The sequence below is a fragment of the Pimephales promelas genome, chromosome 10, assembly GCF_988280905.1.
Source record: "Pimephales promelas chromosome 10, fPimPro1.hap1.1, whole genome shotgun sequence".
Taxonomy (NCBI): Eukaryota; Metazoa; Chordata; class Actinopteri; order Cypriniformes; family Leuciscidae; genus Pimephales; species Pimephales promelas.
In genome coordinates, this window is record NC_142778.1 from 8,763,441 (window position 1) to 8,907,619 (window position 144,179).

Sequence of the window (144,179 nt, forward strand, 5' to 3'; positions counted from 1 at the left end):
TCAGGTAGTCACGGAAGATCTCATTCATGAAGCCTGGGAAGACAGCGGGTGAGATGGACAGACCGAAGGGCATGACAAGATATTCGTCGTGGCACGCAATTATCTAATCAACCAATCACATGGCAGTTGCTTTAATGCATTTAGGGGTGTGGTCCTGGTCAAGACAATGTCCTGAACTTCAAACTGAATGTCAGAATGAGAAATAAAGGTGATTTAAGCAATTTTGAGCGTGGCATGGTTGTTGGTGCCAGACGGGCTGGTCTGAGTATTTTACAATTTGCTCAGTTACTGGGAATTTCACACACAACCATTTATAGCATCGTAGCGGATGGGCTACAACAGCAGAAGTTCAAGTTACCAGTTACAAGTTACCAGGTTACCTTTACCAGTTGAAGACTGGAAAAATGTTTCCTGGTCTGACGAGTCTCGATTTCTGTTGAGACATTCAAATGGTAGAGTCAGAATTTAGCGTAAACCGAATGAGAACATGGATTCATCATGCCTTGTTACCATTGTGCAGGCTGCTGGTGGTGGTGTAATGGTGTGGGGGATGTTTTCTTGGCACACTTTAGACCCTTAGTCTCAATTTGGCATCGTTTAAATGCCACGGCCTACCTGAGCATTGTTTCTGACCATGTCCATCCCTTTATGGCCACCATGTACCCATCTTCTGATAGCTACATCCAGCAGGATAATGCACCATGTCACAAAGCTCGAATCATTTCAAATTGTTTTTTTGAACATGACAATGAGTTCACTGTACTAAATGGCCCCCACAGTCACCAGATCTCAACCCAATAGAGTGTCTTTGGGATCTGGTAGAACGGGAGCTTCATGCCCTGAATGTGCATCCCACAAATCTCCATCAACTGTAAGATGCTATCCTATCAATATGGGCCAACATTTCTAAAGAATGCTTTCAGCAACTTGTTGAATCAAGTGCCAGAATCAAGTGCCAGAAAACATGCCATTCAGTATACTTTTATGTGTATTCTTTTAAAGTATATTATTTTCAGTAATTCAGTAATAACTCTATTGGCGAACTGTAATTGTATTTATGAAATTTTTCAATCCGGTTTTGCTCATGGCACAGAATCTACTCTTCTAAGAGTGTTAAATAATATTTTATATGATCCTAGTTCTTTTAGATTTATCTGCCACATTTGATACTGTTGAGCACTACATTGATATATTTATTATAGAGTCATGGTTGGGTTTAAAAGGAATGGTCTTTAAGGAAGGTTTAGGGAATCAATTCTCTGTTGCTCATCTCATCTGTGGTCTCTGTAAAGCAGTTCAGAGGTTATGGGAAAAAGGAGGTGGGAATCTGTGAAAATTCAAAGAATTCAATAACAAAACAAAAAAAATACAAAATGAAAGTAAAGACAACAGCCCCTCACGAATGACTGCCGTCAAATATAACAATATATATGTATGTATGTTTGTATGTATGTGCTTGGACAAGGTCAAAAATTGGTTAGCGAAAAAAATTATCTTTAAACAAAGACAAATTTGAAATGGTTGTGTTCAGTCCCCCCAATGTTTTTTTGGTCAACAACATATATTTGGGAAGATTATCTGCTTTCAACTTGTCACAAGTCTGGGACAACAGGATTTTAAATGTTATAGAAATTTAATTCCGACAAATGATATTTGTCTTTCCATTCAAGAAGATATGACCTGTATTTGCATCTGCCATGCATGGGACATTATGAATGTGGCACAAAGTCTTTGGATATATCTATAAAATAATGTGCAGTTATTACTTTTGGAGGGACAGAAATCAATCTGAATTCAAGCTTTATATTTATGACTAAGCAATCTAAAATGACACAATGAGAACACCCAGTTCTAAACCCGTACCCAGAGCTCTGTGTGTCAAAGGCAGAAGACAGGGGGGAAAATCAGAAAACTTTACAGCCTCTACCTTATACAATGAAAAAGGAATTCTTTCATCACGATAAAAAGCTACTTCAAATGACCATCAAAGAAGAAAGATGCTTTTTGACCCATTATGGTGTAGTTACGTCATCTACCAGCAGGGGCTAACTGAACCACACTAACCAGCCAAAAATTTGACCTGTTGCTGGCACATTCACTCTGTTACTCTATTAATTTTTTGTGCTGGATGGTGTGGCAAAGACACTTTAAAGCAGCACCTTCCGCACTGCGGTCATTTCCCGTTCACTTGTCGATCCAAAAAGCATTTTCGAACATTAAAAACTAAACTTGCCTCTTAAATAGCATACTAAAATGCCTGAATGCAAAAACCTCCCCAACATACAAAACATTCCTCACAGGCAAGAGATCGACTCAGAGAGAGAGACAGAGTTTTCCTCCTCTTGATGTTTTTGTAGGCATCACAATGTCGAGCCGAGTGGAGAAAGGGGAGGAGGGACAGAGGAGAGAGAGAGAGAGAGAGAGAGAGAGAGAGAGAGAGAGAGAGAGAGAGAGGGAGGGAGGAGAAGGAAGCAAACGAGAGGAGAAAGTGGAAGCAAGAGAGTGTCAGTGAAAGAAGGCAGTCTGACTGCACAAAAAAGGCGCTCGGCAAATAGCGCGCACTCATTGAGTCAGTTAAATTCTGAACACGGAGGGCTGGTGCATTTGAGCTCAAGAAAACAGTTTTCAGTGTGGAGGGACAGGACAGAGACAGACAGAAACAGAGGAAGTGAAGTGAAAAGAGGAGAGGTTCTTTGTGGAGAGATGGACTCAGATTCTGGGGATCAGAGTGAAGGAGAGATCACTCCAGGTAAGGGATAGGTCCTTTCTTTCTCTTCTTCTGTTTCTCAAACTTGGTTTGCAGCTTCTGGCAGTGCAGGCGAGCACAGGCACGTGCTGCTACTTTTCTCATTAACACATTTAACATTCATCGTTGTACTCATCTTCCCTGCCCGGCGTGACAGCCTGTGACAGGGCATTCATCCGCCAAGTGCTCATGTGTAGTCTCTTCAGAGCTTTTTTACCTGTGGTTTTGCCTTCGGAGGAAAAGTTAATCTGGGAAATTTGAGATGGCTGAATGCAAGGGTGCTGGAAAAATGAACAGCAGCACTTTGGTTTATGGCTGGCAAGGTTCACAGACTCTACTTATTATGATTCAAGCTGGCAGACAAACCTAAAACAACCTTGTGATTGTGATAAAGAATAAGCATAATCTCACTGAAAGAGTTGTGAAAGAATCAAATGCAAAGACGGAAATACTAGAAAAGGTGGTCTCTTTAATATTTCAGATGTTTATTCTGGACAGATTCTCCTGCTTTGTTTCCTGAGAAAAAGAACCTAATGTGTGTCTTCTAGAGTTCCAGATGAGATTTCAACAAACTGTGCTCAGAATTGCCAAGATACCAGAGGCTAAGATCAAAAGTCAGAGATCTTTTTAAAAAAAATCAAATTCTTCCTAGACCAAATGATCTGAACTGAACACTCATTTTATAACTCTTACATTTGCTCTATGCCAACATATGGCTAGGTAATAAGGCAGATACTTCTAATATATACATAACTAAGAACTTCTGAATGACATGCAAGTATATTTAGCAACAATTCCTCACAAAAAAAATCCCACAAACTTCCTGAATTTAAATAATTTAACTGAAGAACTTGACAACTAGATATTTAAGTAAATAAATGACGACCAAATTTTCACGTTTGGCAGACCTATTCCTGCAGGACTCCCTCCATCCCCTGCTGATGAGGCGTAAATGTGGTAACGTTAGTTGTATGTGTAAGTCATTACATTCGTGGGGCGCCTGACAGCTTGAGGTCCTCGGGTACTGTGAGGTTTGGCTGAAGGTCTCTCTCAAAGAGTTGTGGACTGGAGAGGAAGATTCTCTTTCATGTTTCTGCTCTTTCATTGGCTGATCAGCTTCTGCTGTTAATTTTCTCTCCATTTTATTGGCTGAATAAGTTACCAGTTTGCCTCAGATGGCATGGCCATGGACCACCCAAAACCATTGGCAAAAAAAAAGTGATCAGATGGTTTCAGTCTGATTTGAAGTTCTACACAATTTTGGGGAACAAGGACATGAAGGTTTATTGCTTATGCCTACCTGGACTGGAAACCTTTGTCATATAAAGGAGAAGATTGTTATAACTGGATGTAGAGTGTAGTTGAGTGCACTTTTGCCATTTTAAATTGTAGCCGACTCCCATTTAATCATTTCACTGTAGAGCCCAAACACTTTTGTATCCTTGTGATGGACTGGCCATTCATCCAAGGTGTTTCTCTGCCTATGGCCCAAGGGACAGCAAAGAATAGATAGATGGTTAAACAAGTTTATCTCGCTGTCTGCAATGGAGGAGGGTCAACTCAAGCTCTAATATACCCCCTATGGGACTACTATGGATGGAGATGATTACAGGCAAAACACCTAAAGTATAGATGTGGTGTTGGGGAGGTGGCGGGTTGCCGGAACAGCGACACCAGAGTAATATAAGTGTCTGCATGAATGCTCTGGTGGTTAATTAGAAGATTAGATGGACCTACTCTTCTGGAATTTATGTTTAGAAACTTAAATTAATTTAATTAAAAAAACAATTCACACTACACCGACCAACGCTGACCATCTGGGACAATCGCCAGATTACAGTATGTCGCTGTTCATTCGGTAAAAACAAGCACCAACCAATGCCAACAGATGGTGACGGGTTATATACACTGATCTGTCAAAACCCAACGAAGTGTCTGTTGCTGTTGTTCGAGGTCTGTCTGTGCAGCCCGTTCTCATCCCAAGACGTCATTTAACTGACGCTTAAATGCGTTTAACTGACGTATTCTTGACGCTTTCGACCATGAGTCAACATCCAACGTTTTAGGGTACCCTTTAACGTCAGTTAGATGACGCTATCTAATCCTAACCTTACCCCAGACCTAAACCAACCCGCGAAAGTAAAGCGTTAGTTAGATGACGCCCTAGGATCGTCATCTAACTGACGTTAAAGGGTACCCTAAAACGTCGAATGTTGACGTATGCTCAAAAGCGTCAGTTAGATGACGTCTTGGGATGAGAATGTGTTGGTCTGTGCAGAGTAAATTTGCCTAAACATGCCTGCCCAGACAGCAACATGTTGACCCAAATCCGGCCCACATCTGGTAACCGTTGAATCCACATGTACCAGATGTGGCCCTCATCTGGGCCGACACTATGTTGCTTTCTGGGTGGACTACGGTGGAGAAATGCTGGAGAGTTTGTACAGTCCCAGTAAGGTATGCCTGATACAGTAGCAATACTCTGCTGCAGATTAGTTTGCCTTAGATTCACCAGAGTAAGGGATAAGGATCACACTGAGCAGTGCAATTGCGGCCAGCCATTTTCCGTTCCACCCTACATACACATGTTCTCCTCATGATGAGTAACTGCAGAACTGATTAGAAACACTGTAACGCAAACCCACATGTGACTCTCCAACTCAACATCTATAGCTCTGAGGACATTTCAAGGCTTTTAAAGGAGAGCTCAGATTTGTTGAGTTGAAAATGTTTAAAAGCACAATGCTTCTGCTACACTTACACACTGCTTATGTGTGCATCAAAAAAAAAAATCTCTTTTATTATTGTATTTCCTTAGCCTGGATGCCAGCCTGAACTCCGCCCACAACATTTCTTGGTCAGGAAGTTCGGTCTGGACTCAATCCGTTGAGGAGAAATTATGATCAGTCAAAAAACGAACGGGCCAATCAGATTGCCAGGCTTTATACGATGATGGACAGATGATCTGCTAGTTAACTGGTTTCCCTCAAAGATGACTGCAGCTGGAGAATTGAGATGTATAGATTCCGCTGTCGCGTCTGTTGAAAAATAAATTTACAGCGCATTCATTTTAAAAGACGAACAGAAAACATTTGTCGATCGGAAAGACATTTTTGCCGTCCTTTCTACATGATTCGGCAAAAGTGTAACTTATCAGCTGGCTCTGATGGTCGCTAAGATGATGGGACGTAATTAAAAGCCTGTGGTCGTTGTGGTTTCTCCTTTGGTCGCACTCATGCAGGACCAAGTAAAAGAAGCAACACTCGTTATTTTACTTCTAAAATAAGTAAGTTCTATAGTTGAAAACTGCGCTATGCAAAGTAGTTGACTTACTGCGTTGCTCTGATTGGTTGTACACGTAGGTCTGCCGACTATCCAATTGAGTGCAGTTTTATTTTCCTGGTTCGGTTAAGACACACCTCATAATCAACCTTCGGAGCAGTTTCGGACTTACATTCTGACTAGAATATCAGTATGACGAAGTCAGGATAGTATTTCCTATGGCTGGGTTGTACTTCTTTAGATCAGCTGAGATAAACTTATCATAGCAAAAGTATTCACATGGTATTTTCATGAGTACTTGATTGTAATTTAAACTGGTTAAATGTGTGTTATGTAACATTATTATTTAATATAAATAGACTAAATTGAAACTTCATCCATACAAACAGTTTTTACCTTATAAACGTTTCAATACAAATCTCATTATATTTAAGTTGTCCATAAATCAGTACATTTGGCATTACACTTTATCCATACTTTAACTAGACAATAATAGTAATTATGAAATCAGAGCAGTCTAATCAAATTGTATTTGAAAAAAAAGACCATTTTGCAAGACTGGTCCAGAAGCACTTCCTGTTTCAGTTTTTTAACTCTACATAAAAGCTGGGATAAAATACAACCAACAGAACATATAAAACTTCTTTAAGATGTTTTACATGTGAAATAAAGAAAACAGTTACAAACTGAAGCAGGAAGTGTTTCTGGACCAGTGTTGTTTACATCTTACAAAATGGTCTATACACACATAGTATGTGTGTGTTTCTTTTTCAAAAAGGTTGACTAAAGATATTTCTGACTGTGGGCATCAGGTACCTAGAGGAAGAGTTTTCTCTGGTTGTTTGTGTTGACTTGGTGTGTGTCAATATAAGTCAGTAGGGAATTTGAAACTGCAGACACAGTTTGAATGTCTGTTTTTCCAAAACCCAGCAGTTTTCGGGTGGATACTGCTGAAATGTTTTGCATTGGGTCAGGGTGTGTGTTTTAGTAATCAAAGGTTTTGATCTGCTTCCTGGGACATGTGTCTATCATTAGATTCTCAAGAATTGTGATGAGGAAGCGTGGGCGCGTGTTTGTTGTGTCAGCAGGCTTTAGCCTTTATCTCTGAACAAAAGCAGTCTTGTACTTCATAAATTGAGGTGAAATTGTCTTTTGCGGTGAATGTACCACATTTGTCATTTATACATGTAATGATTGTATAACGCATTTCCTCCATTCACATGTTAGCACAAAAAAATTGTGTGTAAAGCTGCAACGTCATTTGCCGAAAATCATCTTTAAATGGCTTAGCTGGAAATATAGGATACACTCTTAAAAATAAAGGTTCCAAAAGGGGCTTTTTACAGTGATGCCACCACATTTAAGTGTATAAATGTAATTATACACTTTAGTTTAACTGAATTAAATCCAGGTTTTATCCTCTTGAGATCCAGCTATGCTAGATTTATCACCTTAATCCATGAAACAACAAGCTTCATTTTGATCTCTTTGCACTGATATCTGACCACAAGACCAACCAGCACAGTGCACAGAGAGACAGTGAAGCCACGTGTGGACCAGAATAAAGGCAAGCATCGCTCTCTCTCTTTTTTTTTCTTCTTTTTTTTTTTTTGCAGTGTCCTGCCAGAGGAAAATCAGCCCCACCAAAAAAGATAAAAGGAAAACGAGAGAGAGAATGAAAACATGAAAGCCTCTCTCCGCATAAAGAATGTGTGTGCGAGAGAAAAATAACCATTTAAACACTCTTCTGGCACTCTTAAGTTTAATTCCGCAAGGGAGAAAGAGTCATAATTTTAGCTCAAAGACAGAAAAGGGGTGGGGGCAGAAAGAAAGAAATTTTGCTGAAATAGGGGAATATTTTTCATCCACATTTAACAAGAATCAGTAAAAACAGACAGAAGTATGAGCGACTATAAACTCTCCCTGAGGCGTCCCACAGCCATTTCCACTGCGCTTTCCCATTAAAAAGAGGAATGCTATAGTAAAGCTCTGTTAATTGAACTGCATTGTGTCTGTCAGGGTTTTATTAGCCTCTTTGTTTACAGTGTGGCCAGAGCTATGGCAATAATAATAATGACATTAGCATTTCCAGAGGGAAATAGTTGTGATCAAAAGGCTGCAAAAGACTTGTTTAAGCTTTAGATCATTTGACATGATCTATGTAAGCGGCAAATATCATCATCATAGTTATGTTATCATCATGCTTACGTTTTAATGCTTATGTTTCTTAGCACCTATAGACATTATAACAAAGGTTGATTGTGGTCTCAATCGCCAACAGCTTGTACTGAGGACAAAATGTATTTTCCGTATACATAAATGATTTTAATGATGGGTCGTTCATGAACAATTCGTTCATTTTGAACTATTCTTTTCTATGACTGTGGAATAAGGAGTTGTCTCAGAGAGTGATTCGTTCATTTTGAACTATTCTTTTCTATGACTCTGGAATAAGGAGTTGTCTCAGAGAGTGATTCGTTCATTTTGTGTTAGCCACGCTTCAGCATTTGCGCAAGCGTTTGTTGCTAATTATAAAAAATGTATATGGTCAATAAGTTATGACATGTTTTTACATTGCTGTTATACAAGATTCAACTCATTTTTTGAGTTTAATGTAAGTCTAACTTTGAGTCAGTTTAATGTAATTTAAGTTAAGTTGATTGTACGTAAAAAAAACGTTACGCAAATAACTTTTCTCAGGGGAACGCATGTTTAGGGGCTCTGTAGAGACTGTTACAGTATGTTTAGAGCCTTTGAATCAATAATGTGTTTTATATTGGACAGGATAGCAAGAGTTTTTGAAATGTTTTTGAAATGTCAGACTGAGCTTGCGGTCAATAATTACACCTAAGAATTTAGTTTCACTTACCATTTCTAGTTCAGTCATTTCAATTATGATCTGGACATTTGTATTTATTTTTTTATTACTAAATAAAATAAATTTAGTTTTATTTATATTTAATTAAAATGTGTTAACATCGAACCATTTTTTAATGTTTCCATTTCTGCTTCCACTGTGTTCAGATGCTATCTCACATTTTGATTAAAACAAAATAGACTTGTATCATCTGCAAATAAGACACAATTTAATTGAGTAGACACCTTACAAATGTCTTTGATAATAAAAATAGCTTTGGTCCAAGGACTGACCCTTGAGGAACTCCACAAGTGACCCACTGTAGCTGGGACCTGTCGTTGGTTAATTGCACAAACTGAAATCTATTCCTGAGATAGTCACTAATCCACATCACGTTTTACAACATGTTGACTTTGAAGTCAAGGGTAAACTCACAAACCCGCTTATGACACTTGGCCAGAAGAGATGGTTTTATAGTTCAAAAAAGTATAAAATATTAGTATTTTTTCTTACACGTACCTACAGTTTTGTTTCAGAAGACAATGATTCATCAACTGGGGTCATAACAGTGTGTTCACTTAGTGTGGTTTTTGAAATGTGAACTTTGAAAGCCCTATATACTTTCATTACATTAACTTACAGAGATGGATTCTTTTTAGTGTAAATCCCCCCCCCAAAAAAACAAATTTGGTTGGAGTATCCCTTGGATAGAGCTGCCATATTTGGTGTTCCAATTTCTCTTTTTCATTTTTATATGAGTGGCATGTCTCTGCTATATACACCTGACCCTTCAATATCCGACGCTTTAGGCACCCTTTAGATGATGCTTTCCTAGTGGTCTAACCCTAACCCTACCCCAGACCTAAACCTACTCGCGTCATTTACAACGCATTCTCACCCCAAGGCGTCACCTTTGACCATGGTTCAAAATTTGACGTTTTAGGCGCCCTTTAGCGTCACTTACATGACGCGATCCTACGGCGTCATCTAACTGACGCTAAAGGAAAGCGTCAGTTAGAGGACGCGGTTAGGTTTAGGTGTGGGGTGGGGGTAGGGTACACGCGATCCTAGGGCGTCATCTTACTGACGCTAAAGGGCGCCTAAAGCGTCAGATATTGAAGCATGTCCAAATGCTTCCCAAGGCGTCAGTTAAGTGACGCCTTGGGGGTGAGAATGGGCTGTCATGATTTAACTGACGAAGGTAAAGCGTCAGTTAGATGACGCCCTAGGATAGCGTCATCTATCTGATGCTAAAGGGTGCCTAAAGCGTCGGAAATTGAAGCATGGTCAAAATTGTCAGTTAGACGTGGGTCTATTATGATATAGCCTATTGGAGTAGGTCTGCCTTTTAGCTGCTGAGATTGATGCTTTATGTATCCAAAATATTGCAGACAAACTCTGCCTTGATGTGACTGACAGAAATGTTCTCACAGCTCCATTTTCAAAATGAATATGCATTACTCTTAAAAATAAATGGCTTCTATAATTATAAAGCATCCATTTGGAGAGATGTGAGAGTGTGTTAGCCAAGAGTGAGCCAGTCACCCTCACACAAATACATCAGGGTTATGGGGAATCTGGCAGGACTGACTCAGACTGAGAGCTTTTCTGGACAGGAAGTCCCCCACTGAGACTCAGTCTGAGACTGTGGTCTGAGCTTTAGTGGCATGGCTCGTCTGTACCTAGGCGTGTGTTTTGTTTGCTGCTGACCCAACTATTCTTCTTTATGTAAAAAAAAAAATAGCCCCCAGAAGCAAACTGGTAATAACCTATTTTTTTTTGACATCTTCAAAAAGGAAGAGGAAAAAAAAGTGTTACGAGAGACTGAATATTTTTTTTAATGCTAAAGGTGTTTAGGTTTTGGCTTAGGGCTTATCTGCAGTTCCTAAATATTTACATTTTCAGGGAACAAGAAAACACTGTCACCTACATCCTGCAAAAGTTGCTGCCATGATGCTAGGGTGTCGTGGATGGTTGCCAGGGTGTTGCTATGCTGTTGCTAGAGTGATTTTTAGCACACTTTTCTGGGTAGTTATTACTGTGTTCTGGTTAGTTGTTAGGTGGTTACTTAGTTTCCCAGGTCATAAGAGCTGATATAGAATAGTTAACCCAAAAATAAAAATTCTGTTATCATTTATGTCATTCCAAACCTTTATAACTAACTTTTTGTCTGTAGAAGAATTATGAGGTTTTGTCATAATAGTAATAGTAAAAAGTAATAGTAACACTCTCCTCTACAAGCTGCACCAATTGAAGTATCATTCATGTCTGTAGCATAACCTGGGTCTCACAGACAAGGCTTAAGCCTACTAAAATGTTTTAAATGAAAGCAACTGAATTGGCATATCTTAAAATATGTCAGTGCCATTGTTTTTTTCTCAAGTTGCACATCAGAACTGTTTTTTTTTTTTTTTTCCTAAGGCATGTTTATAAAGTCCTAATTTAACTAAGGCCTAATCCTGGTTTAGTCTGAGCCCTGTCTGTGAAACCCAGCTTAAATGTGCTGAATGAGTAGCAAGCCAAAGTTGAATACTTGAGGTCTGGGGTTTGTTCAGAGATGCTGACAGTAATTGGTATTGCTTGTGCTTACAGAGATTTGCTTGGATTTGAGCCTGTGGAATGTGCAAACATACTGTACACATTTGGTTGTCGATCATGCTCACCAATCCAGCATTTTTCTAAATAAAAAATAAAATAAAAAAAGTAATTTTGCAAAATATTACATTGTTTGATGACAGCTGAATTTTCAGGAATTCTTTACTCCATTCTTCAGTGTCACATGATCCTTCAAAAATCATTCTGATTTGTTCTGAAATATATATATTAAATTTAAATGTAATATGTAAAAAGTTTTACTTTGAATTCTACTTTAAACAAAACATTAATTTGGCATTATTACAAAGCTCGCTTTTTAAACGTGTTCTTAACTGTGTTAATACACTTAAAAAGTTAAAATTCATGAATAAAAAGTCATGAAAATATGAAGAAACTCATTTAATAGCCTACACAGAAATATCATTTTCATTAATATTATATTATCTGCAAGAAGGCAGATAATATAATATTAAGATTTTATATATATATATATATATATATATATATATTAAGATTTAAAGTTCACTACAAGTGCACATTTAATACAATTAAGTACACTTCTTTTTCACATCTCCAAATCTGTATGACTTTCTTTCTTCTGTGAAAGCACAAAATAATATATTTTGAAAAAATGTCTCAGTGTTTGTTCTATTGGGCACTATTGACTATAATTTATGGACAGAAACTGTTGAAACATATATATATTTTTAACTTCTTCTGTTGTCTTCCACAGAAGAAATAACTGAAAGAAAATGTCTTTTTAAGTTGTTACTTTGTTGACCCTAAATGGTTGATACATCTTAATAGGGAAGTGGGCAGATCACATAAAAAGACTTGCTTTACATATCTAAGCATCTTTCGCATTATAGTAAGCGAGATATTTGGGTTGACATTTCAAGATCTGCTGGAAGGGACGTAAAAACTGTTACCTTCCATTTAAAAATCAGCAGCCGGTTGCAAACCTCCTGTGGTTTCTGCCGAGTCTGGAAAACGCACGTGCGTGCCAGACAAGAGGGAGCGTAACTCTGCCCTCAAAGACTTCCTTAAATCCACATAATAACCCCGGGCTGTTCTGGCTTCACTTCTGGAGGAGGACACTTATATTTGACATTGGTTGGCCAGTCATCTTTCTACTCATGGTTTTCTTTCCTTTGTTGTCTTTTTTAAGACTCACCAACGTCTAAATAATCACAGAGCAGCTGCTCACAGTGATATCACACACAGCAGATGAATATTTAACTCTTTAAATCTGTCATTATATGTGGAGTTGAGTAAATTCAGAGCCATAATTAGATCTGATTTCATGCTAACTGTCTGATTGGCTCTTCTTTGTCAGTCAACAGACAAGTATATGCAAGATATTAAAGTTAGGAATTGTAAATGTCATTTTAGAAACTCAGTGTGACATTGAGCACAGTGGGACTCTATAGGGTCAGTGGATATTCTGGGCTCAGTCCAGACATCTGCGGAGGCGTATGTTGCCATCCTTTGACGAATTATTTTGTAATTCACTTTAACACACATTAAAATAAATATTTAAACAGCGAGGAGTCATTGTTATGAAGTCAATCCTAAAAAGGTATGTCATTTCAAAGAATTTTAGCTTTGACTGATGCATACTGTATACAGATAAGATTGGTGTTTAGAAGTCAGCAGGATTGTGTTTTTGGTCCATAAGATTAAGAAAACCCAATAAAACATAAATCATCATAAAAAGGAAGTTTAGCAGGTTGTTGCAAGCGCTTGAAGGGGAAAAATACTAGATGTGCAAACAAGTTCCTGGCATCTTGCCTTAAAGTGATAGTTCAACCAAAATGTTAATAATTTCTGACCCCCTTGTCATATCCAACCCATAAGACTTTCTTTTATCTTCAGAACACAAATCTTTTTGATGACATCTTTCTGACAGCTACTGCACACAACTACCACTCATAAAGAGATCATAAAACTAATCCATATGGATTGAGCGGTTTAGTCCAAATTTTCTGAAGAAACTCGATCGCTTTATATGAAGAGTTCAGATGCAAAAGCCTCTAAATGCCATTTGAAATTTTCTTCTTTAATGATGATTTTTATCAAACTTGTATATTTAAGTTCAGTAATTTCACTTAAATAACAATTAATAGGTAATTATCATTGCCATTTAAGTGAAATCACTGAACTTAAATATACTGTACAAGCTTGATAAAAATGATCATTCTAGAAGAAAATTTCAAATGGCACTTAGAGGCTTTTGCATCTGAACTCTTCATATGAATTAACAAATTTAATATAGTCTTTTATTGAAATATAAACATTGATCAGCAAACATACACAGAAGCTCAATAGAACATGCATAACACACAAGAACAAACCTCTTGCGGAAGCTCAAACGTGCTGCGTAGCACACGAGAATTGACCTCATGGGTTCTCACACGTCAAGCGAACAAGCTTGAGCTTCCATTTACCACAACTGATTTGTGAGTTTAATGTTTATATGTGAATAAAAGCCAAAATTTAATTTGTTCATCTTATAAAGTGATTGTGTCTTGTCATAAAATTGGGACTCAAACCACTCAATTCATATGGATTAGTTTTACTATCTCTTTATGCACTTTTTGAAGCGTCAAAGTTCTTGTTGCTTGGACTGTCAAAAAACTCAGGTTTCATCAAAATTATCTTCATTTGTGTTCTCAAAATGAACGGAAGTCTTACAGGTTTGGAATGGTGTGAGGGTAAGTGACTGTTCATTTTTGGTGAACAGTGTTTTAACCAGTTTTTTAAAAAGTGTTTAACCCAGACTTTTTTTTTTTTTTTGCCAATATATTGGTTTTTCAAGTAGTTTGGCAATATATTGTTTTTCTATTAGACTTACTTCTCAAATATTCAGTGTTTATTACTTCTAGATGGAGGCAAATTGACCAAAATCACTTTGGTGATTTTGAAAATCGCTAGTTTCTTAGTCTTCAGAACAGAAAACTGTCAATATTTAACTGCGCTTGTGTTTTGAAATAATTGTTGGAATAACACGATGCATAGAAACTCATTTTAAAATAATTGGGGTCAGCTCTTTTCTCACCCTCAGAACACATAATACTCATTCCTATCTGTCAAATACTCTGTCAAAGCTTTCTCTAGTATTCTAGTCATCATTGTATAAGAGCACTTTCAGAGTGCATTTACACAACACAGTTGTGTCATTTACAAAAGGATTTGGAAATGTAATTGTTTTATTCTGAAAAACACAATATATTTGGCCACAAGTTTGCTGTAAATCATTATTTAGATTGGAAAGTCAATAGACTAGAGTGATGACGACTGATAATGAGTGGTGGTTTCCTCAACAAAAAGTGATTTTTGGATAATTGCAGAAAATAAGCTCTGTGAAATCAAAAACCCATTCATAAAACCCATTGACTTTGGGACGGTAGAACTGGAAGTGCAGAAATGTTTACTCATTTCCAGGTTTTAGGACTCATTCCTGCAGCCCTCTCTTTCGTTTAGTCAGACTTTCAGACTACCAGAAGGTCTAGACTCCATAGCAGCTTTCATTGGCTTGCCTGAGGTCGTCTGATTAACATGTAAAGCAACCAATCACAGTTAGTTTTGTTCACGTCATGTTTAGGGGCATGAAGATGTAACGTCAATGTCCCTACAACAGGCCGGTGTGCAAAACTCTAGGAGTTTATGCCTTGAGCTTTTCATTCCTCACATACTTTTAAAAATCCAGTGTTGAAGTGCTCAGTCACAGTTGTAAACACAACAACGTTCTTTCCATGAGGGGGTTTGGCCTCATGTCATCTTTGTTTCCAGGTGGACCGCTAAAGAACGCAACACACGTCACCTGGACATTCTGTAGAATTCATCCAATCAGATGACGACTTAGAAAATCCTGAAGTTTTTCCATTTAAGTGTGCCATATGCATCAGACATTCAGTCTGAGGCTGAAACTATCTTTAAGGGGCCTGAAGAACACTTCATAAAACATGGCACGACTCTCAGTCAATACTTTACCAAAACAAATCTCATATAAGCATAATGCATGGCAACAGTCTGTGTACAATTAAATACCTTGAACCAAATCAGAGAGCAAAGGATATCTGTCTCTCTCAAACAAAACACATTTAAAAAGCCTGACGTCAAACCCTTAAATGTACCAGTGTTATCACATGACCTACATTTAGTCAGTCAATCAGAGATATGTCTATTAGCATGTAATAAATTGATTTTAAAAAATCTCCACAGGGTAAAATCTAACATCTCTCAGAGTTGACAACTGACCTTTATGTTAAATCACACATTAGAGACACACACAATGAGAAAAATCCATTTACTTTCAACACTTTTAGACAAAGGTCAATATGTCTGACTGGACTGATATCACTTCAGATCACATAGAGATGTGTGGTGATACTGGCTCTCTTCCAAATCCTAGTGAGTCACCTCATAGGCCACCATTGGAAAGTTCTCATTGAACATGTTCTTGAGGTCAAAAACAGCTTGGCGGAGCGCAATGGGATGGAACGGAGTATTGGGATCAAAAAAAACAAAAAACAATCATTAGCCTAAATAACTGCGCTAATGGAACACGAGAACTTGTCCTTAAGGCCTAACCAAAATGCCACTTTATGTTAATGACTTGATAAGTAAACAAGAGACTCAACTGTTTCACAACTGTATGCCTTATTTTCTAAGTTTCCTCAGCTTCTTGAATCAGCCATTTTGGAGTAATTTGTTTCACTGAGCTCGACGCAGTGAATTCTGAGATCGGCTTCTCCAAGAGGGCCAAAATTAGGTATCTTTTAAAAGCATGTTAGCATGTTTCCAGCCTGTTCTGATCAATCTTAGCTTAAGAGTGCATCCGTGATGCCTGAATACTATAGCGTTTGGAACACAGCTAGTTCAGGCTGCTAAATTTGAACTGTGATGTCAGAGAAGCAGGTATTGATTCAGAATCAGTGTTTCCTGTTAGTGTGTGTTTGCAGATGATGAGAAACAATAAAAACAATCCATTTGTCCCACTTAGAAAACAATCAATTTCATATGTTTCTAGCTTTTTCTTTTTTTTTCTTTTTTTTTTCAGAACACCAGGGGTGTGTGTATGTGTGTGTTTGGTTGGTGTTAGAGATTTCACATAAGGAAAACAATCTAGTTACATATTATCCAGAGCAATGTTTTATTGGTAACACTTTACAATACGGGTGCACTAATATGCATTAATTCATGCTTAACTAATGCACAGATAATACTGAGTTAATGTTTAACACATGAAGAACTAAACCATTAATTAATGATTATTGCATCAGCAACTAATAAAGAGTCAATATGATTAATAGATTAAGAAATGCATGGATTGCTATTAATTCAATGTGTTATTGTGTATTAATTCCTTAATAACATATTTTATTAAATAATAGTGTAAATTAATGTGTTAGTTAGCACAATTAGTCAAAGCTATGCACTTCAACTTCCAGTTGTCTGCTTTAATTAATCATTAGCTAATGATTTGCAAATGTATCATTATGTTATGACTTTACTTGCTGGGGCACATCATTATTAACTAGTCATTTAGTAATTGTAGTAATTTTCACATGAATTAGCATTAACAATGAAGTAATTAATCATGTATTAATGCATATTAGTGTACCTGTCATATTATCTGGAAGTTGAAATACAAGGCTTTGGCTCATTCTGGTAATTAACATATTAATTAACACTATTAGTTAAAAAAAAAGAGTTATTATGGAATTAATCCAAAATTACATATTTAATCAATAACAATTCATGTATGAACTAATACATTAACCTTACAGTCTCTTAATTAGTTCCTATTGTGGTAATCATTAATTAATGGCTTAAATAATCATTAGTTACACATTAATTCAGTATTATCTGTGCATTAGTTAAGCTTATTAGTGCACCCGTATTGTAAAGTGTTACCGTTTTATTGCTTAGTGGTTGCCCTTGTAAAAGAAGTACCCTGTTACATATTTTTAAAAAGAGTACCTATTACAGAAATAATGTTCTTTTCAAAACAAATATACACACTGAATGTAATGTTTTCAGACACTTAACTCCACTAGTTTTTTCACAATCCTTCCTCATAATTCACGAGTATGACGGTGTTGAGACTTGGGTTGATTTTAACAAAAATGATGTTAACAGAATTGAAAACAATCAGCTGAGAACTTTCCATCTTCTAATCAATGCACTTTTCTGTTGTGATTTCTGTTTTTTCTTCAGTATTGTGTAAGAAGCTGTGATCATCAAACTGAAAACGCCAAGCACACTAGATCAGTCTTTCCAATGAGTACTCTCCATCATTGCACACACTTTCCCTCTCTGTCTCTTTTCTTTTCACATTTTGCCCATTTTTGTTCCATCCGCGTTTCCTATGTCTTTTTCCAGTATGGAAAGAGTGAAGGCTCCCAATGATGTGCCAAGCATTCACTCACAGTGATCCATCTCTGCTGTGCGTCTTTTAAATGTTGACAGCTCCTCACAGGAGTAAACGTCACAGCAGAGTTGGTGCCGATCCCAGACGAGGAGGCCCACGGCTTTGCCGCCACCGCGCACAACTAATCACACCACAAACTTTATTACAGTGCTTGCAATACCGCAATGCATTGATACTCCTCGAACATTCTGCTTTGGGTTTGTTCTTATGCCCTAACCTTGCTTTTTAAACTTATAAGACTGCTTAACGTTTACACTCAAACTTAAAAATGTTGTGGTTCATTCAGGCTGCTCACCAAGACTGCATTCATTTGCTTGGAAATACAGTAAAAACAGTAATATTGTTAAATATTATTACAATTCCAATAAACTGCTTTCAATTTTAATATTTTTTAGAATGTAATTTATTCATGTGATGGCAAAGCTGAATTTTCATCAGCCATTACTCCAGTCTTCAGTGTCACATGTTCCTTCAGATGTCCTTCTAAAGGCGCAACAAGGCAGATTATGATACACATTTGAAAGTTGTTCTATGAAAGAATAGCAGAGTCCACAACTATAAAGATAACGGCACAGAGGAACAATAACAATCGTTATGGTCAATTTAAGAATGATTTTTGTGCATGAATGATAAAAAACATTAACAGCGAATCAGAACGGGCCTTTGAATCCTTAAAATTTCGTATTATTATCACAGTTGAAAACAGGCTTTTTGGTAAATAGAAGTTCATGTGAACAGCATTTATTTGAAGTGTTTACTGTGAATTTTGGCCAATTTAATGCATCCTTGCTGATAAAAGTATTAATTTCTTCACAAAAAAAGAAGAAGAAAAATGTAACTGACCCAACGTCTGAACCATATGTATTTCCATATGTATAAGTATTCTTTTCCTCCCAGCAAGGACTGGTACTGTATTTTCTTGCAAATGCAATCTGACTTCCAAATTATAACTCTCAAATTCTACACAGGATTCCAGCTGCCAAAGTCAGATCACCGCTCGCTGTCTCTGTTTAAAGCATTTACCGTACATGTCGTGATGTCTGGTTCAGAGTAGGAGAGATATAAGAGCAGAAGAACCCATTTTCATGTCGAATCTGTCCCTCAGGGACCTCACTGGAGAAGCTTTCAGAAATCATAGCGTTCTCCTCAGAGGAAGACAGAAGAAGGAGAGAGACAAAGAGCGCAAAAAGAGTGGGAAGGAGAGAAGGAGCCTATGGCAACATTAGGTTTGAGATAGGAAAGTAAAGATGTGTCTTCTCTTCCTCAGAAACAAGAATTCCCTCAGTACAAATCTTTTCTCAGAAGCGCAGAGAGCTTTCATGTGTTCTTCTGAACCAACACATTCTCACCCCAAGGCGTCACCTTTGACCATGCTTCAATATTTGACGTTTTAGGCGCCCTTTAGCGTCACTTACATGACGCGATCCTACGGCGTCATCTTACTGACGCTAAAGAAAAGCGTCAGTCAGAGGACGCGGTTAGGTTTAGGTATGGGGTGGGGGTAGGGTACACGCGATCTTAGGGCGTCATCTAACTGACGCTAAAGGGCGCCTAAAGCGTCAGATATTGAAGCATGGTCAAATGCTTCCCAAGGCGTCAGTTAGGTGACGCCTTGGGAGTGAGAATGGGCTGTCTGAACATGTCTCTATAACGCTTATTACATTATTAGTGGATGAGGCTTATAAAGAGATGCAGCTGTGCACCCAACATGCGGAGATTGGATTAGAATTTAAAAAAAATTTGGCCTGCTGTCAATTATAGATAATAACTTTCACTTTATTTTGATGGTCCTATTAACACATTCTGTTGACTAACATTGCACATGTCTACAAACTCGCATAGAGTGTTAGTAGAGTAGTATACTGATAGGGTTAGAGTTAGAAGAACCCTAGTTGATGAATAGGTGCAAAGTTACTTATTGTCAGTTGAATGTATACTATTCTAACGGTAGTTAGGCGATATGTAGTTGCAAAGTTACCTATAGTCAACAGAATTTTCAAAAGGGACCATCAAAATAAAGTTTTACAATAACTTCAAGTGTGTATTTGAATAAGAACGTTATTGATACACTTACAATGAAGTCTAGCAGGCAATATGTGAATAAACTTCAGCTGGCTCTTTGTATCTTGTGACCAGTGGTGGCTCGTCGGGGAGGCAATGGAGGCACAGCCTTACGTATTCTGAGGTGAAAATGGGAGAAGGATGAATTCATGTTAATAAAATTCCCAGTTTTTCATTTCATGTCCTAGAATGTGATTTTTCCAACACTATCTCACGACCAATTCGTACGAATTCGACGCATGATTAAAAAGTGGCTAATTCGTACGACCTCACTCGTACTAATTCGTACGATTTGTCTAAACCCACGTGATGGTTAGGTTTAGGGGCGGGGTAAGGGGTAGGTCATTCGTACGAATTCATACGAATTAGCCAATTCGTAAAATATGTACGATTTAGCAAAATCGTATAAATTTGTACGAGTGAGGTCGTATGAATTGTTACGAATTAGCCACTTTTAATCATTCGTCGAATTCGTACGACTTGGTCGTGAGATCGGGTTGGAATTTTCGGTGTTGTAATTTCACCATTGGAACGCCATATCACTGAAGTCAAAACCCCCGCTGCTCCTCCAACGAAAGGGTCGAATCTGCCATTAGGAAATCTGAGCTAAGACGAGACTGAGGGGGGAGGGGGAAGAGAAAGGGAGGGGGAGGCAAATTCATAGCCACAGACTTTAATCATTGCAGAGACATAAAATTAGTTTAAACTGCTCCTGCTGATAATCTAGCAACTACCTTAATTATAGAGAGTAGAGATATTGAATATTTGATCTCCAACAAATTTACCAAGAGACCATTTGTGATGCAGCTACAAATTAAAAATGAGGCAAAAAATACATCAATCACCTTCACTAAATGGCTGAACATGTTCTTTTAACACAGACATTTAAATTAAAAGGTTAAAATTATGGATTTTTTCTTCACCTGACAGGCTAGGTGAGTGGAATTGTATTTATATATTGCTCCTCGGCAACCAACGAGAGGATCGTCTGCACTTCGTCCACTTTCTTTTTTGGAAGTTTTCTTTCTTTCTTTTTTCTTCAAGCAAGTCAAGGAAGTAGTTTTAAAACAGGTGCTATAGTGGTGGCTGTTACTGGCTATTTAAATCAAACGGGTTTGATGTCTAGCAAATCCAATGACACTGGTAGTGACGATTCTGTCTGACTGACCAATCAGTGATCTGCAGTGTGTTCACGACGTCACATTTTAGTATCGGCGCGGTACGCTTGGAACCTCAACAGAGGTGGTACCATTTAAAGCGAGCCGTACCATATCGTACCATGCAGTGGGAAAGTGCCATTATGGTCAAATGTGCCAAAGTGTCCAAAAAAAAAAAATCCATTTAAATGCAATTAATAATAAAAAAAAGATTTAAAAAAATCCTCTGGAGAGGGTCCGCAGACCACTACAATTATTGTGCCTCCTCTATTTTATAGTCGCCTCTGCTCTTGGCCAGCTAGAAAAGTAAAACTGATTACTTTTTTAATATAGTATCTGTGTGAAGAGACTGGGAAAGGATGTGATGTAATACCATAAAGCACTGCATACTTTGCTTTCAAAAGTTTTTGCCTACTTTGGTTTCAAGTTCCTCCTCAAACAATTCCATGTCAGAAAGAACAATTTATACATAGAAAAAAATAGATTATAATGAAGCTTCTGCTTTTATTCTATTTTAAATTGAAACTCTCAGTATGGTGGATCTAGTAAAGTCCCGCCTTCAAAATAAAAGAGCCAGTTGCAGAGTCATACATTTTTTACATTTTTTATTTAATGCCACAAAAACAATAAGTTTCACAGTCACAATTTAACATTAGCTTTTACAACATTACATGTTTTCAGTGCTTTTGTTTAGTTTGATCCAGGTTTACTGTATTTCATGTAATTTATAAAAAAGGAGGAAAATTGTGTTTATAAAGAGGCCACATATTTTTATATATATGGTATATAAAATAAAATAAATAAGTGTATAATATATCCTTTACTTTCAACACAGTCATTCTGAAAATAAAAAGCATATAAAATAGACATATTTCTATCATAGACTCTTTTGTTACTGATACAAAACTTGTTTTTCATTATCCCAGATAGGCCAACCAAATAAAGAAGCCCAAAAAATCTTGCTGCAGGAAAAAAGACATAACAAACAACATTGCTTATAACCTTATCCCTACATTGGTGTTTCGAAACATCAACATTATCAATATAAATATTTCCACAAAAATCATCAATGTTGATTTTCGCTGAACTAGAGCTTCTTTTTGGAACAATAGCAAATTCTCTCAGTTTAACTGCAATCTGAATTATAAAAAGAAATTCACCGTATGACGACAAATATCCATTTAAAGTCTTCACTTGATCTTTACGGTAGCCTTTTGGTGACAGAATCACTGCAGCTGCTGTTGGAAGCTCCATATACCATAGAAACAGCCATAAAGTAATTGGTGTCTTGAAACTTGAGCTCAGCCTTTTCTCTACACCTGCACATTGAATGGACTGACCTGAAATATAATGTTTTTTAAGTGATATTTGAGTATAAAAACAACCTTGTCAGACTTTAATGTTGAGTTGAAGTATGTTATTGAAAAACAAAGCCTTATGGGTTTGGAACGGTTTAACACTTTAACAGCTTGTTTACTGAACTGTTGCTAAATTAGCCCGTCCTGTTTCCATAATAAGTACTGCAAATATACTGTTCACACCTCGTGCAGAAAGTCAAAATTATTGTTTAACCAACATGTCACAGATGCCTTTCATAGAAAAAATGGTTCAAAAACAGAATAGTAACTGGAATAATACCACAGCACAGCCACAGTATTTTTTCCTGTGTTCAAGACACTTTCTTATTCATTATATTTGTCTATTTGTCTCTCTCACACTTGTTAATAATATTAAAAAATAATCCCCATAATATCAGTGACCCCAAGGTTCTTATGGGACACGCGTGTCATCGTCATTTCTGACTCCTAGAGAGGGAGCTACAGTACATTCTACATTCATATTTATAATACAGTCATGTCCTAACAAATCACCAAGCACACTCACAATTATTTGTTTATGTAAAATAACATATATTTTTTATATAAAAATTTATAAAATGGTATAAAATGGTACCAAAAATATGGTATAGGAGAGAGACAGGAGGGAGTGTCAGAGGAGAGCAAGGGTCTGTGTTGTCTATGTGTTTTCAACACCTTTTTAATTAATTCTTCAGTGTTTGAAAAAAAAAAATCCCAGCTGACAGCTTCACACATTCACTGATACACAAACACACACACAAACACACAAACAAACAGAGAGGAAGGGAAAAAAACAGAGCTGAAGAAATCACACATTAATATATCTGTACTGCATCTTATACAAGACATTGTGTGAAAAACAAACACTTACTGACAGTGATGCTTTTAATAGATTTCTTATTATGAAAATAATATATTTAAGTCAGTGCGTTTAAAATATAGTAACTTTAAATATATTATAAAATGACAGTACATGTACATTTATACTCATGTACTTTACATGTGCTTTAGTCTGCTAGTCAATGCATTGAAATGAGTGTATTCTTTAAAGCATGGCAAAAGATTATTAAAACAGCTATTTAAAATGTACTTTAAAGTAAAATGTTTAAAATTATTACATTTGACATTATTAAAAAGGGCACTTTTTAAATGTGTACTTAACTGTGTTAAACATAGTGCTGAAAGTGTACTCTCTTTAAGTAGGCTACAGCTAAGTGGCCTTTATTTCATTAATATAATATCTGAATTAAAAAAAAAAGATGGTTTATGGGGACTTTCCATATTTTATACTGTAAAAACTATCCCCTTACACTAGGAGATCTTACACACACAACACACACAATTTAAATATTTTTTCGAATCTGTTTAATTATAATACTGCTTTGCAAAGGCTAACAGTCATGAGATGTAAATAGGTTAAACACTGACCAATGACCTCCAGCTGTTGCAGAAATGATCAGAATGTGCATACAATTTTTATTTCTGTACTTAAAAAGAAAGCATAAAAAACTAAGGTGATACGAAAGTAAAATCTAACATTGTTCTTACTAAGAATTTTATGTTAACTTTACTTAAAGTGCAATAATTTGTTGAACTTACTTCAAATTTCTTAGTAATCTGTACTGTTTGCATGTGTGCTTTCGTTACTCAGAAAAACCTTGTAAACATTACTTGACTGGTTTGAGTACCATTTTCAATTTGCATTCGCTCATTTTCCAGTCATCTTGAGTGTTATTGTCAATACACCTAAATATTTTTGGGAGAACATCAAAATTCTTTAGTTGACTTGTTGATTTCCCTTTCTCACCATTATTGTGATTGATGTTCCCTTTGGTTGGGCACTTGGAACTTAATTTATATTATGGTTCTCTTCCAATTGTTTACAGTGATGCAACTTGAAATCATAATTATTTGATTTCAAAGGAAGTGAAGTAATTTATATATATATATATATATATATATATATATACAAACACACATACTTAAATTAATTAATAAATTATATATAACATAAATATATTTCATGTATAATAATGATCTTTTAACATTTTATTGCTAACGCTTATGGCATAAATCTTTAATTGGGTTGATATAATCCCGTTATATTTGTGACAATATCTTGCAATTTTGGTTGAGTCACACACAGACTTCAACATTCAGCATGCAAACCACAACAGTGGTAACATTTAAAAAAAACTCATTTAATTAATTAAACATTACAATTTTATTTGCTGTCTCTTTTCAGTATAACCCCAATAACGATAGCAAATAAAATTGTAATAAAGCCAAAAATAGTAAAATAAAGCAATACATTTATTCATGCCGCAATGCACTCTGGGAGTACACTTCCTCGGTTCACAGATACTGGAAAGTAAAAGATCAAGTACCATTTCACAAGATGTAAACAACACTGGTCCAGAAGCACTTCCTGTTTCAGTTTGTAACTGTTTTCTTTATTTTACATGTAAAGAAAACATCTTAAAGACGTTTGTTTAACTTTTTGATTCAGTTTTAAATGTTCTGTTGGTTGTATTTTATCCCAGCTTTTATGTAGTGTTAAAAAACTGAAACAGGAAGTGCTTCTGGACCAGTGTTGTTTACATCTTGTGAAATGGTCTATAGAAATTATTTTAAGTTACTGGAAATCTCTTGTAAGTGTACACTACTAGGCATGCACTTAAGGACTACATATAATTCCTATTTCACTTTACTCAATTTTTTGAGTGCAATCGGTTTGCATGCTTTTTTCAAGTAAGGTGTACTAATTGGATTTTACAGTATAGTGCTTCCCCATCACAAATACTGCACTACATTGTTTTTATTGTTAATGAAACTGTACATAAATATTCCAATCTCCAAGTTCCAACTTAATCAAACTATGAGATCTCTGGATTTAATCAAACTATCAGAGGTGGTACTTGAAAATTATGTTTAAGAACCACTGCTAAGATATTCTGAGCTTTAGATATGACTCATATCCTTTAGTGTGTCTAATAGATTTTTTTCATCCATTGTCATCCATCTTCGGATGACAATGGATAAAAACAAACTGCACAACTTGAGGCATCATGCTTGACCTCATACTTAAAGTCCCCCTGCATATGAGCAATATTAGTAATGCTTGATTTAGAAAACACAGCTAATAATATCCTTCTCTTTAATACCGTATAAGGACTCATTTTCCAACCTTGGTAACCAACATCATTTTTTTCTCCTTGTCAATTGCTTGTTTAGAATGGGCAATAAAGAGCAGGCACATTCGTGATTGATTGTTACTCTTTGAACTTTGGTACTGACCTTTTTGATATGGTTAGAGATTTATGTATTTATATGAATGAGAAGGGATGAGAATCAGGATGCGTGATGCATGACATTAATTGATGGATCCGAATAAACACAGATACACAACCCAAACAAGCAAGCAGGAGACTGTGCTGGTGGCGTGTTGTCTCTGGTTGTTGCTTTGAGAGCTGACAAAGCAATTCATTGTTTTTTCACTGATCTGCAAACACATAAAAAGGGAAAAAGGGGAATGTAGAAAAGTCCCACACTCTAGTGATAATATGTGACAAGTTCTTTCCAACTGCTGCATCCAATCAGAACATATACTGTCCTCCCTATGATCAGAGTGACCACAACTGAACGCAACGACACACCTACTGTCAGATCCTGGTGAATTTATTCTCTGATCATAGACCTAAATCAAACAGTAGAACAGTTCATTGACTCTGACTGTGACTTTTTGTATTGTAGAACAGGAAGCAGTAAAACTTACAATAATAGCTCATCCAAAAATGATAAGTTCTCATGTTATTAAAATCCTGTATGATTGACTTTCTTCTATGGAACACAAAAAGATACATTTTGTAGAATATTTCTGCTGCTTTTGGACAGCCTGGCAAGCCAGACATACATCAAGATGATAGGCCTGGGAACTCATAATTGGGCATACCTCAATCCGAGGGGCGGGATAAAAGGTTGTGTTTCAATATCCCTCTACAAGCAATAGGATATTGCGCTAACTAACCAGGGGTGCCTTTCCCGAAAGCATCGTTAGCCAACTATGGTCACAAGTTCCGTCGTTATCACCATAGTTCAACGAGTCGGTGTTTCCCGAAACCATCGTTCCAACAAACATTCGCAAACAGCATCGCAAAGTTGTGTGGTTTGAACGACAGCTCTCGACCTGTGGTTAGAGGCATCGTTTCTATATTGCAACACATTTGGACGTAATAATCCTTATCTTGAGCAAAATAAGCAAGCTGACATTCGGTACAAGCGGTGCCTTCTATTTAGAATACATACAAATGTAATTTACGTCTTTTAGTTTTTCAAAAGATTTAAAGTACTGATTTTGAAGAGTGCGCATGTGCGAACGTGCTCTACTATGTAAGAACGAGCCAAATATTGAGTCTGGTAATAAAGCAAAACAACTGAGAACAATTAGAAATAGTCCTCAAACGACATGTCTGTAATTTATATTAACAAATCTAGCGTTAATTGGAACTCAAACAGTTTCATTAAAAGTAGTTATTGCTCCACCACGTGCGAAACCAACGTGGTTGAACGATACTTTGCGACAGTGGGTTTCGGGAAACAGTCGTGACTAGCTAGTTGATTTCTCCAACGATGCATCGTACTATGGTAGTGAATCAGTGAACTACGTCGTTGTACGGGAAACGCACCACAGAACAACAAACGGCTATGGCTGAGTGAGTCCCATGCGTTTTCCCACCTTTTTTAAGAATTTCTTAAGTGACGTTCTCCTCGTCTCGCATAGTCAGACCTTCAGACTGACGCCTGAAGGTCTGGAATTCATAGCAGCTTTCTTTGGCCAAGGCCCGCCCATAAGGCCGTTGGACCGAAATGTCAAACAACCAATTACGTTCGTTTCGTTCAGCGTCATGTTTCAAGACGTGTCAGCGAGCCGCCGCACATTGAATACTCACATGAGTCAGGCTGCGAATGTAAGTTACGTCCCCGCCCCAGCGTGCTCACGTCTACTAAATAAACACGCACTCGCTACATTCCCTTTAGCCTTTAGCACATCTAGTGGATGCATAACGCAAACCCAGTCAAACGTTTGACTCTGCAGTATCTTATGCGCCTTATAATCCAGTGCGCTCTATTTATGAATACTGAATCGGCCAGCTGTGATGTCAGCGTCTGTTGTTTCATGTTTGCCCACAAACGCGGCTGATATCCCCTTCGCGGTTAGGTCCTTCACTTGATCTTACATAATAGATAGAAGGGGACATACAACTACGTTTAACTGATCTTGATAAATGCTCTTTGTCACTCATATAAACACAACAGTTTCTCTTCCGCAATCACACGTCTGCGCTTTGTTTCCCGGCGGACCGAAAATAAACGCGACACTGAAGCCCCCGGAAATCCGATAAAATTCAACCAATCAGATGACGACTTTGACATTCCTGAAGTGTTTCCAGTTAAGTGTACCATATGCATCAGACATTAAGCCAACGTCCCGTGGGCGTCACGTCTGAGGCTGAGACTAACGTTCTCCTAACTACAAGTCATCCAGAGTCGCGGCCAAAGCCGAATCGAACAGCTGCTGTTTGCCAGCAGCATCTTGCTTGTTTTCAAGTAGCAGGGAAATCACCTATCGCAATCAAGGCGCAGAGCCGTCACAACTCTGCCGTCAGTGTTAAGCCCGCCCACCAACTCTATACACGATGTGATTGGCCTGACCAGAGTTTGGTTTTTCCACTTTGAAAGCCAACGGAGAGTTGCTAGACCACACTGGCTGCAAAATATTTTTTGCTCCCGTTAGGGTGTGTCTAGATTTTTAGGCTATAGCTTTTGGACTGTTAGGTTCTGATTAGGAAATGCGCGAGTAAACCACCAATAGCCGAGCAAATCAGATAAACGGCAAAAGTTCATGGGGTACTAAGCTTGTTTTAAGATAAATCCCTTTTATTCGCGATGTATTGGATAAGTACTTCATTACCCACAATCCTAAACAATCCCACAATCCCACAGTGATGCATCTGATTGGTGGAAGTCGTGTAACGCGTTTGAAACCCCACGAAGGCACGTGAAGACCTGAAGATCGTGTAAAAACGTAGGGCTAAGTTCATTGGTCGCACCTCAGAGAAGTGTGTTAACAGCTGTAAAACATAATGTTAAGTATATTTGAGTCCTTATTTATTACTGAATTCAGTAGGAGTGGGTGAGGAGGATATAAACACTTGCAAATGTAAACTGTAATAAACTTAATCACTGGCAGATGATGCTTTCTACGCCAAGATTAAAATAAACACAAGATGGTGCATCTGATGAACCTCCCCTCAGTCTGCACAAAAGCATACTAACAAGCACGTAAAAGCGTGTTTACTTAATCTAAATGGGGAGTCAGACTTACATTGTTTTTATTTATAGCTATAAATACTGTACACCAAACCTACACCCAAACATATAACTGTATGCTTCTGTACAATAAAAAATATGCATACTGTTTGTACAAATACATATAAGGTGCGGCAGTGGCTCAGTGGTTCATGTAGGTTGTCTACAAACCAGAAGGTTGGTAGTTCATTTCTATGAAAGCACTATATAAATGCAGTCCATTTACCAAATAAGGACATCCCCAAAAAGCATCACAAAGGATTCTGTAAAAGTGTTTGAAACTCCATATGAAACAGTTCATATACACATAACTCAATTTTGTGATGTTTTCTTTTTCTGTTGTGGTGTTTTCCACATATCTTATATTGGACTTGTGTTCTGTCTATTGTATGCTTGAGGTTGTTCTTTTTTTCCTTATTTGGTGGGGTTGTATGTAAGCTTTGGGATTTGACCACATAGATCTCTCTTTTTTTATGTTGATATTTGGTAACTGCCCCTAATAATAACCCCTTTTCACAAACCTGTTGATATCAGTTGATTTAAAAGGATAGTTCCTCCAAAAAGGAAACTTTTTTTTCATTATTTTTTCACACTCATGTCATGTTTTGGTGATGATTGACTTCCATTGTATGGAGAGACAAGAAATCGGAAATTTCTCAGAAATTTCCTTCTTAGTTTCCACAGAAGAAAGAAAGCCAAGTCTGAATTAATGATATTTACTCAGTGGTTCATGTAGGTTGTTTGCAAACCGGAAGGTTGGTGGTTCCATCTCTGGTTTCATCTCTCAAGGTGTCCATAAGCAAGACTTCTAAGCCCAGCTGCTCCCAGCGAGCTGGATGGCGCTTTGCATGGCTGACACCGCCATCGGTGTATGATTGAGTGAATTTTTGAGGCAATATGTAAAGCACTTTGGTGGCAATGGGTCTGTTGAAAGCGCTATATAAATGCAGTCTAACTAATATAACTAAAACTGTACACACACATATTTTCACTCACTTTCTCATTAAGGTTTGTTTTCTAATAATAGTAGTGAGGTTAACTGAATTACATTTACAATATGATGGGGTTATTTTATTTATTTGTTTGTTTATTTATTTGCCTGTTTCCATCATGTAAACTCACTGGCCACGCTGACAATGCTGATTAAATTTACAGTGATTCTAAAGCAAGCCCCGGGGAGACACAAATACACCCACACACTCACACACCGCTGGAGGACCCAAAATAACCTCTAATAATGTCTATTTGTGGTTCACACACACTGTGACAAGCTTGTGTTAATCACAAACACACACACACACACACACACTTGTTACCCCCGCGGGGTGCTTGTACCACTTCTCGAATCTGGAGCTGCGAGCTTGTCAGGTGAATTTAGGTGTGATGTTGTGACACAACAGTAGTCGTTAGCAGTTCTCTCTGTGTGACTCTATTATAAATGACTGGTTTGACAGGAGGATTATGGATAATGGAATGCCCCAGGCTCGTTGCTCCCGCACTGAGACACATTGCAGTCATTATTATCCAGAATATCAGCCAGAACTTGCACCCGCTACAAATATGACACTAAAAGTAATTTACTGTTTTTATAGTACAACGTTTTTGGAAAAGTATGGTTTTACCATGGTATCTCTTGTGAAAAAGAAGTACACTTTTAAAGGGACACTCCACCCAAAAATACTGTCATCATTTACTCACCCTCAAGTTGTTGCAAACCTGAGTTTCTTTCTTCTGCTGAACACAAAGGAAGATGTTTTGAAGAACGACTGGAACTTTGGCATCATTGACTTCCATTGAATATATATATATATATATATATATATATATATATGATTTTTATCAAACAACAAATTTTATTAAATAACAATTAATAGGTAATTATCATTGCAATTTAAGTGAAATCACTGAACTTAAATATACAAGTTTGATAAAAATCATCATTAAAGAAGAACATTTCAAATGGCATTTAGAGGCTTTTGCATCTGAACTCTTCATATATACTTTCAGTTGCAATATAAGTGCACATTCAACACAACTATGCGCACTCATTTTTTTAGAAAGAGATTTATTTGAAGTACAATGTATATGATATCGCGGTATAAATCAATGAGCCATTACATTACTATCTGATACCATATTATTAATAAGCAGAGTATTTAAGGCCTAAAACACTATATATATGTCTCGTTCAATAACTACCAAAATACCAAATCAAAGTCTGCAATCAAAGAGTTGATACTTCAATGAAACCTAACTAAAATGAAGTAAGTTTCCTGCATTCAATAGCATTCTATGAGAAATGAAATCTGCCCCTGGGACTGAGAAACCCTTCATGAAAGTATTTGACAATACACAGAGCGGAAAATCATGAGGGGAAAATAAAATATTATGATTACTTTTTGTCTAGCAGTTTGTTTAGCCGTTTAGTGCATCTCAAAAGTATTACAGACATAAATCACTTTGTGAAACATAAACCTGTCTATCGTGCAAAGAAAGGTGTGTCATGTATTTAAAATCATCCCACCTTATTTTCCTACAGATGGTGGATTGAAACGGGTGAATACGCAAACACATGGACAAAAAGGATCCATTGGCTGTCCCCTTGCACTTTTCAAACAGAATGTTTCACCAACAGATGTTCTCTAGGTTTGAAATGCTAAAGCAATGGCTATAATAGCTAAAATACAAGACAAAATCAACTCAAACCAAGCAGAGAATCAGTGACTTCACTAATATCATCCAGCATCTAGTGCTGCACACCACAACAACAGCCTGAACATCGCAAGCAGACATAGACGGTCAGGTGAAATAAGAAAGGGACAGAGAGTCAAAAAGAGTGTTAATTAATGTTGAATTTTTCAAAATAAACAAAAACAAATCAGTCATATACCTATGCGGGTTTAGCTTGTTTTATATGTAAAGGTCATGCAGTCTTTAAGAGCATTACTCATTCTCCATGTTTAGTTGTTCTCTTCTGTTCCAAACACAAGATAAAGTTAGCAGGACACTAGCACACTATTATGACAGCAGTATACACAGGCTACTTGTTAAGAGACAATATCTTTACCTGCTGGAAGATCCAGTGCAGACCGTTTTCAGTATGGTCCTCCAGCCAATACGCAAAAAAAAAAACAGCTTTATCACCTTTAGAATTTTCATAAGGTGTACACATCCCCATATCTTTTTTTGTTTTCAAATTCACTAAACACTTGTGCCACTTTTGCAAGGAGTATTTCGGCATGTTCTTTCCAGTTTAATGCTATGCGATGGTTTAGCTCTGCATCATGCATATTCAAATGAGTAATTGTTTTGGTAAATAAGCCTGTTATACTTGCACTTTATTCCAAAACAGTCTCATGAAAATTTGTAATAATCAAATAGAAATCGCACTCCCCAGATAGCAAACTGACATTGAATCAACGTGGAAATATGGAAACAACGTTGATCTGACATTGTTTTGCTCATCGAATTAACGTTGAACCAACATCAGACGCGTCATTCTTTCAAAACTAACGGAAAATCAACTTGAAATCAACGCATTGTTTCAACGTTATGAAAGCAAACCAATTTTCGATTTTCATTTAGCTTTGAAGAATGCCGCGTCTGACGTTAATTCGATGAGCAAAATCAACGTTGTTTCAATGTCATGAGAGACGTCGTTTCCACGTTGATTCAATGTCAGTTTGCTGTCTGGGTCAGGCCCCGTCCACACTACTGCGTTTTCGTTTAAAAACGGAGAATTAAAACGAATACGATCTCCGTCCACACCAGCGTTTTATCTGCATATTAGAATTAATCTCCGTCCACATTAAAACGACTGAAAACGCGGATCACTTGACCATTCACCAACACTGGGCATGCGCGCGCCGGTGTAAACAGTGGTTGGTGAATCAGGGAAGGATACGTCATGACTGATGACACCCAATCATAGAGCCGAGCGTGAGCCTCTGCGTCATCGTTTGTAAACTCCTCCGTTTTGTCTCGTCCACACTAAAACGCCCTCCGGAGATTCAAAACGCAAAACGCACCTGCAGCGTTTCTAAAACTCGCTAAACGTTTTAGGTCTTCGTTTTTCCCGTTTTAGTCTGGACGGGAGGTGCAAACCAACGTAGCAAAAGGTTTCCGTTTTTAAACGAAAACGCAGTAGTGTGGATGGGGCCTCAATCCGATTGAAAAGCCTTCATGTAAACACCACAACTGTCAAGTCAATCCGCATAAAATTTTAATCTGAATATAATAATCCAAACAATAGAAAAAAAAACTAACCAGTTGGACTCGAAAATACCTTGCGCACAGTGTCACAATGCATACATGTTTATATATACGATAACAATTAGCATACAATGAGAAAACTGACAATTAGCATACAATTTGGATTAGCGGTATGGTTGCTTTGGCAAAAACTCCCAGCCCATACACGTAGTCTTGCATGAATAAGAGCGGGAAGTGCAGCTAAATAGCCGATGATACATGCTTGATTTCTTCTGAACATGCAAATATGTTTGCTAACATCTTATGAACTGGTCAGTGGATGACACTGAAGACTTTAAAAAGACTAAAAAACTGTTTGCGAGCAAACGCAAAATGACTCGAGGGAACGCAAAAGATTTTGTAAGCGATTGCAAAATATTTGTTTTGTTTTGAGAACGCAAATGCATGCATTATTTCATAAAACATTTAAAGGAGAACTCCGGTGCAAAATGAACCTTTGGTCTAATTACACAACGGTACCTAGTCGACCGTTCTCTGAGATTTGTTTTTTTATGATAATCGAATGTAAAGAGTTTTATCTCTAAAAACTGTTTAGCGTATATGCTAGTATATGGGGGCATAAAATAAGTAAAGAGAAATCACTAGTTAATACCACTAAAAAGGCTCAAAATTGCCCCACACTAACACAGTAACATAATGAGAGTCCCTACATGCAAAACAAAGCATTGAGAACTTTGTAAGAGTATAGACCGTTTAATAAGAAGATACTTAATAAAGACAGTTCACTTCGTGTATTCAGGCAGCAACCATCTTTGGAAAACAAGTCGACAAGTCGAACCACGTGCACATTTTTTAGTAATCAATAATTCATGAGCAGTTATTCATTATATAATAGAGAAGAGCATCACATGCCATATCTTGATAGTCTGCGGCATCCCCAATTTAGCATTCATTCAGGACTGGCATGCAAGATGGGGAACTGCGCGTGCTGACAGTATACAGCACACATTTCTTTGGATTTGTTTATGCCTTTACCTGATTTGCATATTGCAAACGTAATCCGTTATTAACGAACTCCCCTTGCTCTCTCAGACAGCCGGGTTTATGACTCTCTACGTCCCCTGACCACAGCATGGACCAATGCCAAAAAGAGCAGAAACGCCTGTGTCGCTGGTCAGTGTCGGGTTGGTCTGGTGTGTGTTGATGCCTCAGGTCGTGTCTGTCACTCACTGACTTTACATCATCACAGATAGTGATGCTAAACAAAGCCTCGATTCACATCAACAACAAACGACAGCCCTGACACAAATGCAGACACAGTCAAACGCCTGTGCACTGCAAAACCAACTGCCAGGAGTGTCAGAGCCAATTCTTAGTACTTTCAGAATTGGCTTTTGAAAAACCCCAAATTCTGGCACCACTAAATAATTGGAAAATATATAAAGATGAAACTTCTTTCTTGTTTTGTGCAAGCCGAATGTACAAAACAACAAAAATACAATGCTGTGTGTGTAGTTTGAATTCCGAACAAATTTACTCAAGCTGGTTCTTTTAATGAATCATTAAGGAAAGTTTGGGAGGAGCATGTTCAGATAATCAGTCTAATAAGCACCAGAGAGTACTTCAAATCTTATAACAGTAAGGTATTAAACGTTAAATTTTAGTTTAGCATAAATCTTACTAGTACATTTGAGAGTACAATCATAATTCAAAGTTAATAGAAGTAAAATTGAAAGATGTACTTAAAAGTACAGGATTATTGCTGTAAAATATTCAAAAACCACTAGCCCAGACAGCAAACTGACATTGAATCAACGTGGAAACGACGTCTCTCATGACATTGAAACAACGTTGATTTGCTCATCGAATTAACGTTGAACCAACGTCAGACGCGGCATTCTTCAAAGCTAAATGAAATCGAAAATTGGTTTGCTTTCATAACGTTGAAACAACGCGTTGATTTCAAGTTGATTTTCCGTTAGTTTTGAAAGAATGACGCGTCTGACGTTGGTTCAACGTTAATTCGATGAGCAAAACAATGTCAGATCAACGTTGTTTCGATGTCATATTTCCACGTTGATTCAATGTCAGTTTGCTATCTGGGAGGCCAATGTTATATATTTTATTTAGTTGATTACTTACAATATCCCAAATGTTTATCCCAAACTATTTGTAAATTGTGAGAAAATTGTGATTTTAACCAAGGAAACGGTGTGTGTGCAGGGGTCAATAATATCCGCATTACCCCCGGTTTCCGCCTTGTTTGACTTCGTACTGCAATAGTAACCATGGCGACAGATATTAACAATTGGATTATGCCCAATTATGCTCTTTTTTGGTTATGCCCGTTATGCCTAGAAGGACGCTCATGCTCTTGTTGTTTTGTTCAAACATTATGGACCATGGCAAGCAGACTTTGAGACAAAAAGAGGACTAAAACGAGATCAACTTTCGAGATTCCGAGAGCTCCATGTCCGTAACTTTGACTTGACAGAGACGCGAGTGTTGCATGTTAAGTTTCTTTGTAAGACGGGTGAGCAAATGTCCATTGCACTATCAATGTTATGTAGTTCAACAAGATGAAAAGTTAGATTATGATCTGTATAGTATGTTAGTCTCTAATGTTGATCTAGATTATGCTAGTCTGACGATGAGCCGAGTGAACATGCAAATTCATTCCCTGACATTAAATGGCGCCCATTTGATCTGCAATACCACTCCATAACAGTTCTCTTTTATCAAGATTTTTGTAGTCGCTGTCGCGTTTGTCATACAGTTCTTTATGTTCTAACACCAACGAAACCAGCAGTTCTACATTCGTCTTGCCTTGCATCTTCCTTGTCTTATTTCTTCCTGGCAGCGTAGACGGCGACGCTACTTGGCGTAGATCTTTTTCTCCATGACGTATGTTGGCCACTGTTGCCAACTGTTTTCTAAGGAAAGTAGCTATGGCCTTCCCTAAAAGTCGCTAAATGTCGCTAGATGACGTCACACACTAATTAGCATATTAGTGACGTCATCGCGTCATACTTGTTTTGTGTCAGCCTAGTGCGTTTTCTCTAAATTAATGCTCTCCCAGATAGCAAACTGACATTGAATCAACGTGGAAATATGACATTGAAACAACGTTGATCTGACATTGTTTTGCTCATCGAATTAAGGTTGAACCAACGTCAGACGCGTCATTCTTTCAAAACTAACGGAAAATCAACTTGAAATCAACGCGTTGTTTCAACGTTATGAAAGCAAACCAATTTTCGATTTTCATTTAGCTTTGAAGAATGCCGCGTCTGACGTTGGTTCAACGTTAATTCGATGAGCAAAATCAACGTTGTTTCAATGTCATGAGAGACGTCGTTTACACGTTGATTAAATGTCAGTTTGCTGTCTGGGTCTATTACTATAATATAGCAGAATGTCAAATAAAGCTGATCTTTTTTGTTGTCCGGCAAAAAATAAAACGAGTAGCTATAATATGGTGAATGATTAAAATTTGTATAGGTCTATGTGGAACATTATCCGAATTGAGAGAGTTAGAGAACCGGATGAACTAAGCTTTGTCATAGTGCGTGTTACGGTTACGAGTAATAACAAGCACAAGTAAAGAAATAAAATGAAAATGGTCAAACTAAATTCTTTAAATATAAAACAAAAGAAAAGCAGATAAGTGATAAGTCCATGGAAAAACACTGCTTATTCACATCTATCAATGGCCGTGCGCTCCTCTCAGCCATTCACTGAACAGGGGAGACACAGCTTGGGTGACGACAGTGAAAGCAAGAGCTCACGCTCGCAGGACAGTATTTGCAACATTTGGAGGTTTCTGAGGTTTGTCCAAAAAGTCGCTAAAATTGTTGCTAGTCGCTTTTTTGAAAAAAATGTCGCTAAAGGGGTATGAAAAGTCGCTAAAAATAGCAACAAAGGCGCTAAGTTGTCAACACTGTGCTTGGTGTTTTACTGTAACTTCAGAAGCTCCAAACAGGTGAGCAAAAGCAACAATTTTATTGGTCGAATAGTTTTTGGCATGGCGCGTCAAAAAAAAACAAAAAAAAACAAAAAAAAACAGAGGCGTTTTTTTTTAAAAAAATGCAGATTTCCGTGTCGTTGCGCACACTCACATTGCCGCCCTTTGTATAGTCACAAGCCGTTAAACGTCGGCGAATTCGGTGAAATTTTCCTTTTTAGTTTGACGAGTTGCATTTAATATATATATATATATATATATATATATATATATATATATATATAATGTATAATACATTTTCATTTAATTGTAAATAACAAACATTACATTCAGTTTCCACTTCATTCAGAGTATATTATTTTAAAGTATTTATTTATTTTCAAATTAAGCACTCTTTTTTAAAGTATGCTAAAGTATACTTCTTTTCCACAAGGGACCTCTGTGCTGCTAGTATCAAGCACTACCAGCTGAGGTACAGGTGCAACAATTGTATGAACCAGTTTGTCATTCAGAGTGAACATCATTCCTGTCAGAGACACTTGCTAAAGGTCATGCCTCGGTCATCTCACCTGGCAGCCAGACGTCCATGCGTGCGCGTGCATAGAAGTGAACTTCACTCTGGCTTTCTCTGTGTCAAAATGACGCAACTGGAGCTCCGGTAAGGCATTTGTGTGGCATTCACGTGCCATTCTGTGGCATTCTCAAATTATGTATTTTCCACAACACCCCACTGACATATAACAGTGATTTGTGTGAGGCAGTAAGCGAGAGTGACGGGTTCAGGTTCTCTCAGGACCAAACAGCTTCTTGGTATTTGGTTCTGTAATGCTAATCACGTCTGTAGTGTGTAATTTGAACTGGGAGGTATCAAATAAATTTTGCTCTCAGATTGCTCACGCCTCACAGATAAACATGACAAAACAATACCCTCCTCCCTGTGCCATCTCACCAGCTCAGCCCAAGATAAACCCACACACTCAGACATACAACAATGGCCTTATACGGTCACCATAGCTCTGTTCCCAAACCTAGCGAGCTGCCTTGTCATCTGTCTACATCTGCACCTACCTTCCAAGGCCCTGTTTACACCAGTTATTAAAGGGATACTTCAGGATTTAGCATTAAGCTTTGCTTTAAGTAGAAAACTTGTAGTGTTTTCGAATTACCATGCTTTCCACCCTCATATCCCCCTGAGACGAGACGATTTATGTATTTTTTTGTGTGGAAAAATCCTCAGATGAAAATCCCCATTCTGTTTCCGATGTAATCAGAGGATTTTTTTGGCCAGAGACTAAAGACTACGGTCAGTATTAGGGTCTGTCCCGCATGTTCTCCACCCGCCCATAGAGGGTGGATCTCACACACAAAATGTACACATAGTGTAAGACATCTTTTTTTGGAAGCTAAGCTAACAAGCTAAGCTAGGCTCTTGTTCTGTGGAGAAAGCTGAGTTGTAGGGGTTACCATCCTCTTTTTCACGGAAATGTCCCGCAGTCGATGTCCGGGATTCTGCAGTCGCCATTCATTGTTTACATGCACACCTTTTGTTTCAATCAATCTGAATTTATTCCGATTGGTGAATCTGAATGTAGTGTTTACATGAACGCTAAACAAGTGATCGTTTGATGTGCGTTTTAACATTGCTAAGAAAATTCCCGCCCCTCCGTGAGAGATACGAGACCGTTGCGTCTCACAGGTGTTGCTCATTGGTTATCACGCCACCGGCCTCACGCCATTCTCCCACAGTCCTAGCCTCATCCTGCTCGCCAAAGTAAACGTAATGAATGGCGACTGTAGAGCGTAAAAGCCGAATCCAGGACATTTTGGGCGATCTCAAAACACATTTCGGGCAGACTCATCATGGAGACTCACTAGTAGCCTAGACTTAGCTAGTTGTTTAGCTCTTCGTTTCTGGTAAGCGTGGCCTCCTAGGGCAGCGAAGCAAGTGTATTCTGGGAGTTGTTGTCTTTCATCCACATAAGCCAAAAATACATTTTCTGGCTTTTCTCAGTCTAGAAAGCTCCAAATTCAAAAATAATTTCACATTTCTTCTAACACAGTCTCATCCCAAAAAGTCATATAACTGGCATTCTGGGACGTATTTTGACCATACGTCAATATCCGCCTTTTTAGGGCCCCCTTAAACGTCGGTAGATGGCGATCCCGGGCCGTCATACAACTGACGCTTTACCTTTAACGTCAGTTAGGTGACGGGTTAGGTTTAGGGTTAGGTTTAGGTATGGGGTAGAGTTAGGATCCCATAACCTCATTTACCGACGTTTAAGGGGGCCCTAAAAAGGCGAATATTGACGTATGGTCAAAAGACGTCCCAAAACGTCAGTTATATGACGTCTTGGGATGAGACCGGGTTGTTTCTTCAACATAAATTGGTAACACTTTACAATACGGGTGCACTAATATGCATTAACTCATGCTTAACTAATGCACAGATAATCATGAATTAATGTATAACTCATGAAGAACTAAACCATCAATTAATGATTACCGCATCAGCAACTAATAAAGAGTCTATATGATTAATAGATTAAGTAATACATGAATTTCTATTAATTCAACGTGCCATTGTGTATTAACATATTTTATTAACTAATAGTGTAAATTAATGTGTTAATTACCACAATTAGTCAAAGCTATGCACTTCAACTTCCTGTTAGCTAATGATTTGCAAAGGTATCATTATGTTATGACTTTACTTGTTGGGGCACATCATTATTAACTAGTCATTCAGTAATTGTAGTAATTTGCACATGAATTTGCAATAACAATGAAGTAATTAATCATGTATTAATGCATATTAGTGTACCTGTCATGTTATCTGGAAGTTGAAATACAAGGCTTTGGCTCATTCTGGTAATTAACATATTAATTGACACTATTAGTTAAAAAAATGAGTTATTATGGGATTATTCAACAATTACATATTTAATTCATAACAATTCATGTATGAACTAATACATTAACCTTACATACTCTTAATTAGTTCCTAATGTGGTAATCCTTAATGAATAGCTTAAATAATCATTAGTTACACATTAATTCAGTATTATCTGTGCATTAGTTAAGCTTATTAGTGCACCCGTATTGTAAAGTGTTACCCATTTTAAATACCCATTTTTTCCAGAGGTGAAGCATCCCTTTAAGATGCATTTTCAGTGATCCGATCAAGAGTGGTTAGGGCACATTACCCTTTTCACCTGGTCTTAACATGCACATGGATTCTGTAAAGACCAGGGGAGTCCAAACATGCTCCTGGAGGGCCACTGTCCTACAGAGTTTAGGCTCAACCTGCCTCAACACAGCTGTCTGGAACGTTTGCCTAAACCTTGATTAGCCCTCCAGGACCACCCCTGGTATAGACCCTCACCTTTTATGGCTGGTACACACTGTGCGATATTGGGCTGTCCCAGACGAAAGATGACCAATCGCACAGGCAATTTCTGTGGCCGTAGCTCATAAACGGTGGTTCTATGTTGAACAGTTAGAGTGGTTCAAAGATGGCCGTTGTCACGGCCTTGCAACCAAAGACAGTAGGGATCATTTTCTGACAGGGTGCATGATCATCTCACAGTATTTTTGCTGCTACGACCTACAGCTTCTGACTAGCCAATAAAAATGCAACATGAAATGGCATATTTATCAACGCGACATGGTGCTTAAACTACTTACCTTAAGGTCCATTTGCAAAATTGGCCTGCAAATTTGGCCTCTTTTCCCTAGCCATGATGACCGTGCCCATCTTCTCTTCTTTCGTTTCCTCCTCTTTTTTCAGCGCACATAAAAAACACAGTTGCCAAAGTTTTTCACACAAACAGTTTTTTTCAAATTTTATTGCAGAGACATCCTTTCCAGAAAGCATGTGCTTTACAGTTCCTGAAAGATTTGTGGTTACACTTTATTTCGATAGTCATTTTAGACATTCTACTAACTATAAGTAACTTTTCAACTACATGTCAACTAACTGGCATTAGAGTATTAGTAGACCGTAGTAGACTGTCAGGTTAGGGTTAGGTGTTAGGGTTCAGGTTAGGAGAACAAGTTGACGTGTAGTTGCTAAGTTACTTATAGTCAGTAGAATATCTGTTGGGGGACCAACAAAATAAAATGTTAGCAGATAATAAGCAGACAGTCTACTGATACTCTAATGACAGTTAGTTGACATGTAGCGGCAAAGTTACTTATAGTTAGTTGAATGTCTAAAGTGGACTATCAAAATAAAGTGTTACCAGCATGCTATCATGAGTGCTCTTAAAATGCACTTCAATGAGACATTTAAGTGTGTAATTCCTCGGAAATTAGTGTACAGTACATGTGTTTCCTGTACCGCTTTTCATCCCTGCTGAATCTACAAAGCCAGTAGTCTAAATGAATGTGAATTTTAAAAAGGCTAAATAATCGCAAGAAAACACATTATTCTATTGAGTTGTCCTCATAAATGTGCAGTAGTCTAGTGTAAACTGATCCACCAACAACAAAATATCATGAGCTGGTTCTTTCAATTGTTCAAAAAGACTCACAAACTCAAGAATTTGTGGTTTGAATCAGTCAGTTGAAATGTAGCAGAGGTGTAGGCAAACCTTGGGACATCTAAAATTATGATGTTGCATGGTTATATGGATCATATCACTGTAATCATTCTGTCACAACTAACATTCATATACAAATTCCACATTTACATTTATTTTATTCTTCCTACCTTACTGGAGAGAAAACAAGTAGCAATATTAGGCAATAAAGTGTGCACAGATCCACACTTCATAAATCTATACATACTAGTTACACTTTTCAACACACTATGCTTTGGAACTCTTATCGCACTTATTCTACACTCACATTTAATTTAGATGGATAGTAAGTGCATTGGGACACACAGGGGTTCTGATTCTGAGCAGTTATCTGAATCAACATACTGAATCGCAGTGAAGTCAGAATCAAAGTGAAGCATGTGTAGCCTATACTTGAAGTTGTTAAAATGACTATTATTTTTTAATGACTTATATTTAAATGTAAATATATTATTTTATTGATTTTTTATACACAAAACAGAATTAGTTGTCATAAACAAAAGTGATTAAATATTGGTGTTACAAAATGTATGCTTTAACACTGTATAAATCTGTATGAACAACGCATTCTCACCCCAAGGCGTCACCTTTGACCATGCTTCAATATTTGACGTTTAGGCGCCACTTACATGACGCGATCCTACGGCGTCATCTAACTGACGCTAAAGGAAAGCGTCTGTTAGAGCAGCCTTTCTCAAAGTGGGTGCCGCGGCACACTGGGGTGCCCCCTAGCTGTGTCAGGGGTGCCGCCAAAAAATTACGTAGGCTAAAAAAAATGTGAAAAAAAAAACCCCCCAGAAAAAAAAAACAGCTGACATTTCATATATAAATATATTTGAATTTACATTCTTCTTTTTAAACATATGAACATATTAATAAAATTGTAAATTCATTTTAGATAAATATATAAAATTAATCATAAAAAAATCTGTCTCACAAGACCGAAGCAAGACGCACACAACTTGACGCAAGTGACGCAATCCATAGCAACGCGTTATAGCAACACCTCAGACTGACAGAAAAGTAAAAATAAACGTGATTTTAGGCCACTTTAGTTACAGCATTATGGATCGTTTTTTGAAAAGAAAATCCCCACAAGAGCCGGGGATTTTTATTTTATTTTATCTGCATCCTGCACTTCATTTGAGTTCTCCTGTTCTGGATTTGTTATTGGGTTCTTGTATTGGGCGGTCCACCTCTTACGGTTTTATGGCATTTGTGTCTCTGATTAATTATTTTGTGAATTACTTTCCAAACCTGTGTTTTTAAAGGTGCTATAAAGTTTTTATTATTATTGTTATTTACAGTTCATATTATGCTCTGTTCATTACTGTTCTGTCTAACTAAACAAGACATTTGCATTTAAATTTGGGTTATGCAGTGTTTTTAAATTATATTTTACACTGGGGTGCCTTGAGATTTTATGCACTTTTGAAAGGTGCCCTGACTGAAAAAAGTTTGAGAAAGGCTGTGTTAGAGGACGTGGTTAGGTTTAGGTGTGGGGTGGGGGTAGGGTACACGCGATCCTAGGGCGTCATCTTACTGACGCTAAAGGGCGCCTAAAGCGTCAGATATTGAAGCATGTCCAAATGCTTCCCAAGGCGTCAGTTAAGTGACGCCTTGGGGGTGAGAATGGGCTGGTATGAAACACTGACTTGTGATCATATCATTTGTTTAGCGTTTCAGTCAGTGCTGTGACATACAAAGTTTGGTTATGAAATTCTAGATTGCGCAGGCTAATAGGTCCTTAACTCAAACTGCTTGTAATCATATCGTTCACCATAGGGCACAGCTGATTGGTTCCTGCTGTATCAGTAGCCAATGAGCTTGCATGCTCAGCCTTCAAATACTTACTAGCTAGCATTTGCCTTTGAAGTGCAGCTCATTTTCAGAAACCCTCCACCTTCCCCAGTTCCACCTGTATAGATCTGCTCTGGGTAATTCATGTATTGTTAGCGGGATGCCTTAATTGCACACAGCAGCATGTCTGATCACAGAATCCCACATGCGATTCACTGCCAGAACCATTAACCCCAGCCCTCCTTAAATGCACTTCTTCTTCTATTTTTGCCTTAAATCTTATTATTGAGTTATTGAACGTACAGTTTCCACCTCCACAACAGCAGATCAGACAGGCAGCAAACCTCAGCAGAATGAACATGCTGAGAGCTCTCACACACCCAGAGGAACAACGCAGTCTGACCAGGAAGCTTGGTCTAATAGTATCATAGTACATTACACACTGTATAAATCATTAGTAAATCAACAACATTGCTGCCATGCATTTGCAAACAATCTGGTTTGGTGACGCACAGTGGCTCAATAAAGTCCCTCTTAAATATTGTACTAATGTCATCATGTTACATAAAATCAGTGGCATCAGCCAATGATGCTATGCCTCAACTAATTAGCTTTCATAAAAGCACAAACAAATAAAATGTTATATTTCATCAACAAAAAATGGTTCCCTTTTTGTTCTCACTAAACAAGCACTCTTATGTTTTTACCTCTTCATCCTTCCCACTTTTCACAGTCCAATCAGTTCTTTATAGATATTTTTTTTTCTTGTTGAACAACTTGTCTGTCTTAGAAATATATCACATTTCTGGAGTAGAATGGGTTGTGAATACGGGCATGGCTTTTCCCGTTGACTTTAAAGGGTTAGTTCACCCAAAAATGAAAATTAAGTCATTAATTACTCACCCCCATGCTGTACCAACCCCGTAAGACCTTCGTTCGTCTTCGGAACATAAATGAAGATATTTTTGATTAAATTTGAGAGCTGTATAACTACCACATTGGCTCCTAAGGGACTGCCTCTTGACGGCCCAAAAAGTCAATGAAGAAAATGTTTAAATATCCCAAGTGACTACCGTGGCTCAACTATATGTTTATCAAGCGACGCGAATACTTTTTGTGCGAAAAAACAAACAAAAATAACGAGTTTATTCGACTATTTCTTTTCTTCCTTGTAGGCCAGAACGAGACTTCCTTATAGATTTCCACGACGCATGCACGAGAATTGCGATCTAAGCTGGTGTAAGCAGATCGCAAATCTCGCGCATGCGTCGTGGAAATCTAAGGAATTCTCGTTCTGGCCTACAAGGAAGAAAAGAAATAGTCGAATAAACTCGTTATTTTTGTTTGTTTTTTCGCACAAAAAGTATTCACGTCGCTTGATAAACATATAGTTGAGCCACGGTGGTCACTTGGGATATTTAAACATTTTCTTCATTGACTTTCTGGGCCGTCAAGAGGCAGTCCCTTAGGAGCCAATGTGGTAGTTATACAGCTCTCAAATTTAATCAAAAATATCTTCATTTGTGTTCCGAAGACGAACGAAGGTCTTACGGGGTTGGTACAGCATGGGGGTGAGTAATTAATGACTTAATTTTCATTTTTGGGTGAACTAACCCTTTAAGTGTGGAGTATCCAAATATTAAACAATGAAAAAGATTTATAAGTAACCCATGGATCCTAATACCATCCTTTGCTGTACTAAATCACCACAAATAAATATAAGATATCAATGTGTTAAAAAATGTTTTTTTTCTTTCATCATTTCATTCAAATTTGAAAAGTTTGAAGATGGAATGAGATATAGAATTGGGAAGTAGTCTTTTAAAAAATGCTAGAACATTTCATTTGACATCAACTGAATGGAGGGTTAGATAAGTAATCAGGGTTCAGAAAAACCTTCACTCTTCTTTTAGAGCAAAATATGTTGAAAGATCGATGAATGTTTTACGTTTTATGCCTCTCAGCACAGTATTATTTTTGATAAAGACGTCTGTTTGGCCGTCCTTGACCTGGGTGCTCAAAACACTGCAGCAATTTCCAGGAAAAATCTTCTCTAGAACATTGTTGACATTCAAAATGATTTACATGGGAAAGAGAAAAAAATCTTTGAGTGGCTAACTTTGCTTTTTCTCTCTCTCTCTCGCTCTCTCTGTCTGTTTTTTCTTTTTATAGGGCAAGAGAGCTTCAACTCCAAGAGTTTGGCCCTTCAGGCCCAAAAGAAGATCTTGAGTAAAATGGCCACCATGGCCGTGGCAAACCTCCTCACGGACGACACCAGCAGCGAGATTCTGGACGAACTCTACAAGGCCAGTCGTGAATACACCAAGAGCAAAAAGGAAGCCCACAAGATCATCAAAGATGTCATCAAGATCGCACTGAAAATTGGCATTCTCTACCGGAACCACCAGTTCAGTCATGATGAGATGGAGACCGTTGAGCGCTTCAAAAAGAAGATGAACCAGGCAGCCATGACGGTGGTGAGCTTTTACGAGGTGGAGTACACGTTCGATCGCGGCATTCTTTCCGAGCTGCTGATGGAATGTAGGGACCTTCTTCACGAGCTGGTGGAGCACCACTTGACCATGCGCTCCCACGGGCGAATCGACCACGTTTTCAACCATTTCGCAGACGTGGATTTCCTGACCGAGCTGTACGGCCCATCTGAAGAATACAGATTTAACCTGAGGAAGATCTGCGACGGGATAAACAAACTCCTAGATGAAGGCACACTTTAACCTCCAGTTCACATGACACTCCATCAGGCCGCTGGGATTCGAACTGAGTGATTTTACACAACTTGTTTGTTTTTTGCTTGAAAGATAGGCTGTCATGATAACTTGATGATGGGATTGTAACCCAACCTGTAGGGATGGTCACCCAGACGCAGATTAAAGTCAAATCCTGGTCTGTTTTGTCAACATTCCGAATGATTGTTTGGGGAAAATCTGTTTAAGTGGAAAATCTGAATGAATCGGTGTCCCTAAAACCTGCCCTTTGTGTGAAATTGCAGGACTGTTTTAAGCAACTTATTCTCATCCAAGGGCGTCATTTAAGTGACGCTTTTGAAATTGCGTCTAAATTCGACGCACACGTCAATATAACACGCTTCGTTATGGGTAGGTTTAGGTCTGGGGTAGTGTTCGGGTTAGACCACAAGGAGGCGCCTTCTGGCCCATATATATCTGCGTTTCATATTGACGCTGAAGGGTGCCATGTGCGTAGGATGTAGACGCAATTTCAAAAGCGTCACCTATACGACGCCTTAGGATGAGAACGGGCTGTTTTAAATTACAAGCTCCTTAATATGCACTGTATGAAATTTGACCTACCTATCCTTTATGAATGGCCTATCAATGCAACCCCAGCTCTCTTCAGTGTGTCAAGAACCAGTTAAGATGTCCAGTTAATCTACTCGAAAGTTAAAGGGATATAGTTCACCCCAAAATGAACAGTCTGTCGTCATTTACTCATCCTCATGATGTTCCAAACCGTTATGGTTTTAATTTTACTGTGGAAAACAAAGGAGATGTTCAGCATAATCTTTCAAGGTCTCTTTTTCCGTAATCAAAGGGGAACAAAAAGTAACAATAAATGTACAAAACAAATTTGTCCATATTCACTGATGACTTTTTTCATTATACCAAAATTAGATCAAACAATTAGTTATGAAAGTTACACAAAACAAGGTCATTTGGTATTATTGATGGCAAACCTGACCCAATTTGTTCTCACAGCGTATTTGAATGTGGATATGAACTTAAATACATCACTTCATTTTGAAGTCCAATGCCACTCACTTTCTTGTAGGAAAAGTATGGATCGCCTCTAAATAACACAGGCTTGAAACAAGATAAGGCAAGTAAATGATGATGGAATTTACATATTGTTTGGATGTGCTATCCCTTTAAGATTACAAAAGCATTGAGAGTTTAATAAAAAAAAATGGCGCAGACCTTTGTTGAACAGAGTGTTTGCCAAAATAAATAATTGAAGTGCAGCAGAAAGATTGTAAATAAACTTTGGGGTTTTGATCTTTTCTCTTTTGCCTTTGTAATGACTCAGTGTCACAACAGCTCCTATGATCCTGCTTGTTTTTTTCCAGATCTTGATGTTTCAGAGCATGTTAATGTGTGTATAATACATGCAGGAGAGAAATGTGACTGTTCCATAAGAAGCCTGTTCAGTAACCCCAAAGTGTAGCACTATTAGCTGTCATTAAACGGTCCATATGAACTTCCTGTAGTGTCCTTTTGTCATTTCAACTACTGTGATTGCTCTGAGTTTGATTAGCCCAAACTATTTAGTCAGATAGAATGTCTATGCTTATGGGATATTTCTACTTCAATATCTTTCCCCTAACCGTAAAGCATTCTGTTGCCATTTATAAACTGGTTTATTGTAATTCTCCAAGTTAGAATTTGGATGGATGAGTTGAATGGAGCTCATTACTATATTATACAGTTATTGAGTGCACACGATTTATAAGTATGGTATTTTACGACTGTTGCTTGTCAGACTGAACAAACATGATCTCTGCTGTAAGTCATGTCACACTGTGGGATTTCAGTTGTCTTTAAAGGTAATAGCTTTGAAAGCATGGGATCTCACCCTCCCTTCAGAGCGTCTCCAAAGCCACACCTCCTTCAAAACACATGAACACACACATTAGAGTTTGCAAAACGTCACAAGATGAGAGGTGGCATTAAACTACCTCATGTCTCAAGCACAAAACATTAAAATAATAATGAACAACTTAAAGAGTTCTTACCACCAGACTGGTGCAGATTCATTTCGGTGTTGATAGTGTTGCCATAAAACCAATAAAATTCGAGTCACGAACCGTTCTGAGTATAACAAAACAAATGCAATTGCAATTGGACATACATGTTATGGTCCTATGCTGTCCACAGACGATATATATATATATATATATATATTTTTTTTTTTACACAAAATGTGAACAAACAAAATTGTATCATCAACATTCATACAGTAAGAACAGCATATGATTAATAACAATATGTTTCCACCATAAATTTCTAATTGACAAGCCCTATTTCCCACTGACAATTATGTCTTCATGTGCACTCACTCACCTTGTAAAAATGATCATTCTGACAGGACTTGAATGCAGCATTGAATAATGTGTCTAATGGGAGTACAATTAAAATAACTACATTCTACCACAACTAAAGAAGACACATTTAATCCAACACAAAGAAGTTCTTGAAAATATGGAGCAGATCCTTTAAGATATGAGAAGACATTTAACCATGTACAGGTATGTCCGAGCTTTAAAACTTCCTTTTCTGTTGTAATTCCTTTTTTTTTTGAACACATGCAGAGAACAGACTGGCATTTGTACATGTTTGAAAGACCAGGTTTGAATAACATTAAGACAGAAATTAATGCAAGACAAAGACGCTTTAACAAAACAAAACAAACAAACAAAAAAATCTGTATTACTTGCTATTCATTCACTTTTAAAAGTGACTAGCACTCAAATTCCCTCTCATAGCTGTGAGCCAAGGGGTCGGCATGGTCCATTTCATTCCCGTTTGGTAACTACACAATTATGTGGGGCAAAAAGGTTCTTTCTCCATTAACAGCCATTTAAAATGCAACATATATATTAAAGGAATAGTTCACCCAAAAAAAAAAAAAAATTCTTTCAAACAAACCCGTAAAACTTTCGTTCATCTTCGAACACAAATAACTTTTTGGTGAAATCTGAGGGATTTCTGTCCCTCTATTGACAGCTAAGCAACACGTTGATGCTTCAAAAAGTTCAACACAGTCTCATGAAAGTGCGTATCTATACCACGAATGTCATTTCTCGTGGCATTTATACGCCAAAAATGTTTTTTGCGTGCATATGCTACGCACTGAAAACCCCTTGGGTAGGTTTAGGGGGTGGGGAGTTTGTGTGTATTACACGCCATAAAGTGCGTATCATATGCATGCGAAAAACGCGTACCATATGCACGCAAAAACTGTTTTTGGTGTATAAATGGCACGAGAAATGACATTCGTGCAATAGATATGAACTTTCATGAGATTGGGCTCAAACTAATCAACATGAATTGAGCGGACATTCGACATATGAAATGATCCTACTGTTCCAGGTAATCGATGGTAAACCATTTGCATAATTTCAACCTATTTTTAGTTACATTTGTGGAGAAAAACTAATCCATATGAATTGAGAGGTTAGGGCCAATCCCAATTCTACCCCTTACCCCTTCACTTTCCCCTTCCCCTCCGATTTGCGCGTCCACGTGAAGGGGTAGGGTTGTCCCAATTCTCTTTTGGTTGGAGGGGGAGGGCTAGGGGGAAGGGCCAGATAGCCCTTCAAACGAAGATTTTTCGGGAGCACACTTCAAACGAAGGGGTATGAGAAGTGTCACTGCTAACCCAGGCTGGCTGCCCAAGCGACAAAGGAGACCCATAAATTTAAGTATTTGTGGCTTTAATAAGTATTGTAACGACAAATAATGATTTGCTTTATGGTACATTCAATATTGTGTTCATATTTACGGTCAGTTTCTTCACAGAAACGTTTGTAAAAAAATCGCTAAAATTACTGTAGTTTGCTAACGATAGTCCTGCAACATATTTCCGTCGTCTCCGTTGTTTCCTGCGAACTTCACAAGATAAATGCAAGAAAACAGCTGTAACCCACGCGACTGAGATAACTGCAGCTGTCGACGGCATCTTGGAAGTTGTGATAAACATCGGCGCATCTCCTGTGACGTAGGCGCTAGCGACGACTTATAATGACGTTTAACGGAGGCGTAGTGGTGTCCCATTTCTTAGGGGAATATTTTCACCCCTACGCATTGCCACTCTGGGGAAGGCGAAGGGGTAGGGCTAGGGGAAAGTGAAGGGGTAAGGGGTAGAATTGGGATTGGCCCTTAGTCCACATTTTCTGAAGAGACTTGGGGCCAATCCCAATTCTACCCCTTCACTTTCCCCTTCCCCTCCGTTTTGCGCGTCCACGTGAAGGGGTAGGGCTGTCCCAATTCTCTTTTGGTTGGAGGGGGAGGGCTAGGGGGAAGGGCCAGATAGCCCTTCAAACGAAGATTTTTCGGGAGCACACTTCAAACGAAGGGGTATGAGAAGTGTCACTGCTAACCCAGGCTACAGACGCAAAATGGCTGCCCAAGCGAAAAAGGAGACCCATAAATGTAAGTATTTGTGGCTTTAATAAGTATTGTAATGACAAATAATGATTTGCTTTATGTTACATTCAATATTGTGTTCATATTTACGGTCAGTTTCTTTACAGAAACGTTTGTAAAAAAAAAAAAAAAAAAAAAAAAAAATCGCTAAAATTACTTTAGTTTGCTAGCGATAGTCCCGCAACATATTTTTGTCGTCTCCGTTGTTTCCTGCGAACTTCACAAGATAAATGCAAGAAAACAGCTGTAACCCACGCGACTGAGATAACTGCAGCTGTCGACGGCATCTTGGAAGTTGTGATAAACATCGGCGCATCTCCTGTGACGTAGGCGCTAGCGACGACTTATAATGACGTTTAACGGAGGCGTAGTGGTGTCCCATTTCTTAGGGGAATATTTTCACCCCTACGCATTGCCACTCTGGGGAAGGCGAAGGGGTAGGGCTAGGGGAAAGTGAAGGGGTAAGGGGTCGAATTGGGATTGGCCCTTGATCTGGTTTGAAATTATACAAATGGTACCATCGATTAGCAATTAACCCTGGAACAGTAGATTTGTCTTTATAGGTGTATAAGTTAATGCTTAAAAATGTCCTATAGAAAAATTAATGTTTTACTTCCAAAACTCTGCACACTATAAGCAGATGTAAGTAATTTCTGATAGTTCACCCCAAAATGAAAAGTTGATAGTGATAGTTCACCCCAAAATGAAAATTCTGTCCATTTCACTCACATGTCCTTCCATGTGAAACACACACAAACAAAAAATGCTGTTTTATGTTCATATAAGTAGTCAGTGGGGTCCAGTGTTGTTTTGAACCCCATTTGACCTTTATTTTTGACCTTATCAGGGGCCCAAAACATCACAGAAAAAGTGAGACACATAAGCAGATTCTGTCTGGGCTTGCTAATGAGGAATGACACTAATTTTTTGAACAGCGCATGATCTTCCAGTGGCTTCACAGATCGAGAATGTGCGACTGAGTCCAAATTTAGCTGCAGCAGCAGACGGCATAAGTCGGGTAGCTCAGAGATGAAATAATTGGGTTATTAAATAAAAGAAAGACATGACAGGCTGTTAGGCATCAACAGGCTGCAAATCAACACACACACACACACACTCAAAAAAGCCACACAGTGTGCTCTAACTGGGGAACCTTAGTAAGATGAATGACAGAGCGCTGATCAAAGCAGTGGTTTTGCTTCCTTCAGGGGAGGCGAAGTGTTTTTTTAAATAGCCCCCTCGAACAGTTCAAACCGATTGAACTGATGGTTTGATTCGTTACTCGAAGATGTTTTCATTGCATTTGTGAAATAAATGATTGCATAATGATATCACAATGTTTTCTAAATCGTTGTCATAAAAAAGTTATTGTCACTTTATTTTTGCTAAGAAGTATCCGTATTTCGTATCAACTCGTCATGATACGAAAATTGCAATCGTTTTTTTTTTCTTCCCTATAGACCATTTCACAAGATGTAAACAACAGTGGTCCAGAAGCACTTCCTGTTTCAGTTTGTAACTGTTTTCTTTATTTCACATGTAAAGAAAACATCTTAAAGATGTTTGTTTAACTTTCTGATTCAGTTTTAAATGTTCTGTTGGTTGTATTTTATCCCAGCTTTTATGTAGTGTTAAAAAACTGAAACAGGAAGTGCTTCTGGACCAGTGTTGTTTACATCTTGTGAAATGGTCTATTGCAACGTAGGCCTATAGAAGCTTCTTTCTGCCACTGAATAAATAAATAAAAAAATAGTTGGTAATTACTAATTCGTAATTTTTAAGTAACCAGTATTTAATTGTGAGATATAAACTTGCAATTACGAGTTAAAGTTTCAAATTGCGAAATGTAAACTTGCAATTCTGAGAAAGTAAATCTTCGCAAATCAGTTTTTTCCCCTCAGAATTGCAAGATTGTCAAAATTGTGAGGCGACTTTATCTAAAAGTCTGAATTTTGAGATAGAAATTCACAATTCTGACTTTTTTTCTCGCAATTGTGAGTTTATATCTTGAAGTTGTGTTTATTTTTTTACTTGGACTTCTCAGAAATGGGGATGTAAACCCGTAATTGTGAGAAAAGTCAGAATTGTGAGATTAAAAAACAAAATTACCTTTCGTACTTTTAAATTCGTGGCGGAAACAAGCTTCCATATGTAGCTGAGACTTCTCGAACAAGAACAAATATATTTGCCAAAGGTTTTGTCAATGCTTCTTGATATAGCAAACTGGTAGGCCTATTTGATATCATTATTGGAATGGATTATTATCATAAAATAAATCAAATATCACGCTAGTTTGTAGAGCAAATAGTTTTACTGTTAACTGCACTTTGTTATTCTTCTAGTCATTTACAGATAGCATGAATCGGGAGCCTTGCACATTTACAGAAAATAGGGTAGATGTAGATAATCCAGAGATTAACTAATGCTTTGCCAAGGACTTCAATCGATTCATTAAAAATGATCGCTTCACTAGAACGATTTGTTAAGAGAATCATGACTCTGATCTTCTGACCGGCAGTCAAACTTGCTTTTGAAAGTTGATTTTCTCTCCTCTGTCTAATCTATAGTTGCTCCGAACTTCCATAGCATGTCTCTATATTTGAATATCTTTGAATAAAAGGAAAACTGCTCTATAATTATACCCATGACAGAAAGAGGGCGGGATGGAGAAAGAGTTGAACACTCTGGTTTTAATCTCTTTATAACACCCACCACCAACCAACTCTCACAGACCACCCACCTCTGCTCCATGACTCACTATGAACACGCCAGCCAGCCAGAGACTCATAAAGCACACACACTTACACAAGCTCTCTTTGTTTACACGAGTCATAACAGTGCATGATTAAAATTGATTATTTTTAGTTTCCTGAAGGTGTATTTGAAAAAGAAGAGAATCACATTGTGGGATAAAAGAACAGAAAAGATTTATAAAGATTAAGTAGAACAAAAGAGACAGTATCCACATATCAAACATGCAAATCTCTTCAAAATATCTGAACTGAAAAGACAGTTTTACTGTTCTTAAGTGGTGCAAATTGATCTGGAAGGCAAATGTATCTTAAATGATCTATAAATACAGCAAAGAGTCACAAACAGAGAAGACATTCTCTCTGGGGACACCATATGATATCAACAGTCTGTCACATGACATTAACATAACACTATGTGTTGAATCACTCGTGAGATTTTTTTTTTTTTATATATAATCAACAATACATGAAGCTCCTGCTACGGACATATGAGGCATCCCTAGTGAAAAAAAAAATATATATATATATATATACAGTATATATATGAAGAGTTCAGATGCAAAAGCCTCTAAGTGCCATTTGAAATTTTCTTCTAAAATTATCATTTTTATCAAGCTTGTATCTTGAAGTCCGGTAATTTCACTTAAATGGCAATGAAGATTACCTATTAATGGTCATTTAAGTGAAATTACTGAACTTAAATACACAAGCTTGATAAAAATGGTCATTCTAGAACAAAATTTCAAATGACACTTAGAGGCTTTTGCATCTGAACTCTTATGTAGAACTGAGCATACTATCATCACAATAATAATATTTTAAAAGTATAATGCTTGTATATTTGTACGACATTCAAAGTGCATTTTAAATGTACTTCTAACGCAGATATGGTACACTTAATGCTTATTAATCAAGCATGTATATTAGTACATACAGCCATATACTTCAAGTATACAACGTTTACTTGAAGTGGTTCCACTTTAGCACGTAAAAGTACACTAAGTACACTTCAAATTATGCTTTTCTACAATTAAATTACAACTAAAATATATTAAGTACAAAATTAGTTGTTCCAAAATAGCATGCTTCAAGTTAAATGATCATTAACAAACTTGAAGTATACTGATGATTAGCCTGGCTTTAAGTATGCTCAAGTATGCTAAGATTTAATATACTTAACATATTTATTTTTCACCAGGGATTAGAGGCACCTAATCAAACTCTCACCTTGTTCATTTTTTTCCATATTTATTTTTTGCTAACAATGCTGCGTGATATGAGTTCTTTCATTATCTCGTTGGTTCCTCCATAGATGGGTTGAACTCTGGAGTCTGCAAAAGCCCTGAAAGAGAGAACATGAGACAGTCATTAAAACGTTTCTGCTGCCTTTTATCTATGGGTCAAGAAACACAGTCTGGCTGGGTGAATCTCAAGAATTTCCAGGTCATATTTCACCTCAAGAACAAAGAAAACAACTAAATACATTATTTTAATTGAAGCTTATTTTTAAGACCATTAAGATATTTTACATTGTGACATTTTCATGGCAAGCACATTTCCTCCTCAAACTTTCATTATTATAATGGGGGAATTCTCATTACTGTAATTCATCAAGACATTTTTTTTATGATTCTCATGTATGGTGAATACAGGTTGGGGAAACTTTTTCCAAGTCATCTCAATAGCAAAAAGTGTCTCAATAACCCTGAATAATACATTGCTTTCTAAAATGTAAATCAACATAAGGAAATACAAAAACTTAAACAATAAAAAAAAAATAATAATAATGTATCTTACATTAAACTACCAAACACCAGAAATGTACTCAAAATGTGCCCAATTGTCATGAAACTCTTAAAAGAGCAAAAACTCTTAATGATCCAATAAAATAGTTTTTTTCCCCCCATTTCATCTTAGGGAGAGATATGTAATTTATCTAAAAACTATTTATATTGTAATCAAAATTGTATTCAAAATTGAGCCTTTACTAAACACTATCAGGTTTATATATGGAGATTCTGAAAGAGGCATTTCACACCTACACAGGGTACAACTGCTGCCAGCAAAATATACAAATATCCACTAGTCTGATTTCTGATTAGTCACTCTTGATAACCACATAGTCAAACTGTTGCTTCCTTGAAAAGGCTATTTAAGTGTTTTTCACAATGCACATAGCATTTTTGTATTACTGACAGACATTTGAAGTGTGAGATGGTGTGACAGCAGAGCTGAGAGAAACACGCCCTCTGCTGGATATTAGAAAAAACAACTGAACATGCCATTTCAAGCTGGACCCACACACAAGTGTAACATGACGCCAGAAGCCACGCCCGTTTCCAAACAAGTATATCAAACCCCCTCAAATCACAGTACTGATTGCCTACACCAAACACTGATTCCTAAAGCTACCAGTCACTATAACATTAACCAATAAAATCAGCAGCATTTCTGGTTTGGGGGAGAAAACAAAACAAAAATCACGTTTCCTCATTAACTTTGAAACAGGAAGAATCATTGAGAAGACGTAACCCTCACACCAAGTTCTTTTTCATTTACTTCTTATATTTCTCTTTTTTATGACCTACCCTTTCGCCTAAGAACCCCTTGCAATCGGAAACTTGCATACAACAAATGGGGTTTCAGGGGTGGAACGGGAACGGGGAGTCACAAGCTAAAATATAGATAAATATAGATAAAAATAAAACATTTACAAGCTGGCGTAAATGGACATGGGCGTGGCTTCTGACATCACACATGCATGTGGGCGGGGTTGGTTGTACTCCACATGATGCAGCGAGCCCTACTTGGGCTGTCAAGCTATGGAGCCCCTAAAAAACGTGGTGATGGGACAAATATGGGATGGGAGGAAAAAGAGAAGTCGATGCTTTTGTGTTCTCTCGCACAATGTTTTGCGTTCCAAACTCAAGGGTAACACAAACTGTTGCTAGAGAATGCAAAACCACCTCATATTTTTTTCCCTCACATCTCATATTTTTCTCATCGCCATGTCCCTTTAGGGGTTCTGTAATCAAGCTGCAATATATATATATATATTTATATATATATATATATATATATATATTCAGTGAATAACTACTTAAATTTAAAAAAAAAAAAATTACACAACGCCATCAAATGTGAATATAGTTTTCACATGTTTCTGTATAAATAAGAAGAAAAAAAAACACTTGTATTATTCTTTTTTTGTCACTGACAGCACCAGTCCCCATTCACTTTCATTGAATGGATGACAGCAGTTTTAGGCATATGATGACAAAAAAGAAAGGAAAGGAAAACATTTTCCCCCCCATTTAATATGACTATAACAACTTTTATTTTTAGCAGTAGTAGTAGTAGTACTCAATTTAAATGATAAAATTAAACAAATCAACACATAAATATATTACAATTACAATAATATTATTCCACAGTAAAATGAAATAAAATCATTTTATTTTGCACAACAGTTCAATTACAATAACTTCTCTTGTTTTTATCATGAGCTGCTCACATGTAATGTATTGGAAAAGGCAGCATTGTTTCCGCCTCGGATTAATGCAATTTACATTATTCATCCTTCAGGTTGGAAATTACGATAATCTGTATAAATAAGTAAAACTCACGTTCCTGCAGCTTGAACATTCTATTTTTTTTTCTTTTGTGTTTAATTCATTTCGGTTAGGAACGACAAGAGGATGCATGATGACAGAATTGTCATTTGTGGGTAAACCATCCATTCAACCAGTGTTTGCAATCACTGTCATCGAACAAACATTGCATTCTGGTTACAAGGGCAAAGTAGTGAAGAAGTGCTGATGTTACTCACTTGGCTATTGGATACTCCCACATGTAGCCCCATCCTCCATGAAGCTGCAGGCATTGAGTGGCAACTCTATTCTGCAAATCTGTAGCCCTGAGGAGGGAAAAAGACACATTCACAATTAGTATTTAACATGAAACATGATATATCATTTCAGCATTGGTGCAATGTCAAGTAACATTGACAGTGACATAACACAGGATTGTAGTTGATAAGTTATCAATACGGTCCAGGTCATTTGGTTCAGAATACATGTGATTTGCATATTATTATCATATTATGATTATAATTTTATAATTTTATGACATAATTTTTCATATATTTTACATTATTACAGCTCCTCTCCCCCAGTCTGTCTTGAACACATCATTTTCAATGAATAACCTTATTCCGAAATACTACATGTGTAGTAATTGGCACCACTTATGAAAGGGCGGGAAATGTCCTTCTCTAGTGTAAATATTAAGGATGAGGAGTCTATTTCAAACATATTCAAGTGGTATTTTAATTTTTTCTTGTTTTTTTTTTTCACATAGATACATTGTTATACACCATTTAATCATATTTGTTGGAAAACGATTACAATATCATGGATAATTTCACTACGGGGTGGTGAACAGCCTTAAAAAAGGAAGAGCACACAAAAGCTAAAGTAAACACTAAATCAATACTGTAATGCAAGTTATCAGGCTAGCTGGGGCAAAGCTTTGCCCTTCATTACAGCTATCATAGCAGTTACATAAAGCTTATTATTGGAACTGTTAATAGAAAACACAACTTCAAATAATAAGACATACTTAAGAGTTGTGATCCAAAAACCAAATATTTTCCCGGAAAAAAATAGAACAGCAACATCTTTCTGAATAAGCTTTTGAGAGTAGCCTGCATTTTACTCTGTCTGTCTGCTGTTCTCCATAAAATTGCAGCACACAGACAAATAATGGGGATATGATGTTCAGGAGCAATGTTAAAAATAAATTAACCATTAAGTTCGTCAGATATTTTGTAGTCCAAACGATACAATTTGTTGGATTCAGTTAAATAAAAAAAATCTCCCTTTTAGTGGACTTTGAGCTTTGCAACTTATCTGTTTTCTGCTCAAACAGCAATATTACACACTAACAAAATTTGAAAAAACATAATAAAAAAAGTGAAAAAACATAATAGGACACCTTTAAGAAAAAGCGAGAGTGGAAGTTTATCATTTTCACATTTTTAAGTACAGTTAGTTTAAACATTCAAGCGAGTTCAGTGTAAGAACACACGAAAGAGAACTCACACACTGTTTACTGTGTGTGCACACACCAAATTCAGTTCTTTTTCCTGTCTTTTTGTACTTAAAAGTGTCAAAATAGCTATCTCAATGAGTATCCTCCTAATCACAACCTAGAATAATTGATTCTTTCCAAATAGAGCCAGGGCTCCGTTGCACTGGTGCTGCTAACTTTTTTATTTAGGTGCACCCAAATTTTTCCTCGGCTTGCGTCGCCTTTTTTTAACACCACAATTTTAAGGTCGCCTTTTTATCACGCTTCATATACATACATACATATTATGTAAATGATTTTAAACAAGATTAAGGTGTAGGTGAATACTTTTTTTTATTTGAAGCACCATTATACTGTGTAAAGTGCTTCACTGAGTGGCCAAACTAAAACATTAAGCAAAATAAAACATTTCTAAATAACTTTTAAAAATGTTTAAAAGTGCTTCCCTGAACTGATGGCTGAAGTAGCTTCATGTCTGGGCTGTTGTCAGAGCATTGACCGGGGAGAGTGTTCGAAGGAATAGGCCTACACTTTTCTTAAAGGGATAGTTCACTTTGAAAATATTTTTTGGTATGTTTTAGCTTACCTCAAGGGCATCCAAGATGTAGGTGTCTTTGTCTCCGCAGTAGTTTAAATTTTGATATTTTTAAGTCAAACCGTTTGTGTCTATCAGTCATATAATGGAGGTCTATGGTCACCACCTCAAAGAGCATGCACAGAGAAGTCCAAATTAAACATTATTTAATGACTCTAAGTGTAAGTACACATTGATGGCCTAAGACAAGAAACGAGCGGTTTGTGTGAGAAAACGAACAGTATTTAAATCGTTTTTACCTCTCGTAAACCACAGCCACGTCCAAGTGATCTGAGGGCGCAGGCGCTTTGGTGTGCGCAAGCACCGGAAAGTGCCAAAAGTGATCTCTGAAATCGTTGTCTGTTGATATATCGAAATCATCTTCTATTGTGATTTCCTGTATATCTAAATGTGTTTAGTGGTAACACTTCCAAAATCTCTGTGTAAACAATGAGTAACATACACGTTCGAGAGATCGCTTCCGGCGCTTCCGCAGACCAAAACGTCCGCCCCCTTAGATGACTTGGACGTTGCTGTGGTTACAAGAGGCAAAAACAATATAAATACTGTTCGTTTTCTCACACAAACCGCTCGTTTCGTGTCTTAGGCCATCAATGTGTACTTACATTTACGAGTCATTAAATCATGTTTAATTTGAACTTCTCTGAGCACGCTCTTTGAGGTGGTGACCATTGACCTGCATTATATGGCTGACAGACAAGAATGGTTTGACCTAAAAATATCAAAATTAAAACTACTGTGGAAATAAAGACACCTACATCTTGGATGCCCTTGAGGTAAGCTAAAACGTACCAAAAAATCATTTCAAAGTGAACTATCCCATTAACAGGTTCTTTAAATTCATGTGTTTACACTTGACATACTATCACAAATAAACGAATAAACACATGGAGGATTGGAACAACATGAGGGTGAGTAAATACTGACAGAATTTTCATTTTTGGGTGAACTAACCCTTTTACCCTTTATTTCGGTGAAATCGAAGAGCGAACTGGTGTGAAGTCATTTCAAACAAAATCAGGTTTGATAGTGAAAAGTATGACATGACGAAGCCTAATTTGCTGAAATAACGTTATTCAGGGAGTACAAAAGTTTCAAAAGTGCCAAACACAAGTGTTCAGTAGATCTACTCAACAAGAGACTCACCAGTATTTGGCCATGGATGCTGTGCTAGAGTCCAGCTTCTGCTCACTGTGGAGCAGAAGGCAGCTGTCAATGAAAGCTCGACCTACACAGATGTCGGACTTCAACTCAGCCAGTTTGTGCTGCACCACCTGAAAGACAGATAGACAATCACATATAGTTTTGATGATGATGAGCTGTTAATAGTGCAAACCTGATTTAGACCTCACTGATTCTACTCATCCATATGCACAAATGAACAACGTAATGGAGCTTATTTAATTTCTCTGAGCATCTGTCTCAAACTGACGGCAGGATGGAGGGATACAGTTACAAAGTGAGAGTGTGGCTGTGACCTTATGTGAGGTTAAAAGCAGAGTAAACAAATGAGGAAACTAATTACGAGGATCTGGCACAGAAACTCAATACAACTGAAAGGGGTTTTTAAAGGGATCATACCATGAAGAATCAAATTTTTCCTTTTTTGAGATAAATAGAGCTGAGATAATAAGAGAGCTGATCATACTATGAAAATAGTCCAATCTTACTATACAAATAATTTCTAGAGTCTAACAGAAACATTAATTGAAACTAACTAAACTAAAAAGTCTCTCATTCTGAAATGGCTGAATTTGTGTCATCAAACCCTCTATAACCATACATAATAGGGCTGGGTAATAAATATCGATTTCTCGATATTAATCGATTCTCATTTTTACAAACCGATATCGATTCTTAAACCTCAAGAATCGATTAGTCATCCTGTTTCATTTGAATGAATGGAACATTATATCGCGACTGCACACATTCAAAAAATAAAAAATAAAAATCGCACTAATCTTTGTCCTTTGTTACTATTGATATGAAACAAAGTCTCAATTTTCAAATTACGTCCATTTTCTTTAGAAATTCAGAAACATAAATAGCGTTTTGGCGCTTTGGCGTGAGATCGCTCTGCCGCAGCTCAAGAGAAGCAGCAGCGCAGATCTCTCTTCCGGGTTAATAATACCAGTTACAGCGCGAAATAAACATGAATGAGCATCTGAAAGTGTGTTAAAAGATAGAGTACAACTTATCGAAATCCGTATCATGTCACATTGATTCGCTCAATCAGCGTTTCAACCGTGGAAAGACGTCAATTAAGCAGCTTGTAATCAATGTGATCGTCATATTTACCCCAGAAAAACCCCACATAAACTCGTTAGTCAGCTAGAAAAAAATAACTCCAGAGAGGAACATTTTGAGAAATACATGCACCATATTACATATGCATTATAATCTTAATGTTCTTCAATATTGAATGCATATTTGAATAAATCTGGCAAGTTTATGACAGCCACAATTTAAATGTTTATATTTCATATAATCTTCTTAGTATAAAAATAAATAAAAGTGTAATTTATTATTATTATTATTATTATAAAAGTGTAATTTAAGTGTTTGTATAGCTACAAAACAGTTCATTATTACCTTCATAGGCTAATGAAGCCTAGTAGGCTACAACTAGACTCCCATAGTTTACAGCATTTAAGAGATTTGATTCCCTTGAGAAAAATTGCCATTAATTGTAACTGATATCCAAAATAATCGATATTGCGTCGAATCAAAAATCAAATCGAATTGCAAGCTTGTGAATCGAAATTGAATCGAATTGTGAAATTTGTCTCAATACCCAGCCCTAATACATAATATAGTACATTTACATTTGATGGGTCCCAGTGATGTGGTGTAAATGGAGAAGAGGAGCGGTCCAAGAACAGAACCCTGGGGAACCCCTGTGGTGAGTCGATGTGTTTTGGATACCTCACCTCACAAAATCATAATGAATATACACTCACCTAAAGGATTAGTGTGAATTCTGAGTACCCAGCTAGGATTTTTTTGTTCTAAAAATGTTCTGAGAACATTACCATGCAGTGTTCTAATAATGTTTTCAGCGGGTAGTTTTCTTTTGGTTCCTAAAATGTTCTCTTAAAAGTTCTAATAACATTCTCTAAAAACATTCTAAATATGTTAAATGCTAACATTGTTAGAACATTATTTCCTGACGTTCTTATAACATTTTCAGCGGGTAGTTTTCTTTTTGTTCCCAGAATGTTCTCTTAAAAGTTCTAATAACATTGTCTAAAAACATTTTAAATATGTTTATTGCTAACATTGTTAGAACATTATTCCCTAATGTTTTTATAACATTTTCAGCGGGTAGTTTTCTTTTGGTTCCTAAAATGTTCTCTTAAAAGTTCTAATAACATTGTCTAAAAACATTTTAAATATGTTTATTGCTAACATTGTTAGAACATTATTCCCTAATGTTCTTATAACATTTTCAGCAGGTAGTTTTCTTTTTGTTCCCAGAATGTTCTCTTAAAAGTTCTAATAACATTCTCTTCTACATATGTTATGTACATATAACATTCTAAATATGTTAAATGCTAACATTGTTAGAAAATTATTCCCTGACGTTCTTATATCATTTTCAGCGGGTAGTTTTCTTTTTGTTCCCAGAATGTTCTCTTAAAAGATGGCATAACATTCTCTAAGAACACTCTGAAAATGTTTTGTGATGACCTTCTATAAAGGTTTAATCATAACATTTTTAAAACATTATCCCCTAACTTTCTTATAAAGTTTTTAGCGGAAGTTTATTTTTGTTCCCAAAATGTTCTCTTAAAACCCCTCAAAAATGATTAGCTATAACATTGTTAAAGCATAACATTTTATTAATCTCAAAACTAAAACATCAAAATCTAACAGGTTTATAAATGGCATCCACATAAATTATTAGAACTTCTGCGTACAGTAAATGCCCAACATTAGCTACATGAAGAACTCAGTAAAGTCACTCATGCGTCTTGACTCCAGTGTTTGCTCAGAGCACTCGAGTCATCATCAGTTTTTGCTTGTTTTGGTTCTTGCAGAAAAATAATCCAGGAATCTGTATTAATAATAGTGTTCTACTATTCTCTCTTCTAGTTGTCCAGCTGCTCCCCCAGTTAGCAGCATTGAGCTCTGTTCTCTGTGTGCACGCCACGGTAGAGTTTTTCCTCATAGCCTAAAAAAGAAGATCATGCAAAAGTGTAAACATAAAGAATACACATACATTAAGATCACAAGCAATATTGACATTGAAAACTTTCAAAATTAGCCAGCCTAATTAGCAGTCAGAAATTATGTAAAGACTAATTTATTGAAAGTATAAATATGATAAATTATGAGTATCTTTTTTGTTTCTGTAATTTAAAACATACTTAATCCATGTATCCAATATCTTAATCCAATAAAGTTTTAAAAATGGATATTTTTCTTACACAAATGCTTCGCTTTAAAAGGGCTTTATAACCCCGCCAGAGTCATGTGGTGGATTACTTTTATCATGGATGGATGCGCCTTGATGGACGGCCATTCACTGCCATTCTAAAAGTCAGAAGAGTCAGAGCATTTTTTTAAATATAACTCAGATAGTATTCATCTGAAAGAAGAATGTTATATACCAACACTATCTCACGACCAATTCGTACACCTGAAGCCTTGAGAAACGCTCTTTCCAATTCATTAACGTTAACCTCTAACGTTATATGAATTACTGAAATATTATTAACTTTTACTTTCAAAAGACATTAAGATCACTTTTAAGTAAAAATAGGCTACAGTATTCGTATGCATAGAACACAATACCGGCATTATAGTAGGCTACCTTGGTTGTAAATGGAGACTTTATTGTGTCATCGGTAAGTTAATCATCTTGAAACAGTCCGTTTGGAGTCTGCATTAAAACAAATCTAGCTGTTATTCAAAAGTAGCATACACTCAGTCGATTTATTGCGACTGTCATACAATTCTAAGAAAGTAGAAAGTTAGGTCTAATACTGAAAGACATCAAGGATAAGAGAAAGCTATGTAAACTGAAAAAATACACACAAAAACTTACAGTTGTGAAAGAGTTCCGTTGACCAGGAGTTCTGTTGTTTTGGGCCAATGTGTCGCCAATTTAGACAACGGACATTCTGCGCCGATTTCTTCAACAGAAACGTTGCTTTATTTGCGCTGTTTGTCGACGAGTTCAAATGTTCTTACGTCATGGGAACATCGCGCTGTGATTGGTGGTTTTAAACGTCGATCTACAGCGACCTCCAATCAGCTTCTCATCTCTTGTAAACGCATTTGTCGCAACAGTTCAGTTCAGAGTAGCCTAATATATCCTCAAAACACTTTACGTATGCTGTTTTGACAATGTTCCTCTTTTATGCCATTATTCTATAGGTTAAAATAATTCTAAAATCTGTTACCTAAACAGCTTCCTTAAAATATCCTTACAATTTTATGAGCTTTTGTTAACATATATTATGAGATTTTGTCATCTCAGGTTAATGTCCACAAAACATTTGATGAATGTTGCTTTGATAATGTTCCTCCTTTGTTATTGTGCCAATGATTTATAAAAGATAACAACATTTCGACAAAAAATCCTCAAAATGTATCATGCAAAATGTTTGTTAAAAAGTCAATTTAAAGGAATGTTTTATTAAAAACATTTTATCATCTCAGGACTAAATAGCCTAATATCCTCAAAACATTTTGCGAACGTTAATTTGATTATGTTCTTCCTCTGTTGTAGGCCTACATTCAATATTTTATGAAAGATCATTCTATAAACTTTTACCTCATCAACATCCTCAAAATGTTACATTTAAAACATTCTAGTTTTGTTAACACGTCACATTACAAGAATGTTTTATAAAAACATTCAGTCATCTCAGGCCTCAATGATATCCTCAAAACATTTTTCGAACGTTGATTTGATAATGTTCCTCCTCTGTTATTATGGAACATTGTTTCAGTGTTTTATTGAGAACGTTGTAATATCTGTTATCTCAACAACATTCCCAAAACATCCTTAACATGTTACAGTGTTAATGTTTAAACACGTCACATTACAAACATTTTATTAAAAAATATTCCATCAACTCAGGCCTCAATGATATCCTCATTTTGCGAACGTTGATTTGATAATGTTCCTCCTTTGTTTTTATGGGACATTGTACCAATGTTTTATTGAGAACATTGTAATATCTGTCATCTCAACAACATTCCCAAAACATCCTCAACATGTTACAGTGAAAATGTTCTAGTTTTGTTAACACGTCACATTACAAGAACATTTTATAAAAAACATTCCATCATCTCAGGACTAAATAATATCCTCAAAACATTTTACGAACGTTAATTTGATTATGTTCCTCCTCTGTTATTATGGGACATTGTTTCAATGTTTTATAAAAGATCATTCTACAAACCTTTACCTCATCAACATCCTCAAAATGTTAAATTTAAAACGTTCTAGTTTTGTTAAACACGTCACATTACAAGAACGTTTTATAAAAAACATTCCATCAACTCAGGCCTCAATGATATCCTCATAACATTTGCGAACGTTGATTTGATAATGTTATTCCTATGTTTTTATGGGACATTGTACCAATGTTTTATTGAGAACATTGTAATATCTGTCATCTCAACAACATTCCCAAAACATCCTCAACATGTTACAGTGAAAATGTTCTAGTTTTGTTAACACGTCACATTACAAGAACATTTTATAAAAAACATTCCATCATCTCAGGACTAAATAATATCCTCAAAACATTTTACGAACGTTGATTTGATAATGTTATTCCTATGTTTTTATGGGACATTGTTTCAATGTTTTATAAAAGATCATTCTACAAACCTTTACCTCATCAACAACCTCAAAATATTAAATTTAAAACGTTCTAGTTTTGTTAAACACGTCACATTACAAGAACATTTTATAAAAAAACATTCCATCAACTCAGGCCTCAATGATATCCTCATAACATTTTGTGAAAGTTGATTTGATAATGTTATTCCTATGTTTTTATATGGGACATTGTAGCAATGTTTTATTGAGAACATTGTAATATCTGTTATCTCAACAACATTCCCAAAACATCCTCAACATGTTACAGTGAAAATGTTCTAGTTTTGTTAACATGTCACATTACAAGAACATTTTATAAAAAACATTCCGTCATCTCAGGACTAAATAGTATCCTCAAAACATTTTACGAACGTTAATTTGATTATGTTCCTCCTCTGTTATTATGGGACATTGTTTCAATGTTTTATAAAAGATCATTCTACAAACCTTTACCTCATCAACATCCTCAAAATGTTAAATTTAAAACGTTCTAGTTTTGTTAAACACGTCACATTACAAGAACGTTTTATAAAAAACATTCCATCAACTCAGGCCTCAATGATATCCTCATAACATTTGCGAACGTTGATTTGATAATGTTATTCCTATGTTTTTATGGGACATTGTACCAATGTTTTATTGAGAACATTGTAATATCTGTCATCTCAACAACATTCCGAAAACATCCTCAACATGTTACAGTGAAAATGTTCTAGTTTTGTTAACATGTCACATTACAAGAACATTTTATAAAAAACATTCCGTCATCTCAGGACTAAATAATATCCTCAAAACATTTTGCGAACGTTAACCTGATAATGTTCCTCCTCTGTTATCATGGAACATTGTTTCAATGTTTTATAAGAGATCATTCTACAAACCTTTACCTCATTAACATCCTCAAAATGTTAAATTTAAAACGTTCTAGTTTTCTTAACACGTCGCATTACAAGAATGTTTTATAAAAAACATTCAGTCATCTCAGGCCTCAATGATATCCTCATAACATTTTGCGAGCGTTGATTTGATAATGTTCCTCCTTTGTTTTTATGGGACATTGTACCAATGTTTTATTGATAACATTCTAATATCTGTCATCTCAACAACATTCCGAAAACATCCTCAACATGTTACAGTGACAATGTTCTAGTTTTGTTAACAAGTCACATTACAAGAACGTTTTATAAAAACATTCCATCATCTCAGGCCTAAATAATATCCTCAAAACATTTTGCGAACGTTGATTTAATAATGTTCCTCCTCTGTTATTATGAGATATTGTGCTAATGTTTTATTGAGAACATTGTTTAATCTGTTATCTCAGCAACATTCCCAAAACATTCACAAAATGTTACAGTGAAAATGTTATATCTTAGTTTACATTTAACCTTATAGGAACATTATTTGAAATGAGAAAACATCCTTAAAACATTATTTAAACATTGCATGCAAATGTTTTATTTAAAACATTAACCAAACCTCCAGGGAATGTTAGCCAAAGTTCTGAGAACGTTCCCTGTTAGCTGGGTAGTGTGTATTTGCCAAAAAGTGCAATTATGTGTTCTAATGTAAATTGTACTGACACTACTCATTGTGAAGATTTATGTGCAATGTATGATTGTATTGTGGGTGCTCTGTATGAGGCAAGTAGGCCATAAGTCGGATAAGTCATATAACATCAAGCCAGGATGGAATAAGTTTGTGGCTGCACATAGGGCAGAAGCCAAGGAGGCATTTAAAGCTTGAGTTTTGGTGGGTAGACCTAGACAGGGGCCTGAACTGAACCTAAAAAAAATTACTAATGCTATAGGTATAAATACAGTATGCAGTACGTCATATTTGCAAATACAAGCAAGTTATGAGAGCAGACTCTCTGGCTGAAAAACTACTTTGTAATAACACCACTGACTTTTGGAAGGAAGGAAGAGCTAAAAACAAGGTTAATAATCTGTTACCATGCACTATATAGAGGGAGTTTCTGGAGCTGATAATATAGCGGAGTTGTGGAGGCAACACTCTGCTTTATTTAACAGTGTCAATAGCGACCCTTTTGAAGTGGGAAATATTGCCAAAAGAGACACACTGGGAATTACAATTAATGAGATATTATCTGATAATAGAGCATGTGGTTCAGATCATATCACGGCAGAACATCTTAAGTATGCAAGCCCAAAGGTTGCAGCCCTTCTTGCCTTTTGCTTTAATGGCTTTATGACCCATGGAATGTTACCCAACTCGATGTTAGCTTTTATTCTTGTACCTGTCACAAAAGACAAGGCTGGCAAGGTTGGAAGCATGGAGAATTATGGGCCTATTGCACTAGCTAGTGTGTTATCTAAAGTTTTAGAGAGGATCGTCTGAGTGAGTATATTGATACCACAGACAACCAGTTTGGCTTTAAAGCTAAACATGGAACTGATTTGTGTTTATATGCCTTAAAAGAAGTAGTTGAAGTGTATAGGAGGCAAAACTCCTCAGTTTTAATTGGTTTTATAGATGCCTCTAAAGCTTTTGACCGAGTCAATCATCGGAAGCTGTTTCTGAAACTGCAATAAAGGGATAAACTGGTATGCTAACCAGAGTATACAGGTCAGATGGGGTAACAGAGTATCTGCTTCGTTTAGGGTTGGTAACGGAGTACGACAAGGGGGGTTATTCTCCTCAGCCCTTTTCAACCTGTATATGAATGATTTATCAGATTGTCTCTCCTAGTAGTGCTGGATTTCAACAGTTACTGAATTTATGTTCTGATTTTGGGCTCAAATATGATGTGCAGTATAATGCAAAGAAAAGTATGGTCATGGTATGCAGAACAAAAGGGGATAAAGACCTCAATTTTCCAGTGTTTTATTTATCAGGCAAAGCCCTAAGTAATTGTAAAAAAAAAAAAAAAAATATCTGGGGCATTTTCTCACAGATCAATTGTCTGATGATGATGACATGTATAGGCAGTGCCGTATATGCTCAAGCTAACATGTTAGCAAGACAATTCCATATGTGTTCTGACTTTGTTAAGATAAGGCTTTTTCAAGCCCACTGTACTCCACTCTACACAGCCCCACTGTGGGTTAAGTTTAAAAAGGCCACCGAACATAAGCTTCAGGTGGCCTATAATGATTGTATGCGGATATTGCTTAAGAAACCCAGGTGGTGTAGTGCAAGTGACTTGTTCTGTAAGGCAAGAGTCAACACCTTCCAGGCTTTATTGAGAAATCTGATGTACAAATTTATTGGTCGACTGGATAGCTCTCAGAATGGCATTATTAATCTACTGACTAATCCTAGTATAAGTGTTGTGCGTTACCAGTCACCTCTATGGAAGCACTGGTATAACTGTCTTTTTTAATTATGTTTTCTTTTTTTGTTGTTGTTGTGATTTTATTTTTATGGAGGTGTGTGGGTGTTTGTAGTGTTGTGTGGTGTTCTAATGGACCTTGAGTCTGGCAATAAAGATGAAATGAATGATTATTAGGAACACCATACTAATACTGTGTTTGACCCCCTTTCACCTTCAGAACTGCCTTAATTCTACATGGCATTGATTCAACAAGGTGCTGAAAGCATTATTTAGAAATGTTGGCCCATATTGATAGGACAGCATCTTGCAGTTGATGGAGATTTGTGGGATGCACACCCAGGGCACGAAGCTTCTGTTACACTACATCCCAAAGATGCTCTATTGGGTTGAGATCTGGTGAAGTGGGGGCCATTTTAGTACAGTGAACTCATTGTCATGTTCAAGAAACCAATTTGAAGTGATTCCAGCTTTGTGACATGGTGCATTATACTGCTGGAAGTAGCCATCAGAGAATGGGTACATGTTGGCCATAAAGGGATGGACATGATCAGAAACAATGCTCAGGTAGACCATGGCATTTAAACGATGCCAAATTGGCACTGAAGGGCCTAAAGTGTGCCAAGAAAACATCCCCCACACCATTACACCACCACCACCAGCCTGCACAATGGTAACAAGGCATGATGAATCCATGTTCTCATTCGGTTTACGCTAAATTCTGACTCTACCATCTAAATGTCTCAAGAGAAATCGAGACTCGTCAGACCAGGCAACATTTTTCCAGTCTTCACTCGGTTGTAACAAGTGGTTATTTTAGTCAAAGTTGCCCTTCTATCAGCTCCTCTTACCTCTAACATCAACAAGGCATTTTCGCCCAAAGGACTGCCGCACACTGGATGTTTTTCCCTTTTCACACCATTCTTTGTAAACCCTAGAAATGGTTGTGCGTGAAAATCCCAGTAACTGAGTAGATAATTTCATTAATGAGAAATTGAACAGGTGTTCCTAATAATCCTTTAGATGAGTGTACATAATATTCTTGAGCAATCAACAAAGCATCTCATCAACCACTACGATAAATGTATTACCAAAATGTAATCAGTTTTTAAAAACTCACATAGCATAAAAGAAAAAACTAAATTCATGTACCTTTTTTACTAAATCATGAATGACCAGGGTAATTTAGCATTCTTTAGTTGAGGTAAGTGTGTGATCTTCGTTTGTATTATCTTTTTTGTAGGTTGAGGGCGAGTTAATAGTTTAACATAGACTCACTATAGAGCATTTAGCGAGATGTAAACAACACTGGTCCAGAAGCACTTCCTGTTTCAGTTTTTTAACACTACATAAAGGTTGGGATAAAATACAACCAACAGAACATAATACAACTGAATCAAAAAGTTAAACAAACATCTACAAACTAGAGCCAGACCGATATATCGGCCGGCCGATATTAGGCATTTTCCATAATATCGGTATCGGCAGTTATAATGGCCGATAAATGAATATTTAAAAAATAAAATAAAAACGGACGAAACACGCTTCAATCATCTCTCCTTGGCCTGTTATATTGAAAATGCATGTTTTACAACTTGCAGTATGATGTCATCTATTGCTAAATTATGGCTCATCAAAGACTAGCTAACCACAAAGCTAGCTAATGCCAATATCATCATAGGAAAATGCTAACGTTAACATTAATGAGCTTGGAAACCACAATGAACTTTTTCTGCCTAAATAAAGTAATGATTACTGTATTTATAGCTAGCATATCTCTAGTTACAGTCCCTGCATTGTAAAATGTAAGTTATACTTGCGAGGAGTGAACATTTAAACATAGAGAAAAAGTATCAAACATATCTTGTGCAGAAAAGTTAGCTTTTCTTTTACGCGTGTGTGAAATCCAACAATATTTAATTAAAAAAAAAATATCGGCCGATATATATCGGATATATCGGATTTTAAAACCCAAAAATATTTGTATCGGTATCTGCCTTCAAAATCCTTTATCGGTCGGGCTCTACTACAAATATTTGAAATAAAGAAACCATTTACAAACTGACACAGGAAGTGTTTGCAAAATGGTCTCACGGTATTCCGGACACTAGACCGCTTCCCGCAAATTCTATAAATAAACACTTCACGCTCATTGCATCTATATATATATATATATATATAAATATATATATACGTCTGTGATGTGCGGGTTGATGCAAAATGAGCGGGTGCCTGTGGTCACCTGCAGTTACGAGTCATCCAAAAATATTCTTAATGACATTCGGGTCGCAGTCCTTCGGGTCGTTTGAAAAAAGATGCCAATTAAACAATATAATTCGGGATATTGGTTTATTTCGATTTGGAGGGACTGTGGATCAGCACTGACACAAGACGCAAACTGTTTAGCACGATTCAGTTCGATTTAGTGTACTGGTTTGAAATAATGAAAGACGATGACCAAAGTCCTGGCTTTGTTATGTGTACGTCTTCTTGCGATGCTGTGTTGTTACACGTCTATGGCCCAATGACGCTACGATGAGCATTTACTACTTTAAAAAAATAATGCGGTCAGGAAGTGGGTCGGGTACAATATTTTCTTACTTTTTTTTGCAGTCCGAGTTGCGGGCGGGTTAGTTGAAAACGTCGGTCGGGTGTGGGTTGTTTATACATTGACCCGCGCATCACTGATATCCGTATATATCCTCATCCTCTTTCACTTCCGACCAACCCAGCTTATAGTTGTTAAAATGTGTGTAATATATTAGAAATGACTCCTTCTACCTGTCCGAAACACAGCGAGTAGAAATTTTCAGCCGTCCGGAACACCCTGAGTCAACGTACTGTTCCAGCAGTCCTACCTGGAGTCAGACGTACAGTATTTTGGCTTTGTGTCTCACAGTCCACAATGAAAAGAAGTAACTCACAAGCACTGCCACGATCAGCTCCTGCTCAGCCAAGGCAATTGTGATAACAAGTGTCTTCCAGGAATATCAACAATGACAATACAGACCCTCTTTCACAGTGCAGCCAGCGAAATACTTAATCACAGACATCTACAATTGAGTTCGCCCTTTCGGCGGCATTGTAATGGAAAACCCATAACCAGTGTGTATTCAGCTCACGTACAGCCCAAACACAGCTGATGGATGAGTGTCCTTCAGGAATCACGAGAACGATGATCACAACACTCTTCCGGAGTGCAGCCAGCAAAATGATTAAAGACATGAGATTGACTCAGGCTTGTTAAAAACTCCAGCGGCTCGAATTCATCCAGTTCACATTCACTCTGTGTTTTTCAAACTTCCCTGCCTAAACCCTGTTGCTTAATTAATCCCGCTGCGTCCTTCCGTCTAACAGAACCTCTACTAATAACCACATTGCATTTTGGTCAATGCAGTTCCTTATTTTCGCCACAAACTCTGCAGTTTCCTTTAAGTTTATTTCCTGGAAATTTTAATCTAATCTTAAAATATTGCTTTCTTATGCAACATATTTCATAGCAGATTGTTTTTGAATCTGACAATGAGGCTAATACAAAAGAATGGGACAAGTCAAAACTATATTAGACTCAAGAGTGCTGTATCTCAGTTCACATGTGAAGTGGGTAAATAGGCCCTGTTTACACATGGTATTAAGATGCATTTTGGTTAATCGGATTACAAGTAGATGAGGCAGACACATTCCCTTTTACATCAGGTGTATTATAATGATTGTTTAAATAATAATAACATTGACATTTTTTGTCTTTTCCCCTTCCCTCAAATACAGTAATTTAATTTTTTTTTTTATAAAAAATTGTATAACACCTTTAAAAAAATATTTACCTGCAGGTCAGCAATGGTCTTGCCAAATGCCTTCCGCTGCATTACATAGTTCCTTGTCTCTTCAAACATGAATTCACAGCTGGCAAGGCCCATGGATGCTATAAGAAGGCGTTCCTACAAAATGAAAGAGACGGAAAAAAATGACTGAAATCTCTCCCTATTCCCATTACATAATGGTGAGTAAGAATATTTATAGAACTTTTCAAATTGCAGTATCCTATTCCCTTAAAGGGTTAGTTCACCCAAAAATGAAAATTCTGTCAGTATTTACTCACACTCATGTTGTTCCAACCCCGTAAGACCTCCGTTCATCTTCAGAACACAAATTAAGATATTTTTGATGTAATCTGAGAGCTGGATCACTCCTGCATACTAGTCCATAGGCTTCTTGAGGGATTGAAACTTGCCGGCCTCGAAAAGTTATTAAAGACATCGTTAAAATAGTCCAAGTGACTACAGTGGCTCAATCTTAACTTTATCAAGTGACGAGAATACTTTTTGTGCGCAAAAACAATAAAAAATAACGACTTTATTTCAACTATTCACTTCCTTCTCTATGGGCCTGTAGTCTGTTAACGTAGTGTGATAGTGTAGAGCTATGTCACACGTCTCACTATTGGCGACGCTGGTCATGTGTGTGATGCGTGTGACGTACAATAACAGAAGCTTAGGTTATTAAACTAGTAACCTGACTCGAGGCAGAGAGAGAAGTAAATGAATAGTTGAAATAAAGTAGTTATTTTTGTTGTATTTTGCGCACAAAAAGTTTTCTCGTCATTTGATAAAGTTAAGATTGAGCCACTCTAGTCACTTGGACTATTTTAACGAAGTCTTTAATAAATTTTCGAGGCCGGCAAGTTTCAATCCCTCAAGAAGCCAATGGACTAGTATGCAGGAGTGATCCAGCTCTCAGATTTCATCAAAAATATCTTAATTTGTGTTCTGAAAATGAACAAAGGTCTTACGTGATCGGAACAACATGAGGGTGAGTAAATAGAGTTCAGATGCAAAAGCCTCTAAAGCTTTCACTTAAATGGCAATGATAATTACCTATTAATTGTTATTTAAGTGAAATTACTGAACTTAAATATACAAGTTTGATAAAAAATCATCATTAAAGAAGAAAATTTCAAATGGCATTTAGAGGCTTTTGCATCTGAACTCTTCAAATACTGACAGAATTTTCATTTTTGGGTAAACTAACCCTTTAATATTTTGATATTTTCTACTGACAATGCAATCCATGTACAAAAGATCATCACAGACGGATGCAATACTGTATGTGAGGGGGAATTGGTTGGCTGCTGAAGTTAAAAGAAGGGGGAGATCAATTTAAATAATACAAATCACACATATACAATTCTTCTACAAAAGCACACAGAGCTTATAAACACTAATAGTATTACGGTATTATACAGAGGTCGGAAGAAACAAAAATATAATTTAAACTTCTGAAGGCAGATAGTTTCCGTCAGAGCTAGAAAGTAGAAGATTTGTGCTCTCACTGTTATACCTGTGGCAGCTCATTCATCAGATAATAAAATCCTTTATTGGCCTGACCCAACAAAGCTTCAGCGGGCAAACGCACATCCTCAAAAAACAGCTCGGCTGTATCCTGCACAGAAACAAACACCCAATATATTTATAACCAGACCTCTATAATGTTTCAATAAATTCTAATCACTCTTAAACAAGATAACAAATCATATGCATTCAAAACAGTTGTTATTTATATAAAAGGATTCAGGAGGCACCTGAGCTTTGAGCCCAAGCTTCTCCAGCTTGCGCCCCTTTTGGAAGCCCTTAGTGCCACCATCAACCAGGAAAAGACTGATTCCATGAGCTGCTGTCTTCGCTTCACGGTTAGTCACGGCAACTACAATCACTACATCACTCATCCAGCCATTTGTGATGAACACCTGAAAAAAAGTGACAGAAATAGAAGACAAAACCAGATGGAAAATTGAATATTCATAACAGCCTACCAACTAATCTGCAAAATAGTCACTCTGCACTCTCTCAAGTTCGGTATTTTACAATTAAAGCCCTGTTTTAAGATCATTTCTGATGAAATAGAATGGTTAAGATTGTTTTTTAGACAAATGCTGCTGTCCCGAGTATTTTCGGATTCTGTGGTAGCAAACTTCCTCTGAAAAATACACCACGGAGGGGCTGCCGTGAGAAATGAGAGTTCTGGGAACTAGGTCAAGATTTGGCCAATAGTTTGGCCACTAACAAGATCTGCTCCTCATCCTCCCTGACATTGCACAGTGTAATAGTCCCTGCCTGTCACAGGGTTTATTTTATTCCAATTGTGGGTATTATTTGTTTCCTAGCCAATAGGGGCACCAAGAGGACATGTATATATATATATATATATATATGAAGAGTTCAGATGCAAAAGCCTCTAAATGCCATTTGAAATTTTCTTCTTTAATGATGATTTTTATCAAACTTGTATATTTAAGTTCAGTGATTTCACTTAAATAACAATTAATAGGTAATTATCATTGCCATTTAAGTGAAATTACTGAACTTAAATATACAAGTTTGATAAAAAATCATCATTAAAGAAGAAAATTTCAAATGGCATTTAGAGGCTTTTGCATCTGAACTCTTCATATATATATATATATATATATATATATATTGATTTATCACTTTTTAATAGTTTTTAAAACCCCGTGGACACCCTAATTTTTGATCTCATGATGTTCCCTTTATGTGGTTTGGCCTTTGTCTTCATTCTCTCTTCTAAACTATTTTGGTCTGAAACGTGACTTGCATACTATGGTTAACCAAATCATAAGTGTAGCATGTTTAGTCTCTATAAACTCCAATCTTCGTCTCCCATTTGATAATTTACATGACATTTTGCTACCTTTATGGCGCATTAGTATTATAAGAATCTAGTAGATTCTTTTCATAAACACCTAATGAAATTAAACATTACACATGGGCATGTTAGGACTAAACTGATAGTTTGCTCAGGCTGTTGAATCTGCTGAACTTCAAACAACTTCTCGCTTTTAGAAAGAAATCGCAGCTCATAAGCAAACTATATAGACGCTGCTGAGATATGTCACGTGTCTTTGCAGGTTGTGTGTGAACGCACACTCTGATTCCTTAAATACTGAGTCAACTCAGCAACAGGAGCTGCTTGTAACAAAGAAACACGCGAAAGTGAGAGACTGACAATTGCCCAGCAACAAGTGCCTCCATTCCACAAAGCAGCTTTCGATAACACAAGCATTTACAAATGCTACACAATATGATTATGATAAGGATTTTTTTTTTTAGTTTTACACAAGTTATATTTTACTTTTCAGATGGCAATTTTTACAATAATTTATTTTGTTTACAAAAAGAACTATTTTTGACATTTTTCTATATTTTTCTATAAAACTATTTTAGTTTTATACAAGTTATATTTTACTTTTCAGATGGCAATTTTTACAATAATTCATTTTGTTTACAAAAATAACTATTTGACATTTTTCTATATTTTTCAATATTTAATAAGCGTTAAAGGCTATCTGTGCGTTTCCTTATTTTAGAATCACAAAGATAGGATTATGCACTCTTTTATTAGAAAAAAATACATACATATTTACAGTATAAGCCTTGCCAGTGACATATGAGAAAGAAAAAAAAATTTAAATAATCGTTCAATAATTAATTAATCGATTAATCGTGATTTTGATTTTAGCCAAAATCGTCCAGCCCTAATCTTTGCATCACTTGCCATTGTTCATACCTTGCTTCCATTAAGAATCCAGTCGGTTCCATCTTTTTTTGCATACGTCTTCACTCCTTGAAGGTCACTTCATAAAGAAAATAGAAGATGTGAACCGGGACGACTCAGTGAACAAAAGAATATATTTCACAATATGTCTTTGTATGTTTAAAAGTCAAGTTCAATTGCCATTTATTCTTTAATGTCATGCCTCCACTGAATCTCACCTGCCAGCTCCAGGTTCTGTCATAGCGATGGCCCCAATGCATTTCCCAGCAGTCATCTGTGGAATATAGCGCTCGATCTGAGCTTTAGAGCCATAGTGACTGATATAAGGCATTACAATCTCAGAGTGGAGAGAGAACCCAGGGCCACTGCAGTTACAGTACATTCTACAACACAAACAGAGCCAGAACACACGCTACATTACACCACACACAGACACACAAAGCCAAGGGAAAAACTGAACTTAATGCACCATTCAGAAACGAATTTCAGGCCTGAATTTGACTTGAAGCAACATGAAGGACATAGAATTGCAATTCAAGTTTTACTTTAAAGGAAGTAGAATTACAATTGAATCATTAAAAACATAACATATGACTGCTGTAAGTATAAATAATATAATTTCTTTAAGTGTATTTTTAAATAATTACCCCAAAACATATCCTGCCGATTACATGCATTTAAAGAAACATTAAATGATATTTATATAAATTATCAATGCTTGGAAATGTCTCCTGTACAAATATATTTTAATATAGATTTAAAATAATGATATTTAAATTAACTTTCATTTATATCAGCATCTATTAATCAATATTCATATTCCTATATGTCCATATTCCTAATATATCTATCACATTTTCTTTCATTATTATTTGAAGTTTCCGGAATATAATATTCAGGACATTTAGTGGTGTTTGTTTTGTGGTCGCAAAATTAAAATTTGTATCGATGACTGTGGTAATTATTAAAACACTAATATTTATTTATTTTGTGTGCTAATTTGAAGACAAAGAGACATGAATCTTATATTTATTATTATAAAAATTCCCCTTCCCGCACCCAAAACACACTTCACAGATGATAAGTGGATGGAAGGAGATTTTAGAAAGACATTTATGAATGTCTTAAAAATGTAAAGAACTTTAGCCAAGTCAATTTTAAGGTGTTCATTCGATTCCCAGAATGCAGCATGTGGAGCTCCAGCATGGGATCTCATTCTGTGCATCATACATCCATTTCTATGGCATTGCACATGTGCAGAACTTCCCAGTTTTGGTTTTGGATTTGGCCACTTCATTCCAAACGACGTGGTTTTAATCGGACTTGGCTACTAGTCTGATTACAAACATGTGGATGAAACATGAAACATGGATTATTAAGGTCCATATAACTGTTTAGACATTTTAAAATTACGAATTTTTCCCAATCTACTGTAGGGTCAGACAGGTAGGGGAGGAGTTACTGTGACAGGTGAGGGCAGGGTTACTCACTGCTCCTCCCACACGATATTAGCTGACAGGAGGTCTCCTCCGATTCCTCCATGCTCCTCAGGTGTATATATTCCCAGCAATCCGTGTTCTCCAGCCCTTTCCCAAACCTCTCTGCTGACCTCACCAGCCTTCTCCCATCTATAAGCAAGCATATGCGCATACATTTAAGACTGTACCACATTTTCATTCTGTATCTATTACATCTCACAATCAGGAAAAGACAAACTGGTGACTTACTGAGTATGATATGGAACAACTTCCTCTTGAAAGAAGCGCCGCACATTCTGACGGAACAGGTCGTGTTCCTCGGAGAAGATCCGTCTGGTGCCGATGTCCATCATGGTCTTGGCCATGGATGTTTCAGGTCGAAAAGGTGCTGGAGTTTCCCCATGCTGGAGCTCCGCATGCAGCATTCTGGAAATCAAATTAATACCTTAAAATAGACTTGGCTATAGTTCTTTAAATATTCAAAATATATTACATATTATATATTTTTACCTCTGATTTAATAATAGATTCAACCACATTCGGAAACCATTTATGTGGGACAAAGGTCCATATTCAGAAAAGCATGATAATACTACTTTTGGTACATTTTTTAAGTGTAATATTCCTCAAAACGTTCTATTAATTTGCATTCTAATTTCACTCATAGGAAACACCAGTGCCATTTTAAAATAAATATTAACACTGATTATCCCGTTTTGTTTGACAAAAAAAAAATCTAATTCTAACAATTCAGGATGTGACATTAACCAAACCAAACCACGGTGATTTACTTCTGACCCCTTTCCATAATTCTATTTAAAGCTATCCACTTTATATTTCGTTATAATCCAGAAATTCAACATGTCTGATGAAAGTTACACCCCAAGTAATCTTGAAAAGTATGTGTTACAGCAAATAAGTTACATAATTTACATAACTTATTTGAAAAAATAATAAGTTTCATAATTTACTATATAATTTTAATTTAATTTATTATAAATAATTTAATATATAATTATAATTTTTAATCCATAATTTACGGGAAAATGGATCGGTAATGATTATTTACTGATAATTAAGATAACTGTAAAAGATTATAATTTGAACAGGGGAGAAAAAAAATTGCTAGAGTTAAAACCTGTTATTTGGTCAACTATGTGTAAAACAAATAAAACTAGGCTATATTTTACAAGACAATATATTTATTGTATTAGAGGTACAGTACTGATTTAAGCTTATTTACAGTAAAGTTATAGTACAACACCTAAATATTTCAGTAATAAAATTAACTATTTGTCTGTGTGAATTTTAATTAATGTATCACAGAATTTCTCTGAAGAGAACACATTAAAGAAAATTAAATTTATATGGAGAAAGAAAATGACTCACCTAGACATAGTCACTGTAAAAGCCTGTTTACTCTGCAAATAAACATTTTTAGTCGCAGGAGATAAACTCCTTATTGTCTTAAGTGCAAACATTATGATAGTGGAGGTGATCGACTCAAACGCTGCAGCTAAATTTTTGACAGGTCGAATACTGTCCGTGAACTTTACTGTGACTTTACTCAGAGAACTGAAAAACACTTCCGTCTAAAAGAATACATAAATACAACATGTCAAAATAAGAGTCTTATCACATGAATGGTGTTGCAGTGACACCTAGCTACTGTACAAAGAAGTAACCGACATATTAATTAATTCTGAACCAATGACCTGAGCAGACGTACCCCCTAATAAATAATTATTTATTTTCTTCTCATTATTAATGTATATGTAACCTTTTCGTTTGCAATAATAAATATCCTTGAGCAGAAATTTGTCCATTGCCTGGGTATAAAATAAAATATTTTTTCTCTCTGTCTGAGTGCAGAGACAACGGTCACACACACAGTTCATGAATTACTCAAATACATTGTTTCTATAGTAACAGTATGACACTGTTTTGAGTGCAGTGATTGGAGGGAGTGTAATAAAGTAAACTGCACATAGTCTGAAAAGTTAAGAATTGTTTCTGGTGTGTTTTGTGCAGTGAACTGATACTAGTTTGAGTGCAGTGTTGTGCTTATGGGACTGGAGACATAGAGGAGCAAACTAAAACACTGGGGTGGGAAAAGGAAGGATTTCAATAGATTTTTATTGAGAAACAAAAAAATGTTTCAAGTGTGTTGGGGTTTAGATGATTCCTCTTTTTGGACAAAACCTCTCCAGTCTTGGAAAAGATCCTTTCACAAGGAACAGAGGATGCAAGGGAACATGCCAGTGCCAGTTGGTATAAATGAAGATACTGATGCTTCTGTTGAGCCCAGATGGTGAGGATCTCCTCTTTCTTGCAGGCTCCATTACCAGGAAAAAGGAAGAGTCGCAAAAAGTAAATCCAAAAGGGCAATCCAAACCAAAAACCAGTCCAGTTCCAAAAATCCAAAGCAATCCAAATCTTATCTAATTACTATAAAAAGACTATAATATAGCAATTATTATAAGTATTCTAACCTGATAGAATGTAGTAATAATACACAGCCCTAACACATATATGACACAATAACAACAATGCCAATGAGATTTCTGTAACTCTCTGACACACCTGCTTCTTGCGATTACAAAATCGCGTTTAATCATATCGCGATTTTAAATTACCCTAAACACGGTTCCTTTAGTGAGAATCACTTTTGTTGAACAACTGTAGAGTGAACTGTTGAAGGTGTAAAGACGCTAGGTAGTATATTTGTGATTTTGCTGTAAAAACATGTTTTATTTTGTAATGCTAACAGGGGCCAAGACAGCAACATAGTGATGGCCATAATCTGGCCCACATCTGGTAAATGTGGATTCAATGCGTACCAGATGTGGGCTTATGTTGCTGTCTGAGAGCTCCATTAAGCACACTGCACACATGGATTTACATAAACCATATATATCTTAAATACGCTTACTAAATATCTGTTTAACATCTGACAGGAAAATCTTTGAGAGTTATTGCAGATGAGCACGTCACAACATATGCACAATGTATTCTGTATTCATGCATATCTGTTATATTACAAAACAAATGACATTTTGCTGGTTTTACTAAAATATCCACAAATTCCCTATGGCCATGAGGCCTTGCGTCAAAAGGTCAAAAGTGGGCGCGTCTTCCGGTTCAAAGTAAACCAAGCGCGACTTGACATGCTTGACACTCGTTCATTCAACAGTTGACAGTCATTCAAGTTATGACGATCCAAACTAGCTAACGACGTGGGAACACAACCTCAACGAAATTCAAAAGGGTGAAATAACAGTACCTTTAACCTCCGCAGTAGTTGGTTAGTAGTATTATAATAACATTATTAATAATCAATACTCATCAAGGCATGGTGACAGACAGTTGTGCGAGCTGACAAACAATTAAAATAAAAAATACACACTTAGTCATTGTGCTTTGGAGTTTATTCAAAATTATAAATGAATGTGCTACTTGAATACATTAACTGGCACATTTGGTATTCTGTCAACTCCGGATTTGATCCTGAGTTTAGATGTAACATCGTAGCGAACAGCCAAACACTGCTGATAGAGTTTATAGAATATTAAGAATTTAAACAAATGTACACAGGAAGATTCGTCGTCTTTTGGGAGGTGATGGAAACTACAGTCGTTGGCAGGATCACTCTGATTTCGTTTTCAACTTATGTTCAAAACAATCACGTTTAAGCCACTGAATTAGTTTAGTCCGGTTATACATACAACCGCGAACAGCACATGTTGTCCCTGAGCTCCGTAACGACATCTCTCATAAAGATTTGCGTCTTTAAATAGTAAAATAATTCTCTGAAAAACAGCTAGCCTCTTCGCTAACTAACACACAAAATACCATTGGAATGCTACTTCTGCCGCCTCACCGGAAGTTTCACCCACTTTATTTTTTTTTACAGGAGCGCCCCTCGGAAACTTGTGGATATATAGTTTTTCGCACTTCCGGGTAGGCTTCATCTTTCACATTAGAATGTTGCCGCTTGGTTACATCGCTTCACTGCCATTCACAAATCCTCTTCTGTGGACGTTTTACCTACTCTTTTATGAGCACTGTTAATTCAGACATACTTATTTTGTCACATACTATTTTCAACCTACTATATAGTAGGGAAGTATGCCATTTCGGATGCTGTCCCTAAATTCTGTCTGGTCCGTCCAGAGTCGTTTGAGTTTTGTGTATAAATATTTGTATTTCTTCAGATCTCCTGTGTGCTTACTACAACCACATGATGTGTACAACACTGCACAGCTACAATGTTACTACAGGTGTGGGTCCATTTTACAACTAATCCACCCTCAACCAGTGAAGGAAAACTTTTTGCAGTTCAGGAATTAAGCATTTGACCCTTCTGCCAATCGAAAAGGTTTTAGGTAATCATTTTGGTTACAGTGGTACTTTTCAGATATTTTGATTTGATAATCAGACATTATAATCAGATAATCAGACTCTGTTAACGTCTGGGAACAAACGTCTCATTGGCCATCTCTTCCCTACCTGGGTTTGTGGAGGCCGTTTTGTTAGTGGGATTGAGTTAAAGGGTTAGTTCACCCAAAAATGAAAATTCTGTCAGTATTTACTCACCCTCATGTTGTTCCAAACCTCTATGTGTTTATTTGTTCTGTTGAACGCAAAGGAAGATATTTGGAAGAATGTTTTAATCAAACAGATCTCATTCCCCATTGACTAGTATGTATTTTTTCCTACTATGGTAGTCAATGGGGAATGAGATCTGTTTGATTAAAACACTCTTCCAAATTTCTTCCTTTGTGTTCAGCAGAACAAATAAACACATAGATGTTTGGAACAACATGAGGGTGAGTAAATACTGACAGAATTTTCATTTTTGGGTGAACTAACGCTTTAAGAGAAGTAAATAAAGAGAAGTAGAAATGTGGTCACTATTTCACATAGAGCGTCGTGCATGCTTGGCCTTAAACAATTTCAAGTATATTTCAAGTTAATTTTATTAAATAAATTAAGTATTAAGTAAATTTAATCATGTTTAAATTTATTTTCAGGTATACTTGAAATGTACTATTATGAATGTACTAGGCCCTATTGTAAGTGTACTATTTTAATACTTCTTGCACCTAAATTGGCCTATTTTTAACTGAGTTGAGTTTACATGCTAACAAACAGATTAGTTTAACTAATGTACAGTCATCCCAGATCAGTTTTAGCAAAATTTGTGTGAAAATGATTGGCTTGTATATTTTGTCACATAGAAAGAAATTGAGGACAGATGATTGGAAGATAAATGTTATTTGTTTTATTTGAAATATATTTTCAAATAAGGGTTATTGGCTTATGGATATTTTTTATTGAACACATACTATTATATATTAAATATTTATATATTATTTCATCTTATATTGTACTTAGTGCAAAATGAATAAATGGCATAAATGGCTTAAAATTTACTAAACTTTAATGCCTACTTAAAGGACAACTCCGGCGCAAAATGAACCTTTGGTCTAATTACACATTGCTACCTAGTCAACCTTTATCCGAGATTTGTTTTCATGATTGCCGAATGTAAATAGTTTTATTTCTAAAAACAGTTTAGCCTATAACGCTAGTATAATGCTAGTATAGGGCATAGAGTAATGACAAATAAAAATCGCTTGTTATTACCACTAACAAGGCTCAAAATAGCCCCACACCAACGCAACAGCATTACAAGGGTCCCTACATTCAAACCGAAGCATTGACAACTTTGTTAGTGTCCAAACAGTTTAATAAGAAGATATTTTATAGACACAGTCAACTTCGCGAATACAGGAAGAAGCCATCTTTGAAAAATAGTCTCGACCAGTCGATCTACGAGCGCCGATCCAAGTGCGCTGAACTGTGCAGAATCTCATATGGTCCGTTGTTTCCAGAAGAAACACAAACACAAACCGTTTACTTGTCTTCAATATGTACACGTAGCCTACTGTTCGCGCTCACATCACCTTATTCACATCTCACCACCGCACTTGGATCGGCGTTCGTAGATCGACTGGTCGAGAATATTTTTCCAAGATGGCTTCTTCCTGTATTCGCGAAGTTGACTGTGTGTATAAAATATCTTCTTATTAAACTGTTTGGACACTGACAAAGTTCTCAATGCTTCGGTTTGAATGTAGGGACTCTTGTTATGCTGTCGCGTTGGTGTGGGGCTATTTTGAGCCTTTTTAGTGGTAATAACAAGCGATTTTTATTTGTCATTACTCTATGCCCTATATACTAGCATTATACTAGCGTTATAGGCTAAACTGTTTTTAGAGATAAAACTATTTACATTCGGCAATCATGAAAACAAATCTCAGATAACGGTTTACTAGGTAACAATGTGTAATTAGACCAAAGGTTCATTTTGCGCCGGAGTTGTCCTTTAAAACTAAGAAGTTGACTAGAAAAATTAGCAAACTAACATATAGATTTACTTGTAGTACAGTTGTGCAATATATTGAAAAATATTGAACTGAAGTACACTTAAAAGTCTACTTTTATAAACTAAAAACACTGTGTGTGTGTGTGTGTGTGTGTGTGTGTGTGTGTGTGCGCGCATTTGCGTGTTTCTTTACTTCTCTAAACTCCACACCACCAAAAATAAAACCACAAACCCAGATAGGGAAAGAGATTGGCCAAAAGTTGTTCCATGGTAGAGAGTGGTCTTGATTGCAATTGACCCTTTTCACATTTCCGGGTTTCTCAGAAGTTGAAGTTGTCACAGTTGGTTGGGTAAACTTCTGTAGCAGTGAAAGAGTCTACAATTTGCACATATAGCAAAAAAAAAAAAAAAAAAAAAAAAAACCTCCACAACTGTGTTTTCACAACTTTCATAAAGGGTAAAAAAAAATAAAAAATAGAGAGGGATTGATCTAGTTCAGTCAGGTGGGTGTGCAGGATCACGACCGTTTTTTGTATTTATTTTGTAGCATGTGATTCACTACATTGTTGATGATAGGCGAGTAGATGTAGTAATAAGTGAATTACAAGTGACGAAGACGACTGACAGAAAATTTGTGGATATATTTGTATTTTTCGAGTGTTTAAAAATAAAAAATGCCATCTGAAGATGGAAAAGCAGCTAAAAATGTGTTCTCTTGCGTCAAAGCAATATTAGAAAAATCCAAAGGACACATGTATATGCGCTAAAAATTATGCTTTGCCTCCCTTCGGTTAGCCTATATTTGTATAACTCTTGCTCAGAATGTGATAGAGAAAAAAACTTCTTTTCTTTTTTTTTTTCTGGTGGATACTGTGACTTGGTGTAGTCAAACAATATAGCCTAATCAGCAGGTCCCCAGAGCAAACAGTAGGCCTACCTGAATCACAGATTTTCAAAAACAGGATTCTTAAAAAAGGCCTATTTTTTATGTTTATCATCCTAATAACTTTAAAAGCATACAATGCTATTTATGAAGTTTTTAAATCCGATTTAGTACATTTGAAGGGTTTTCTGTACAATGACACTAGCTTTTTAAAGAGCCCCTATCATGGATTTTTTTTAAATGACTGTTCATATGGTGTGGAATATACTGTAGCTCTAAGGGAATGAAAACATCCTGCAAAGATTTATATCTGAAAGTGCACCATATATAAAGTTATTGTCTTTCAAAACTGAGAGTCGACTCTGAGTCTATGAAATGAATTGTTTTTGAAACGAGACATTAGCTGTTACATCGTGACGTAGAGAGGTCATTGGCCGCTCCCAGTTACTGTGTGCGCAGACTGAAGTGGAAACTTGAAATCTACACATTCAAATACTTCATCATAGCATCATGTCGAGAAGACGCTGTGTTCTACAATGCAAAGATAGTTCAGCCACTTTGTTTTCATTTACCAGGGACGAGCATGTGAAGAATCGGTGGTTAGAGTTCATATTTGCAACAATACCACAACAGTATAGCCCGATTGTGTTCTCATCATTTTAAAGGGTTAGTTCACCCAAAAATGAAAATTAAGTCATTAATTACTCACCCCCATGCTGTTCCAACCCCGTAAGACCTTCGTTCATCTTCGGAACACAAATAAAGATATTTTTGATTGAATCTGAGAGCTGGATCAGTCCTACATGCCTAAGGGACTGGCTCTTGACGGCCCATAAAGTCATTAAAGAAAAGGTTTAAATATTCCATGTGCCTACAGCGGCTCAATTATAAGTTTATCAAGCGACGAGACTACTTTTTGTGCGAAAAAAACATAAATAACGTCTTTATTCCACTATTCCATTACTTCCTTATGGGCGCATGCGCGAGAACTGAGACGAGGACGTTCTCATTCGTCTACTTCTTGTTACCGGCTGCTCACCGCTTAGGAGTTTTACCGCCACCTACCGTATAAGATGATGTGCTGATATAGCTGGAAGCGCAAAACTTTCTGTTTACAAGCAGAGGAAGATGCGCGCTGTACATACGCTTTTCAATTTGTGTATTTTCCGCACTATAAGGTGCACTTAAAAGCCTTTAATCTTCTCAAAAAACGACAGTGTTCCTTATAATCCGGAGCGCCTTATATATGGATCATCATTTTATACGGTAGGTGGCGGTAAAACTCCTAAGCGGTGAGCAGCCGGTAACAAGAAGTAGACGAATGAGAACGTCCTCGTCTCAGTTCTCGCGCATGCGCCCATAAGGAAGTAATGGAATAGTGGAATAAAGTCGTTATTTATGTTTTTTTCGCACAAAACGTAGTCTCGTCGCTTGATAAACTTATGATTGAGCCGCTGTAGGCACATGGAATATTTAAACCTTTTCTTTAATGACTTTATGGGCCGTCAAGAGCCAGTCCCTTAGGCAGTCTATGTAGGACTGATCCAGCTCTCAGATTCAATCAAAAATATCTTTATTTGTGTTCCGAAGATGAACGAAGGTCTTACGGGGTTGGAACAGCATGGGGGTGAGTAATTAATGACTTAATTTTCATTTTTGGGTGAACTAACCCTTTAATTACGAATCGTTAAAAAACATAAATGAATTCAAATGTGGATTTGCAAGCGGTTGTTCCTGAAGGAGGGCTCAGTAACTTATACCCAGTGTATATGGATCAGCTTCCTCCTGAATCACAACCTGTAAGTATTATTAATAATTGTTGCTCTTATGGGTTTTGAACGGTTTTGTAGCGTCGGGCGCGAGGAGGGAAGGCACAATAAGTATGTGTGTGCGTGTGTGTGTGTGTGAGTTAGACTCAGCGCAGCTTCTAGGTCTCCAATGTCAATTTTTTTTTAAATATGTGAAATGTTTGTCACTGTTGTTGGAGTTGTCATAAAGAATAGAGCGTCTTGTACTACTGAAGTGGTTTATCAATATGTTTATGCGTTATGCTAACAAACAATAACTGACTGGGTCTGTCATCAGACCAATCACCGCCGATTAGCGTCACGCAAAGGAGCGGTTTGGAAAAATGAGTCATTGTATGAATCATTTGGGAGTCGGTGAGCAAATCAGTTAAAAATAAATGCATATTATAAGACAAATAAAGTGTTTTTTTATCCTTGCATGCATGTTAAACTGTTTTGGGAACTCCTAAAACAAAAATAGGAACATTTCAATTGCTATGATAGGGGCTCTTTAAATTTCTTACACTGTATGTGTCGGGTAAATATTTTGGGTGTGTTAAATTCAGGCAGAATTCCAAAATATGCCTTAGAGTGGAAGAGGTTAAGAAAACATACTGTTATAAAAAGTCTCCACAATCTTAAGTTGTGTGTCTCTCAAAAAGTAAAACAGCATTTTGATCATCTATTTTTTTTATTAGTCAACCCTTCCTTCCAACACATTTATATGACCATGGCAAACTGTATGAAAAGAACTGTTGTCTCATATGCTAATTTTTACTTGTGAATCCTTTGTTGTGATCTTATTGGCTGATATGTTCTGTAGGGGTGTTCAAAAAAATGCTTAAAAGCATAGGTACTATTCCTCAATTTTGTGCTCTAAAGCTGTGAGTACTTCTCTCCTTTACTGCAATGAAGACTGTTGTGTTCACTTTTCTGGTTGTGGCTGTGGGTATGTAGATCTCTCTTATTAGTCATTATTCATGACAATTGTTAGATTATCCCTACTCTGATATGTATTATAGATAGTCTTTAGCATTAATAAAAGAACAATTTATTTTTCAATGAAGTTTACAGCACAGGTGATAAAATCATTGGAGGTTATGAATGTTCACCCCACTCCCAGCCCTGGCAAGTGTACCTTACGGATCAGATTTACTCGTGTGGAGGATCTTTGATTAAAAAAAGATGGATCGTGTCTGCAGCTCACTGCAACTTCATGTGAGTATATGACCTCCCTTTTTAACCTGTATTTTTTAAAAACATGTTAAAGCTATTTACCATCAAACTACATTTTCCCTAAAAAGGGCCCTTTTAAGAAATAGATTAGCAACAGTTATTGTTTACCATTTCTGAATGTGTACTAAAAAAAATCCTAATTTCTAAAGAAAAAGAAAGGCTGTCAAGAAAGTTACACATTCTGTACTATAATAAAGATGAGTGTGTTAGTCTACCAACCATTGGCATCCAGCTCAAATTTTGAAACAAATTTACATTTGTGTACAGTATTTAAATATGCCTATTCTGGATTTTCTGGCTTCAATAAATATGAACACTTTTTATTATTATTATTATTCAGCATACTAATGCAGGATTTTTATTGTCTGTAATTGTCTTGCCATAACCATTATGTCTCTTACACTAAGTAAAACCTATTTAAGACTATAAACTGACCTAATATGTAGGTAGGCAATATTCTAATAAACATTATATTATAGGCTGAGTAAAATTTGAGTTTCTTTTTTCAAATAGACGCCAACTCGTTGTCCACCTGGGAAAGCACAACTTGGCTGTTACTGAAAACACAGAGCAGCTGATCAATGCAGAGAAGGTGATTCGTCATCCAGACTTTAATGGTCAGACTCTTAACAATGATATCATGCTGATCAAGCTGAAAAAGCCTGTCCTCTTCAACAACTATGTGAAGCCGATCCGTCTGGCAACCAAGTGCTCTTCTGCAAGGGAACAGTGCTTGGTTTCTGGATGGGGCAAAACTGGAGGTGAGATGGCTGAGTAGAAAATCTTCTTATACTTTTATATAATATATTAAACATGCATTGTCATTATACAAGTTTTAGCACTGTTCATTTTCTTTTTCCAGAGCACACTGCTTCTGCCCTGCAGTGTTTGAATCTGCCTGTACTCTCAAATGAGCAGTGTAGGGGAGCATATGGTACAAGAATAACTAGAAACATGTTCTGCGCCGGATTCATGGAGGGAGGCAAAGACTCGTGTCAGGTATGTCAATGACTTGGTCTTCCTCTTTATATGAGTTTGAAATTTTTATACAAACCACAATTGTGTCCTTTTCATTTTCCAATTTTCTTCTCAGGGGGATTCTGGTGGCCCTGTGGTGTGCAAGGGGAAACTGAAAGGTATTGTTTCCTGGGGTGATGGCTGTGCTCAACCAGACCTTCCTGGGGTTTATGCTGAGGTGTGTCGCTACACTGACTGGATCAAATCCACCATAGCTAATAATAACTAGCTCTTTGTTCAGCCTGGTCGGCCCTGTACATTTTCCTAATTAAATTCATTTTAAAACGTGTATGTGTTTCTATCTTCTATTTTTATATGGGCATTGTTTTTAAGCATTTTTTAATCATGGTTGCTCCCCACCCCTGTGCTGCTACTGCTAAAATTAAGTAGAGCGCGGGGCACTACCTAACACGTGGTTAGTTACACAGACTTTTTACATAGTTAGTCAGGATCAAGGTTGTGTTTCCGCTCTTTTTCTCTCTCTGCCAGAAGACGGTCTTTGTATCAGAAATTGTATTGAATTTTTACTTCCGGCACCAGCTATGGGCGGGACTGTGATGCTCTATACACTCGGAAATTATCTGCTTCCACGTCCATTGAAATGCATTGCAGTTAGTTGGTTTTCATTCGTTTTTCTTGTCATTTTATGTTTAAAATGGTCAAACATTGTGCATGGGGTACATGCAACTCCGACACTAGTTTCCCGAGAGGCTGCGTGACGGTGTGTGTGTGTGTGTCTGTTTTACCCTTTCCCAAGCCACATCTCAACCGAGATAAGTGTCTGCTCTGGATAAAGTTAAGCGATTAAGTTATGCGGAATGCGGTAGACCACAACACCAACTAAACGCGGATAAATTAAACAAGGATGTCTACATCTGTACTAAGTTAAGTCAACAATGTATTTGAACTATCTTTAAAATAACGTAACGTTAGGCTAACATTAGATTAACATTAGAAAATGTTAACGTTAGCTTCTAGCAGTGTTGTAACGTTACATCATGTCAGTTGGCATCATTAATGTATCTGTAAATAACCGAGATAACAAATGTTAACAATGTAGTGCTGAATGATTCATTCATGTAAATACTGTAGCACCAAACGGTGATGGCAACGATATGCGGTTTATCACGTTTACACTGTGACCTATATCTCTCTGTGGAGCTGAAGCTTTTCATCGACCTTCTCAACAATAAATTTATTAATATAACCCTCCAATGCATAGTTAATGCTCTATAGGTGACTTGGAGATGATATATAATTTTTCTGTCTCCAAAAATCGCCAATTACCTCCTGTGAAATGTCTCCTACTGTGACAGCTGCCAGCGCCTGTCCTTGAATGTTGACTATTTGTCCGAGTGAGTGGAGGGGGCGTGGCTTAGCCATAGGTCAATTTTGTTTTACACACAAGTGTTACAGCTAACTCCTCTGTCTGTTACAATTATCCCCTGCATATGTAGGTTGTAATATTTACACTTCTGTCACTTTCAGTGCAAATGTACGAAAATGGTAGGTCCTAGAAAATAAACTTTAAGTGTTCATTTGTAGCAGAGATTTGTATGTTGCTCGTGTAAAAAAAAAAAAAGAAAAAAGATGAATCTAACTTAATTATTTTTTTTAAATAATTGAGCCAAAACCAAAATGTTTTAGGTTGTGCCCCGCTCTCCCTAACCCCATCATATTGGTCTGCAAAATCAAACGGAAAACATTCGAAGCCTCAGACTATCGACAACATGGTCATCAGCTAGTCGACTAAAATTCCTATTATAATGTTAGAATGTTACAGTGTTGTAGTACTCGAGACTCGGACTCGAGACCATATTTTAATGGTCTTGGTCTTTTCATGGACTCGTGTGCATTTGGACTCGGAATTGACTCGTACTCGAACATTTTTTTTTTAGGACTCTTATTCCCGAGTCCACTCAAGTTCAATTCAAAATATTTTTCATGATTAATAATGTACGTTAATAAAATATTTCTTTAAATTGATTGACATGCCCAGTGATTGGTGATTTTCTAGTGCGCAACTGCGCATGACAAATTGTAATAAAATTACTTTTAACAGCACCTACTATGTGGCCTTTTTACCCTAAACTGATCATATTTTTTAAACTCTAAGTAAATTCAGTAAAAAAAAAAAAAAAAAGATTTCTCTAAGTAAATAAAACTAAATTAGGTAATCAACGCTCACTGGTCTCGGTCTCGACTCGCACTCGACCGTCTCTGGTCTCGGACTCAACTCGGATTCGACTCTCTATGGACTCGGTCTTCGGACTGGACTCTCTCTGGTCTCGGCCTCGACTCGGACTCGAGTGAGGTGGTCTTGACTACAACACTGGAATGTTATGTTTAGAGGCTGGCAGTCAATCACATCTGTTGCCTCATATCCACGTGCTTTATATCGTCACAGAAACACTGTGTTGACAGTATTGTTTCAGCAAGGGAACAAATGTCAAATAGTGACTAAAAACACAACAATTGTAGAAGTGACCGTTTCATTCTTACATTTATAGTCTGAAAAGTCTGTTCAGTATAAACTTGACAACAGTCAGCAATAATTATGAACAATGTGTAACGCAAAGCAAGTTGACTTGGGGATAACTATTGTGTGAAAGCACTTTGTAGTTTTGGAAATATGTGTTGATTATTTTAGTATTTCTATATGTTTCTATACGTAAGGTGGCTTTTGCAATAGACATATGAAATTAGGTCTCAGTGAATTGAAATATAATTTGTTTCTTTTAAATATAATAAAAAAAATCATCAAATCTTTGTCAATGGGGGCAAGACAAAATAACAAACGGTGTCATTCACAGACTCTGTTGCTCTACTCTTTAGAAATCTACACTTTCTAATAAAATACATTTACAAACTGATTTTTGGACTGACATTTGTTTAGATGACAGCTGAGCAATTCGGTTTAGGGACACACTCCTCCAAGTTTTCATTATTCTTTGGGTGAGAAAGCGTTGGAAAGTCACACCCTACACCCCAATGTATAGTATTTGAGCTTATAAATGTGTCCCAAAGCATAATATAGTATGGTAAAAGTCCCCAAATGGTCTACTATTTCTGTTAGATTATCGAAGTGTGTATCCGTGCACATTCTAATGGCTAATATTGCCCACAACCCATTGCGCTTTAGAGGAGGATTCAGTTCAGAACACCAAACAGGCAACCACTGAGTCTCTTACCCTAACTTCTGTTTCCCTTAACTGGCCTGCTACACAGCAGTGATAACAGACAGACTTGAGTAATTGTCCTTTAAATGCTCTTTATTATGGCCACTCCTTCAGAAGCTCCACAGCTGGTGGTATACTAGATGGGTAAAGGGCCCACGGAGATTAGTTGCTCGGTGAAGAAGCCCACACTGTGATTCTCAGGTCTCCAAAGCTGTCAGCCAAAGTAGCCCTTTTCTGATAGCCACCAGAAGAGGAACTAGATCAGAGGATTGGCAAAGGGACGCCACTACTTCTAAAATACTCAAGTCTCGACCACAATACTGAGAATAGACATGGGTACATGACTCATCCACAAAAGCACCCTCAGCGTTCTTAACAGCCAGACATGTGAGGCAACGAACTTGACTGTCAGCCGGAGCCCAACATGACATCATGACTTTTGCGTAAACATACACGCCAATTGGCGATATGTTATCGATGGCGTGTTATCGCGAACGCGTCAAATGGCGTGTTATCGTGATGCATTTTGAGCTATCCGCGTGTATGCGTATGTCTACGCCATTAACGTTCGAGTCATTCCGCGTGTCCGTACACGCCGTCAAATGTCCGAACAAAACAAAGCAAAATGTACATCTACATCTGGGGAGCTCTGTTTTTTTTCCTAGGATGGTAAGGGAACAGTCATAAATGCCATTAACCCCAGTGACGGTTAGGTTTAGGGACAGGGTTAAGGTAAGTCATATATTTATATATAAAGTAATAACATTAAGTCAACGGCATTCATAAACACGCTGAAAAGCGATTATGCGTGTTGATAGCACGCCAAAAATGGAAATACGAATTGCCGTGTCATACACACGCTACTTCATGAGATCAGTCTGTGGAGCCAGGTAATGGCCGCATCCAGAGAACTCTTATCATAGACATGTACACTAGACCTCACCTGGGGGTTCTAAGCATGCGTCAAAACCGCCGCCATCTTGGAACAAGGGTCTTGTCAAAGGAAGTAGCTAGGTAACGCTGCTATCTCTGCCTTTACTTCGAATTCATTGATGGTGGCGGACTTTTGTGCAGCGTATGAAGTTCACGGATGAAATCTGAACTAGGAAGAATGTTTTTTAAAAAAAAAAAATAATTTTTTTTTTCTTTCTGGAATCAATGATAAATACATGTCTGACCATTGGAACAAACCAAAAAAACAAGAAAAATCGCATTCATGATGATTTATGGTGATTTTATTTGCGTTAGACCTGTGTCTACTACATTGACGCTGATGCATTAAAGTGGAGGGGCTCCCCTGTTTCAAGATGGCGGCTCTATTGACGCATTCGTTTTAATGAACTGCCGTATCCAAGGTGAGGTCTAGTGTATATGTCTATGAACTCTTATGAGGAAACTAATCTCTATCTGATCCTAAAGCACACAGGGGAAATGGCCGTGGCGCAACCAGCAGAAATAGGGCAGCCCGCTGTTTGCAATCACACACATCGAAAACGTGGCACAATCAGCAGGAATCAGCGCAGCCCGCTGTGTGCTCTCACTCTCCAAAGAGCTGCGCAAAGAGATTGCACCGTCACATGAACACCGACTGAAGAGGCTTCTTCCCCAAAGCAGAAGGCTCGTAGAACACTCTCTTCGAAGATTGCAGAGCAGAAACAATAGAACCGTTAGGCTCCAAACGAAAAGCAAATATGCAATGCATCTGCAACCGTTTTGTCAGATGCAAATCTCATTTTTAGTTATATTAAACATTACTGATAATGTCAATACATTTCACATTAATTTTCATCTTTTAAATGTAAGATATTTTTTCATCGTTAATAAACAAATATTAGGACTTCAATAAATTCATCAGTGGAACTTTCATAACCCAAAAAGAAGCATCTACATTGCTAAGTCATCCCAAGAAGTGGACAGAGACATGGATTTCCATGCCTTTATTTATTTTTTTTACTTTTAAATGTGAAAAGAACACTTCATTGCATTTCACAATAAATCTTTGCTCATCTGGATGCTCACTTTCTCCCTCTCTGTCATTAATTCAAGTTTTTAATTGGTTAAAGTTTGTATTTTGAGCATTTTCTTTCTCTCTCGTCATCTGCCTATTATTCTGACTGCTAATACTCTGATTTAAGTCATGTCTTGCTGACATACTGCATTTTGGACAGAAAGGGAACACTTTCTAAACACACTCCAAAAAAAAAGTACTATGGAATAAAATAGAAATATCACAAAACTATGTGAAATAGTAATTGTAATATTACTAAAGTGCTAAGTATTTAAGCAGTAATGTTATCCATAGACATTCGTTTGAAATTATCAGCATATTCCACGGTGTTTAAGAACAATCATATTTCAATTTCAAAACTAATAATAATAATATTTTTTCATATTAATATTATTACTCCTAGTGCATTACATCAGTTATCCAAACAAAAGTCAAAACACTTCAAATCTGATCAAAGAATGAAAATGATCATTGTGCTTTATTTCTTTGTGAAATAACTAAGAACAACAAATCTCAAAAACAAAGATATGTGTATGCAATTATAACAATTACTTCAAACCTAAATTATTATTATGAAAACAAACCTGCACATAAACAAAACAAGTCGTGAGTGCAGAGAAATCTTTGCGTGAATGCTATTTATGATAGTACAAGTACTCCACAGTGACTCTAGGGGTCGCAGTTTGACAAAAACAGAAATCTTGCAAAGTGCTGCTTTAATGCATTTGTGTTGGATTATATGATTGATTTGTGTTGCATTAACTGAAACTGGGCGGTGCTTTTAGTTCCCAGCATACAGTACTTTGCATATGGTTGAATTAATAGAGAATAAATGTTAAAATTAAGTGTTATTTTATGGGTTTTTTTTTTTTTTTTTGGAGAAATTTAGAAAAGGGGAAGACTTGATAGTGTTTAATTGTGTTTAATGTTAAATTACATTGGAATGAATAAGTAGGTTACCATTGTGGAGAAGAGTGGAGCATTTTGTTTGGCTGTCGATTGATTTGTTTATGAAGGAGCATGTATTAGTGATGGGATTTATGGCTCTTTGAGGGGATCCGGATCTTGGCGATCCGTTCCTTTCAAAGAGCCGTTCAAAAGAATGGCTCTTTTGGCTCTTTTTAAATATTTAGTATAATCACTGGGAGGAATGATGAGGTGAGATTTGTAGTCAAATAATTCAAACTCAGATATCACAGATCAATATCTGAGTTTGAATTATTCTGAAATATTGATTATTACCTCATTTGTCATGTGTGGGCTATATTTCAAAGGGTTGCACAACATCCCTCTGCTTAGAACGTGACATCACTATTTTGGATTTACCTTTAGTACAAAGTGAGTGTATGTGTAAAGCTGTTGACTTATGTTTTCCATACAATACCACAAGAACATTTTGATAAAAAACAAAAAATATTTAAAGTTGTAAATATATACTGTAGATACAATAACATTAATATGAACACAAAATGCAATGTAAATAAATACAAGCAGTTCCTTACTTTATGGCTTTTTTAAAAAAAAAAACTGGAGTAACCATGTGATGGCGGCGTGCACAACTTTTGGCTCCGCTCCTACCCAATGACATAGGCACGTAGGGTTATAAAAGATAACGTAAAAGATGCACGCGCGTGCACAACTATCACCCCTGCGCTGGGCGCACCTTCCCCTGTAACTGAGGAGGTAATTTATGTGCATCTGTGTAAAACACGCATAGGAAAAAAAGAACGACAGAAAGAACGGCTCCCCTCCTGCCGCGACTCGGCTCCCATCGTTCATGTTTATGAGCCGTTCAAAAGAATCGGTTCGTTCGCGAACGTCACAACTCTAGCATGTATATCTTAGCATTTAATATGTGCTACTGCTAGTAAATAACAAGTGATAATCTATTAATTTTATTATTATCACTGAAATAAACGAAATTTTAATGGATGAATGAATATAAAATAATCCCTGAATCATGCCAGGAAGCCTTTTAAAAAATTGAGACTACTTAAATTGGGTCACTTAAAATTTCTTAATTCCATGATGTGGAAGTTACATGAACAATTTTTTTTTTTTTTTTTTTTTTTTTTTTTTTACGTAATCTAGTTATGCGGAACCTGTTGATGGAAAAAAAATTAAGTAAAGTCAACATAACATTTTTTCTGAGTGTATGATACTGATATACCCACATCACCATTCCACTCCAGCTCCCAGTACGTTCAGACACTCTCTCTCCACACATCACCTCACCTGATAATAAACATCAAATCTGTGTGAATGATCAGTGTCAGTGTAAGTAGCCACTCTGTTCCTCTATGACAGAATGTGTTTATTCACTGTGTTTGGATCAAGTGTGAATTGATGGGCACCTGATGAAGATAAAATGTATTAATGATCAGTCAACATGTAAATATTGATGTGTTTTAAAAATAATCATTTGAAATGAACTGAAATGTTTATAATATAATGAACATTGCTATTAAAGAAAATACTACTAATGTTTGAAATATAGTGGCCCACATGATCATGATTAGGGACCACCAAGCACTGAAGGTGTGTAGGTTCTTATTATTTGTCCATTTTCTTTTACTTTTGGAAGCCCATAGAACCGCATGAGGAAAATGTATCATATAGAGGACAGTCTGAACATTACCTGCAGATATTTTGGAGTCTCTAACTCAATCTCTTCTAGCACCACCAACTGTCCAAAGTTGCACCCACATTGGGGCTTGTTTGCTGGTTGGTAACATTAAATTAACACATGTATTAAAAAGTAATATATATATATATATATATATATATATATATATATATATATATATATTAATTATTATATTATTATTATGCAGCTGACTTAACTAACGTCATATAGGCATATTAATGTTGCAGACACATTGATCTCATTAAGGCAGATATTAAAAGTTGTGTGGTATAAGTACAGTATTTTTACAGATGTATTTTGAATGTTTTGTCATTGGAATAACTAACTCCAAGATATTTGCCAATACAAATCTGACTAAATTTTCCCGTTTTTCCATCAACTTGAAGCTTGCTCACCAAACCTTACATGTTTGATAGATGTAAAATTACTTGTAAATGAAAGCATTTTTTTTTTAATTCAGTATGATGTGTCTCTTGTAGAACGAACATAATCCATTTCTCTCAAATCTCTGTCCACCTAGAAAGAAGACATCAGTGACCTCTACAGGACACTAAAATAAACGCAACCAAAAATAATTGAAACAATATATTTATACTGTATAACACAATATACAACACAATTTTTGCATATATGTATTACAAATAAGCAATTCAAATGAAAGAAGATTTTTTTATGTGTTTATTTTTAATGTGTATATATATTTATATTGTGTGTGTGTGTATATGTGTGTGTGTGTGTGTATACAGTATATATATATATATATATATATATATATATATATATATATATACTGTATATGTTTGTAGTCTTTTCTTTTAAATTATTTATATAATATCTAATTCTAAAAATAAGTGTGTTGACACAGTCCTCGTTGTGAATCAACGCTGCATCATTTAGTAATCAGCTTGAATGTAATGATAATGATTAGAACCTGCATTAATTCAACAAGAAGTCTTATCTTCCTAATAATGCGGAAACTGAAGCATGAGTGTCACATGCATGGGCTGAGAGACTGATGCTGTGCAGAACATGTGGAGCAGCGCTAATGAAGCATCAGAACAAAGAGCCTGTTGTTTTCCGAGTCGACAGAAACTGTCCCACTTTCACAAATAGGCACACTGCCATATCAAGACATACAAAGTAATCAATCTGAGGTCATGCCTTGATCAGTAAATAAATATTATAAATGTCTCAATGACAACTGAAAGCTTCTTAAATACATAAACAGAACATTGCTGCTCTGGGAAATGTGAAAATCTGATTTAGTGTAAATAAGTAATTGACATGATTATGATGGGTGAAAACAGAACCTCTCTTATGAATCTCTCATGAAAGAGACACAGTCCCCACAAACCTTTTCACAGAGGTGAAAGAAAGTAGAAAGATTGAAATGACTGTACCATTCATTTAAAATGAATTTATATTGATCTATTAATGAATAGCTTAGATAATCATTAGTTACACATTAATTCAGAATTATCTGTGCATTAGTTAAGCATGAATTAATGCTTATTAGTGCACCCGTATTGTAAAGTGATACCCAGTAACCTTCCCCAGAAAAGAAATATTAAAAGAAACAATTTTGGTAGTATTTTCGCTTGACACCAGAGTATTGATGTGCAAACATAATTTGTTCATGTAATTTCAACATCATAGAATTAAGCCATTTTAAGCAACCTTATTAAAGTAGTCTCAAATTGATTGTTAAAGGCTATCTGACATGATTCAGGTATTTTGTATATTCTTTAATCCATTAATATTTCATTTATTTTAGTTACACATAATTAAATGGATAGACTATCTAGCTATTTGCTTGCAGTAGCACATATTAGCATCTTAAATGCTAAGATTAACATGCTCATTCAAACAGTTGAAATAATTAAATCAGTCTACAGCCAAACACAAGCGGATTAAGTACAAGCGGATTTAACAGAAAAAAAAGGTGTTGGTAAAAATTATATTTTCTTTAATTTGTTATAACAAAGGAATACTAACATCATGGTCACATCAGGACAAAAAGAGGGTCAATTATAATAGATGTATGCATTTCTGATTTTCAGGAGGAGAACAGCTAATTCTAAACCTTTTATTGCTTTATCTTTTATTTGAATGGAAATAAATGCAAATGCAATCTAATTCATTTATGTAACTACTATGTACTGACATTATAGTTTTATATAATTAATTTCAGCAAATGTGAATCTTAGTCAAACAGGTTGGCGCGTATGGTTGGGTTGCGGAGAGGTTGTGAGATTGTGGTTAGGTCACATGTGAACTATGAGGAAGGAGCAACCTCAGCAGCAGGAGGGATGTAAAGGTCAGTAAGCTGGGCTGAGTTGAGTGGGGGACGGAAGGCGGTGAATCTGGGACACCAGAGTCAATGTCAAGAGGGCTCCTCAACAGGCTCCTCAAGGCTCGTGTGCTAGTCGACGAAACACTGAGGATGGAAGGTGCCCACTTGAAGACCCTAGAGATGTCCCCCTACCCGGCTCAATCCAGACGGTTGTGGTGCTGGTAAACTGGGGAGACCACACTGCAGTTGCAGCCATTGTGTGTGCTGACGTGCAAGTACACTGCAGCCGTTAACGCCGGACAGAAGGAGAGTCACATCACCATATGGAAGGAAGCGTAAATGGATGGAGAAGCATGGTTACTGAACTACTGTAGGCTACTCTCGAGTAATGGAAATCACACTGTTGAAGAGAAAACTGTAAAAGGGAAAGTGTATCCACAGTTAGTTTAAAAACTGCTAGCTTGTTTAATCACTTAAATTAGCTTTACACAATTCCATTCCTTTAAAACATACCCCAAGGTCTCTTGCCAGCCCGTTTTAATCCAAAGATGTCATATAACTGATGCTTTTGACCATACGTCAACATCCGATGTTTTAGGGTACCCTTTAACATCGGTTAGATGGCGCTATTTAATCCTAACCCTACCCCAGACCTAAACCTACACGGATCATCTAGCTGACGCTAAAGGTAAAGCGTCAGTTGGATGACGCCCTAGGATCGATGACGTCTTAGATGACGTCTTGGGATGAGATTGAGAATGTGTTGCTCTTGCTGTTTTTTTGTTTTTTTTTCAGTCCAGGATCGGGGTCAATGGAGCTTACAATGTGTCTGATATTCCAAAGAAAACACAAAATAAATAAAAATAAAATACACAAGCTTACATTTTTATTTTTATTTTAATGCTAATGGAGTCCCTTACAAAGCATGCTGGGAACTACAAATCCACTGTCCAGGGCTGTATTTTCCAAAAGCACCATGAGCTAAGTTGATCGGAGAGACCATTGGTGGCAAAGGCTCTACGAACAATTTAGCTCACAATGATTTTGGGAAATGTACCCCTGGGCAGTGGATCTGTTTTTCCCACCATGCTTTTGTAGGATAAATGCAGTTATTCAGTTGTGTTGGACATTCAGATGAGTTTCTGTTTTTGAATTTTGCAGCTCAGGCTCCTGGCACTCAATGTTCAATGTCCATTAAGTCTTAACTTAATGGTTCATTATATATTGTTCAAACTAGGCGCGCTCAACTACCAAGACGCTTCTTGGGTGCGAGTTATAAAACAGTGATCAATGCAAAGAAAAAGAACCGCACTCTCTAGTTAAATCTCATGAAGATTTATTCATTCACCATGTCCACACAGACGCGTTTCGGCCTAAGCCATCATCAGTGAGTGACACTGTTGACCCAAATAACCAAATTAATTTGAATGAACTAAATCAATTAATTAACGAAATACACTGTGTTTAAAAATGTCTTCGTTTAGTTAAGGGTAATTAAGTAGTTTTGAGTCTATTTGTATCAATGAAAAGGACTTTATAAAACCATATGAAACAAAAAAAAAGATTATAACACTTTACAAAAAGATTCATTAGTAAACAACATTAGTTAACTACTTAAGTTAATTAACTGGAGTTAGTCTGTTAATCTTTGTTCATGTTAATTTCAACATTTACTAATATTAAATATTGTTAACATTATAGTTAATGCACTAACATGAACAATGAACAGCTGTATTTTTATTAACTAACGTCAAAGATTAACAAATACAGAAACAAATGTATTTTCTCATAGTTAGTTCATGTTAGTAATACATTAAATAATGTTAACTAATGAACCTTATTGTAAAGTGTTACAGATTATTTACAACCTATTAAAGGTTTACTTTAAAAAAAAAAAAAAAAAACTTTTGCTGATAATTTCCTCTCCCCCATGACATCCAAGATGTCCATGTCTTTCTTTCTTCAGTCAAAAAGAAATTACATTTTTTTTGATGAAAACATTCCAGGATTTTCTCCATATAATGGACTTCATTGGGCACCAAACGGTTCAAGGTCCAAATGAGAGTTTCATTGCAGCTTCAAATGGTTTTAAACGACACCAGTCGATGAATAAGGGTCTTATCTAGCGAAACGATCGGTCATTTCAAAAATAAACAAAAAAGTTTTAAGTTTTTTAAGCACAAATCCTCGCCTTGCTCTGTTCGGTGCTGCGCGTTCGTGACTCTCCTATTCGAACTCGTTCTTTATTAAACAAACGAAATGAACGAAATGACTCGAAAAAGATTTGTTCATTTGAAGCTGCACAAAAACTCTCATTTGGACCTTGAACCGTTTGGTGCCCAATGAAGTCCTTAGAGAAAAATCCTGTTTTCATCAAAATCTTAATTTCTTTTCGACTGAAGAAAGAAAGACATGGACATATTGGATGACATGGAGGTGAGTAAATTATCAGTAAAAGTTTTTTATTTATTTTTTTTTATTTTTTTTATTTTAAAGTAAACTACTCCTTCAGCTGGAGAAATCAGGTTATACCGTTATTAGACAGTTATGCTTCAGCAAAACCTGTTTTTTTAAGGTTGGTTGAATTCAGTTACTCAGTAATTTTAAATCATTTATCATTTATTTCATTTCCACAAAACCAGTTTTTGTAGGCTAGACTGACTAAACATTTTTTTCAACGTAGGCTATCATAAAGCAGAGATATAATGGTGGATTAAACAAAGCAGGTCAAATCTCTAATTTGCATTTGAATCTGCATCGTCATAAATCTCTCTCTCATTTTTTTTTAGACATCGGAGTGCTGTGTTATCTCTTATCTGCTCTCCATAGCGCTCATCGGTCGTTTACTGCCCCGCAGCATGAATGACTGTGAGATGCGCGTGTGACGCAGGTGCTTTAGACTGACGCACATGGGCGGATGTGACCGTGCCATTCTCCTCCTCCTCCTCCTCCATCCATGAGCTGCTGGAATCAGGGCCCGTTATACACGAGGAGCTCCCATCAGCTTATCCGCTGTTAAATATAGCCAGCGACCTGGTTTCAGCACTGCAGGGACTCAACAGCTCCCGCAGAACTCAAGTCTTTGCGCTTATAGAGGAGAGGCGCTGAGAGCGCGCGGCATCCAGTCAACACCAGCGCGCGCCACCAAACCAACGGTTCCGTTCATCTTCACAGAGGACAACACAGAGGAAAAAATATCAAAACTATATACGAAAATTCGGAAACCAGCTATAGAATGGCGTCAACACGCGTAGGGCTTGTGGTTCTCCTTGTTGTGATATCGCAGATCAGCGCGTTTCCAACACCTGCCGGACCCAACGGTGAGTTATTCAATTTCCAACAAAAAAAAACAAAAAAACATGTAGGCTAGTCCAATACATCAATCCAATATATTGTACAATAGGGAATATTTGATTTAGACGATTATTCTGATTAAATGAATCATATATCAACAAATTTAGAATAATGTTGCTTATAGGCTCGGTCAGTTAGTCAGTCAATATTTTGCAAATTTGATAGGCTATTAGGACAGTAGCCACGTGACCAGTTAACGTACCTGTTTTCAAAGGGAATTTATTGAGTAAATATTGAGTACACGACGTATATTCATTTTTAGTCACATTTCGTATTAATTTTGTATTTTTAATACTGTTAGCCAACAATCATAGGCTTTACTATACTCCAGATATTAGCCTGTGAAAAATTCATATTAGTTGACTAGCCTGCTACAACTACACATGTGGAAAGAAGGTGAATGAATTGGATTGTTTATTTTGTTGTATTGTATATAAAGCTCTGGGCTCTGGTGTTTTCAAAGGCCTTTAATCTTTTGTCTAGTAATCCGATTATTTGGTGGCATTTTCTCGAACAGTTTGGAATGCAAGTGAGTGCATCAAAGATCTCAACAACCATAGAAAGTTAATATATATATATATATATATATATATATATATATATATATATATATGAAGAGTTCAGATGCAAAAGCCTCTAAGTGCCATTTGAAATTTTCTTCTAGAATGATCATTTTTATCAAACTTGTATATTTAAGTTCAGTGATTTCACTTAAATTGCAATGATAATTACCTATTAATTGTTATTTAAGTGAAATTACTGAACTTAAATATACAAGTTTGATAAAAATCATCATTAAAGAAGAAAATTTCAAATGGCATTTAGAGGCTTTTGCATCTGAACTCTTCATATATATATATATAAAGATAAAAAGCCTATTAATAATATCTTTACTTTAGGGTAAAATAATCTTCTCTTGATTCCATCAAAATCATACTCAATTCACATAGGTGAGAGGTGCACAGATTCTTTAAAATAATGTTGTTACAATATCTTTACATTGTAGTTACAATATAATAACCAATCAACAGTAATCTGAGATTGATACTGTAGTAGCGATACTGCAGATCTTCTCATCTCATCATTCCTCCTGGTCAGTGTAGTAAGGATAGTTCACCGACAAGAAAAACAAGAAAAGAAAAAATTAGGGTATCACTTTATGCATAATGCATTATAAAAGTATTCATGATGTACATTATAATCTTTTCATAAATAATTGTAACCAAAGTTAAATTGCATTATAGCATTTGCAGATTGTTACATTTGAAATTGGCGTGTGGCGTGTTTTAATGCATTATACTCTTTAAAGGTGTAGCGTATTATAACTGTGGTTACGATTATTTATGAGATCATATAATTATAAGGTGCATTACAAGGCATAATTAATTGATTAAAATACTTTTATAATGCATTATAAGGAAAGTGCTTCCAAAATCTAATACTCACTCTCATTTCAATCCAAACCTGTTTGACTTTCTTACTTCTGCAGAACAAAAAATACATTTTCAGTTTTATATCTTTAAGGTGAGAAAAGACTGATCTGCGATCGTTGATCTTTGCCTTTTTTTTAAGTGTGTTTTTTTCCTGATCCAGATAAGAGCATGTACAACCGAGAGCTGACTGAGGAGAAGCCATTAGAACAGCAGGTGTGATTTCAGAAACGTATTATTAGTTACCATGTTATGTGAAAGAAACCGATGAATAGACTTTGTACCTAGTACATTAAGCATCAGACTAAATACTGTTTGCGTTTTATGCATGAAGTTCAACATAAAAATGAGCACGAGTCGAGATTTTGTTTATATTCTTTTTCAACAGATTGCAGAAGCTGACAGCATCAGAAAGACAGGTGAGATAATATAATCCTATAAGAACAAAGTGCTTCATAGTGATCAATAGCTCACAATCGCTTGCTGTTCATCCATGCAGAACCCAAGCCAACACCACCAGCCGAGGCAGAATCAAACTCAGAGGATGATGACATCACTTTCCTCAAGTCTCTGGCCGAGAAATCCAAAGAGTCAAACAACGAGACTCCCATCTCAGATTCTGAGGATGGGCGATACGGTTCTGATGAGGCCGACTCTACTAAGAACAGACGACTAGCTGATGACTATGACTCTACTAAAAATGTAATGGACTACAAATACCAAGGTAAGAACTACAATTACCATACTAACAAAGTTTATTCAGCATCGTACTATGCGGTATGTGTGCAGTGCACAATATGGTGATATTTACTGGATATTTGCCAAAGAGCATACTATGTGTGTAACGATGTATCCCACAATGCAATGTGCTTGCTCTTTCCAGTGTAACGAATGAACCAGAATTTTGTTTATACCCATTTTGATTATTTAGTCAAACTAACAAAATGCAAGACATTTATTCATAACGTAAAAAAAAAATGTAATTACATTTATGTCCACACAGTAACATATGTGGGCATACTTTTTTCAAATACTGTAAAAGAAAAAACAAAAAAACAATAGGCAGTATGCAGTGTTTGTTATGTTAATATTCCCTTTTGAGCATTGCTTTTGTCTTCTAGTCTTAACCTTTATGTCAGAGTAAATTGTGTTCAACCTCAAGAAAAAATAAAATATCTATGAACATTTTTGGTGCTGTTGTTTTGACCTGTCAAAAGCCAAATTATCTCTAACTTTGAAAATGTTAATCAACTCTAGTAAACGCTGAGACTGTATGTGATCCTAAATACAGGAACAGGTGGCAGACACCATAGGTCAATCAGTTGGTATTTTGTAGAGAGAGAGAGAGAGAGAGAGAGAGAGAGAGAGAGAGAGAGAGAGAGAGAGAGAGAGAGAGAGAGAGAGAGAGAGAGAGAGAGAGAGAGAGAGAGAGAGAGAGAGAGACAGAGCAGTCAGACTAAACCTACACACACATTAAAAGCCTTCTAACCTAGCGATAGCTTAATAGCTCAAAGACATCATATCATACATTTTAACATCTTCCCCAACTCTATAACGTAACTCAAAGTTTCTGTTCGATTCTTTTCTTTTCTTTATATTGTGACGTACTGTGATTGTTACATTGTGATGTGTAATTCATAAAAAAATCTAAACTAAATTGTACTGTTCAAACTTTTAAGATTACAATGAATGAAATGATTGACGATATTGTTAAAAATAAACTTCAGCTTCTCCTTTCCATTATTGAAGGGTCTGCAGAGTTGTAGGTGCTACACACAGCAAACGATTTGACAAACTGTGCTATGCTTCACTTGTTATTTATTCTTGTGTTTAGGATCATAAACAGCATCTGTTCTATGTGGTCCTTATTACCTCACCAACCATTTTTTTTAACACTGAATATGTGTTGTACATGTGGGCAGTCATGTGTTCATTTATTACATTTTCACCATATGGACCATGTCACCTAGGACCTCTGACTTTCTTTTAGAATTAGCATCAGTCTTTTGATCAGTTTCACGTTTCAGGCAGATGGTGAGATTACTGGAAGCGAATATGGCAGTGTAAGTCGATCTGTGTGGTAGATAATGGCAGATAACAGAGTGGGAGGTGTTTTTGTGTGATTTCAATGGGTTACAGGAATTACAACAGACAGACAAGTATTGCTGGCGCTTTCCAGCTCCAACATTCATATCTCTGTTTCACACATTCGCATCGTACTTGTCTTGCTTTTTAAGAGCTTTGAGCTTGTTGGCTTTTGATAAAATAATCTTTATTTCAAATACAGCGTAAAATAAACCTATGGACTATGCACTAGAGCCCGACTGATAAAGGATTTTGAAGGCCGATACTGATACAAATATTTTTGGGTTTTAAAATCCGATATTCCGATATATCGGCCAATATTTTTTTTTTATTATTAAATATTCTTGGATTTCACACACGTGTAAAAGAAAAGCTAAATTTTCTGCACAAGATACGTTTGATACTTTTTCTCTATGTCTAAATGTTCACTCCTCGCAAGTCTAACTTACATTTTACAATGCAAGGACTGTAACTAGAGATATGCTATTTATAAATACAGTAATAATTACTTTATTTAGGCAGAAAAAGTTCATTGTTGTTTCCAAGCTCATTAATGTTAACGTTAGCGGTCTTCTACTGATGATAGTGGCTTGATATAGCTTTGTGGTTAGCTAGTTTATGATGAGCCATAATTTAGCAATAGATAACATCATACTGCAAATTGTAAAACATACATTTTCAATATAACAGGCCAAGAAGAAATGATTGAAGCGTGTTTCGTCCATTTTTATTTTATTTTTTAAATATTCATTTATCGGCCATTATGACTGCCGATACCGATATTTTGGAAAATGCATAATATCGGCCGATAATATCAGTCTGGCTCTGCTATGCACCTTCGGTTGTGTGTAGGAGGTGTTTTTTTTTTGTTTTGTCCAACATTATCATGGGATGTTCAAAGTGTGAATTTACTGTTTTTCAAACCAAGTTTAACCCTCAGGTGCTCTTCGTTTCGGAGTCACACTTGTTATCTTTCCGGTCAAAAGTGACCGGACACCTAAAAATGAAACTTTCTCCATCCCAGTCAAACCAATGCCTTTTTTTTTTTGTTGTTCTATAATATTTATTCTTTTTAATTTAGTATTTTGAGACAGTTTAATTGAATTTATTAATATTTATGCAATATTTATGGTTTATTTTTGCCATGGAAATATATATATATATTTTATATATATATATATTATTTTTTTCAAAAAAATATTAATGCAGTATTTTAGTTTAATATAGAGTCTAGGCAACATGCCAAGTGCATTATGGGTGTTTTTCTTCCTTTTCTCTGTTTCTCTAGCCAGGTAGCACCAATTTCAAATTCAAAAAAGACACGGAAGCTAATCTATTGCCAGAATCTCTGTTAATAGATATTAGCTATTTATCATCTAAAAGACATACACTCTCACTTCTTGACGTATAAAGGTTGAATGTGAAGGATCCAGAAGTGAAACACTTTTATGCTGTTTCAAATGTGTGTGTTATTTAAAGTCTTGTGGATTCTGATAGGCATAAACTTCATAAACTGGAAAAAAAAGTGTTCTGAAAGTGATTCCAACAATATCGGTCCTCTGTGTTGACATCATAATTGTCTGTAATTTCATACAATTAAAACTGTTATTAAAACTTTATTAAACTGTATTATTATAGTAATCCTTGTGTGAACAGCTTTTAATATTCAGTTTTGTTTAAATGCAGAGATGTAAAATATTTTCATGTGTTTGGTTTCAGATGATCCTGAAAGCTTTCGGCAGTTAGACGGGACTCCGCTAACAGCTCAGGACATCGTCCAGAAAATCGCCAACAAAATCTATGAAGAGGATGACAGAGGAGTGTTTGACAGAATTGTGTCTAAACTGCTCAAGCTGGGCCTAGTAAGAAATTCAAATGGTGGCATGAGCAGTGATTCTGATAACCATGTTGATGCAATAAACAACATATATTATGTATTAGTTGCTCTAGGGCAACAAATTCCAGTTTAACCAGCTTGTATTGCATGGAAAATAGATTGTCATACAATAATCCCTCTGTGAATTGTTTGTTCTAGCAGATGTTCTTTTGTTTGTCCTTCAGATCACTGACAGTCAGGCAGAGACGCTGGAGTATGAAGTTGCTGAAGCCCTGCAGGATCTGATCACTAAAAACGCCAAAGAGAACATGATTGGAGACCTCAATATGGACTACCCTGTAAACGCAGCTAAAGAAACACAGAACAATATGGTACGAGTGTGTGACTGTAGTGTTTTTAATAACTATGTGTTTATTGAGGATTTATTTATTTATATATACATATATACAGTATATATATATATAGTCAAGCGAAATATTGAATGTGACTCTACACCCTTTGCCTCATTTAGTATATGTGGTTCTATCAATATGCAAATTAGCCCCTCCTCCACTCACTCCCACCAGCTCAGAGATCCACTCGTGACGATTACATGTTGACGTGATTGGTTGTTTGTGACGTCAGAAACACGTCTTTAGTTCACTTCAGTTTTAAGGACAAAATACTCAGCAATGGTTTTGACTTGTGAATTTGCACACATATAAACAACATTAAAAACTTTCACCACAGGGGGACTTTAAGGACGAGGAAGACAGGCCCAGCCGACGATATGAGGAAGACGATGAAGGGGATAATGATGGTGGCGATGATGATAATGGTGATGAAGAACCGGAGGAGGAGAGTAGAGATGACACAGTGAGGGCAGATGATTCATGGGACGCCGTGAGCGACGGGAATGACAGAAATGAACTGAACCCTGAAGACGGACTTCAGGACCTTCAGTTCTTCCCCAACTTCTACAGACTCCTAAAGAGCCTTGACTCAGGTAGACAACACAACAAACAATACAACACAGGTATATACCACAACAAAATACAACATACAATATAAAATGATAAAAGAGAGTCCAACACACCACGGTAGAGGGTCACTGGGATTTTGCCTGTTCCTGAACATATTTTGTTGATCCTGGGACAACATTCCAGTCTGAAAACCCCCCTAAACCTAACTCTACCAGGGTTTCCCATACATTCATTAATTTGTGGCGGCCCACCACAATATCAACGCTGACTGATTTTTAGGTTTTTATTTTATTGTAGAGCTGTGCGCTGCTCTCACAAACTGACAACGGAGACGCGAATAGCCCCTCCTCTTCGAGCACGATATGAATCAAAACATGATCATGCGTTGGAGGACGGATTGTTGCTGGTGCTTATTCCTCCAGAATCAATCCAGAGTTGAATTGTTAGTATAATGAACACTATAACTCTAAAAAGTTAGTCTATGTTAAATGCTGTCGCGTTTCCATCACAGATTCATGCAATCGATAAAAAACTATTACGAAATGACGGCGTTTCCATTTCACTATGTCATGCGACTAAAACGTCATTTTTTCCTCTCGCGATCAGTCATTCCAAAAATCAGGGCAACGGACATTGGTGGGTTTAAATATATCACAGCCACCTCACTAGACATCATTATATTATTACTGATAAAGAGACGTATGGCCTAAGCGTGTTATCCAAGCACTAATGGCAAGGAAAGACTCCTATTTTACTTATTTCCTCTCCGAGGTCTTGATTGTGGCATTTCTTTAAGGTTTAGAAGCCAGTATATCTGTATTTGGGGTTTTAATGAATTTATTTGTCTTATATTCTGTCCAAACACACATTTTGGGTATCTATACTTTACTGGAGTAATTATTTTTCAGTCGACGTTTTACTTCTACTCCTTACATAGGCTATTCACGCAATTATCTGTAGGCTACTTTCTACTCCTTACATAGTTAGCCTCCAATAAATAGCCTCCTTAATGTTATGGCATTTCGGCTTGTTTTCATTTCGGCTTGATATCGTAAAAAAAAAAAAAAAAAAAAAAAAAGGCGCCATCCAGATTTGGAATGGGCAACGATTAATCGCGATTAATCGCATCCAAAATAAAAGTTTGTGTTTACGTAATATATGTGTGTGTGGTGTGTATAATTATTTCGTATATATAAATACACACAGATGCATGTATATATTTAAGAAATAATTGCATGTATATACTTTATATATATTTATACATAATTAATATTATGTATAAATATGAATATTTGATATATTAAGAACAGATTTATATACATGTATTTATGTATACAAAATAAGTATACACACCACACACACATATATCATGTAAACACAAACTTTTATTTTGGATGCGATTACTCACGATTAATCGTTGCCCATCCCTAATCCAGATAGAGGGCATTTGATTGTGGTTGGATGAGAAGTATAAACGTATAGCATTCTGGTTTGTACACGGTGCATTGTTGCATTGTTAGCTATATCAGAGCTCTCAAGTGTCACGCATTGATCATCACAGTCACTCGTTTCGCCCTTTTGTATTTATCTCGCGGGAAAACTGTTTATAATACATTTAATATGCCGCAGCGCCCAAAATGTTTCTGGCCACGCCGCTCTTACTATGGAACCGGCAGGAATCAATCGCGTCTCTCCTGGAGTTCTGTCGTTGAGCCTGCCACTCATCAGCCAATCAAAAAAATAGAAAAGTGCTATACAATAGCCAATCAGAAAATAGTACTATTGTATCTGGGTAAGATTTAACGCAACAACCAAAAAAAAAAAAATATATCCTGAAATTGTTCACGTGAGAGCCCTGCTATATAATTAGGCATAGTACATACCAAGAAGGTATCAATCAGGAAGGTATCAATCCAACTATGTATCAATGTTGTATCAGTGTTGGTCAATGAAGGTATCAATGTTGATCCAGGAACATGTTATACTTGGTGAAATCAGAGTCATCCACAGAAGAGCTGGGCAGTATGAACATATATTGGGAACAACTTAATATGAACAAATAAAATACCTACCCTATCTCACGACCAATTCGTACACATTCGTACGAGTGATTAAAAAGTGGCTAATTCGTACAACCTCACTCGTACGAATTCATACGATTTGTCTAAACCCACGTGATGGTTAGGTTTAGGGGCGGGGTCAGGGGTAGGTTATTCGTACGAATTCATACGAATTGGCCAATTCGTAAAATATGTACGATTTAGCAAAATCGTACTAATTTGTAAGAGTGAGGTCGTATGAATTGTTACGAATTAGCCACCTCGTAAAATTCGTACGAATTCCCGTGAGATCGGGTTGTAAAATACATATAAATAATAGATACAAATGATAGATCAATGCACAAAACAAACCCACAAAACAAAGCAAAATTAAACACACAACATATAGAATATAGCATGACAACACACACAGTAAAGCTACTGTACAAAACAAACCACCCCTTGTGAAAAATAAGTGTGCTTAATTGTATAAAAAGTATATTTTCACAATAAATTGTAGGTGCAGATCATGACTGAATTGAATGTATTTCTTGAAACACTTCAGTACACTAAATGTAATAAATAGTAAGTAATAAATGTCAAGTTTAAAGTTACATTTTAAATAGTTTAATCGGTTGAATAATCTCTTGTCATGCTTTTAAGAAGTACACCTACTGTACTTGAATATATTGACTACTAACATATAAAGCACATGTAAAGTACTTGATTATCGTTTTAATTGTAGTGTGTTATTCGATTTTAAATGTGCTAAATAGCAACTTCATCAATACAACACACCAGAGTATAGCACAACACAGCACAGCACACACAAAAGACACACAGATCATATTGAAACACACGCCTCATAACACAACGCAACACACAACACAGCTCATTGAGCAGATCAACAGCTAAGGTCTGTAGAAACATCACCATCTGGCCAAACACATTCCCTGTGGTCTCAACTGTCCTCTTCCACATTAATCCAGATTAAAGTCTAGTGTCATCGCTTAATCTATCACATCCTTCTGCTCTCACTTCACAGAGCAAGATAAAGAGGAGAGAGAAACCCTGATCACCATCATGAAGACCTTGATTGACTTTGTGAAGATGATGGTCAAATATGGAACCATCACACCTGAAGAAGGAGTGTCTTATCTGGGTAAGACCAAAATACTCTCTCCAACTTTTTATGCAACATGACATCATGACTTTTGCGTAAACATATACGCCACTTTCGAGTCAGGTGGCGTGTTATCTCCACGCATTTTCTGCTATCCGCGTGTATCCACGTGAATGCGTATCTGTCTACGCCATTAACGTCCGCGTCATTCCGCGTGTCTAAACACGCAGTCAAATCTACAGTCATAAATGCCATTAACCCCAGTGACGGTTAAGTTTAGGGATGGGGTTGAGGTAAGTCATATCTTTTTTTTAACCTAGGATGGTTAGGGAACAGTCATAAATGCCATTAACCCCAGTGACGGTTAGGTTTAGGGACGGGGTTGAGGTAAGTCATATATTTATATAACGTAAACTCAACGGCGTTCATAAACACGCTGAAAGGCGATTATGCGTCTTGATAGCACGCCAAAAATGGAAATACGAATTGGCGTGTCATACACACACTACTTCATGAGATCAGTCTGTCTTATGACATATTTTTGATGCAGCATACTGGTATTTGTTAACATATTTTCATTTATTATCGTAATCATAAACACACTGGCAGTTTTACCATTTACTGCACTTTATTATTCTTCTAGTCATTTACCAATAGCAGCTTCAGAAGTCTCGCACATTCACAGGAAATAGCTTTCTTTCACATTGAAAAATAAGGTAAATAAAGTAATCCAACTGGCAACCATTGGTAGTCTATCTGAAAAAAAGCTTCATGTTATTATATTTTTCAATAACAAGTTTAGTCACCATTATTTGATAGGTCAAATCAAACTAAAACGTTTCATATTCATCTAATGCCTTTTTTAAAGCCTTCATACTGAGAGTTGTGATTTCTGTTGTTCATTTTTTGTACTGTAAGTGTGGTACCCTCATGTCCTGAAGTCAGATATGCTGTTTCTTCAATAGAAACCATAGAATATTTGATCCGCTTCACTTTAGCTGTGTTAAACATAGGGTTGGGTATCGAGAATCGAGTATCGATTGGAACCGGGACTTACTTTTCGTTTTTCCCGGAATCGTTCAAAAGTTCAAATTTCGATTCCTAGTTTCGATATTCACAGTCCGCCGAGCTGAAGAAGAAACCGCTGAACAACACCTACGAAGAAGCGTCTACCGGAAGTGTTGGTATAACCGCGCGAGTCGAACATGAGTACCTTACGTCGGCGATCGAAAGTGTGGCTTCACTTTTCTAAAAATAACGAAATCTCGGCAAAATGCTAAATTTGTGACAGAAGGAGTATTTCCTTCAGAAAGGATTATTTCCTTCAGAAAGACCATTGGTTAGCATGGTTAGCTAAACTTTTTTGACCCTGCCTCTTAAAAGAATCGGAATCGAGAATCGTTAGGAACCGGAATCGAAACAAGGAATCAGAATCGGAATCAGAATCGTTCAAATTCAAACGATACCCAACCCTAGTTAAACAACAGATATGTTCTGACTGGCTGTTATTGTGTCACATTACACAGTATTTTCTCTTTCAGTGAGGATAGCAGTAAATACTTGTTTGTCATGTCTAGTTATTGTATGTGTGTGTGGGCTTTAAGGAATCCCTGAGATAAGCTTAATGTGACTGCATTTGCATCCTGAAACAAAGCTTTGTCCAGCCTGAAAGAGAGACAGAGAGAGAGAGAACAGCTGTGTTTTGACTTGCCTCTAATGTTGAAGGTTTATCCTCAATCAAATCAAGTATAATATAGTTGAAGCAGTTTTTTATAGATGCAGTATCAGTGTTTGCTGTATGTACAATCATAGAACAGCATGGATATCACTTTCTTTTTTTAAAAAAATAGTGTGTTTGGCGAAGGGGGCCATTTATGACTTTGATGAAAGCTTAAAAGATGAAAGCTTAGCTCATGAATATTGCTTCTTTTGCTTCCTCCATGATGACAACCACAATAACCACTCAACAAACATTGACTGCATACAAGTGCAATGTAGCACCAGATTGTTTCATTGTAATACTTATCGGTACCAAACAAATATCTTAAGCATTAAATTTCTAAAAGTGATTCCTACTCAAAAATGATGTTAACCCTTGTGAAAAATAAATGTATTGATGATGTAGTACTGTAAATAATACATTTTAAAAGAATATACTAAATGAACTCAATTTAATGCTTTGGACACTAAATTCCGTGTTAATTGGAATTAAATTCAAATATATTATAGTTAAAATTGATACTAAATGCAATTAGTTGAAAGTAAAAGGTCTTTTTGACCTGCTATAATAATTTGTTATTTCATACTTCTATTGTCTTTTAAATATGGTTATACTACTGAATGTACTGACAAGTATTTATGGTAAACTAAAATTATTTAGGGTAATTACACATTTGCGAGGATGAAGTTGCAATTTAGCACTTTTAAATATATTTCCATACATTTATAAATATAATTGAGTACTTTACATGCTTTAGTATGTAAGTCAGCACATCAAAATAAGTGCTACTTTAAAAAAATTATGACAAAAGATTATTAAAACATAATTGGACTTAAGATTTTAAGTTGATATTATTACTTTCTAAAAGTGTACCTAAGTGAGTTGAGAAACATGAGGTCTTTTCATATTTAAACCAGGGTCATTCTTAACCCCGGGTAAACTGAATCCTGGGTTATTGTTCATAATTTACCCGGGGTTAATCCTGGGTATTCATAAACTGACATTTCACACTGTGCATTCCTAAACCCCGGGTTAACATTATTTGCATATTTGTGTCAGAGTCATTGATTGGACGAATGCAGTATGCAACCTGTTTACATAAAATCTTTTGCATTGCGCATCCACATATTGCTGATGCTACTATCAAGTTCATACTGAAGGGACTTAAACCCCTTCTTTACCTTAATTGTCACACATTCTGTCACCATTTAACATTTGTCACCTCAAAATACTGAAACGAATGTTTATATGGAACGTGCATTGTTTCATTAAAGGGTTAGTTCACCCAAAAATGAAAATTATGTCATTAATGACTCACCCTCATGTCGTTCCAAGCCCGTAAGACCTCCGTTCATCCCGTAACACAGTTTAAGATATTTTAGATTTAGTCGGCGAGCTTTCTGTTCCTCCATTGGAAATGTATGTACCTTATACTGTCCTTGTCCATAAAGTCAATACAGACATCATCAATGTAGTCCATGTGACATGAGTGGGTTATTTCGATTTTTTTGAAGCATCGAAAATAGTTTTTGGTCCAAACATAGCAAAAACAACGACTTTATTCAGCATTGTATTCTCTTCCGGTTCTGTTGTCATTGCTCGTTCACGATTCCAATGACGCTGCTGATGTGTTATATTGTGCGCCCGAGCTTCATTTACAGTCTGATGGAGACGCGCGCTGTATTCAATAGGGGTGTAACGGTACACAAAAATCACGGTTCGGTACGTACCTCGGTTTTAAAGTCACGGTTCGGTACGTTTTCGATACAGCAAAAAGAAAGAAATGCCAGAGAAATTTCCTATTTGTTTAAAGAAAAAATATTTTTAAATAAGTGTGAGTTTTCCTAGATCTTGAAACTTTCAGGTTTATAAATGGGGGTCATCTTTGAAGGATGAACAAATAATGTTTTGGTCATCACATTAAAAAATAACATTTAAATATATATTTATTTATATAATATTTGAATTTTGAAGTGCTGGAAAAAGATGTGTGAAGTACTTGAAAGCATTCCACCATTCCAGCCAAACTGGTTCCAGTTACTATATTAAATCCATGGTGAATGTTGCTGGTCTGTGGACGTAAAGTATTACTAGTTCATTCACGGCACAATGTTTCTCCTGGTTTCCATGACAGCGCTGTTTGATCTAATAGAGATCTACGGTTAATAACGGAGAAATGTGAATGCATCTCACTAGATCTCGCAGCGATGTTATTACCTCAGTGGCGAATTCAAATGTTTTCTTTACCGGATCTCTTAGCGCTGTGTAGTAACAGTGTTGCTTGATCGAGATCGGCTCGCGCTGCACAGATGTTGCTGGTCCGAACAGATAAACGATCCATGAAGCACAGTAGCGCAGTTTCGTTCTGCTTTCATTACGCTTGCCATTTAATGTTGCGCAACGTTGTGTTGGCCGCGTCAGCACGAATTTTGCCGGCAGTAAAAATGGTCCAAGCAATCGTTCGGTTTGTATGCGTACCGAACCGGAAGCCTCGAACCGAAACGGTTCAATACGAATACATGTACCGTTACACCCCTAGTATTCAAACTTTTCTATATTGTTCGTATTTTTGTATTGCAATATTTTTTAAAAACGATTGGTAAGTGTGCATGTCGCGGATGTCCAAATCGTCCTAATCGGGCGCACAAGATAATACGTCAGCAGCGTCATTGGAATCATGAATGAGCAATGACAGCAATGACAACAGAAACGGAAGAGAATACAATGCTGAATAAAGTCGTTGTTTTTGCTATGTTTAGACCAAAAAGTATTTTCGATGCTTCAAAAAATTCGAACTAACCCACTCATGTCACTCATGGACTACTTTGATGATGTCTGTATTGCCTTTATGGACATACATTTCCAATCGAGGAACAGAAAGCTCGCCGACTAAATCTAAAATATCTTAAGCTGTGTTCCGAAGATGAACGGAGGTCTTACGGGCTTGGAACGACATGAGGGTGAGTCATTAATGACATAATTTTCATTTTTGGGTGAACTAACCCTTTAACTGTCCAAAGCAACTATGAGCCACGTGGGGTTTAGAACGCCCATAACCCAAGGTTAAAGTCCCCGTGAACCGGAAGTTGCAAACGATTTTTCTCCAGTGCTGTGACGTATTTCCAAGTGAAACGGAATATTGAACAGAGGGCAGGGTTTTACTCTAGCGCTCCTCCTCTCCATCTCTCGCTCATAGCAAACTAACGGTTTGAGGGGAGTGGTTAAGCGTTTCCCCACCCAAACTGTGAAACCTACGTCATCAGAAAAAGAAACCGTTCCAGACCGGAAGTAACTTTTCAGATTTTGATTAAAGATTACCAAGGTAAAACATTTTTTAAATATATTTTTACTTGCACGGATTAATTGTTCACCACAAGACTAGTAATATGCGCTAACAAAGTAAATAGGTTCAATTTTGATTTCACAGGGACTTTAAGCCCTGTAGTCATGAAAAGTATACTTTCTTTAAGTACACTTAATTGGCATTTTATTTAATTAAAATGATATTATCTGCAAGATTTGAAGTAGGCCTACAGCAAGTGCACATTCAGTGTTTTTGTAATAACTAATTGAATGGGAAAATGTTCCCTGTCATTAATATGGCTCATGTGGGTTTGTTTGACTAACACTGGATTCTGTGCTAATGTTCAAGTTCCTTTTGCTAAGGATGGATTGATTTGGTTGCGTTGGTTATGGGTCATGACTCATGTGACACGCAGATCAATAATGACTCCAGATGAATTACATTTCACACGCTGATGTTAATAGTTTGACGTCAGTATGTGTTTGTATGCATATCTGTGACTAATTACATATCACATTATATACGGCTACCTTCAACATTATTTTCTAAGATTTGTAAATAAGTCCTAATCTAACAGAAAAAGTATATGTCAAGGTCAAGTTTAAATGAGTATATAAAGATAAATGAGAGACCATATCATTTTGTTTTTACTCCATCACCAAAAAGTAAAAATAAAATCTCATTCCGATTAGTGTCTGGTTATTTTAAGCTGCATTCAGGATTACAAAATGTTGAATTTGTGTTTGCATTTCATTAACTTTGCAATGATTCCAAAATGTTTTAACTCTGTGTCACTAATCATCACAGTGTTTTGAGGAGACATAAGCAATGTGCAAAACATCTCATGCCCTTATATGTTCAAGCAAACAGCTTCCTGTTTCTCTCTTTTGTTCTCTCTCTCTTTCATTCCGTGTAATTAATTCGGTGTGTTTTTCTAACGAGATGGTCACGGTCGTTCTGATAGAACACAGATAACCATTTGGAATTCTCCATTGCGTAATAATAGGGTTACTCTGGCAACCTGCGCCACAGGATGACACACGCTGTAAAGATCAAATGGAATGGCAGGAGTGTTGCCAGGATACGGCTGGTTATTGATATGCTGTGGTTTAAACATGAGATGATCATTGTGCCCTAATGTGTGTGTGTTTGTCTATGGCAAACAGCTCCAAGACACAAAAGTGTGTCCACAACACATAATGAGCAGGGTACATCTGCATATGGACTGTTGGAAGCAGCTGTCTGTTGTTAAATATAATTCTGATCAGTTAAAAAATATACGCTCTTTTACCTCTGAGAAAGAACAAATAGACATTACTTTAACTGCTTTTTCCCCTCATTCACACAGATCAACGAAAATGATTAAAAACGCTGTATTTGTATTTATATATGTACTTTTATTTATATATGTATGCCAGGCCAGTAGTGATGTCACTTTGTAAAGAAACATGTAATACGCATGCGCATGACGTCACCCTTTTTACAAATTCACGTTTTTGTAGTTTACACAGAGACGAAAATGTTAGTTTTCAAAAACTTGCACTTTGAATCCCGTTTTCAAAAGTTTGCGTTTTCAGGTCCCCAAAATGTTGCCGTGTAAAAGAACGGCCAAAATACAAAGTTTTCCATTTTTAGTTAACTGTGTCGTGTAAATCGCCCCTACATGTCAACTAAAACTATTAGTCTCCTAAAACTCAAGGAGTTTAAAAATGAACTCCTAAAAAATGAAAAAAGTTGCAAAGTTACCTAAGTGGAACATCATACTAATGTGTTACCCTTAATATTAGGCTATAAGGTTTAATTTGTTAACACAACAACATTACTTACCATTAACTAAACATGAGAAATACTTCTAAAGCATTTAATCTGAGTTAATGTTAATTTCAACATTTACTAATACATTACTCAAATAAATCAAGTTGTATCTGTTAATATTATTTAATGTACCTACCATCAACTATCATTAATAAAGAGTAATATATACAGTTGCAAATGTATTGATCATTGTTAGTGAATGTTAGTGCATTAATGCTTGAACTAGTTAATGTTAAAGCTGCAGTTGGCAGTTTTCCCTCTTTGTCGCCATCTCTGTTCGAAATCTGCCATTGCGGAATTATCAACTTTACGTGAGTTGTACGTGAGATCCGCCATCAAATTGATAAGTTTAATTATATCAAGTGCTGAGAAAAGGCTTTAAATCTCCACCTCCATCATCCTCACACGCAATATAGCCTACTAGCCGAGACTCCTTCTTTATGTGTACAGATGCGACGTAATGACGCAAAGACATGCTCGAATCTCCTGCGGAAATCCACCAGTAACTTTAACTCCACCAGGAATTAAAAACATAATTACAAGCTTACCCCTCTGAATCGAGCTAAGGCAAGCAGATCGTTTTGAACACTGGCTAGTTATGTATTTTCTCAAATATGTAATTTGGTAAATTTTTAACCCAATAAAAGCTAGACTGCAGCTTTAACTAACGGGAGCTTATTGTAGAGTGTTACCGGAAAAATACAGCAATCCAATTTACTCAACAATCATCATGAGTATCCTATCAGCATGAGTGGAAGCATATAGGTTTGAGGCGTAACGTGCAATGAACCAATCAGAGTCTCATCTCTCATTCCCTTTAAAAGCCAGTTGCGCTATTTACGTGGTGGAAAGCGGAAAAACTGAAGGCTTCTCTAGCAAAGAAAAGGATCTGCTCATGTGCGTGGTTGTGAACCCGCCTATAGGTGCACATTACTAACATGCTCTTTAAATAAAAATAAAAATATTGCGTCATTGACCTTAGACCAGGTTTCAGTTGGCGCAGTGTATTTCAGTTGCCACAAAATAGCAACGCCGCCACACCGTTTTTAGACCAGCAGTCCATGGGTGAACAGATTGGCGGAGAAAACTCATTTGCTATTTAAACAACGTGGCACAATGATAACTGTGTTAGGCTGAAACTAGCAAAAAAAAAAAAATGGCCCACAATGGGATTGTATGGCCCACAATCTCCAAATTGCTTAAATAATCATCACATATGATTTTTCTGACATCATGTATTTATAAATATTCCGTTTTTCCCACAGAAAATCTGGATGCAATGATTGCCCTGCAGACCAAGAACAAGCTGGGCAAATCTCTGGTTCCTCTCAGCATTACGCCACCTACAGGTAAATCATCACCCAAATGCGACGTCTGCAAGTCATTCACTGCAGATTCTGCTCAGGAACACTTTGGCATCACTTTACTGTTTCCCAACCTGGTTCCAGGAAAAGCAGCAGATGATGATGACAACACCAAAACAGAAGCTGCCAAGATGCAGAAGGAGTATGAGTCCTTGAAAGACTCAACCAAAGACGTCCAGGCTGCCGCAGAGATCAGTGAGTATACAAGTATATCATTTTCACATTTTCACCTGCATGTTTATGATTTTGGGTCTTATTAAAAGCCTCTCAGGTTCTGCTGGTGTAATTGAGCTGTTTAGCATGCTAGCAGAAGCACTGAGGCAGATACACTGATGAGCCTGCATTAAATATGAAATTAGCTTGCAATTTCACTGGAAACATACAGCCAGACTGCAGTATAAGTGTTACAGAGAGAGAGAGAGTCAGTCCCATAGGGAGACTCTGCAGCAGCCCAACAGATTGAGGTTATCGCTAACACTCGGAGTGAACTGACAGTAATGAAAGATATTATGAGACCCTGTTAAGGGAGACTTTTATTGATTTTTTTTAAATGCACTTTACATTTTTGTTAAAAGCTGTAATAATCACTGTGGTTTATTACCCTAAGAACCATTTAGAGCACACCCATTGTACATTAATGCTGCTTTTATGTCACAATTATGAGATGAATTTATGCACTTACGGAAATGATTTGTTGCTATGGAAACTCTCAATGCCAAAGTGATCTGTGTACAAATGTGTACTTGATGACTGTAAAAATACATCTATTCTAAAAGCACCATTTATTCATCTCTGTATTCTCTTGCAAAATATTGAACGATAATAATATTAATTTAAACAAGAATACTTTTGTCACTGGCCAAAATTCCAACCTTAAAAAAAGGGGATTAGTCATAAAATAATGTCATACGTAGGAAAATCATCTGATAATTGAACAAAAAGCTCTAAGATGGCATAATAACAATTTCTGTCTGTCAGGTCATCCCGGGAAGTCTGAGAGTTATCTGGATGCAATCAGGAAGAACATTGAATGGCTGAAAAAGCACAACAAGGAAGGCAACAAAGAAGGTAAAGGTTCATCAAATATGACATATTTTACAGCTGCTGAAATGGACAGAGAATGTTAATCGTGATTCAAGCCAGCAGGATATGTTCACTGCCTTATGTTTTATTGTGTTAATGCACATATTCTGTAAATTGTATTAGTAAAATTACTTTCTACAGTCTAATTAGTGGTCAGATTAGTGTAATAATAAAAAATTAAAAAATTCTTCTGGTGTGACAATCGAAAAAATACCTTTCACTGAGCCCTCGCGGACTCTCGCTAAGGGCCCTATAGGTCTGCACTACATGACGTCACCGAAGTGTGGACTCTGAGGTAGACCACAAGTCCGGAGTGTGCCATTTGGGCCAGGGCCTATATTGCATTCGGTCTTAAAGTGACAAAACCTTAAAGGAGTAGTTCACTTTTGAAAAAACTTTTGCTGATAATTTACTCACCCCCATGTCATCCAAGATGTCCATGTCTTTCTTTCTTCAGTCGAAAAGAAATGAAGGTTTTTGATGAAAACATTCCAGGATTTTTCTCCATATAATGGACTTCTGTGGGAACCAAACGGTTCAAGTTCCAAAAGAAACTTTAAGTACAAACTGCAAACTTGTTCAAGGGGCTTTAAACGATTCCAAACGGTGAATAAGGGTCTTATCAAGCGAAACGGTCGCTCGTTTTATAAATAAATAACAAAGTTTAAGTTTTATAAGCTCAAACGCTCGCCTTGCTCTGTTCTGTAACGCACTCCTGTTTGAACTCGTTCATCAAAATGAACAAATCTTTTTCAGAGTCATTTGGTTCATTCGGCGAAAGAAATGAACGAATTGATTCGGAAAAAGATTTGTTCATTTTGTTGAACGAGTTCGAACAGGAGAGTCACGAACGTGCACCACAGAACAGAGCAAGGCGAGCGTTTGATCTTATAAAACTTAAACTTTGTTATTTTTTTTAAAAAAACGAGCGATCGTTTCGCTTGATAAGACCCTTATTTATCGTCTGGAATCGTTTAAAGCCCTTTGAACAAGTTTGCAGTTTGCACTGAAAGTTTCTTTTGGAACTTGAACCGTCTAGTTCCCACTGAAAAATTTTTGGAACGTTTTCATTAAAAACCTTAATTTCTTTTCGACTGAAGAAAGAAAGACATGGACATCTTGGATGACATGGGGGTGAGTAAATTATCAGAAAAAGTTTTTTGAAAAGTGAACTAATCCTTTAAAATAGCCCTCTGTGACATTAATGTTAAAGAAAGAACGAAAGAAAAAACATTTGTAGCTTTACCAAGGATTAATATATATTTAATTCATATGTGAAGAAGATTATGCAATGTTATTTTATGTTTGATTATTAAATTTTCTTAGAGCTGTATGATCCCTAACTCAAGGTTACATAGAAACATGGAGAACAACAGTCAAATTAAAGACTCCTTTTCCCCTTAATTTGCAATTAAAATAAGCGTGGGTGAGAGCACTCATGAATATGTGTCGGTTTGATGAGCTTGGCTCTGTTACGGCGCTGTAAGTCTGCTCTGTTTTGGACAAAAGATCTGTGTATTCCTCTCTTTATACCTGCCAGCATGAGACTGAGTGACTGTCTGTGTTCTTCAGGCATCATCTGCTCAGCTCAGAAAATGAGTGTGTGTTTTGAGATGAGAACTGTTGTTCTATTGTTCATATTCCAAACAGATTCATTAGATGCAGCATGTTACCGTCTAGACGGGTGAATCATGTCCAGGTCATATTAATCAGACACACAAAAAAAGAAGAAAATTATTCTGCATAAAGCAAACAAAGCCACATTTTATCTCTCATTCTCATTAATTTCTTCTCAGAATAAACTAAAGAATGTAAAACCAATAATTCCATGATGTATAAACAATTTACCTTAATTTAAATTCATTCATGAGAACCTACTCTAGTAGATCACAAAAACATAATCAAGACTTTGTGAAATTAATGTTACAATGAAAAAACATGTAATAATCCTTAAATTGACTTCACTTTCTTACACCACAATATATGTTGTTGTTTTTTTTATTTTAGGAGTGAAATGTGGATATCATAACAGAAATGAATGACCAATTCAAAATAATTTGAATGGATTTTTACTGAAAGAAACAATTTTCTAAATTTTAAAATATTATACCAAGTGTGATTTGCTTAGACCCAGAAATAGAAAAAAGCACATTTAGCAAAAACATTTTACAAAATGTGTTTTTTAAAAAAAAAAGCCTTGAAAAAGTGAAGCTAGTTCTATATGAAAAGTTTTTTTTTTTCTTTTTCTCTCTCTGTTGGAGATGAGACTTAGTTTGGTCACTGAAAAATAGCAACCAAAATGTTAACATCTAAATTACCTAGATTAATTCACGTAAAAAAATAAAAAAATAAAAAAAAATAAAAAATAACATCACCAAATCAACTTAAGTAATTAAATTTATAGACACGGTTATTCTTATGGGTTAAATAAGGTTACTGATTTCTCAGGTGCACAGCTTCACTCCCCTCTCTCTCTAGACAGTCTGAAAGGCTTTGCTAATGTGTGTGCAAGTCTTTGTCCATTGATTCGAAGGGAAATTAAATTAACAGTGGCGTGCATTGCATGGGAATCTGGAGAATGATTGTAAGCTAGGCATGTGTGACAAAGACAGAGGGGAAAAAAAATAGAGGAAGAATGTTTTGCTTGTAAAGAATGTGGGTTGCTACTTTCTTTGAGTTATTTGAGTTGTAAAGTTGTGTAATGAATCCCTTTTAAATCCAGAACACAAACAGATATTTCATTAAACTTTACAACTATTGCTGTCAACTAAAATAAAAATCTCATGCTTAATTGGGGTATGCTTACATGACAACAATGTACTAAAAAACGAAAAGTTTTTCTTTTGTTTCCTTTGCTTTTTTTCCGTGTACACGTGACAACGTTGTCAAAGCTAGTTTTCACCAGTAATCGGTTATGTCACTTTGCAAAGAAACATTACGTACTAATAGACTTTCTAAAAATTATTATTATTCTGAAATTATTCTAAAAAACATGTTTTAAACCACCAGATATAAATACCTCATAGATAAACAATTTCAGCGTTTTTACTATGAGAGAAGTACCACCACCATAAAAGTAATTCATTGTGTCTGCTTTTCTATAAAACAGACGCTCACTACAATTGCTTCACTAACACATAACACACACTCATTGTGACCCGTTTAACAGATGCATTGACTGAGGGGGCAGGATAGTCCCAGTGAGACCGGTCCTGTGTGTATTTAAATACAACATGAGTCTTGGTCATTATGGCCACAGAGACTGACATAGTCATGTGAAGGAGGAAACTCCACTGCTCTGTTCGGTGTGTGTGAGGACTGTCCAGTCTTATTCAGTTGTAATGGTCAGTGTAGGAAGAATTCACTGGTCTATAAATTTTGCCAGAAGCCCACCCACACAAACGTGCAAAAACACGCTCTGCTGATACCCAGCGTTTTCAGCCCACACAATGTACTCAAACACATTCACACACACACACATGCTTTGCCAAAAAACTGTGAATTTAGAATATGATTTATGCCTGGTTACTCTCAGGCATTTCTGTGACCTTTGACATCCAGAGTTAATAACAACATTTCAACAGAAAACATACAATCTCACATTTCAAGGATTTGTCTTTTTCAAGACTTTGCTATAGCATGGAACACTACGTTATTTCAACCTACTCAGAGATTTATATAACCCATAATAATTCTCTTCTGAAACATGTTGCCACCCTCAATAGATACAAAATGTTAACAAAACTAAAGTTCAGTGTAAAAATGCGGCCTTAACTAAAACGTTACTAAAACACCAAACTTAACTGAACTACACAATAAAATAAAAACTATTTTAAGCCTTTTTTTGTAAGATTTTAATCGAATTTAAATTTTATAGAAAAATTCCTTCAAATTGAATTGAATAATCCATACATATTATGCATATCATTCTCAAGAATAATATAGCACATTAATTTCCTCAAGAAAGCAACATTTTGTATAAATCTTAATGGAACAATGGAATGGACCATTTAGTTTATGTGATTTATATTTATAAATTTAAACATTTTCTTTTTTTGATTATATGAATATTTTTTTGGAGTGTACATGACTAAAGCACACACACACACACACACACACACACACACACACACACACACACATATATATATATATATATATATATATATATATATATATATATAATGCCTTTTAAAATGCCTCTCTGGTTAGCATGATGTCTAAAAGATCAAACCTTTATTTTTAAAATTGTTTAAAAAATTTAAAACAATTTTTCAAATTGTTTAGTAATAAATAATCATTAAAAATATTTATAATATATAGGTAACTGCAGTAAAGTTGTAGCATTTTTAAATATGGAAAATGTACTCTGATATTGCTAGTAAATTTCACTATTGAATGGCATGTAAACATAACTTAAAATTTTTAAGAAGAAAGACTAAATTAGTATTTTCTTATAAAAAGAATAACCGCTGTCTTATTTACACGGAAATCATCTGAACAGTGGTGTGTTGTAAAATGAAGATGATTGAAGACATTCAATTAGCTTATACTGTATTTGATGATAAACGGACATTTACAAATGCATTACACATTAAACTTATTTTATATATTAGTTAATGTGACCAAAGTATGCTTTTTAACTTTTTTGTATGAGTTTTAAGTTGAATATGAGTATTTATATGAATTTTTAAGTTATTGAGGGTTATTTAAGTAAGTGCTTTAGTCCGTCTGATGAGTTTCTGTGTTCTTCTCTCTGTTTGCGTTTCTAAGATTACGACCTCTCTAAGCTGAGGGACTTCATGGACCAGCAGGTGGACACGTACATCGATAAAGGCATCCTCGAGAAGGAGGAAGGTGATGTCATCAAGAGAATCTACGGAAGCCTGTAGGAGCCAGTGCAGCTTCACGTTATAACAGCGAGTCTACTAAATACTTCGACCGGGCATACTAACACAGATCCTAATGCTATAACTCCTAATAAATAAGATTTAGTCTGCAACTCAGACAGTATTTCCTCCTGAAGGCAATATCCTTTCTCAGTGCAGTCAGCAATAGGAAGCAAACTAGTTCTAGACAAGCCACAAATCACATTTGAGTTGTAAGTGTTTTTACACATTAGGACAGAATAAGAGCATTGGCTACCTAGAAGAATGAAATTTAGTGGACTTTTTTGTATGACTTGCACAGAAGCTTTTGCACCTCTTTTGCAATAGACTTTTACAGTATCATAAACATATAACATTCATACATGTATGGTGTATAACATTCTTTCCTCTTTTGATCTGATTTGATGAAGGAAATCAACCTGTATTATTGTTTCTCAATCAACCAAAAAATCAGCTTTGTCTGACTGTCAGTGAATTGCTTTTCCACTTTTGTTGTTTTCTCTCCCAGTCAATAGGGGGCAGTCTTTGTATCTTTATACCTCCCTTCTCTATCTTAAGTTTGGTTTTCTTGGTTTTGCTTCTCTATTCGACTCTGTATATTCCACATGCTATAGATTCACAAAAATCGAGTATTTTTAAATGTACATATTGTGATTTTTTCCAAAACTCTATTAAACATTGCCTTTCTTTAAATACGTAACTTGTGTGGTTGTCATTTTTTTAGGTTTCGATGCTGTTGGACTATAAATCAAATGACTGTAAAAATGAGATCGATCATGTAATCAGGGCCGTAACTAAGACATCCGGGAGGGTTGCCAGGTTCACGTAACAAAACCAGCCCAACGTTTAAAAAAAAAAAAAAAAAACCCTGTGACCGGTCCTAGTATAGGTCATAAACCCCACCTCCCCATGTTACTCAACGAGACGCGAGACCAACTACTAAACAATTCAATTACACTTCACATATCCTTTTTCCAAAGATAGTTTCAGTAATTTATTGTAGTTTCTATCACATTGATGTAATTTCAAGAGATTGTTTTTAAATTAGGTTTGTTTTTAGTTAGTTATGTGATGCTATAAACGATACTCAGACATCATGATTGACAGGTTCTCTGTGCGAGGTAGTCACTGAAGCACCAGTGGAGTTTTGTTAATAATGTTGATTATGTGGTTAGTAGTTGTATTTACCTTATGTTAACGAGGTTCTGCAATCAGCAGACATCAATGGAGAGGAACGAAGCAGACAGAGGCCACTTATTGAAAGTGCAGGGCGTTTGCTTGCGTTTGATTCAGCGAGAATGTGGGCGCGGTCTTGATTTTGCGGCTTTACTTCCTGCTCACGACTGCGAATGTCTGGTCCCGAAAACGCAAGTGCGCAGACTCAAGTCCCAAGATGTCAGCGCCATATCGGGACATTGGCGGCTTCAGTTCTCTCCGATGGAGAGAGTGAAGAGTGAAGGGGCGTCGTCCATCTTTTTTTACAGTCTATGGCTGCAACAGTGTAAAAGTACCCCAATACCATGGGAAAACTGCAGACTCGGCAACGCTATCCAGTGCATTTGGTTGCTGTTGGCCCCCCTCGGTTGAAATCGGGGGTGGGGGTGTTGATGGGTCCCCCTTGGTTGGAATCAGTGTGTCCCCCCAAATCCGTGTGCCTCTAGAATCGTAACCACCTTTCACCCCTCTAACGACTGCCCTGAACTCTAGGCCTCCTTGAAGGGGGAAGACAGGAAAAACGAAAGGCAAAGTTGGTTAACTGTGTCTTTTCTTTCTCTTCAGCCAGTCTCACTCTAGGCTTCCATGTGCTTCTTCACCTCATCCTGGGGTTGTCTGCACCCAGGACCATCTCTCCCTTTGAATGAAGCACAGATCCCAGATTTACTGTGACCTCCATGGGCCATTATTGGCTTCAGCTGAGTGGTTCCATGTTTGAAGGTTGAACAGGTGGAAGTACAACATACAACCAGAAGCGCTGCACGTGAACTAACTCGAGGCCAACAAAGAAGGAAATGAATAGTTGAATAAGTTATTTTTGTTTGTTTTTTTGCACACAAAAAGTATTCTCGTCGCTTGATAAACTAAGATTGAGCCACTGTAGTCATTTGGACTATAACTTTTCCTACCTATTGACTAAAAACATGATGGGCATGTGCACGCCATCAGCGTTTTCACTGGTTTGCGCGGAGATAACCTTTATAACAATATATAACAATTTTCAACGCTTAATTGCACCTTGAAATCTATTTCACGGTTTTGCGTTCTCGAGCCACCAGGCACTGATTTGTGTGGATGTGCGGGCCGGAGCGCATTGAGAGCATTCTGTTAACGGAGTCGTCTTAGCGGCCCCTAAGTTAATAACTTATGATCTTTGACATGTCATCATATTATAAAAATATCCTGTAAGTTTCAGAACTGAAAACATCCTTAGTCCAATAAAAGCTTTTATTGACACCAGCCTCAGCAAACGACTCGTTTTTCAAAGTGGAAGATGATAAAACACCACCCGCAGAAGAAGATCGACTCCTACTTTAACGGCCAGTTTAGCCCCGCCCACCGATTCGCGCATTACATAGTCAAATAACATAGATGCCTACCTCGAGATGACAAACCGGATCGAGCTACCAAGCAATACAAAATATTGTGCAGTGCCTGGTTGTGGAAGAAGACAGTCGCTGCAAATGCTTCCTCTGGATTCCAATAGGACTGCATGGATAAACTTTATTTTTAATGACGTTCCAGCTGATGAGGTAAAACATTGTCCGTCTGTTCGCTTCATTTCACTGAGGATTGTTTTGTAAACAAGACTGGCTTTGCAGACCGATTAGGAGTAAAGAAGGTGCTGTGCCATCTATATTGAATCTGACAGGAATGGCGCAACACATGGACTCTGGGTCGAAACATGTATGGGCGAATCATTCCGGTTGCCATTTTACAACATTGAACGTTTTCAAAACAATTTCCCCTAAGTGCATCGACAGGTGAGTTGAAACTCATTATAATATGCAAAACTGTTCTCCACTCACAGCAGTGGGCGTTTACTTCCAAGTCTTCAGTGCGAGATGCCCATAAAAACCGAGCTTTTTTCAGCTAGGCTCAAAACTAGGGTACAAAATAGCCTATTACTTATTCATTTGGATGTTTTTGAATGCAAAAACCAAGCAAGGTCATAAGTTAACCTCAGACAAGAATATAATTCAATTTTAAAAAACAGTTCATGAGCCCTTTAAGCAGACAGTCTACTAATACTCTAATAACAGTTTGTTGACATGTAGTTGCAATATTTTACTTATAGTTAGTAGAATGTCTAAAGTGGACTATCGAAATAAAGTGTTACCAAACTAACTTTTCTGCATTTGTCATAATTTAGAAATACTTTTAAGATAGAAAAATACAGCATTACAGATGCTAGAAATGCGGCTTTCAAATGAAAGATTGATATCAAAAAGCACACCCAGGTTCCAAACTGACAGATCTTTAGCAAAGATCACAAGAAGCAGACAGGTCCTCCCCACAGACCATATGCTTCATCTCCATACTGGTGTGAAGAATCCGATCTTCAAGCGAAAGGAACTGGATGAATATTTGAATGCTGCCGATCCCAATCTGAATTATGACTTGTGATGCAGCCTGAATCATATTCACAACCGTGTTTGTTCGTTGGCCAGAGGAGAACCCCCAAGGTGGGCACTTAATATTCAACCATCTTATTGATCATCAGATTTTTCTATTTTGTTGTTATTTTCATACAGTCATATAATCATAAACCAGTTGCCAAGTCAAATTATCTCTAAATGTAGTGCAATCAGACAAATAATAGTTTAGGTTTTTGTTTAAGTTCATGGTGTAAGACATGAAGAAGATCAGCAAACAATTCCTGTCATGGCCACAGTGTAAGCTTCGCATATGGCAGGCTGAATGATCTCTCACACTTCAAAGTAAACACAATTGAACACATCCGAGATATTTAAAAACTATACATTAGGCAGTTAATGTATTTACCTTAAGATCAGCAGCCCCTGAGCATCAAAAATAATAATTAAATTGTAGCTATTAACTTTAAGTGTCCTTGTTGCATTACAAGTGCAATCATAAGTTCAGTCAAAAAATGTTATAGGCTTGTGTATAGACAAATGTTGCAAATATCTTTTACTTTCAGTTCAGTAGAAAAACTGCCAAGAATTTATACATCAGGGGACTGTTAAAATCTCGACTGCCTGGGTGTTTGTTAGAGACAGGGCTCCTACGCGTTTTCCATTTCAAAATTACACTTTTCCAGACTCAAATCTTCATACCTCTGTAGATTTTTCAGACCATATTTAACATAAATGGCTAATTCAGCATAATTTTCAGTATTGCATTTGATAGAAGACTCAACTGTAAATATAGTTTTCTCAGAATTTTGTGATAACATGCACTTACATGAGAAGAAACCTAAAACTCTTTATAACCTACATATATAACTGTAATCGTGGTTTGATGTTGAATGTTTAACAAAGTACAGCATGATTTAGTTGATTGTTCGCTTCTTGTTTAAGTGGCACACGCAAATTCAATTAGTGATGTTCAAAAGAGACTTGCATTTGGTAAAAGACAGTGCTTTACATAACCTTAAATTTATTCAACTGTGTTCGACAATCACTAAAGCATCAGGATCACTAAACTTTTGCCATGAAAACACTAAATTTATTTTTTATAGAAATTCTTAATATGATATTTTAGAAAACTGATTAGGGCAAAAAAAAATTATCATAGCCTTATCCAGCCCTAGAAATTACATACTTTTCCAAACTGCCTAGGAAACTGATAGAAGGGTGAAGATCCATCCTATAATAACCCAAACTTTGTTTGCAGATCTATGAAACAGGAAACTCTTCTGATCCGCTTACGGAAGCATTTATTCTACATAACCCAAATCAAACAGCACAGTAAAACATTTTTCTTAAACCCCAACACACAAACACAACATTCACACCAAAACAGCATTATTTATCCCTTTCAACCCCACACATAAAGCTTTTATAGGCAAACAAAACAAAAAAAAACAATAAATTAAAATCAGCAGGCAGCCACACAGAGTCCAGATACTTTTCTGTTATACGTTATATGGGATAGACCGCACATACAGTTTAATATGAGCATAGACTGTGGTTATCATAAGTTTGTGATCTGCGCGTGGATGGCTATAGCTCTTCCTAAAGAAGACAAACTCGGCTGTAGAATCTTTACTGTTATGCGAGAAGAAACAGTGATGATAAAAATCAGAAATAAAATCACTATAATACTGCTGAAGAAGGCAATGATGGACCTGTGGTCATGTGTTGCAGTTTGGGTAAAAGAGAGAGTTAAAAAAAGTAGGCAAAAGAGGAATGGAAAGATGAAGATGATGATGGGTCATTGTCAGCGCTGCAGGTAAAGAGATGAAGAAGAGTCCATCAGATCTCCTGATATGATGATGTTGAGTCGGTTGGGTCATCTTCCTCTCTGAAATTAAACACAGACAAACAATAATTTAAAAAATCAGCTGTAAGACTAATAGAAATTTCTTTAAAAAAAATAATATATATATATATATATTAGGGCTTTCAAATGATTAATCTCGATTAATCGCATCCAAAATAAAAGTTTGTGTTTACATAATATATGTGGGTGCACTGTGTATAATTATTTTATATATATATATATATATATATATATATATATATATATAAATACACACACATGCATGTATATTTAAGAAAAAATTAAAATGATAAAAGATATAAATTATATATAAATATATACAGTATATACATGAAAATATTTCTTAAATATATACAAGCATGTGTGTGTGTATGTGTATATATATATATATATATATATATATATATATATATATATAATTATTTACAGTGCACCCACATATATTATGTAAACACAAACTTTTATTTTGGACGCGATTAATCACGATTAATGTATCTATGTATGTATGTGTATATATATATATATATATATATATATATATATATATATATATAATTAATTACTCTTAATTTTATGCAATGTAATTAGTTACTTCTGACATAATTGCATTAAACACTATAGAACAAATCTATATAAAATCAAAATTCAATGTCAGATGTTAAAATGTGTATTTTTAAATGTAACCTCCTTGTTCCCTTTAAATACTTTGGTATTTATGCACTTTTACATGATTCATCTGAAATCATTAAAAGAGCAGTTTCAGGTCTATCCTTAACTGTTCAAATGGTCGAGGTTGATGTAGGATTTAGAACGTAATTTTGTAATAAGTAATGCTATAATGTAAACATTACTTATAAAAGTAATCTAATTACACTGCTGAAGATGTAATCAGTAGCAAGTAGTGAATTACTTTTTTTAGAGTAACTTACTCAACACTAATGGTATGGACACCCAACTTCAATTGCATGAGCAACTTCCATTGACTTTTTTTCTCATACAATTGAAGTCAACAGGAACAAAACATTGTTGAAAATATCATCTTTGTTCCAGTAAAGAAAGTAGGTCATACAGGTTTGGAACAACATCAGGGTGAGTAAATGATGGCAGAATTTATATTTTGGGTGAACAATTCCTCACAGATTTAGTAATTTCCTCATCCAGAAGTTCAATAAGACATCAGTGGAAACAACCATATCAGGCTCTGACCTGCCCCTGTTTGACTTCCTATATTCCCCAAACAGACTGTTTAAACACCAGAAATCTGTTTTAATTGAAACGAGCATGTTTGCCAGTCAATAAATATAACTAGATAAGAGGTTTTGGATTGGCAGTTCCTGTATATGGAGAAAATGACTGATGATCAGCACTGCCTAGCCATAGATCATTTCCATGACTCAGTCGCAACATTGATCAAAGATCAAAATGTCACGTCTGTTTGATCGAGGACATGGTTGAGCACGTGCACATCTTCATGATTAATTGAGCAGTTTTCTGCTAGTGTACTCATACATCTTACACCAGCAGAGAGAACATGTTCATGAATCGCTTTTCGATTCAGATTTTTTATTTACACACCAATTATCAAATGATTGAGCGAGAATGTATTACACCCAGGAAATTAATTACAGGAATAGTTCACCCAATAAACAAAATGCCTAGTGTATTCTGACATCAATGACGACAAACACAATTGCTGCATGTGTGTCTCATGGCAGATTGAGAAGCACTGAACACTAACTCAACTGCCCAGAATGTTCAAGGAAACTCAAGAGGAATCCAATGTGCATTGAATACTGAAATTTCAGACAGTCCTCTTGAAAAGCTACTGTATGGGTTCAGAAGACTTTAAATACAGCTCATGACTCGTATGGACTACTTGCATGGTGCTTTTGTGTCATTTTTTAACCTTAACAGGCTATAGTTTATCAAGTTGTAAGCCGGTCACATCAAAACATCTATTTTTCTATTCTACAGTACAGAAGTATATAGTCACATAGATTTGCAATGAAATGAATTATTTTGGCATGAAGTTCACCATTTTCAGTTTGAGTTGAACACTCGAACAGGTTACAACCTGCAATTTTTAAAAAGTGTGCCAAATTGCAGCACTTCTTGAGTGAATAAACAAGTGATCAAGTTCACGCCTGTAGACATGTCAGTGATGTATTTTCAGGACTAACTTGACAGGTTTCACTCTGAGAAATATGTCAGGTGTATGTTTGTTGTAAGAATATATGACAAACAACTTCTATTGCCTTAAAATGGAGGGAAGACAACAACTGCTGCCTTCTCCACTAAAAGATGCAGACACAAGTCTGGCTGACTGATTCAGCTAAAATAAAAACTGCACCGTTGACGGACAGATTTCAATTTCTTACAAGAGGTCAGCAGATGTTCACATTCGTCCTGTGCTCCAGGGAGCTGCCAACTGCTGCAGCGGACCAAAAAAGTGATCTGATCAGCAACATAAAAAAAGCGTGCTTCTTTCAAAATTGGGCCAATTTCTGCATACTAGGGCTGTCAACTTTAGTCGTTTAGTCGACTAATCGGTCGATGCCGTCGTGGTCGACTGACATTCTTATTGGTCGACCAGTTGCATTTTTTTTTTTTTTTTACCAATAGAAGGAATTTTTCAATGACTTACTCCTTGATATTTATTCATTTATAATCAGTTATTTATTACTGTATTCTAAATATAATTAGCCTATGTTTTGTCCCCAACTTTAAAATGCTTTAATTTAGGCTATTTTTGTAACTGCGCCACAGTTTAGCGCACACACATAATACACTCGGGAACCGCACCTGTGGCTGGCTGCGCTGCTGCTCGCGCTCGGTAAGGGATGCTGTATTCATTCTGTTAGAACGCTGCTTGTTTTGGCTTTAGTCGACAAAATGTCCAGGAAATATAAATCTTTTGTCTGGCTGCATTTTAAAACAAAGACGACAAGACTGTGGAGGGAGGCGATCGCGTTGCCATTATGAGCGCGCAAGTCGCGCGCCTACATTTAAAATCGAACTTGAGCGCGCAAAAGACGTGAGCAGCCTTTTAACGGCTATATCATGCTGACTCAATAGATTGTGTTTTCTTAATGTTTTCGTTTTTATTTGTACACTTGACGCATTTGAAAATAGCCTAAATAATGCAACAAAACGAAAATAAACCTATACGCGGTACAGCCTATTATAGGATTGTTTTTAAGTTATTTGTTTTTTTTTGAGTGTTGTTTAAAACGCCTTGATCGTCAGGACTAAAGTTAACCCATAGCTTTGAAAGTAAAGAAGAATATAAAGCCTGTATAAACGAGAGCTTTTGTTGGAATTTTTCATTATGTGGCAGATAGCAGTTATATTTTTTGCAGCGTGTGGTGTGGTCAGGTGCGCGATTGGGACTGTACTATAGACCTAGGACAGAGCTCTTCACTTTTTGCAGTTAAAAAAATCACTTAATTTTCAAAGAATTATATTATTATTATAGTTTTATTTATTTGTGATGTTTTTTCGTTGTTGTTTTATAAATGCTCAATGACAATTGTTTAAAAAATGTTTAATCAAAATATCACGTTTTTTTTTTTTAGTCGACTAATCGTCGAGCAGGACTCGACTTTGGTCGACTAAGGATTTCTTTGGTTGAATACAGCCCTACTGCATACATTTTGCAGATAAGGTAATGCCACAAATGAATTGCAACAAGGTAGATATAATAAGATGCTGGGCAAAGTTGAGAGTAACGTTGACTCCCAAAATAATTCAGTCAATACTTTATCCTTAATTATGCAAATTTGACTATGTTGCATCATATGATTATGGCATCTTTTGTTTAGCAACATGTTAACATCAAACTATTGAAATCTTCTGAGTTCAGATGGCTACACTGAAAGTTTGGGGTGGGTAACATGCTCATCAATGCTGCATTTGCATTATTATTACATAAAATAGCTTTTCTATTTTCATATATTTTAAGATGTAATTTATTCCTATGATGGCTTATTATCAATGTTTAAAATGATATTCAAGAGTTGACTCAGGACCAGGGTTGGGGAGTAACAGAATACATGTAACGGCGTTACAAAATCAGGATACAAAATCCAGTAACTGGAATTAGTTACAGTTAAGTAAAAAAACAACAACATAGTAATCAAATCATAGTTACGTTTTGAAAAAAGGGGGGATACTTTCAGGATTCAATGGTTTCATTTAAAACTAAATAAATCTGTATTTTGCATAATAACACTTTATAAAGCGCTGCTTGATTAACGACTCCCGCTGTTCTGTCGATTTTTGCTGCCTTGTCGAAAAATGCTACCGTAGCGCGAATTGATCACAGAATGCCAATTAAAGTCGTATGAAATACAATTATAATACAATTCTAAGTTATGAGTAGCTACTGTATACTGTAGACTACTGTTTTTATTTTTAAAACGGTGTGAAAAGTACAAATTATCATAAAATATTCATCTTCATAGTAACTGAAACTTTCAGTTATTCTATTTCAGCTGGCTGACCGTACACATATTCATATCGTAGTAAGCATTTTTTAAAGGGAAATTATACATTATAACAGGAAAATGTACCTTTTGTAAAAAAAAAAAAAAAAAAAAAAAACTGTGAGTCTGCACATGTGCACAACCGGGTGGTAAGTAGCAAATCTCGATGGGTAGCATGAATTGTCAGAACACCGGCACAAGTCACATGTGCCACCCGGTGGTGACTGCGCAAAATAACAGTATCGACAACAATCTCCTCAGACACAGACTGAATCTCTGCTGCTAGAAACGATGCTGCCCACAGGTAAAAATGCTTTCAATTCTTGGAAATTCAGCTGCTATTTTGTTTTTAAAGAAGAAAATTCCAACATGGTTGTACAGTGCAAACTGTGCCTTCCAGCAACGAAAACACCTTCTTTATCACAGGACTCGACATCCAACCTAAAGAAGCATTTGCATTCTCTATTTTCCTGTTGAAGAAACATTTCCATTGTCTAAAAATTCTTTATTATATTTGCTTTTCCCTTTGTGCATGTCAAGTTAAAAATAAAAACAAAAATAATCTGTAATACCATACTGTAGCCACTAGATGTCCGTATAGTCCTTTACATGAATATTTATTCAGGGCTGTGAAATTCTTAATAATAAAAATTGTTGTTTTTAAAATAATATCTGTCCTGGAAGTAATCCAAAAGTAATCAGTTACATTTGGTTACACTTGGATTACATTACTGATTTTTATTTTATTTTATTTTTTTATGAAGTAATTTGTAACTGTGACGGGATATCGTTTTTTAAAGTAAACCTCCCAAGCCTGCTCAGAACCCCTTGCTTTCTATTACATTCAGTTGTGGTCTATCTAGCTTTTACAAGAACATGTCCTGTGTGTCCATGACTGATTTATTACTTGTTGGTCTTTGTAAATATGCACAATTTATGGACATAATGGCAAATAGGCCGTTTAAACCTGGTATTAAGACGTGTTTTGTTAGATCAGATCACAAGTAGACCACGCAGGTGTAAACAGGGTCTAAAACTTTTTGAGCTTACTACCACTTTCAGAAGTAGTTCGACCGGATTGCTTTCGTAATGCAAGCACTCAAAAGGTCAAATGCAGAGGAACAACCACAAAAGATTGACTACTAAAATTGACCTAAAAAAACAAAAACATATTTACCCGCCCATAGACTCTCACCTCAAAGAAATCAGGACAGAAGCGGTTGAAAGTGGATAAAAGAGATGGATTAAAACACCAGGTGTCAATGGGTACGCGTCTCCCTCGCCTACTTGTGATCCGATCGACAAAAACGCTTCTTAATTCCAGGAGTAAACAGGGCCATAGAGAGTGTTAAGATAGGATGCTGCCTTATAAGGGCCACTGCCTACAGGCAAAAGATAACAAGGCAACTTCCTAGGGTTTGGAACAGAGCTTCTGTTCATCATTAATTAAGAGGTCAGTAGGTTTATTAAGGCAGAGAGACACTCATGCAGGTCAAAGGTTGTTTTACCTCTCACCATCCTCTTTCAGTTTGCGGGCGGCTTGTTTGGACTGTTTGATCTGTAAGTCCAGTCGGTGCAAGAAGTCTTTAGCAGACAGCTCTTCCGCCTGCACGGGTCGGGTGTTGGGCTCCGGGACGGCCGGTTCTGGCGGAGGGGATGGGACGTCCATGTCCTGACTCGAGCACAGCGACTCCTGCAGTGTACAACCCTCGCTGTCAGGTGACTCCAGAGACAGTCCATTAAAGAGGGAGGGTTTTTTGGACTTCACAGGAATATTGAGAGTGTTTCGCAGGAATATACAGTCATTGCTGAATAGCTTATTGACTCTTTTAATTTGCTCCATCTGTGGAAAACAAAAAACAAACATGAAGATATCATATATCAACTATAAAAACAGTCCTAAACATCAATTTATCCATTTGGTGTTTGCTTCTTCCAAATTACCAGCATGTGTCTTATGTTTTAATCATACATGAGTAATTGTTTGCCTATAGATTTGTTTGATTTTTTTTTAGGTAAACTCAATCAGTTTCCACATCATCTATTTGATCTCCAAATCTCTCTCAACACACTTAGTAATGGCTGTGTGTGGTTTATTGATCTAGTTCATTTTCTCAATTATCTTGAGCTTCATTATGTCTGCATGGCCATCGTACGCAATCATAACTCAAACTTACATTTTGTATAGTTAACCTGGGCATCATAGGCATTTGAAGGAGTTTTGCACATCACATAAAGTTCTATGTACTTAGACAAATTAATAGGTTTTAAGCCAATCTAGACTGTTCAAAAATGCTCTCTGGATTTTGATTCACAGCACATTCACATTTTCGTCACGCAGAACAAGCCAATTATATTCTAAAATGACTAAATATTCCCTAAAATTCTTCTTAGACTGCTCACTTAGTTTTGAACACAGCCAAAATCACAGCGGTTTTGAGTACATGACATAGTTAATGATACTCAAACTTCACAATGTTTTCCATAAAAAACAGTTTGACAAAATGAAAATTCTGTCATCATTTACTCGCCCTCAAGTTGTTCCAAATCTGTATGAATTTCTTTGATCTTTCGTCTGCTGAACAACACAAAATAATATATTTTGAAGAATATCTGTAACCAAACAGTTGAAAGGCCACATTGACTTCCTAAGAATTTTTTTTTCCATACTATGGAAGTCAATGGGGCCCATCAACTGTTTTATTACTTTTATTCTTCAGAAGAAAGAAATTAATTCACACTGGTTTGGAACAACTTGAGGGTGAGTAAATGATGACAGAATTTTCATTTTTGGGTGAACTAAGCCTTTAAGGGAGTTTACTGGCATGCCTGAATCCGTAATCACCCCCTATACCTTCTAATAGGACATTATTTGGGGGGACAGGCATTTGTTGTGGTGTCTGAAACCATAGTGAATGCACTCATTCTATCCCACAATGCACTGCAACAATAAGTGTACAAAGGCAATCCGAACTCACTCATTCCTTTTCATTCACTCCTTCAAGTGAACTGTATTAGTTGCCTAATATAGGGACTAGTGATTGAGGGTTAAGAGGGCGATTTCAGATTCAGCCACAGTCTATGCAACAGCATGACAGCTTTAGGAAACTTTTTGGCTTACCTCGAAGTTGTGGGGGAAAAAAAAAAAAAATTCAAGGGGAACTTACTGTAGAAGATTTGTTATAAAGGAATCTGGTCTTTACATTTTTATGAAAACGCCAGCACAAAAACATTTATAACTTGCATCATTCATGGAAAGTTTAGTTGGACGAGTTTCTAATGTTGTTTAATTGTTAATACTTGTTGCAGACGGTTCAGAGAACATTCAAAAGTAACGTTACGTTTCCATAATGGTATTTTCCCGTATAGCCTAACCCTAACCAAGAAGTAACTTAAATGCATTAAAAAAGACGTTTTGAACGTGGACGTTCACTTACATTTTCTTCGATTTTATTGTTAGCTGGATAACGTTAACGTACGCTCAAACTACTCTATTGTGATGGTAAAAAGAAAAACAAACAAACAAAAAAACTACGTTGCCTACGAACTCACTCGTATAAGTATATTATATAGGTAACGGCCCACGATGCCGTCTCAAAAATGTTGTCTAGATAGCAAGCGCACTAGTTTTTGGGACACACTCCATGTTGTGCATGATGCTCCAAAAGGATGCAAAACAACATTGAATATGTATGGAGATGGCTAGGAAATGGTTTCTTGCAAATGTGTGTGACTTTATTGATGCGAGACTCACCGTAACACCATATTTAAGGGCTATACCCTGCAGTGTGTCCCCGTCCGTTACCCGGTGCTCTATGTATGTTTCTCCTAAAGGCGCCGTGACGCTCGCGGTGCTGCCGTAGGAGCGCGTCTTTGTGCGGGCCAAACTCTGCGACAATTCACTGTCCGACTCCGAACCGGGCAGGGATCTGGGGAACAGCGGCTGTCCGTACCGTCCGCCTCCTCCTTCATCCCGCAAAGGAGGCAGCACCGGAGAAAACTCCGCCATCTTCAATCCGTTATTATTAAAGCTGCCGTGACGCGCAAAGACTAATATTAGCCAACTCACAAGATGTTATTACTCATGTTTCCACCGCCACAGCTCGAGCATCGCATTTTAGCGGAGATATTCAGAGGAAGCAGTAGATGTGTGTGATTTTTCCAGTCGCCATTGTCGTTACTGTAGGCCTGCGCGAGAGACTATGTCCAGTGAAACCTGATATGCGCGTGTGTGATGATGACACCCAGCATCTAGCTGCAAACTAGCGCGTCGCGTTTTTCAAGGTTTCGAATAGAATGGAGATGCTACTGATAGAATGTGACGTCGGCAGCCAGTCGACCAATCAACGAATTTGTTCAAGCGTCGCGTCGAATTCAGTGTACAGTTCAAGTCCTCGTTCTACAGACATATTTCTATATAGGCTACATTATGTTGATTTAAATGCGTGTGTGTGTGTGTGTGTGTGTGTGTGTGTGTGTGTGTGTGTATAATTGTAAACAGAAACAGAAACATATTCAAACACAATGTTATTATGGATTGTCCCCTTTTTAAAGCTTTTTTTTTGTTTGTTTTCTAGAATGTAATTGTGAGTTATTTGCTTTAAAACGCAACTGTTCATTTGCACAGACTGAAGAAATGTAACACTCTAATGTCACCAAACAAACGAGACAACACTGGTGTTATGATGAACTAAACTTATCATGATAGTGATTAAGCATGCACACACACAGTATTGCCTGAAATGTGAAGAAATGTCTGTCTTCTATCTAATCTTAAACATGGACAGTGAGGTCACACAATAGGCCTATAATCCAACCCGATTAAGATTTAGTGTGCACAGATTATCACTTGACATAATAAAACCCACACAAATCATACTTCTAAAATGACAAACCTTAATGGATTTGTATAATTGTAGTATTTAATAATACAATATCTCAGTGTGCTTTTAAATACAGAGGATGTGATTAAAAACATTATCTGTTGATGACAGAAACTCTTCTTATGGACCCTGCATCTGTTATGATTCACACCTGAGATGTTTCTTGATTTTTTTAAACCACGCATGACCTGGTTTTAAGAGAGAAAGAGGAAGCAGGTGTCTACATGTTGCTGGATTGTGGTTTCACAGGTTCACTTAGCAAACAATTATGGGAAACAGATTCAACTGACAGAGCAAGACCCTACCCTTCTTTTTACTTTTGACACACTGAATGTTACTGCAGATTTTGTCCTTTTCACAGCATTGTATTCTTAACAGTTTCATAGTGTATGTGTACATTTCTGTAGATTTTCAATGGATTCTGGGAAAATATTAGCCTACTGTAAATCTAGGTGCGTTCCATTCGACAGGGTCCCTACGCAGTGTTCACTGCTCCCTGCTCCCTGAACACGATATATCAGTTGAAGTGGACTTTAGTAACTTCCTGAAGTGATGTATCGATGTTCCCTTATTCCCTATGCCGTTTGCAGTGCCCTTCGAACTGAACATGTTCGTTCCCTTAGAATTGGAATCTCACTTAAGATGGCGAAATACCCTGTGAAGTCTACTTCGCAGTCCACTTACGGTCGAATGGAACGCAATATAGTAGTACATTGTACACTGAAAAACAATGAGTAAAGTTTACTTAATTTTTTCAAGGCAAGTTTTTGCACTGACAATGTTTGAGTTAATTTCACACATAGAATTAAGTAAACTGTACTTAGTACTAAGTTAAGTGAAAATAGCATATGAAATTAAACAATTTTTATTTTTTACAATGTAATTTAGTGTATGTTTCCGTGTATTAGTCAGTTCTCACAAATTCAACAATATAGGCCTAATATACTTGCCAGTTTTGTGCAATCTTTGTGATTCCAGAAAAAGTACATGTAACCCTTCCGGTCATAAAAAAACAACACAAAAAATAAAAATAAAATAAAAATACATCTAATACCATATAAGTGATGTTTAAAACGGTGAAAAGTTCCTGTAGCTCAACTACCAGAACATGATACAAGTATTAAAAGTGTTTAGTTTAATTCCACGGTTTGGGGCCAATAAGTTTTAAGAAAATAAATTGATAATTGAGCAAAAACGCATTAAATTGATCAACACTGTAACCAAATACTTGTACAAATAAATACAAATACTCTTTCAAATAAATGTTATTTTGATGAGTTTATCAAAGAATCCACAAAAATGTAAAGCAGCACAACCATTTTCAATACTGAAAATGAATGTTTCTTGAACACCAAATCAGCATTGTCTTTAGAGGACACTGGTCAGATTGATTCCATCAACCAGTTCCAGTCTTACAGGCGTCATATAGTGACACTTTTGAAATTTCATCTAAATCTAACGCACATGGCACCCTTTAGAATCAATATAACCCGCACAGAGCTTTGTTCGGTTTTGGGTAGGTTTAGTTCTAGGGTAGGGTTAGGCTTAGACCTCTAGGAGGCGCCTTCAGAACCCATATATATTTGTGTCTCATATTGACGCTAAAGGGTGCCATCATGTGTTGGATGTAGACGAAATGTCAAAAGCGTCAGTATTTGAAGCCTTTGGATGAGAACGCTGCTGTAATATATTTTGCTTTTTTTTTCTGGTAGTGTGGCCTGATATAATAATCATATGATAATAATTTATGTCAGTGCGAGAATCCAGGTTCCGGACCTTATTAGTAACAGCAGGTGCTGTAAATGTTACACCCTCAGCAGACAATAGACCTGCAGCTCTAAAAGTCCTTCAGTCTTCCTCAGTAAAGCTCATTACTGAGAGGAATGAATGAATGCGTCATGTTTGTTTATTTAGACCCACTTGAATAATGTTTGCATGATGTCATTAGTGTATACCACTTCATACATGCACTTATATTATCTAATAGAACAGAGCTGAGTGGTGGCAGAGGGGTTACGGGGTCATGCATATTTTAACAGAGGACTTGATGAAGGCGTCACATGATATTCAATGCACCTGGTGCAGGTAAAAAGACAGATGTTCCACAGGAGCACATCTTCTAATCATGCTGAAAGACTTCTTAATGATTTCTGCATTGAATGGCAATGGCTATTGCTAGGCAGATGCAGAGTTCTGGGTTTTGTTGCGTTTAGGCTGATAGTGTGCTCGGATGCAAGGTTGTTTTGGGTTTTTTTTCTTTTTTTTTTCGTTTGTTGCTATGAAGTAGGCTATAGAGAGCCTAAGTCCCTCCCCTTCCGGTCGACATGTACACTAGAGCATGCGTCAAAACCGCCGCCATCTTGGAACAGGGGTCTTGTCATAGGCAGTAGCTAGGTAACGCTGCTATCTCTGTCTTTACTTCGAATTCATTGATGGTGGCGGACTTTTGTGCAGCGTATGATGTTCACGGATGAAATCTGAACTAGGAAGAATGTTTAAAAAAAAAAAAAATTTAAATTTTTTTTTCTTTCTGGAATCAATGATAAATACATGTCTGACCGTTGGAACAAACCAAAAAAACAAGAAAAATCACATTCATGATGATTTATGGTGATTTTATTTGCGTTAGACCTGTGTCTACTACATTGACGCTGATGCATTAAAGTGGAGGGGCTCCCCTGTT

At 36.5% G+C, this 144,179-nt stretch overlaps 5 protein-coding genes and 2 long non-coding RNA genes across 8 annotated transcripts; 3 read left to right on the forward strand and 4 right to left on the reverse strand.

The window, feature by feature from the left end:
• Window positions 1-2,495: 2,495 nt before the first annotated feature.
• On the forward strand, window positions 2,496-47,653 carry tnfaip8l3 (tumor necrosis factor, alpha-induced protein 8-like 3). The gene is made up of 2 exons (XM_039681892.2): window positions 2,496-2,749; window positions 45,593-47,653. The coding sequence occupies exons 1-2, from the start codon at window positions 2,704-2,706 to the stop codon at window positions 46,153-46,155; spliced, it is 609 nt and encodes a 202-aa protein (XP_039537826.1). The 5' UTR covers window positions 2,496-2,703; the 3' UTR covers window positions 46,156-47,653.
• Window positions 46,341-50,295, reverse strand: LOC120486049 (uncharacterized). The gene is made up of 2 exons (XR_005624090.2): window positions 48,189-50,295; window positions 46,341-48,061 (listed from the first exon to the last, which is right to left on the reverse strand). It is a non-coding gene; the product is annotated as an uncharacterized LOC120486049 (long non-coding RNA).
• A 3,216-nt stretch (window positions 50,296-53,511) lies between these two features.
• acadl (acyl-CoA dehydrogenase long chain) lies at window positions 53,512-79,805 on the reverse strand. The gene is made up of 11 exons (XM_089135382.1): window positions 79,613-79,805; window positions 78,473-78,649; window positions 78,236-78,373; window positions 76,964-77,128; window positions 76,758-76,824; window positions 74,755-74,919; window positions 74,514-74,615; window positions 73,001-73,114; window positions 60,187-60,314; window positions 57,184-57,270; window positions 53,512-54,696 (listed from the first exon to the last, which is right to left on the reverse strand). The coding sequence occupies exons 1-11, from the start codon at window positions 79,702-79,704 to the stop codon at window positions 54,603-54,605; spliced, it is 1,329 nt and encodes a 442-aa protein (XP_088991508.1). The 5' UTR covers window positions 79,705-79,805; the 3' UTR covers window positions 53,512-54,602.
• Window positions 62,626-65,122, reverse strand: LOC148977304 (uncharacterized). Of its 2 annotated transcripts, XR_016169854.1 has the most exons (4): window positions 64,091-65,122; window positions 63,857-63,925; window positions 63,471-63,576; window positions 62,626-63,214 (listed from the first exon to the last, which is right to left on the reverse strand). It is a non-coding gene; the product is annotated as an uncharacterized LOC148977304 (long non-coding RNA). The 2 variants fall into 2 exon arrangements; XR_016169855.1 differs by lacking the exon at window positions 63,471-63,576 and having other exon boundaries at window positions 64,091-65,116.
• Window positions 79,806-88,128: 8,323 nt separating the features above from the next.
• LOC120486042 (trypsin-2) lies at window positions 88,129-89,826 on the forward strand. Its single transcript, XM_039681886.2, has 5 exons — window positions 88,129-88,233; window positions 88,352-88,502; window positions 89,034-89,281; window positions 89,383-89,519; window positions 89,614-89,826. The coding sequence occupies exons 1-5, from the start codon at window positions 88,194-88,196 to the stop codon at window positions 89,764-89,766; spliced, it is 729 nt and encodes a 242-aa protein (XP_039537820.2). The 5' UTR covers window positions 88,129-88,193; the 3' UTR covers window positions 89,767-89,826.
• Window positions 89,827-102,575: 12,749 nt separating this feature from the next.
• Window positions 102,576-127,369, forward strand: scg3 (secretogranin III). Its single transcript, XM_039681879.2, has 12 exons — window positions 102,576-102,984; window positions 104,612-104,664; window positions 104,837-104,867; window positions 104,948-105,172; window positions 108,253-108,395; window positions 108,595-108,741; window positions 109,100-109,355; window positions 112,417-112,533; window positions 120,599-120,682; window positions 120,782-120,892; window positions 121,676-121,765; window positions 126,554-127,369. The coding sequence occupies exons 1-12, from the start codon at window positions 102,900-102,902 to the stop codon at window positions 126,670-126,672; spliced, it is 1,461 nt and encodes a 486-aa protein (XP_039537813.2). The 5' UTR covers window positions 102,576-102,899; the 3' UTR covers window positions 126,673-127,369.
• A 4,177-nt stretch (window positions 127,370-131,546) lies between these two features.
• Window positions 131,547-140,864, reverse strand: lysmd2 (LysM, putative peptidoglycan-binding, domain containing 2). The gene is made up of 3 exons (XM_039681890.2): window positions 140,368-140,864; window positions 138,122-138,456; window positions 131,547-132,150 (listed from the first exon to the last, which is right to left on the reverse strand). The coding sequence occupies exons 1-3, from the start codon at window positions 140,620-140,622 to the stop codon at window positions 132,102-132,104; spliced, it is 639 nt and encodes a 212-aa protein (XP_039537824.2). The 5' UTR covers window positions 140,623-140,864; the 3' UTR covers window positions 131,547-132,101.
• Window positions 140,865-144,179: the final 3,315 nt, after the last annotated feature.

Excerpts from the sequence above, each read along its gene's own strand:
- LOC120486042 (XM_039681886.2), top strand. The coding sequence starts at position 88,194 with ATGAAGACTGTTGTGTTCACTTTTCTGGTTGTGGCTGTGG. Across the intron at positions 88,234-88,351 it reads TTTTCTGGTTGTGGCTGTGG|TTTACAGCACAGGTGATAAA; the intron begins GTATGTAGATCT and ends TTTTCAATGAAG. Across the intron at positions 89,520-89,613 it reads GAGGCAAAGACTCGTGTCAG|GGGGATTCTGGTGGCCCTGT; the intron begins GTATGTCAATGA and ends TTTTCTTCTCAG.
- acadl (XM_089135382.1), bottom strand. The coding sequence starts at position 79,704 with ATGTTTGCACTTAAGACAATAAGGAGTTTATCTCCTGCGACTAAAAAT. Across the intron at positions 77,129-78,235 it reads AATATCGTGTGGGAGGAGCA|AATGTACTGTAACTGCAGTG; the intron begins GTGAGTAACCCT and ends TTTGTGTTGTAG. Across the intron at positions 76,825-76,963 it reads ACAGAACCTGGAGCTGGCAG|TGACCTTCAAGGAGTGAAGA; the intron begins GTGAGATTCAGT and ends TTCTTTATGAAG.
- tnfaip8l3 (XM_039681892.2), top strand. The coding sequence starts at position 2,704 with ATGGACTCAGATTCTGGGGATCAGAGTGAAGGAGAGATCACTCCAG. Across the intron at positions 2,750-45,592 it reads TGAAGGAGAGATCACTCCAG|GGCAAGAGAGCTTCAACTCC; the intron begins GTAAGGGATAGG and ends TTCTTTTTATAG.
- scg3 (XM_039681879.2), top strand. The coding sequence starts at position 102,900 with ATGGCGTCAACACGCGTAGGGCTTGTGGTTCTCCTTGTTGTGATATCG. Across the intron at positions 105,173-108,252 it reads AATGGACTACAAATACCAAG|ATGATCCTGAAAGCTTTCGG; the intron begins GTAAGAACTACA and ends GTTTGGTTTCAG. Across the intron at positions 112,534-120,598 it reads AGAAGGAGTGTCTTATCTGG|AAAATCTGGATGCAATGATT; the intron begins GTAAGACCAAAA and ends TTTTTCCCACAG.
- lysmd2 (XM_039681890.2), bottom strand. The coding sequence starts at position 140,622 with ATGGCGGAGTTTTCTCCGGTGCTGCCTCCTTTGCGGGATGAAGGAGGA. Across the intron at positions 138,457-140,367 it reads CCCTTAAATATGGTGTTACG|ATGGAGCAAATTAAAAGAGT; the intron begins GTGAGTCTCGCA and ends TGTTTTCCACAG. Across the intron at positions 132,151-138,121 it reads CTGAAAGAGGATGGTGAGAG|AGAGGAAGATGACCCAACCG; the intron begins GTAAAACAACCT and ends GTTTAATTTCAG.